The sequence below is a fragment of the Podarcis vaucheri genome (genome assembly GCF_965113315.1).
Source record: "Podarcis vaucheri genome assembly, chromosome: 3".
In the NCBI taxonomy this organism is placed as follows: Eukaryota; Metazoa; Chordata; class Lepidosauria; order Squamata; family Lacertidae; genus Podarcis; species Podarcis vaucheri.
In genome coordinates this window covers 69,734,094-69,878,272 of record NC_138761.1, presented here as the reverse complement: position 1 = coordinate 69,878,272, position 144,179 = coordinate 69,734,094, and the positions used below count along the sequence as shown (strand labels likewise).

At 40.9% G+C, this 144,179-nt stretch overlaps 1 protein-coding gene and 1 long non-coding RNA gene across 6 annotated transcripts; one reads left to right on the top strand and one right to left on the bottom strand.

The window, feature by feature from the left end:
• Positions 1–35,329: 35,329 nt before the first annotated feature.
• TBC1D32 (TBC1 domain family member 32) lies at positions 35,330–106,223 on the bottom strand. Of its 4 annotated transcripts, XM_082216038.1 has the most exons (35): positions 105,979–106,223; positions 103,169–103,323; positions 102,088–102,249; positions 97,797–97,974; positions 96,249–96,320; positions 95,606–95,731; positions 93,347–93,425; positions 93,136–93,239; positions 92,976–93,037; positions 92,142–92,277; positions 90,817–90,876; positions 90,360–90,459; positions 89,872–90,009; positions 88,056–88,145; positions 87,633–87,775; positions 86,698–86,828; positions 85,067–85,268; positions 83,642–83,724; positions 79,677–79,736; positions 78,172–78,310; positions 77,781–77,868; positions 76,700–76,818; positions 74,974–75,090; positions 71,996–72,084; positions 65,665–65,787; positions 64,364–64,472; positions 63,501–63,594; positions 61,097–61,222; positions 58,241–58,324; positions 51,595–51,661; positions 44,889–45,004; positions 44,267–44,421; positions 42,433–42,573; positions 40,142–40,330; positions 35,330–36,053 (listed from the first exon to the last, which is right to left on the bottom strand). In XM_082216038.1, exons 2-35 carry the CDS (start codon positions 103,321–103,323, stop codon positions 35,934–35,936), a joined length of 3,957 nt encoding a protein of 1,318 aa, XP_082072164.1. In that variant the 5' UTR covers positions 105,979–106,223; the 3' UTR covers positions 35,330–35,933. The 4 variants fall into 4 exon arrangements, 3 of the variants coding, with proteins under 3 accessions (XP_082072164.1, XP_082072165.1, XP_082072166.1); XM_082216039.1 differs by lacking the exon at positions 79,677–79,736; XR_014217805.1 differs by lacking the exon at positions 35,330–36,053 and having other exon boundaries at positions 40,191–40,330; positions 44,250–44,421.
• Positions 105,688–134,070, top strand: LOC309528606. Of its 2 annotated transcripts, XR_014217835.1 has the most exons (5): positions 105,688–105,841; positions 129,027–129,142; positions 131,234–131,386; positions 131,875–132,107; positions 133,588–134,070. It is a non-coding gene; the product is annotated as an uncharacterized lncRNA (long non-coding RNA). The 2 variants fall into 2 exon arrangements; XR_014217834.1 differs by lacking the exon at positions 129,027–129,142.
• Positions 134,071–144,179: the final 10,109 nt, after the last annotated feature.

The following is a 144,179-nucleotide window of genomic DNA, read 5'->3' as shown; positions in this document are numbered from 1 at the left end:
AGTATCCTGCTCTCGTGGTGCTACCCAGATGCCTATGGGAAGCCTGCAAGCCGGACATGAGCACCACAGCATTCCGTCCACCTGTGACTCCCAGATAAGTCAGAGGCATACAGAGTCTTCCCAGTTGCTGCTGATGCTGTTTCCACTATTATAACCATCCAGAGGCCAGCAAGAGGGAAGTGAGCAGTTGGGCAGGCTCCATGACCCATTGACAGCATTCTGGGTATGTTTTAGATTCTCAGTGATGTCATCTGGAGTTCAATAGAAACTGAGCTGCACTTGGAATAAAATTTCATTGAGGAAAATTCCTCTATTTGCCAAGCACAAAACTGAATCGAGGGGGGGGGATGTGTGTATGTGTTTTTTCATGTTCATCCATGTTTAATCAAACTCTTCCCTCACATTAAAGGTGGATGGGGAAGTTTTTTAAAGGCTCCAGTGAAAGCAATGGTTGCTAGCTTTAATTTGTCGATTTTCCCGCACAGTGTAAATTATTCAGAGCAATGTTCTCCCAATACACTTCTAAGCAAATATCCATTTTGACATTGCATCTAACCATCCACATTTGTCAGGCTTCTCTCCATTCTTAACTTAAGGTTTGAAATCTGTAAATCAAACTACCTTTCCTAGTAGGGCAATGTTCCATTCCTTGAGGCTCACAACAAAGAATTAGGAAAAGGTGAGGATTTGTAAAGTGAAATTGAATGTGTTCTACTTTAATTGACTCCCCCTTTGCCTTAAAACACAATTATTTGTTCTCCTAAGTATCTCAGCATGACGCAGTGGAAAATAGTTTGACATTTCTGTGCTTCTCGGGGCTGTCCCTTAATTGTTTTAATTACTCCTTAATCCCCATAATGTCACTAACTGGCATGTGCTCCCCACGGCTCCAAAACTTCACAGGCCTTGAAATCTTGAATCTGGAAGAATAGGGGTTTGGAACATAGAGGTTTTGTGGCATTTATTTGATGTTCCTAAGTGGATAGGTAGGTGTAAATGAACTTTAGGCAGATTACAGGTACGGATGAATTCTGTTCTTCTAGCTTCAGATTTATGATTTGAGTGTACAGCAAAAATTAGAAGACACTGGCACACTTGAACCAGAGACACTGTTCTCTCGCTTTTCTTCTTCCTAGAAAAGTTTGACTCCTACAGCCCTGGATATCGGAGAGCATGCTGAAGTGAAAAACAAATATCCCCCCCATCCATGCACATGGGAAGATACTTTATACCAAGTCAAGGCTGAAAGTGGCTCTTCAAGGACTCTGGCAAAGGTCTTTCTTCAGTTCTGCTACCCAAGATCCTTTAACTGAAGAGGCCAAGATCGAACTTGGCACTTTCTGCATGCAGCACATGTGCCGACACTGAAACATGAGTTCTTTCTAACCTCCTTTGGGCTACTTTTTTTTTACGGGTGACAATTATCCATTATGGAATTTCTTCTCTCCCCTCCTCTAAATTCAACATCATTTTATATGTCAGTACTTTATTGGGCGGGTTTCATTTGTTGAGTTTTAAGACCAAGGGGGAAAACCAGAATGATTCTGTCAAGCACCAAGACTGAGGAGATTGTCAGCCAAAGGCAGAACGCAAAAGTGTGAAATTAATCACATGTAAGTAAAGCATAACAGCATGTGATGGAATGTAACTAATCACCACAGTTCAGATGGGCAGAGGCTAGTTCTGTCTCAGTTATTCTGGTTCTTTCTTCTTCTTCAATGCTTGCCCCCCTCCCTCCCAAAAAAGCTTCAATGCTTTGAGGTGATTAGAAGCCCATCTGATCCCAGTGCCCTAGTGGGTCACCAGCAAGACAAAGAGAAGAGTCCCACCCCCCACCCCCTCACACACCTACCACAGGGTCCAGATCAGTTGGTGTGGAAAGAAGCTCTTCAACAAATGACCAAGTTGATCGCACCATTAAAGTTGCTTTTCCTCCCCCCAGATTACCTAAAAGTGAGGCATTCTTCTTGTACAGTGGCACCTCGGGTTAAGTACTTAATTCGTTCCGGAGGTCCGTTCTTAACCTGAAACTGTTCTTAACCTGAAGCTCCACTTTAGCTAATGGGGCCTCCCACTGCCGCCACGCTGCCGGAGCACGATTTCTGTTCTCATCCTGAAGCAAAGTTCTTAACCCAAGGTACTATTTCTGCGTTAGCGGAGTCTGTAACCTGAAGCGTATGTAACCTGAAGTGTATGTAACCCGAGGTACCCCTGTATTTTCATTACTTCAGAGCGTAATAAGGAGGGGCACTTGATTAATATTGCAGCTTACATATACAAGGCAGAGTGCACAGAAAAGAGAGATCTGCCTCTGCCTGTAATGCAAAGTATATTTTTCATCGAATAAAAGAAGTCCACATAATCAACCTGCCGCATTCCACTCTGCCTCATCTTGGGAGCCATTAGAGGCACAGAGCAAAAGGGCTGGTGCATTCATGGGGTTTGCAAAGCAACCATTTGTACAGACTGTTTGCAGGCTCCCTGGAGCTTTTGTTTTCAGTAATTGAATCCTGGCAAGTAACCAAAACCATATAATTCCCAACCCCCAGAGTCACGCAGTAGACCAGCCAAGGAAATAGGATTAATAATGCGATTAATAAGATCACCCTTGCCCTTTGCCTCCTTTGTGTGACCTCAGAAGAGTCACTCAAACCGTTCCTGGCATTTCTAAAATTAATATAATTGCTTCATTTCCTCACAGGTTGTTGTTGTGGCAAGGACCAATTAGCCATAGTACATTTGAGGCTATGGCAAACTCCTCTCTGTTTTGATTTTTGATGCTATAATAAATTGACACTGATACTCTTCCAGGCATGATTAGCAATCCTGCAGCTATATAAAGAGATGGTTATTGTAGTGAATTGCCATACATTTCTTAATTGGTGTGTGGGGGGGGTGGATCTTACAAATATTAGAATGCTATTTTTTCATCATAGGAATAAATATTGGAACTCACAAAACCCAAAGGTAAAAGCTCCCCAATATCCCAACTGTATGTGATCATCAGTAGAACAGAACAGGCTATGACACAGAGGACTGTGTTGGGGGTAGGTAGGCAAAAATTGGATGAGCCCCCTTGTGTGAGTGGAAGCACTTTCTGCTCCTTGGATGCCTTTAAAAGAGGATTGGACAAATTCATGGAGGAGAAAGCTACCAATGGCTACTAGACATGATAATTATGCTCTGCCTCCATGGCCAAGTGCAGCAATACTTCTGAATGTCAGTTGCTGGAAACCACAGGAAGGAAGAGAGCTCTGGGGCTCGGGTCCTGCTTGCAGGTTTTCCCACAGGTTGAGTGCTGTGAGAAGAGGATGCTGGACTAGATGGTCCACTGGCCTGATCCACCAGGCTGCTCTTACTTTTCAATGTTCCTATGCTAGTGCAAGGCCTCGATTGGATACATCCCTAGATATCCACCTTTCAGTTGCCACTCATTTAGCATGTGTTGCCAGATGTTCGAGTCCAAAAGCTATAAGGTTGTGTTCAGTAGTGGCCTCTGCAATTACAGACCTCTTCCAAGTGCATTGCTTTACTCAAAGATGGAAGGCACTGGACTTCTGGACTGGTCATAGCTCAGATATGAAGGATCCTAAAGTGTTTGGCTTTAAAGAATCTGTCCTGTATCTTCTGTAGCCCACCTGTGCTTAGCCAAAGCCCAGGGTATGAGACCTTCTGGAACAGGGGATAATATCTTGCAGAGCAACCCCAGTTCCTGAACCACCATGCTCAAGGATGTTAGAATGCAGAAGAGAATTTATATCCACCCAGCTGTGCTCAGCTCCACCAGTGGAGGAAGGAGGCCACACAAGGCCCCACTGCACTCACTGAATACATGGAAGAAGCTACTGCCACCATATCCCACACGAGTAGCCATTGTAAACTTCTGAAATGGGGGGTTTGGGGAAGGGGAGGGGAGGGAGGACCAAGGGTCCACAAGTGGATCCTAAGCCAGTCCACCTACCAGCAACTGGCCAGATCCAGGCCCCCTTGCAGCACCAGCCTGGATTTGGCTAGTAAAGAAAAAATCAGAAGTTTCCTTTCCCCTCCTTCTCCCATTGCCTTGCTGGTGCAAACATCAGGGCTTTGGATGTGATGGTAGCAGAAAATAGAATCTAAATATGTCCCCTACATTCTCCCACCCAGAAATAGTGGCCATTGCTCAGTGGCCGGGTACATGGTCCAAAATTCAATCCCTGGCATCTCAGTCTGCAATAGGAGTGGGAAGACCTCCGGCTGAGAACATTGGAAGACACCATCAAATAAAACAGAAGTTAGATGAACAAATGGTTTCACTCAGCACAGACTGTGCAGTTTATGCAAGGTGCAGTCCACTGCACTGCTGCAGTGTCTCTGTGAGAGAGTTGTGCAAATGGTTTCCTTTCATCATGCCATTAGCTTCCAGTGTGAACTGGATCCTTTGTGTTTGAGCATGCTGAGAGCTGATTTATGAGATTTCCCCCCTGTAACAATGGAGAAACTAGTTTACAATGGAGCCTGAGTGCAAGAGGGAAGAAGCTTGTATCATTCTCCCATTATTCTGTATCAGCACTCTTCTCAGATAAACTGAGGCATTATCTATTAAACAGAGGATGGAATCCATCTATGCACTATATTGAACCTTACAGTCTGCCCTATGTGCAAGAGTTCTTTGCCAACTCAGTGGGCAAGAAATAGCACCATAAAATTACAAGTCTTTTTGTAATGGAATGCCACACCCCAACACAGAAGGAATAGGACATCTGGACCGGTCATAGCTAAGAGATCCTTAAACCTACACAGCTATGCAGGAAAACTACACATACAGTTATTGTTCCTATTTATCTAATCATTCCAATAGTTTAATACTGTGTGGACATCCAAGTCAGTTGGCTAAGTAATACTGTACCACATTTGCTTAACAATAAAATTAATACATGCTTTGAGGGATGTTCACCAAATCACCACAGCCTTCCACACCTGCAAATGTTGAGAAAAGCAAGAAGGCTTACCCACTTTTAAGATGCTGAATTTTGCATTTGACTTCAAATTCATCCAGAGACCTATGGATCCAGAGATATTAACACATCACACCTCTTGCTTTTTATTAAGCTGAGTGATATTCTTATTATGTATTCCAGTTATCAAACTGCACTTTGGCTAACATTGGGTTCTGGGGTTTCATGCCTCTGAGAGCTCCATAAATCATACAAGCCCTTCTGCTGATGAGCTAGTGTTCTTTTCCACCCAATTGTTTTAAAGGGTCTACTTATTGCTAATTCTAGTTATTCCATTACATGCAGAATTAGAGACGGAGGGTTCGTGTTTCAAGGGATGCTCAGTGTTGCTTTTTGGCACCCACAGTGATAATTTGCCATTGGAAAAAGATTACAGACTGGAGTAGTTATCTATCATTCAGGTTTATGCAGGAACAAATTATCAGAGAATGAGAGATGGATGGGGAAGGAGACTGGGAATTTTTTAGGGGGCATTTAGAAATACTAACTGGAACACAAATTAAAGCTAAGCCTTGAAGTTCTAACATGACCATTTATCCCTGATCCAATTCGTCTCAACACTCTCCCTACTCACATAGCTCATATTGAGCTCATGAGGTTTTTTTCTTCTTCCAGTGAGGCTAATTGAAGAGGCAGGTAATTATCCAAAGTGGAACAACCTGGACATGGTCAGATGAATGCCTATAGAGTTTTAATCCAAGCATTTTCTTGATCAGATCATTGCCGAGGGTCTGAATTGCCACATGAGAGACATCCTATGGTTTGTGTCTCCATCCTGCTGTGATAAATGTATTATCTCATGTAACAATTTTATCCAAAGGTATCAAGGGAAGCTGGCAAACTTACCATTTGACTGCACGTGTTCCAGAACTATGAAAAGTAGAGGCCTCTCATGAATGCAGCAGCAGCAGCAGCAGCAGAGGCTGCCTATTTGCATTCCATATTAATCGCCAGTACTCTCTTTGGCCAGCATGGCAAGAATTACCTTTATCCTGAGCAGCCCCATCTGAACAAATAAGACTCATCTGAAGAAAAAGGTAGATTAATAATAGCCTTTCTTTCTCTTTCTTTCTTTCTTTCTTTCTTTCTTTCTTTCTTTCTTTCTTTCTTGGAATTAAATACATTTGTGAGCAATGCAAAAGCTTGTTAATAGTCCCCAAAAGCTGCTATATCTAAGTAAAAGCTTCTTCTGGACAGGACAATTTGCAGCAACAGAGAAGCAGTGAGTGGGCAAAGGGTTGTGGATCCATTTACACGTTTCCCATTGCTGCCTCCCAATTCTCTGCCCCAAATTGACATGTCTGAAAGGTGCATTTGATTACAAATAGTGGCTGATGGAGATCATTACACATCTTTGCATGGAGTATTAAGTGAAGTTCTCAGATAGGTCCCTCTAGGTTACATCTTGCTACACTGCTATAATGTGTGTGTTTGGCAGAGGTGGACAAATAGATTCAATTTTGTTAATGCTTTCCATCACTTGCATGCCATTCAATCTAAAATTATTACTAGGGTTGTGCATGTCCCTGTCCCAATCCAATTAAGAGGATGATTAAGTAATTAGGATTGGGCCATAGGCGCCAACTCCTAGTGGCCAAGGTCCCTTCATCCCCCCAATAAAATATTTGAGGGACTTCCCCCCCAAAAAATAATTGATGGGCATGGCCATTCAAATGGTGTGTGCACACCACATCTTGTAATTGATTATGCAGGGTGGGGCTTGAGTCCCCCACCCCCAATATTTTATTCAAGTTGACACCCCTGGACTGGGACCTAATTCAGTTCTGATCAACCCAGATCCAATTCAGACCCTGGATATGAATGACGATATGGAACTCCAAATCTGTTTTTCACATAAGTGCATTAAATTTGGAGACATGGTAGCCCCTCAAGACGGAATTAATCCTGCCCAATTGCATACAAGTGGATCCGGGGATTTACATGCTAGCCACTTCTAAATTTTGTTGCTGCTGTTGTAAATACAAATAAAAACCTTCAATTTACTGCTATTGTAAGTGCTCCAGTTTGGGCTGTTTCATAAAGTTGTAAAAAAATGAAATCAATTGAATGGTGCAGCTGCATCTCCCAGGCAGCTAAGTCAAAGACAGACAGGCATGCCAGACAGGCTAGCATCTCCTAAGTGCAGACTTCGATTGTTGCACCAAAAGATGGGAAGGCAGAGGAGCAGTAGGGAACCGAGTCTGAGGAAGACAGTGTTGCCAGACAGGCACAGAAGTCCCTTTAACAGTGTGGACACTGTGCTTGTGTGAGACACGGAAGTCTCCTGAGTTCAAAGTTGAAGAACTGCACTGAAAAGCAGTTAGGTGGGGTGGGGTGCAGCTACTGTGTACAATTTGAGGAACTGCTATGATCTAAAAGGCATGGTCAGTGAGTGGACTGGACAATTGCTGCCAAAACCAAGAGCATCCCTGTTAAGGGAGACTTTCTTCAGTGGAAAGGTCCTTGGGCACACCGATGAAGTCATACCCTCCTTGACTGCATTGTTCTCTGATGATCATCAGTAAGAGCATCCCTTAAGAGCCCAGGAACCAGTGTATCATATCCAAAGATTCTTTCAGTGTTGCATGTGGAGAAGTCAAGTCAGCCTTTGAAGACACCTGCAACAAAGGCTGCATGAATGAAATAAGTCAGTGAAGGTTTATGACAGAGGTTTCACCAGAGAATCAGGACAAGCCTTTTAATGTGGAAACAGCCTGGAGATTTTGAAGAAGGTTGACCATCCTTGCCTAATCAAGATAAAAAGACTTCTTTGAAGAAAAAGACTTTACATTCTCTTGGAATTTATGGAAGGCAAGAAGCTTGTTTGGCAAGGATCTGTGCCCATCAAGATTAAATGAAGTGACCTCCATGTTTTATTTCTATCAGATACGGTTGGCTATGCAATACCTTTATGAACTTGGCATTATTCACCGGAACTTGGAGCTGGCACACCATGACATGACAAAGCGTCCAGCCCTGCCGCTTCACAGAAACTGGTCCCAGGCAGTCGGAAAAGGCAAAAGCACAGAGTCCATATGACATTGCTGAAATAGCAAGGAGAGTTGAGCCATCAGACTGAAATGCAGCAGAGGTGGTGGCAGAAGTGGCAGCAAGCCAGAAAGAGAAAGTATATGTGTGTGTTTATATATACTGACTGTGTATATTGTATATGCAATATTACACTGTAATGTGTGCTGCTAAGAATGGACTGTGTCCAGTGTACTGGACTGTGTACAATGTACTCACAAGTCTAACGGAAACAAAAATGATAAGCAACTAATAAAGACAACCACAGAAAACAGGACACAGCAGTATATTTCCCCCCTCCACAAGCACATTCTTCCTTGCAAGCACTGTGGTTGCACAGTGTTGGGTGAGACCCTCAATGATCGAAGTCAAGCTCTTCTCCTCCCTCCTGGAATTTTCCTTAAATGGTGTTGTTTTCATGTTTTGCTACAATCTGGAGTCTGGCTTCTTTTGAGAGTATTTTGAGTTCCAGATTGCTCTGGATCAACTCAGGGCAACCCATCCTGGATTTTGCATGAATTGTCTAAATTTAGTTTAGGAAACAAGATTTGACCAAATTGATTTGCACAACCCTAATAAGGGACGCGGGTGGCGCTGTGGGTAAAACCTCAGTGCCTAGGACTTGCTGATCGTATGGTTGGCGGTTCGAATCCCCGCGGCGGGGTGAGCTCCCGTCGTTCGGTCCCAGCTCACCTAGAAGTTCAAAAGCACTCCTAAGTGCAAGTAGATAAATAGGGACCGCTTTCTAGCAGGAAGGTAAACGGCATTTCCGTGTGCGGCGCTGGTGCTGGCTCGCCAGCTGCAGCTTCGTCACGCTGGCCACGTGACCCGGAAGTGTCTTCGGACGGCGCCGGCTCCTGGCCTCTTAAGCGAGATGAGCGCGCAACCCTAGAGTCGGACACAACTGGCCCATACGGGCAGGCATACCTTTACCTTTAATAATTACTAAACAAATATTAAGCTAGGTAATGATAACAGCAGAACCAAAAGCAGCCTGCAGCAACACAAGAAAGAAGAAAGGGAAGGAAACATCTGCTTGCACCCATCTATTCCATTCTCTATATAACAATATATTGGTTGTAAATTGCTTTGAGTTGCCTTTGGCAAGAAAAAGTAACATTTTAATAATAATAATAATAATAATAATAATAATAATAATAATAAAATTGTACTGTGACCATCATCCCTATATAGAGAGTTCAAATGCCAACCATTTTTTAAAATAAAACCTCCTCATAATTTCCATCCCTTTCCTTATAAGTGAAAATTATGAACCTCCACTTCATATGCAAATAAGGGTGTTTGTTCTGCTGTTCTAGTAAAAACACATATTCTTTGGGGTGTGCAAATATTTTCATTCCTTCTCCTCACCTTGCCCTCATTCCAGATGCTTAAAGTATTGGGTCACATAAAATGCAGTAATTTCTAATGTGGCTATTGCAGTAAAGTGGTTTTTTTTCATGGGAGGGGGTCGCTGATACAGCTCCTTGCAAAGTGCACAAGGGAGCCTAGGGACACCTCTGAGTTCTGGAAGACGCTAGTAATCCATCTTGTTGCAACCCTCCACCTAAAATTAAGCCCTGGTGCGAAGGGCACGAGAAAGCATATAGCCAGCTACTTTTGCCTAGCTAGAACATAAGATGGGGGCTGTCTTTCATATAACCTGCTGGGATATCTTTTTACCTGAAAAGGTCATTTCCATCAGCAATGCCTGTTATTCAGAATGGCCCATTATTTTTCTCCAAGCTTTCTACTATTTCATTCTTTCTGGAAACAAGCCTGTGCTTGTCTCAAAGGTCTGTGCATTAATATAATCCCAAAGCATGCTTTAAGGATTCACTGCACAACCCCAATACTTCTGCTGGAAAGGACAAAGAACAGATTGCATTTTTAATGTGGTCATGCATGGAAACACTTTCGCCAAAATTAAATGGCTGCCATAGAAATGTATGGGTTGGATTTATGGTATCAAGTCCGGTTTATTATGGTTAATAAGGTGACCCTAAACTGACACGTGACCAGTCATTCCCCTTACTCTTTTTCCAGTACGCCAAAACTGCAGCATATTGAACAGCAGAATTCAAGACAATGTGCCCTTTTTATCTGGTGTCCTTTTTCTGCTAGCAGCTCACATGAGCCCAGGGGTCATCGCTGTGTCTGAATGAACTACACAACTAGAACGGAAAACTGTAATCAGAATTAGACTGGAAACAAATACATTGAAGGGTAGCTGTTCCTAACCCAAGATTGCTAATAATCTTCACTTGGGATAATAATTCTCTTTATTTAAATGCTTTTCAACATATCCAATTATGCTGTTACAGCCTGCATCTCGATGTTAGATGCAGATGCATGTGATCAAATCCAAGATTTTGCTTAAAATAGCAGCTTTGGGGTGGTGCTGTTTAGAAAGAGGATCAGCAGAGGGGCTGCTGAGCTCTTTCCCCATTTCCCTGCTCCATCCCCCAAGGGGATTTCAACCATCTCCTTCCCCACTCCCCACTGTCCCCAGGATAATAGTGTGAAAGTATTTTCCATTTGACGAGAGCATAAATCTAGTTCAACAATAAACACCACATCTACTTTATACTTCGGAAGGCAAATGACCGTGTAGCAGCAATTTGAGTTGGCATACTGTATTGCGTTCTGCCCATCACTTTACCAAGACATTTTAACAGTTGTCCTTCAGGAACTACGTAGCTTTGTCCTCTTCCCATATTTTAATTGTGATATAACTTTTAACTCTTGCATCCATGTTTTTCCCCCCTAGGAAACCTAAGTGAACACGGAGCTCCTATCCAGGTATGACAAGCAACCTAATCATGTCTACTCAAAAGAGCCTCCTCTAAACATGTGCAGAGTTTCTTCCCCTCACCCATTGTTTCCCCACCTCCACAATGACTGATCTTCTTAATACACTCAATTTTCCTTCTCCCTGTCTCTATTCTCCAGCCCCCACTATCCCCCCTTTAGCCTACTCTCACTAGTTTCCTTTTTAGGGGGTCCCCCAAATTCTCCTTTGGAGCATACTCATTAGGCCCCCGTTCCTTCATACATCCCATTCCCCCTTTCTCCCCCATTCTCGCCCCCTTCCAGTAAGCCCTACTTGCCTGAACAAGGCATCTCCTCTCCCACAAAGCCGGACTCCCAGGACAACATTGATTTGGGTCAAAGCTAGCCACACCTTTATTGATTACAGATTTGGATGTTTGGCACAGTCTTCGGCATAACCATTGAACCACCAGACCACCTGTTGGAGTATATCTATTTGGGAACAACCCAAGGCAAAGAGGGCTACGATCCACTTCTCCAGCTACAGCGAGGACCATTTAGAGGTTGCGCCAGCTGGGAAAGGCCCTTGGAACTCAGTTCCTTTGTTGGGTCATGGCGCAGCGGGGGGGGGGGGAGGTGCTGTCCCACAATGCCAACAAGGGGGAAAGGCAGGGAGGGGTGGGGAAAGTGAATCCCAGCATCAGAGGCAGCCTCCAAGTGGCAAAGGAAATGTTTCTCTCCAGGATAGCTCCCTGATTCAGAGGCAGCAGCTTAGCTCCCAGCACCACAGGCTGCCTTGGCTCCCTTGTTCACTTCTCTCACACAACTCCTCCAAACCAGGGTGTCATGAACTGGCAGGACAAACATGAGGAGGAGGAGGATCCCGGCGAGGGGTGTAGCCAAGACTGGGACACATTGGGGCAAGCTGGGCATGGGGGGGGGAGAGGTTGGTATAGGAAGTACTCACAGGGTCACAGAGGATGGCAAAGGGATGGAGGTCAGGGCACAGGAATCAGAGCTGCAGGACCCATCACCAGAGTCAGAGGGGGCCCTGTCTCCACAGATATGGTGGGATCATGGAGATGAGCAGAAGGGGTGCCCTAGGAGAGTGAGGCAGGCAAGGGCTCACAGCCCAGTTCCTTAGCTGGCCAGGTGGGGCTCACTAGCCCTGGGAGGAGGGGTGTGATTCCTCAGCTGGAGTAGGCTTGGGTCAGGTGAGGGTGCATATAATCATCAAGCCAAGTTTAAAATGCAACAGAGCTGAGGTGCTGTGTCTGCTCAGCTGCCTGTGTTGATGAACCTGGACTTAGATGCTCCTGGACCTCCATGGGTTTGACTCTGGACTGTCTCCTGCCTGCTGGACTTCAGACTTAGCCAAGTCTTGGGTTGACCCTGAACTTCATTTCCTGCCATTTGGACTTTGCTTGTGTAAATTGACCCCCAAACTTTCAACTTTGGACTTGGCATACTGACTTGCTGCCAGGTGGGCCAGGGGTTCAGGCCACAGGGCTGGCCAACCCATGAGGCAGTTGCCTCAGATTGGGGGACAGTTGGGAGGAATGACAGATCTTTGGGGAATGTGCTGTGCTGCTCGTTCCCATCTTCTCCTCCACTGCTGCCACATGCTTCTCTCTGGCTATTTTTCTCCCCTACCAAGGCAGCTTTGGAGTTGGGGGTGGGGAGGTGGCTTTGGCAGCCGGCAGCGACTTTGGCAGTGGCAGCAAAGCCTCTCAGGCTAGCCCTGCTCCAAACCTATTTCCTCGCAGCTTCTTCTACCCTCAACACTACCATTTATCCACCATTACCACCACCCCCGTTGCCAATCACTACCTCACAGTTGCCCCCTCCCCACAACTTGCCCCAATCTGCTGCTTTTGGAGGAGAGGCGAATGAAGTGGAAGAAGTCTCTCTCCCTTTGACCCTGCTCTGCTGCCCACATCCTTCTGTCAGTGGCACAGAATGAAGAGGAGAAAAACTCTCCCCTCTTCATCCCCTTCTCCTCTGTGAGTGACAGCCTGTGGAATCTTAGGACTGGGCCAAACTGCCAGGAGATGGGGCAGTGCAGAAAGCCCTGCAGGCCTGGTTAAGCAGGCTACTCGTGTCCTCACTCCTCCTGACCGCTTCATCAGTTGGGCCGCCCACCCACTTAGACCTGGGAGGGGAAGGGCTTTCCTGCGTCCTGCAGGCATGACTCCGCAACCTGCCTCTGCGTCGGGACACACCAGTTGAAGGCCTACAAATGAGGTCGTTTCATCTTCCCAAGTACTGGATCCTTTAAACTGCATTTCTCCAAAGGTTGCTCTACATTAGACCATTGCCTTATACTTATGCACTTGGTTGAAAAATATAGATCCCAAAGGCAATCTAAGATATATGCCGCCTTTGTAGATTTTCGTGGTGCATTCGACTCAATTGACCGCCCAAAGTTATGGAGGAAACTTACAGAATTAAAAATTGATCAGCGCTTATTGATTTTAATACAAAATCTATACTCTTCCAATGTCTGTCAAGTCAAACTTAGCACCAAAGGTCACCTTTCAGCAGACATCCCAAACTCGAAAGGGGTAAAACAAGGGTGTATTCTTGCCCCCTTTCTATTTAATTTATTCTTATCAGACCTGCCAGATCACCTTCAAAAAACACAATCACACGCCCCTAAACTTAATCAGAAACCAGTTCCTCTCTTATTATACGCAGACGATGCAGTTCTACTATCATTAACGAGTTTGGGTCTGAAACGTCTTATATCTTCTCTGATCCTTTACTGCGAATGTAATAAACTCTCAATAAATTACGAGAAGACAAAAATTTTGGTCTTCTCGAATGGCTGGAAAACAGAGAAATGGAAAATAAGAGGGCAAGAAATCCAACAAGTAAAAATCTATAGGTATCTGGGAATCTTATTCCAGAGCAACTTAGGGTGGGCAAATCACCGCACAAACGCCATAAAACAGGCAAAGTGCACCTCATCAGCAGTTGCTCGTTTTTATTATCAGAAAGGTAATCAATTTATTCCTGCGGCCAACCAGATATTTCAAGCAAAAGTACAAGCCCAGATACTCTACGGAATCCCACTATGGGTCCAAGCCTATAACAGTGATTTAAAAAAGATTCACTCCAACTTTCTGAGACGTATTCTTGGACTCCCAGCTGTGATCAAATATGAAACAATGTGTGCAGAAATAGGCATACACACAATGGAATACTGGGCCTGGTCCATCTCAATAAAGTACTGGTTACGCTGCCACTTTCGCTGCTCTCCATCAAGCCTGCTCGCTGATTTGCTCGAAGACTCTTATAAATCAAGATGGTACCAATACCTTGAAAAAAAGATTGAATCTTTAGGCATCGTGCTGGAGCCCCTGTACAATTCTAATGAGCAATACATTTTCCATAATATCCTAACTAGACTAAAGGATGTCGAGAGACGAAATATTATGGCAGCTGTAAACAAAATTTGCTCCCCCATATTCTATGATTTAAACATCTTAGATAGCAGAGCCAATTACGTCACCAAATTAATAATCCCAGCCCAACGTAGAGCTTTTATGCTGGCCCGGTTGAATGTTTTTCCCTCAGCATTTGTCTGGGGAAGATATCAAAACATCCCAAGAAACAAGAGACTCTGCAGATGTTCTATGAATGTTCCGGACACTGTAGAGCATATTCTCTTTCATTGCCCATTGTACAGTACGCTCCGCCAACGCGTGCTGTCCCCTCTTTTGGATGGCCTGGAACCCCAACAAGGTGAATGTGTGGGATTCTGCCTATCCGACGTTGACCAAAGGGTAACGGCGGGGGTAGCTGAGTTTTTGGTAGCAGCCCTCCAAAGAGCAGGTTAACAAGGAAAATCACTGATTTTATATGTATATATATATATATGTATGTAGCCAACCGCTACCTTTTATATATACTTCAAGTTGCTTATATGTTATTCTCTCTTTTATGGTTTTATCTGTATAATGCCTAATAATAAAGGTTTGATTTCAATTAAACTGCATTTAACCACAGAGGTGTTAGGCATGACAAGCATGTGTTCTACCTCTGAATTGTGACCATATACACTGGCAGAGGAAGAGGGGGGCGGGGGAGCACACCACCCTCAGCAGTACGATCCCAGTGGTGTGCCATCATGGCTGCCCCCCCCCGCTGGGCGCCACACCCCCAGGATGTGCACCACAACCCTGCGGGCGGCATGCCAGGCCCCTGGGACACGCACCAGCCACACCCCCGGTGCCAGAGCATGAAGCTCTGCCACTGACCACATGCTGAACCGAGTTGCTGTAACATGGCATTTTCTATGTGTGACTGTGTGCTCTTTCTCCATCGCTTCCACCAGTCCACGTATGAGGAAAGGAGACCAGGTGGCAGGCAGGGGAAGTGTCCATGCACTCAAGGATATGCCACATCGTATTTCGTGGCCCTTCAGTCTTAACAAGGACTTTTTAGCATCCCTTTACATGCAGTCAGTCTGTGTCAGGTCATATAGTGAAAATAATGGGCAATGACAGTTTCCAGATGAAGTGACAGATGAAAAGACTCGGCCTCCTTCATCATTTAATTTAGCTCCAGGTTGATGAGTTTCAGCAGGTTTTGCATTTCGCCCTGAAATGGAAATCTTTAAGATGGAAGCATGGTACTCACCAGGGAGCATCCTATGTGTCTAAAAGCAGCAAATGAACGGCAAGGCCTGAAACCCAGCTGGGTAGAATCGCTTAGCAATGCAGCAAAACAAGACAGTGCTACACTCTGGAGTAAGATTACTTTCTTATTGATCCTGCATGTTACGTGTCTAGGAGCTGGATATTATTTCTGAGAGCTGACTAACCAACCAGGAGCCCCCAAGCAACAAATAGGTCAGTTTTCCTTTTCAGCAATGTCATTTTCAGAGGAATCTTTATTCTTCTGGATTCTAAGTACTGTGCAAGCTTCAGTTTACACACTCCAGAGTATAAGCAAGCAATGAAGGAAAGAAAGGGTTCTAGCTCAGCAGGGACATAGGAAGGCCTCAGGTTTAATCCCTGAGAAAGACCACCACTGCTGGAAGTCGGGTGGACTATTCAGCCAGATAGATCTACAGCATGGGTGTCAAACACAAGGCCCGTGAGTCGAATCTGGCCTGCCAGACCTCGTCATGTGGCCCGTGTAGCCGCCGCCGGCCGCCAGCCTTCACCTTTTATTCTCGCTTCTTTTTTTTTTTTTTACACAAGAAAGCCGCCTCTTCAGCGCATGCGCGGCAGCCTACAAGCCAGAGAACATCTGCCCTCTAGCGGCGCCGGCCGTTCTACACAGGAAACCTCCACTTTACATGCATTCAGGAAACCTCCACTTGTTTTTATATGGAGCGCATGCCATCCTACAGATACAACCGGCCCTTTGAGGGTGACCAAACTGCTGATGCGGCCCCCGATGAATTTGAGTTTGACACCCCTGCTCTACAGTGTTCTGACAGCTTCACAAAACATAAAGCAGGATAACAGGTTAATACTCATGGAATCCTGCAGTCAGTGTTTGTCTCTGCTACAAATAACAGAAAGGAGAAACCTGGAAGATCAGAGAGCCTGCAGGATGGCCTAGCATCTGTAGCTACAGGCAACGTATCACACCAGGAAAGAAGATGGGGCAGGAAAGAGAGAAGCCTGGAACTAAGAGAGGCTAGAGAAATCTATAAAGGTAGCCCCTTTGAAGTGTAGACCTGACCACCCCAATCCCAGTCTATTGCATTCCTAGTTGCATGTTTAGGACTGACGTTTTAATAACGAAGCACATTTAGATAACTGCGCACAGTCATCAAATTTCTCTGCTATAGAAGTTGTGCTCTGGTTATATGGTCCTCCTGATATTCCTTTGGGGTAGGGGTGGATAGCACTTTTTAGCCTGAAGACTGCAGTCCTTGGGTAGTGAGGGTGCATGCCTGCCAGAGGACAGATGTGGTACATGTCTTTGCTTGAATTCAATTTCTGACTGTGGAATTGAGTCCAGGCTGTTGCTTAAAAAGCTTGATGTGAGGTTGATGGCTGAAAAGATAAGCTCTTTTTCTCTGCCTGCTACTTATTTGCAGCACCAAAATGTAAAAAGTCTGAACTTTTAGCAAAAGGTGCCGATACACAGTTTGTGGCGTCTCATAAAGGCTATTCTCCATAATGGGCTTTACAAAAATCCTACTCAGAGGTGTGTGTTTTTTTGCCACCTTCTAAATAATCAGTTATTTCGGCTGTTATCTAGCACTTGCAGGTCTCCTGAACCACAACAGCAGCATTGTGGTAAGCAAAAAATATCTTAGTTGCCAGGAGAGCTTTCCTCCTGGGAGATGTTCATTTTGAACCGTGGGGCAGTTATTTGCATTGCATATGTTGACACTGGTTTAAGCTTTGAAGGATATTTGGGAGTCATTTTTATTTACAGCTTATTTTTTTCACATATTAATGTTTCTGCTATCCTAGACAAAGGGTCCAACTCTGCAGAGTGAATACCAACGCAGGCCCCAGCCAGGAGCCATTTTTTAAGCACCCTGGTATAGAAAAATCACATGGTACCATCCTGTGGGCATTTGCTTCTTTGTGTGGTGAGAAGCACAGCACAGCAACCCTAATGGTGGGTGGTTTCAGACTTTTGAGTCCAGTTCAAGAACTGGGGTGGAACACTATGAGCAACCTTCTCCCCCCATCAAAACAGAATCAGAGCCATTTCAAAGTGGATCAGCCAAACAGCAGAAAGTGTTATTTTAAGCCCCACCCCACCCCCCCACCCCAGTTTAGGCACAATAGTAAATTTTACTCCAAGAAGGTTGTGCTGAGTCATCTTTGCCACAAATATTAGATGCAGAAAGGAATGTTTATTTCCCTCTCCCCATCGCCTCTGCCACTGTGAAACAAACAAAAAATAAAAAATAGCCTCACAACATCTGCTGTAATAAGTTCAGAAGGAAATATATTGGCTTGTGCAAATGAATGGCAGACATCAAGGCGAAAAGTAATTTTCTATTCTTTTGAAGATGGTTGCCAAAGTAAGCAGGGTGGGAACTACCAGCAGAAGTGTTGTCTGGCCAAGCCTCTTTAAGATATACCAGTCTTGCCAGACGGAAAACGAACAGCAGCAAAAAATAATACCTTCCCCCCTTACCAAAGAACCCCTTACAATTCATTTTAAAATGTGCAGCTTCTGGTTTCTCCTTGACAGGAAGAATAGGGAGATTTTTTTAAAATCCCACAAAATAATTTTTCTCCCCAGGAAGAGAAATCCCCTTCATCTTTTTAACAAAAGAGGATTTTTGAAGAGGGAAGACTTCAGTGAGGGTGGGTGGGGGAGTCAGGTGTAAATAACAGCATCTAGAGAAACATCACTGATGAATAATTTAAGTATTAAGACAAGAGGCGACGGGAATGATTTCATGGTGAGTTCTGAGGATCGAAAATGTAACAGCAATGCGGTGAGTTATTAGCCCCACATGCCTTGTAGTTGTCTGTTTTCTATGCACAGTACCCAATCAGTGCATCAGCAGTGACATTCTATAATGGCATTCTTTCTGCCTTTCAGTCATGCAGTAAAAAGCCCCATTGCTTAAGCCCAGGTTGCTACGCAAAATGGAAGCATCTCATCTCTGCCTTTTATCAGAAGGCTTAGCTTTAGTTGCAGAGAGTGACATTTACTAGCCTTGCACAAGGGATTAGGATTCTTGTTTGTCTGGCAGTGCTGAGAATCATCCTAAGTGGTCTGCATGCCAGATCATACTTGTATCTGGGATCAATTCCACTAATCAACGGCACGAACCAAAATGTCAATCTTTTCCTGACCCACTGAACATGGAATATTAGCATATTGCCCTCTGAAAATATCCCCCTGCCTTTTTCTCCGTAGATGGGAATGGACCACAAAGATTTAAAGCGGTGGGAGGAAGGGAAGGGAAGAGCCTATTTGAATACAGCACCAGAATGTGTGGGTGCTTTTCAGGTAGGGTGAAATATAAAAGCCTGGTCTAACTTAATGATCTGGAAGCACAATACCTCCACATATCAGATCCTTGGCGGAGAGTTCACCTTGATCTAGCCTGCTAGACGTCTGATTTACAGCTCTGCACCAGACTGGAGCTAATCACTGGGGGCAAGATAGCAAAGTGAAGCACATAAACAATAACTTTAAAATAAAACAAAATGCTAAAGAGGCTGGGAAGATTGGGCAGGATCTTTACAGAAAATCTGTTGGTTGCTTGTTTATCAAGAATCCAGTGCTAAAGGCAGCAGTAATGAAATGGGACTGGAATATTAATCTTTCGTTGAGCAACTCCTTCGGATGATTCAGGCATATTAGAATCCTTTAATTAATTTTATTGGAAGACAAACACTGAGGCGTGCATACATGTTTCAGCAAACAGTGAAAAAATGTTGAGAACGATCCATTTCTAATTTGGATGTTACATTTTCCAACAATCAATGCAATTAGTGATTGCCCCCTGGATAAGCTGCAGCAAAATATGTCATTTTTCTTTTTTATACGTCTTTCCTACAACCTTTGAATGCTGAAAAACAAAACAGCAGCAAGTCCTGGTGAAAATAGCTTGAGCACTGCCATCCCTTACTCCTAATTTTCTTATTGATCCTACCACAGCTCATCCATACAGATTTAGCTTTTGCAACTTTATGGCAAGTAGGAAATACAGCCCAAGTGGAAGAAGCTGGTTTTATTTTTAATTTTACAGTGGTGCCTCGCAAGACGAAATTAATTCGTTCCACGAGTTTTTTCTTCTTGCGAGTTTTTTGTCTTGCGAAGCATGGTTTCCCATAGGAATGCATTGAAAATCAATTAATGCGTTCCTATGGAGACTGCCTTCAGACCAGGTCCGGGGACAGTCTGTCCCCGGACCTCTTCTGAAGGCAGGCCGGGGGAGAACGGCAAGCTCCGGGGACAGAGGTGAAGGGGCAGCGCTCCTTCGCCTCTTTCCTCGAACCTCTTCTGTAGGCAGGCGGGGGGAGAACGGCTTTTCTTCCCACCGCCAGCCTTCAGAAGGCTGTTCTGAAGGCTGGCGGTGGGAAGGAAAGCCCTTCTCCCCCCACCGGACTTCAAAAGAGCTGCGGGAAGTCCGGCGGGGGTCCAAGGGATTCCCTCACCGCCGCCCGCATTTAAAAGCACTCTGGGCAAAGCAGCGAAGCGCGCTGCTTTCCCCGAGCGCTTCTAAAGGTGGGCGGCGGTGAGGGAATCCCTTGGCCCCCCGCCGGACTTCAAAAGAGCTTCGGGAAGTCCGGCGGGCGGGGGCAAGGGATTCCCTCCCAGCCCGCCCCGCTCCGCTGAAGTTTAGAGGGAGCCTGTGGGGAAAAACTCCAAAAAAAAAAAATTCGTTTTGCGAGAAAGGCCCATAGGAAAATTTGTCTTGCGAAGCGGCTAAAAAATCAGAAAACCCTTTCGTCTTGCGCGTTTTTCGTTGAGCGAGGCATTCGTCTTGCGGGGTACCACTGTATTTGAAAACTGTTCAAGAAGAATGCTTAGGCACCCTTGGTATTAGTGATAGTCTGGCCTGGCTCACACATGCGCACCCCCCCCCCCACTTAATTTCTCAACTCTGCTGGAAGAGTGCTCTGCAGCATGGGACATTAAGTTCTGGTGTATTTATTGTATTTCTATTTTAGCTTTCATTTGTATTAATATGCTGTTCACCATTTCGGGCCAAGGAAGCAAACTATAACATAAAGGCTTACTCAAGATTGCACTCATGGACCAAATCCAAAAATGCTCAGATATGCACATGGTTATTTTTCACATGCAGGCAAATGACTTATCTTTCCAAAGGAGGGAGCTCATCAGTGTATGCAAAGCTATGACCAGAATGGATCTATAAAAAGAGGAGGAGCTCTGGGTATTCGGTGAAGCTCTTGCCCTCACATCAGATTGATGAAGCATTGCTAATGACTACAGCTTTGGGGCAGTTCCTGTGAGTGACTAGTAAAATTTAACTGTTGTAATGAATCTCTGAAACAGATGACCAGCAGGCATCATGACATTTTGCATTTCTCTACCAGCATGTAGTATTTGTGTGCTTAAGGTGCTAAAGGTTTTATCTGACACCTCGTTGAATGGCTACAGCTGTTTCTATGTGCAGGAGTCAACAGGGAAAGTGGCGCATTGCAGGGCTGGCTCTCATTTTGACCCTGTTTGCTCTTTGGAGAACAATCTTGGTGCCACAGCACTGCATTCAGAAGCACTCCTTCATAATCAAAAAGAAAATGTTTTCCCCAATTAAACCCTTTCATGCCAATAGGAGCCTTGTTTGATGCTATACATACAGCCACTGGGATGGGCAGCTGCCGCGTAGAAACCCTGAGAGGAAGGAGCAGGGAGCCCTAATTGAAAGGGTGAGCTATGTAGCCAAAGGCATAATTAGAGACCAGCATACTCTCGAGCCAGAAGTCAGGCCATCAATCACAAATCGCCAGAAAACCAAGCAAGAAAATGAACAAGTGTTCAGGGCACAGCTTAGAAATTCCTTTTACAGATTTCCAGGTTCTGATCTCAGTAGCACCAAATCTTAGATATAATATCACAGCTCCTATTTTAATTGCATAAGAAGGGAGGAAAATCTCAATATAATGACCTCAATTTTATTCCTTCTTCAAGGACAGATGGATTTTATTGATGCCCCCCTCCCCTGCTGCTTGTTCTTCCAAGAGTGAGTTTACACAAGGCCCCAAAGGGTTTGTTTCCCTTGTGTGTCTTGTGGCATGGAGCTCTTTCTTCTGAACCTCCTGTGTGTAAGGGGGAAATGCTTCTGGCCACACTTTAGTTTTTAAATTATTTTCTTTCTAGGTATTTTTAGCTTATTTAAAACAAAATACCAACAATATTAGCTTCCAAGACCACACGATATCTGGCATGTTCTGAGCATAGCTGTCAACTTTTCCCTTTTCTTGCGAGGAATCCTATTCGGAATAAGGGAATTTCCCTTAAAAAAAGGGAAATGTTGACAACTATGGTTCTGAGTGGTATGGCCTTGCTTGCTGTATACACTTGAGTGCTAGAAGTAATCTCAGTGCTGGAGTATCATTGCTGCTTCTTCCTAGACTTGAAGAATGAAGAACCTGATGAGCTGCTGGTTTAGGCACATCCTTTCAGAGAAGACTTGGGGGTGACTCCAACTTACTATGAAAAGAGCAAGACAAGTGGCAACTGTGCCCTCCAACCATTTCCCCTGAGCCTCCCAGTCATTCTTCTTTGTTGGAGATCAGAGGTATGTGTGCCAGAGTCCTGTCATATACCCACTAAACAAGATTTCTGCCCTCAGCTGCCAGTGTTGAAGTAAAAGTCCAATGCTCCAATCAGCTTCTGTATATGGAATTCAAGAGCAGGGAAAAGAACCAAGTTACCTGAGGCATTTCCTCTCCCCATATAACCCAGTCTGACAACTGCACTCTTCAGATGAGGCACTGCTGAGAGTACCACATATGCCAGTGACATGCTTAGTTTGAACTAGAAGCCGGGTTTTTAATGTTGCATCTCCACTCCACTGGAATGAGTTGCTGACTGAAATTAGACAGACCAGCTGGCATCTAGGTGTTTGTTCAGCTACCAGATATATGTTTGTTTAAGAAGGCTTTCCCTGAAAGATGCCACATTCATTTTATGGAATATTCTTTTTTTTTAAAACAATTGTGGAAATGGTTTTATTACATTGAGAGTCTCTCTATTGCGTGTTTAATCTCTTATTTCTTATTGTACACTGCTTCTATAGCTTCTGGCTGTGAAGCAGTCTGAAAAGCTGTAAAATAAACAAACATTCCCTTCAGGTAGCAAAACATCCTAGCCTGGGCTCCTTTGGTTTGGTCTGGGGAATCTTGGCCCTCCAGATGCTACTGGACTGCATTTTCCACCGTCCCTAATTGGCTGACTGGGGCTGCTGGGAGTTGGAGTCCACAACATCTGGAGAACCAAAGACTCCCCAGTCCATCAATATAGGCTTGAAGCTCTAGCTTTCCCGTCGTGCTGCTTGGTGACAGATAGTACTCTCCCCCCTCCCCCCCATACATCATATATAAAGACTGCCCTCTTCCCTCTCGCTGGCTGATTTTCTTAAAAAGCATGATGATAGATTTCTTAATGAGAGAAATCTCATGTTAATGGCTGTTCTGAATTTTCTTATCTTTGGAATACAGTCCTCCTGATGTAAAATGCATGTGAAGCCTTGTGTTAAGAACTCTTATTATTGATCTAAATCCATGAGATATAAACTTCAGCCAGTAGATTATTAGGACTAAGTCCAGAATGGGTGGGTATGCACTCCACACTGCAGGGTTGTGTCCCCCCCCTTTTAAATTTAAATCTAGTGTGCACTGAAAGCTAGGATAATGAATAAAGAATTAATTTTACCCAGGCAGACGCTGCACTTCTGGCTCCAAGTGATTTGGCTGCAACATTCATTACATTTCCTTTCCAGTGTGGTCTTCAAAAGCCTTATGTACCTGGGGACCATGGTTTCAAACTCGCTGCTCAGCGTTATGCAGAATGAATTTCCTAAGAGTGAATGAATGAATCCAAAGGCATCTAGACAGATGGCCTCTCTTTCCACTCACTTGCGGTCTTGGTACATAATTTACTGAAAAACACATGCCCTGCCAAAAAGTCAACTCTGTTCGAGTCCTGCTTTGCTGTGTATTCTAGCAAGAGATATTTCTGTTCTGTCGGTTTGGGACAATCAAAAGTGAAAGTCTGATGTTGTGTCTGAAGAGATGGGGTGATGTATACGAATGTGACTCTGTACAGCAGAGTTGGCAAATCTGCCTGGCTCTCCAGATGGACACCAACTCTCATCAGCCCCAGCCAATTTGGTCAATGATTTGGGATTATGTGAGTTGGTGTCTAACAACATCTGGAAGGCCACAGGTTAGTTACCCCTGCTGTAGTGACTGAAATTCAACTTCTAGACTTACTTGATTCCCTCTTAATAGGATGGGACTGAAGACTCTTTTGGAAAAAAGCGCTTTTGATTATTCAGTTCCTTCCTTATAGAAAGTGACATATCTGCAGATACCAGTGCAATCAAATGAAGTATAAAATCCTAAATGAACTGCTCCAAAGACTTGGGGTTGGGATCCACATAGCTGTGAGAAGCCCAAGGGTTGCCATACATCTGGAATTTCCCGGACATATCCGAAATACTGCAGTCAAAAGCAGTGTCTGGGTGGAAATCAGCTAAACGTTTCCTTCTGGGAAGGTAGAATCCAACAGTCTTCACTGAGCTTCACCCAGGAGCAACTATTTCCACTTGATTCTGATTTTGAATTCAAGAGACCAGGCTGTTATTTGGGCACCAGTTCCTTCAAAGATAAAGCTGGAGAAAAAGCAGAGGTTTCCCATGGTAAACCATCATTACTCCTTGAATTGGTCAAAAAGAAACCGGAGAACAGGCAAATGAGAAGAGGGGCAAATGATAAACAGAATATCTAAGTACAGGGGTTGGTAGGGTGCTTTCCTGTCAAGATGCCAAAGTGCAGTTGAAATGTTTGAGAAAAATTTTACGAGCTTTCGAGTTGCCCTTTTCAAGCCACAAGCAATGAATAGATGATTGCCTTGCTAAGCTGCTGTGTGATATTTCAGGATGCCTAATCTGCCCTAATGCAGAGACTCAATTAGTGTGACGCTTTATGAAAATAATGGACTCTAATTGTCTGCCATGGGTGCGTATCATGTGCAGCACACTCTCAGAGTGGTTATTTTCTGCAGCAGTCAGGCCAGGTATACACAAAAGGAAGGAAAGCCAGAGTCTTCATCATCACAGTGCAAAAGAGCAACTTGGAGGTGTCATTTTCTGCGTGCACAGCGGTGGCATTTTAATCAAACGGCAATGAGAATTAATTACGGTGCAACCCAACTATCTAATTGCTTCCCCAAAACAGGATTCTTGTAGTGTATGCTTCTCATGTTTCAAATAGGAACGCTTCCAACAGCCTCTCAATGGTGAAAAGACCAAACATACTGATGGTGCAGAGGAACTTAATCAACAAATACTGCTATCTTAACTCTGTACTTAGTCAAATAATTATTTTTGCTCGCCTTTCCCAAAATGCAGCTTTGGAAATGAAGCTGTTCTTTCCATTTCTTCTTTTTCCCCAGGTCATACTCCCATCAGTATGATCTCCACCCAGGGATGATGAGATCTGTGGTCCCACAATTATCTGGAGGGCCACAGGTTCCTGATCCCTGGCCTAGGCACCACTCAGGCGATGCCACCTTTGTAACTTAAGGTTACCAGACATCCCCGTTTCCCAGGGACAGTCCCCGGATTTACAAATCAGTCCCCTGACAAAACCCATCTATTTAGTAGGAAGTTGAAAAGTGTCCCCGGATTCACTGAAAAAAATCTGGTAACCTTATTTTAACTTGTTCCATCAATGGCATGGATGGGATTAATGGAGGGAGAATCAGTACAGTATGAATATGCATGGAACCAGAGCAACCAGGTATGTTGTATGAGCACAATGCGCAACCCCCCCATAGAACTATCTACATAGGTATGTCCCACAGATCATAGCCATTTCTCACTTTTATATTTGTGCAATTGGGGATGGATATTGGCATACAAAATACAGAATCTTCTTATGTACAAATAAAACCCGGGTCACATCACTTTAAAATGCTCAGAGGTGGGCTGTGGTACATTCCTAGTTGCCATTTCCAAGCATGTTAAAGAGCCCCAGCATGCCAAATTGATGGAGCGCCTACAGAGGTCTGTGATGCCACAATTATTGAATGCCCTCGCCAAAGAAGCTCGGCTGGAACCAACATCAGTAGCCTTTAAATGCCAGGCTAAACATTTCTGTATTTCCTCAAGCATTTTACAACTCGGTTTTTATTTCCATTCTTGAATCTGCTGCTTGTTAATGCTTTGGAATACTGTATATTTAGCTGGGTGGATTTTTTTATTTTTTTATAAACAATTATAACCTACTTTTCTTAGTTACAAAACAGAACACACAACAATCAGGTTGTAGTTTTAATTATTGTAAACCTACCCTGGAACTGATTCTGATGAAGGGTGCTACATCAATATTTCAAATTAAAATAAAATTATGGACAAGCCCACCCTATTTAGTAGTTGTGCATCCATAATGGGGTACAAAATGGGTACAGGGAAAATCTGACCCTTGATCTCTGTTTTCTAATGAGGTTTGGAGGAGGCAGTGCAATTGATCTGTCTTTTCAGATTTAAGAGACTTTGAAATAAACCATCCTATCTGTCAGGAAATTCAAGCCTTATCAGGAGAAACTGGCCACTCTCCAGGCACCCGGCTTGATCTCCTTGTTGACCTCCCTGTCTGCATTCCCGAGCAGGATCCAGGCTAGGTCACGATCGGTGATCCTCCTCATGCGTGAGAAGAACACACCACTCTTCCCTGCTCCCTGCTCCCCCCAGGGAGGGGAAAGAGATAGACAGAAATGTATTTACATGCCTTTATTTCTGTCTTTGCAGCATTACAGAGAAACGCGTCTGCTCTCTTCAAACTCCAACAGCAGAGAGACAAACTCCACCTCCTGTACTTCCTGTACAGGTCAAATTACACTCTGAGCTAATTCCAGTGCTCAGCACAGTGAATAGACTGTCCCTTTGTTCTCACGGTACAGTCCCCAACATTCCCATCATGTTTTGCTTTCCAGCCAGCTGCAGCTCGCTGCCGCATTGCTCCTTTTCCGTAACACTATCATCATTATAACTAACTTCCCAAAGGCTTTAGACTTAGTCAAAGTCCGGCAATTTAGAAATCATAAGGAGGCTTCCATGGCTCTCTGGCAGCTCCAGACAAATTCAGCCACAAATTGAATTATTTGTAGCCATGAACCGAGCATCATGGACAATTCAAGGCTGTGTGAGTGAGGTTTGGTTTTGTGCAGAGTTGTGCTGCTAGAGGGTGCTGCCAGATGTAAAATGGGTAAGGCAAAGGGTGTGACTTCACCTTTGGACAATAGGTTATAATGAAGACGAGCAGCAAAGTCAGTCCTCAGGGAATGTGCAGGCGACCTTGGAACGGACAGCTCATGGAAGAACCCCGACCAAACCTAAGAGGAGGCGTGTAGTGGTGATAGGGGATTCCCTACAGAGGGGAACAGAAGCAGTGATTTGTGGGCCTGACAAGATGTCTCGGGAAGTGTGCTGTCTCCCCGGGGCTAAGATCCAAGATGTAACTGAACAACTGCAAGGAATCATAAAACCCACTGACAAATACCCCTTCCTCTTGGTTCATGTGGGAACCAATGACACTGCAAGCAATAGCCTCCAGAAGATCAAAAGAGACTACGAGGCTCTCGGCAGGAAATTGAAGCAACTAAATGCACAAATTGTCATCTCATCTCTCCTCCCAGTTGAACGACGTGGCCCAGGGAGAGAGGGAAAAATAGTGGAAGTGAACAGCTGGCTTCGCAGATGGTGTAAACAGGAACTGTTTGGATTCTTAGATCACGGACTGCAGTTTCTTGAAGATGGACTTCTGGCAAGCGATGGGCTGCACCTCACAACGGTTGGGAGAAATGTTTTTGCCAAAAATCTCAGAAACCTCATCAGGAGGGCTTTAAACTGACTAATGTGGGGGAGGGAGACAGTGCTCCTGAAGGTAGGAGCCTATCAATTGATGAAGATGATCATCCAAATGTCATAGACCAAATGGAGCAAACAGCACGCAGACCTAGTGGTGGGAGGAAAAAATCCTTAAATAAGAGACACGGGGGAATGATTAATGGACTTCAATGTCTGTACACTAATGCGCAAAGCATGGGAAATAAACAAGATGAGCTTGAGCTCTTGGTACAGCAAACTAAATATGACATAATAGGCATCACTGAAACCTGGTGGGATAAGTCCCACGATTGGAATGTAATAATGGGGGGATACAATCTATTTCAGAGAAACAGACCAGACAAGAAAGGAGGAGGAGGAGTGGCGTTATATGTCAGGGATGTGTATACCTGTGAAGAGATCCAAGATTTAGAACCTCAAAGCCAAAGTGAGAGCATTTGGGTCAAAATTAAGGGAGAGAAGGATAACAGGGACCTCATTGTGGGAGTTTACTATAGATCCCCAAGCCAAACGGAGGACATAGATGATGCCTTCCTGGAACAGATGGCCAAGCATGCAAAAGGAAGGGAGATAGTAGTAATGGGGGACTTCAATTACCCGGATATTTGTTGGATGTCAAACTCAGCCAAGAGCATAAGGTCAAACAGATTCCTCACTGGCCTTGCAGACAACTTCATTGTCCAGAAAGTGGGAGAAGCAACAAGAGGAACAGTCATTTTAGATCTGGTCCTAACCAATGTTGATGATCTGGTTAGTGGGGTAGAAGTGGAAGGATCATTAGGCGCGAGTGATCATGCTCTTCTGAAGTTTACTATACAGCGGAAAGGAGCAGCCAAGCATACTAGGACTCAATTTCTTGACTTTAAGAAAGCCGACTTCATAAAACTTAGGGAAGTGCTGGGTGAGATCCCATGGACAGTAATACTAAAAGGAAAGGGAGTTCATGATGGCTGGGAGTTTGTTAAGAGGGAGATACTAAAAGCACGACGTCAGGCAATACCAATGAGACGGAAACATGGAAGGTGCCTAAAGAAGCCAGGGTGGCTATCTAAAGAACTTTTAACTGAGTTGAGATTAAAAAAGGATGTGTACAAAAAATGGAAAAGGGGGGAAACCACCAAAGAGGAATTCAAACAAATAGCCAGCATGTGTAGACACAAAATCAGAAAAGCTAAAGCACAGAATGAACTCAGGCTTGCTAGAGAGGTTAAAAGCAACAAAAAAGGCTTCTATGGGTATGTTCGTAGCAAAAGGAAGAACAAAGAAACAGTGGGGTCACTCAGAGGAGAAGATGGTGAAATGCAAACAGGGGACACAGAAAGGGCTGAACTCCTCAATGCCTTCTTTGCCTCAGTCTTCTCCGATAAGGAAAACAATGCCCGACCTGAAGAATTTGGAGCAAACGATTCAGCAAAGGAAACACAGCCCAGAATAACTAAGGAGATAGTACAAGAATACTTGGCCAGTTTAGATGTATTCAAGTCTCCAGGGCCAGATGAACTGCATCCAAGAGTATTAAAAGAACTGGCAGATGTGATCTCAGAACCACTGGCAGTCATCTTTGAGAATTCCTGGAGAACAGGCGAAGTCCCGGCAGACTGGAGGAGGGCAAATGTTGTCCCTATTTTCAAAAAGCGGAAAAGAGAGGACCCAAATAATTACCGCCCAGTCAGTCTGACATCAATACCAGGGAAGATTCTGGAGCAGATCATTAAGCAAACAGTCTGTGCGCACCTAGAAAGGAATGCTGTGATCACCAATAGTCAGCATGGATTTCTGAAACATAAGTCATGTCAGACTAACCTGATCTCGTTTTTTGACAGAATTACAAGCCTGGTAGATGAAGGGAACGCAGTGGATGTAGCCTACCTTGATTTCAGCAAGGCATTTGACAAGGTGCCCCATGATATTCTTGTAAAGAAACTGGTAAAATGCGGTCTTGACTATGCTGCCACTCAGTGGATTTGTAACTGGCTGACTGACCGAACCCAAAGAGTGCTCATCAATGGTTCCTCTTCATCCTGGAGAAGAGTGACTAGTGGGGTGCCACAGGGTTCTGTCTTGGGCCCGGTCTTATTCAACATCTTTATCAACGACTTGGATGATGGACTCAAGGGCATCCTGATCAAATTTGCAGATGACACCAAACTGGGAGGGGTGTCTAACACCCCAGAGGACAGGAGCACACTTCAAAACGACCTTGACAGATTAGAGAACTGGGCCAAAACAAACAAGATGAATTTTAACAGGGAGAAATGTAAAGTATTGCACTTGGGCAAAAAAAATGAGAGGCACAAATACAAGATGGGTGACACCTGGCTTGAGAGCAGTACATGTGAAAAGGATCTAGGAGTCTTGGTTGACCACAAACTTGACATGAGCCAACAGTGTGACGCGGCAGCTAAAAAAGCCAATGCAATTCTGGGATGCATCAATAGGAGTATAGCATCTAGATCAAGGGAAGTAATAGTGCCACTGTATTCTGCTCTGGTCAGACCTCACCTGGAGTACTGTGTCCAGTTCTGGGCACCACAATTCAAGAAGGACACTGACAAACTGGAACGTGTCCAGAGGAGGGCAACCAAAATGGTCAAAGGCCTGGAAACGATGCCTTATGAGGAACGGTTAAGGGAGCTGGGCATGTTTAGCCTGGAGAAGAGGAGGTTAAGGGGTGATATGATAGCCATGTTCAAATATATAAAAGGATGTCACATAGAGGAGGGAGAAAGGTTGTTTTCTGCTGCTCCAGAGAAGCGGACACGGAGCAATGGATCCAAACTACAAGAAAGAAGATTCCACCTAAACATTAGGAAGAACTTCCTGACAGTAAGAGCTGTTCGACAGTGGAATTTGCTGCCAAGGAGTATGGTGGAGTCTCCTACTTTGGAGGTCTTTAAGCAGAGGCTTGACAACCATATGTCAGGAGTGCTCTGATGGTGTTTCCTGCTTGGCAGGGGGTTGGACTCGATGGCCCTTGTGGTCTCTTCCAACTCTATGATTCTATGATTCTATGATTCTAAGTCACACCAAAGTCAGAGGTCTCTACAAACACAAATGGCCTAAACATATCTTCATCTCGGCAAGGAAGAGACATGATTAACGGTTTATTATTGTTTTTATTCATAAATCCATGACATCCCAACATCATTCAAAATATATGATACATTTTTTTTAACATAGCAATACAGTGTGCAACCTGTTAAAAGAGGAAATTCAGAAGCACATGAAATACATACTTGGCAATGACAATCATGGATTGCTTAGCTATCCAGGTGTCTTGGTAATAAATCTAATTTGTAATAAACCTCCCTGCCCTGCAAGAAGAGGTCCCACTTCCCTGCAAACTTGTCCCTCCTGCTTTCACCCCTCATTACTGTATGTCTTGTGTAAACGTTACAGCTGGGGTAAGAAACCAGACTTTGGGCCTCCATCCTTTCAACGAGAACTGCTTGGAGTACTTCCAATTTAGATTTACACCCTGCTCTTCCTTGCAAAGGAGCCCAGAGCAGCAAACAAGTGTTTTTAAAAAATAAAAAGACAGCATCTTACAAACAATTCCAATTCAGATGCAGACTAGGAAAGATGTCAGCTTAAAAAGCCTGGATGTAGTTTTTTGCAGCTCTTCAAGGCTGTGTCACTAGAGTAGAGCTGAAAACCAATCTTCTGCAGCATAGAAGCTGTTGGACATCGGCACCAGATGTTGTTGGACTCCCATCATGCCACTCCAATGGCCAGGCTGGTTAGGGCTGATAAGAGCTGGAGTCTAACAGCATTTGAAGGCCACCGTGTTGGGTATCCCTGTTCTACAGTCTCCCCCAAAAAGGATTCAGCTTGTAAATTTTTCTAGTCTTTAATTCACAAGGATTCAGTTCATGTCACACAATACCTTTGCCATGCCTTACAGTTTTAGCAGAGGCTTTAATAAAATAAAATTTAAAAAATAAATGGGTGGTGCTTACACTCTGCTCATACAGCTGCTTATCTCATTTGTTACCTTGGGGCCAAGGTGGTCCCCCCCTTTCTCTTACTGTGGGCTCCCCTACCAGGTTCACTATGCAGATCATGCTCTGGCAGAAAAGGACAGACACTAAACAGAAGCACTATGAAGGAAGACAAAGTCTCTTGAGCATCGCTTCCAGCTACACATTAGCTATTAAAGAGGCACTAGTCAAGATATCTCATAAGCATCACCCTGTGATATGGATTTGATTTGACCCAGATATTACACAAACCCATGAACCAGCAACGAACGGATGCATAAGCCAAGAGCTTATGTTAGAGCCACTCAAATGATTTCTAGAACCAGAGAGATTTCAGCCAGAAATTCCCTGGCTCCTTAGCTCCATATTTAATGACAAACTGCAAGGTTGAGAAATGTAAAAATTACCTTGCATCGATATTAAACGGCTTTTAAAACCGCAGGACACACAAGCACACAGTCCCTGGTACTCCAAGTAAACCTGGATAGGATTGCACTATAACCCGCTTGCCTGAAAGACCTAAGGGGAGTACCAGCATTTGAAAGCAACTGGCGCTACTCTGCAGTTCTTTATGTAGGATGTAGCACAGTAAAAGGAAGAAACATGGAAGGTGAAACCAAGTCTGCAATTATGAAAAGAACAAAACTAATCCGGATTGCAGACTGAACAAATAAGAACATAAGGAGAGGCCAGTTGCATCAGGCCAAAGGCTCATCTAGTCCCCCTCTGGTTGTTATACTGACCTGCCAGATGACTGTGGGAAACCGACAAGCAGGACCTGAATGAAAACAGTGTGGCGATGGAGCTTAATACAAATGCAACTGTCAGAGCCCTTTTGGTTTTGGGTGCTAAATACTAGTAAGTGCTACTGCTACAAATGCTTTTCATTCTGGACCAAAATATCCATTTGTGACATTGCTTTCTTTAAAAAGGTTTTCCTTGGCTCAAGTGTTTGCTGCAGCATGAAGTTAGATTGCAGTTATTACTCCCCATGGTGCTACTGCATCAGAAACTACAGGAGCACACTGCTGAAATATATAGGATGTCGAAGGTGGGTGTCTGATATTATCTGACTGTTCAGCCCTTCAATCCAAGTAGCAATGACTGCCGAAATGAGAAATGATGGCAAAGTTTTTCTCTGTGTTGAAATAAGTGCACATTATATATATATATATATATATATATATATATATATATATATATATATATATAACAAACAGAAAGTCTTTGATATCATTTTTCATTTCAGCAGTCATTGCTATTTGCTACACATATAAACAATCCTTATGTTCTTGCACCGCAATTTACGATTTAGCTCAAAAAAGTAAGAGTGCTTGCTTTAGTGGAAATTACAATGCTTGCAATTTGTGCCCTCTAGTTCTCTTCCTGTTATTTTACAGACACTGTACTTGGAGCAGGCTATTCATATCAGAATAGAAGCTGTCAACATGAATATTTATACATTAGAAACAGAGATTGGGGGAGAGAGAAAAGGTTCTTTTCAGATACATAGCGAGATGGACTCGGAAAGGCCACAGTATCTTCTTCTATTCCCAGACTTTCTATTATAAATTATGCTTTTAAAAAGCCACTACAGTGGATGCTTGGGTTGCGAACGTGATCCATGAGGGAGGCACATTCACAACCCGCAGCGCTGCGTCTGCGCACGTCGCGATTCGGTGCTTCTGCCCGTGCGTTAAGTACGAGCGCCGAAACCTGGAAGTAACCCGTTCCGGTACTTCCGGGTTTGGAGTGGTGCGCAACCCGAAAACACACAACCTGAAGCGTCTGTAACCCGAGGTATGACTGTATTTGTATTTATATTTAGCATCGTGTTATACTTTATTTATTTCTTTGGAGGGGGTTGACATTAGCTTATACTGAACAATCTGTGCTGCATTATCTGATCAGCTTAAACATCCAAAGAGAGCATTCCTCAGCTGCATTTTATAAAAGGTAGGCTCTCATTATCATCTTGAAATTTTTGAAAGGCATACTGGATAAAACAGTGCAATTTCCTCCCGTAACTTTACAAGCTTGGCTGTGTGTACTCAGCAATGGATAAAATCCAAATTTGCCAGAGTATGTTCCAAAAACATCTGGCTTTTGAGACCCACATAGTAAGTACCCTTACTATGTAAGACCCACAAGTAAGTACAAGATAAAATATTATGCATGCTTTGCATTATTCATTTTGCTTGTCAGACAATGCTGGACCCTATAGGCCCAACCCCCCCTCCCCCACCCAAGTATTGAACCCCAATAAGGTTTAGTAAGGCCCACCCTGGCACCTGCAATTTCAGCTGGCACTACCCCCAGTTTTGTTACAAAGCCCATCTTTGCAGCTCAAAGGGGCAACAAATTGCCCGTTAAAACATGAAAAAGAGCACCATTGGCTTTAGCCCTCTGTGTGTCCTTCTCTGTTCAAAAAGGAGCACGGCATGAATAAAACATGGTGGAATGTGACAATTGGAAATGGATGAGGCTTCTGCCTCTCATTTTCTGTCTTTCTCCTCCTGTACCCAATGAAGTCATCTTGCATCTCTCACTAGGACTGTGCCATTGCATAATTTACTTCGGCCTTGTGGCAATAATTTTTTTTGAAAAAAAGTGAAGCTGTTCTTGGGCACACCATTTTTAACTTGGAATAAATAAGTGAAAATGGAGAAGGTGAGGATTTCCAACTCCAGGACCCATCAGACTGCATTTGGCAATATAATACTTGTAGCTTTCCTATAATGTATGTATCTTGGGGGGTGCCTTTAGAGATTTTGTTAAACTTATATTTGCATTAGTTGTTGCAAAATATATGACGAACAAACTCTAGAATTGGGATTCCGACTCAAACCAAATCAGGCAGTTGCTTTGGAATAAGGATGTGATGAATTGGCTTTGAACCCAATTTTGTGGTTGGTGTACACCCCTAATATAAACACCAAACTATACCCAAGGCTATAGCTTGATAAACAAAGCAAGTTAACAATGATACAATTATTTCTCCCAAGACCTTATTTGTTACCTTTTTATGAAGTTGCACCATAAAGCATAAATATATGACAAGCACATAAACTGCCCTAATAACTTGGAGGGCCACAGTATAGGCCTTACTAATAAACATATATACAGGTGACTCCCCATTTATGCGGGGGTTATGTTCCCAACCCTCCCATATGCGAAATCACCTAAAATGGGATGTTGCCTGTATCAGCTCAGCTGATGCATGGGTAAGAGCCTCCCTATTCATCAGCTGTGGGAGAACCAAACTGTTCCTCTACTCATGTGCACATTACTCCACTTCTGGTCCACATCATCTGCGTCAGAGATGCATTGTTCCTCAGGCTCGCACATGCAAGCAGAGGGTCAGCTCTGCTCTCTCACAGCTGACAGGTGGGGAAGCAGCTGTTTCTGTGCTACCCTGAAAATCAGCTGTTAGGCAGGAAGGACTCATGCTCACAAGGAGATCCTCCCCAGAGCCTTAAGAGGACATCCTATTCAGGCTCCGGGAAGGGTCTCCTGACAAGCCAGGACGCCTCTCCAGGGTGTCCCCCATTTCCAGAATCCACTTCTGAGATCCTGGCACCACGTGTGTTTGTGGTCACATGTAAACAGAGCACGTGCAGATGGGGAGTTGTCTGTACTCCAAAAGAAATCACTGAGTTTAAATTCAGCATGCCAGCCAAAACTGTTCACCATTACACAGGAATGTACATTTCAGAATTTTGTGATCATGTCTGGGTAAAATTCAGTCAAATTTAAGCACTTTTAAAGTCCCAGTGATTTCAGTTTTTTGATGTTTAACTTGTTAATTAATACATATACCTAATTTGTGTGCACCATATAAGATGCTCACAAACATGTAATACATTGGAGAAGCCTGCAGACAGTTTAACTCCAGATCAATTGGAAATATTATTAGCAATGCTCATACACACAACCTCAAAACTGACCTCCTCGCTTTCCATTTTAGCATAACAGAGAAGTCACAAAAACACAATAAATACTGCATATTATCATAACAGGAAGTTTAATTTGTTCAGCTCATCAAAACGTCAAGGTTTTAGTGTACATTGTTAAAAAAACAACTACAATTCTACTGCAGACTAAGATACTCAGAATGGAGAATCTTCAAGGATGTTCTGTTTCCTGACCTTCGAAGGTCAATCTTGCTACATTCAAGGAAGTAGCTCTGCCTTTATTTATCAATATTAAGTAAGGCTGGGTTTTCAGAATGGGGATTCATATTACTGTCTTTTATTGGCAAACTTGTATGCAATTTAGAAATTTAAGGTAGATGTTGAAGAGAAGCAAAGTTTAATAGTATGGAAATCACTCCAAGAAAATATAAGCAGGACATTTAAGTAATTCAAGGGCAGGTTCTGAAGCCAAGTGTAAACAAGGCTATGGTGCATGGCTAGAAAAACACATTATTTTTCAGATGAACCAATTTAGAGGATGTCTTGTGAAAGCGGAATGCTGAAAAGCCTTATTATTGATTTGGCAGTATGTACTTTTAGAATGAATGCATTTTTATAGAGAAGTATATAAAACAAATAATCAGTGTCCTTTTAAGAACGTAACTAAAATTTGAAATGAGAGGCTCATTTGCTTGATCTATGTGTTCTGCACTCTAATGTTCTTCATGTCTCTTAGCAGCACTGGTCTGTAGGTTAGAGCCAAGTTTTCCATGTATTTGAAATAATCACTCACTTGAAATCCATGAAGTGCTTCTTCCTGCACATTGCACAAAAGCAAAGTATTAGCCAGGGGGGAAATGATGGATATTAACATTTGAGGCTTTCCCAAGAGGCAACTTGTTTTATTTTTTCATCCCATTTAGAAATTTGTTCTGTTTCCATTGTAATACACAGATACTGCATTATGACAAAAGTGAAAAATAGACACATCCGTTTCTATACAATGGTGTCTAATGACATATTTACTAGCGGAATTAATAAAGCAAAATGAGGATTTCAAACTTTACATATTTCTTAGCTGTATCAGTATACATAATTTGAAGTATAAAATAAGCTACAATTTATCAGTAGCCCTAGTTAAAATAAATTACTGTTTAATGTAAATGAGCAGTGTGTTATTTCATGCTGCTCCAAACTTCCCAATTTGCTTCAACCTGGTCCTACCGCCACCACACAGCAAGAAAAGCAGCTATGACACTGGTCTCATTGTTCATTTGTCTCCAAATAAAGAACAAATGGAAGCCTATGTTTGTTCTTAGTTTACTGCTTATAGTTTGGAAATAAACAAGCCACAAGCCTGATGCAGACAAGGTAACCTGAGATTTGTTTCCTCAGCACAGGAGTGGCATGCTGCTCTATCACACTGAACCATCATTTATTTTAACTATGGTTTACTGTGACGTGCATACTTGGCCAACTAACATTGCCTTGTCCCATACCCTTTGTTTGCAGTTGCATGCCATGTCCTATTTTGTTTCTGACAAACTAAACCAACCATCTTGTTAGAAGGTTAGCACTAGCTGCATTATGAACGGTACATTTTGAATGTCTTTTAAAATAAGATAATTGGGAATTAACCCAAGGACAGACAAGTTTAATTATTATTATTTTAAATTTCTGTACAGGGCAGTTTATGATAGAAAAACACAAACATGAATAACATAGTAACAAATAAAAACAATAACACCCCACAACAGAATTTAAAAGGGCATAGATGGTTTAAGGCCTGGGTGAAGAGGAATGCCTTTGCACTGATTTGCTATTGAGGGATAAGGAACTGCAGACTTTTGTTCCCCCAGCTCCTACCACAATGCTGGCAAGAGCTGGAGAAGGATATTTTCCAAAGCTATCCACTGTTAAAGTAATCTTAGGGACATGGTAAAACTTTGCAAGGTGCAGAGCATCGGTGAAGTCGGTAGTTCTAAACAGAAGTGGTTGTGAATTCCTCTACAAAACAACAGCAAGTGTTGCAGATGTTAATATTTGCATCTCATTTGCAGCAACTGTAGCATTAATAGCTAGTAGACACTGGGGAGAATAAGTAAGTTTTTAGTATACACTGAAATCAATGCTTTGTCAGTGCTTCCCTTAACCTAGAGGCAAGTTTAGTTGTTACTTTGAGTGCTGTGTAAACCATATGGAAATACAAGATGAGGATTTTACTGCCTTTCCACATTAAGGTTTTGATGGGGGAAAAGTAATTCAGATACTGTTTTGTTTGTCAATAATTGTGTGCATACCTGTATGATGGTTACTAGATGCTTCAAATCATCTATCTAAAATTGCATATTATATATTATGTCACTGTGCAAAAAAAGTGAAACACTTGGTTGGAGTATTATGGGCCACCAGAAACCTCACATACTGTAATGGAGGATAGTGGTTTTGTTAGAGAATCTGCCACTTTTATCCATATATATTATTATAAAGTAATTACATGACAAAGAGCAGCTGGCTCTTCTTGAAAGTCAGCATCAGAAAAATCGGGATAAGAAAATGCCCACATAGACTTTTGAGGTGTGGGTGGGTAGGAGAGAAGGAGGAAAAGGTGACCTGACGGTCCCACAATCCTAGCTACAACTAAATACTGACTTTTAGTATCAATGGGATGAGTAATTAGAAATTATTTGCTTTATGAAGCAGTTAATAAGGCTTTTATTGGAGAGATTTGCAGTCAATTGTCTCAGCCTACTAGCAAGGGAAATCCATGTGCAGAAAAAACCTACCACGTAATAACCAACATGGATGCAGATGTTCGTCTGTATTACAATGCACACCTGAGTTCCATTAAACTGGCTTGTGCATTTGATGTAAATAGGTTTGTACATTCTTATATGTAGCCACAAACTGTTGCACAAAGCTTCAAGTAGACAGTGTCCTCTTAATTAGAGTTTCCATTTTAATGATGCACTGCTTTGTGTACTTAGTACTGTGTTTCCTTCAAACAATGTATTGTATTCTAAGGGTGTAATTTACAACCAATTAAGTCCAGAGTATTCTAGTTAAAATTAAACTGGAATCAGATATGGTGGATTTCTTTTCCAAAATCTGCCAAGTCAAGCCTAGTTATTAAAGTCTAGTTAGGACAATTTGACAGAGAGTGTAAATTAAAATCGTGTTATTTCCTCAAAAAACATTTATTTTTCTCTTTTATAAAAATACAGCAAACCCCATGATTCCTTATAAAATGTGTTCAGCACACTTTTAATGAGAGTTTCATAATTTTTGACCTATTATTTGGCCTCTGTATCTTAAGAACTATTTAATCATGATGGCCTGTCATCAGATGTTAAGATGAATTTTATTACGAGGAAGAATAGCTCTGGTGTGTTGTCTCCTGCTATATAATGAGGACTACAGATCTGTCATGCTATTTTAAAATGAATGTCAAAGATTTTAAATTAAAAGTATATTTTGGGAATCACATTATACAAAATGGCTGTTATAGACAGGCAGCAGCTAATGGCATGTTTAAACAATTAACTTGATATTTCTTATTTTAAAAGTATTATCCAGTCTAGAACGATATATTCAGCTTTGATTCTAAAGTTATGTATATCAAACAGGGTTTATTAAAGTTAATATATATAATGCCTGAAGCAACTCTTTTCATACAGAGAATTCTACTTTGGAGTTTTCGTTTGTGCATTCTTAGAAAAGGTAAAGACAGATATGAAACTTAAATAGAAAAGCAGCTTTCAGAAAATATTAACTCATTTAACTTCATCTTTAAAATTTATATCCCTACCTCTTTGCCCAAAGACTTGGGGGCAGGGGACAACAATAAATACATAATTAATGTTAAAACAAAACAATAATAGTAGAATAAAAACAGTCTGCCTAGGTGTCAGTCTACATTTAAAGAAGGTCTTTAGCTGAGTCCTAAACCTGAATGACGTCAGCACCTGCCCAATGTCTGGCAGAAGTGCTTTCCGCAACTGGGGTGCTACTACTGAGAAGGCCCTCAGATGGGTTATAAAGTCCCAAACTATTCTCAATGATGGAACCATCAGAAAGCTCTCCCTAACAGATTTCAACTCACAGGCAGGTTGAAATGGGGAGAGGCAATAGGGATAAGGAAAAATATATATTCTGACCACCTAAATTAGTTACCAGAACATGCAAAGCACTGACATAGTTACCTTCTCAATGACCATTCATCCAGCTTTGAATTAACTCAGGTTTGCCAAAAGCTCATTTCTAGTTCTGAAATTCTTCACTGAGTTTTCTGAGTTAATACAGCCGCTACACTTATGAGGAGACAGGACTGTCATGGATACTTTAGCTGAGATTTGTGCATTGCAGGGGGTTAGATTAAATGACCCCTGTGGTCCCTTCCAACTCTACAATCCTGGTTCTAATAAAAGGCAGCTACTGTTTCTGCAGAGTAATGTAAAGCTTAGAAATAAACAAATCTATAGGTTAAAAATGTTAAGAACAGCCCTGCTGGATCAGATAAAAAAATCAATCTAGTCCAGCATTCTGTTCCAACAGGGTTCAGCCAAATCTCCCTGGAAATATCACAAGCAAAGTATTTTGCTCAAAGTCCATCAAGGATATGGCATTCTGTAAAAGAGAATGACATATCAAGATCAGGCTCATCACCAATTCCCAGTGAACAAACAAGGAAGAATCTATTTCATATACATTTGGCATATGCATTTGTTTTCTTTAAAGGATTACAGAAAGGACATTTTCCTTTGTCACTAAGTAAAGCTACGAAGAAAACAGACTGAAAACAAACACATATTCAAAGAATAATTTGTTAAGTTTTTCTAAAAACTTGACATCAAATCTTCAACACTGTTCTATTATTCTAAGTCATGAAGATAAAGAAGAAATTACTTTAAGAAAAACTTGGAGATCCTGAGTCTGCGTATGCTGAAGAATTTCTTGCTGTAGATGCTTGAATACAGATATACACATATAAATCTGATAATCTGGGCCAAGAAAAATACAAATGGCAATGTAATGGCAGATCTCGCTCCAGTCCAAGTAATTCCAGAAACACTGAGTCAACCATTGTTGACAGATCTAGGAAAAAAACAATAATCCAATTCATCACTTCCAACAGCAACTGTTCCACATAATGCATCCAGCTCTATATACTCCATTCTGAGGTCCCTTGCAATTGTCAGCCACCATAATTTACAACAGAAATCCACCCCCCACTCCCCGCTCTTAGTCATGTGGGGGGGGGTAGCACACCCTGTTTCGCCACTGGAAGTGAAATGTTTTTCCCTGGAGGTTCCCAGAGCTCACTGAAAACCTGAATCACTGCCACTAGTAAGGGCTTGTCTGGGAAGGCAGCACTTCCGTTTGTAAAAGCAACTAAAGCTCTAGACCACGTCCCCTATGCTAGGGGGAGGCATCTTTTCTCAAAGAATTTGAACTAAAAAGGAATGAGGGAGGTGTGTCATATCATCATCTCCCAATTAGTCATTTGCACTGCATCTTCTTTCTGGCAATCATGGGCATAAACAAGTTTCCACCTTAGTGTAGCATCATTAAAAACCTGGAAGAAGAATTGCTACATGAAGGAGTTTTCTAGTGAAGAATGTCACAAACAGTAGTACTTTGGTTTTGTTTAATGTGTTTGTATTTAGCAGAAGAGGAGCTCTCCAACTTTTTAATAAATCTGACATTCTGTTATTAAACTGATTATGAAAAACAAAATTAGAATAACTGTTCTTTTTGTTGATCTCTACCAGGGCTTGCCGATCGAAAGGTCGGCGGTTCGAATCCCCGCGGCGGGGTGCGCTCCCGCTGCTCGGTCCCAGCGCCTGCCAACCTAGCAGTTCGAAAGCACCCCCGGGGGCAAGTAGATAAATAGGTACCGCTTACCAGCGGGAAGGTAAACGGCGTTCCGTGTGCGGCTCTGGCTCACCAGAGCAGCGTTGTCACGCTGGCCACGTGACCCGGAAGTGTCTCCGGACAGCGCTGGCCCCCGGCCTCTAGATGTGAGATGGGCGCACAAACCCCAGAGTCTGTCAAGACTGGCCCGTTCGGGCAGGGGTACCTTTACCTTTACCTTACCACGACAATTTCATTTAGCTGTGAACTTATGAATCTTGTGTTAATCAGCCTGTAAATATTTACAAAAGTAAATCAGGCAAAAGTACTAATTTGATTGCAAAAGATAAGGTTTAAAACAGATTTAAGCTTGCTTCATTTGTAATCCAACAGTGACAATGGACTGGAACCAGACTTTTTCTTTTTGTGGACAGCTTCTAATCCAACAGAGAAAACCATTTGTTGTTGAGTCCCCCCTATACTCTATGACTCCAGAAAAACTTACCTAGAGGATTAAGGATCCCTTGGAAGGTAGCACTGGGAATTTTGAGGAATGGAAAAATCACTCCTCCTCTTTCCTGGGAGTGTCCTGAGCAGAATTCTGCTTAGGGAATCCAGCAGGAGCAAACTCTGAATCTATCCCAATTAGTGTTTAGACAGCAAAATTACTTTTGCTCTTTTCACTTAAAATTATGGTGTAAGAGCTGGCATCTAATACACTGCCCAATTCTATGTATTTTCATTCAGAGGCAAGTCTCATTGTTATTCCTAAGCATTCAAATACTTTCAGCCTTATTGTAGAAACTGTACAATAAATAGTACATATCAGCAAAACAAACTGTTTTTTATTGCAGTAGCAATAATTCATTTTTTTGGTCTCACCTGTATAACTTGATTTCAAGTATGGTTATGAAGAACTACCAGACAAAAGCAATTCAATTTCAAAAAGCTCTCTCTTTCTACAATTCCCAGCTGACTATTCATTAGCAGTAAATATAATTTATAGTTAACTCTGCCCACTGCTGTGCATTTAAGGGTCTGACAAAGCTATTCTTTTTACCACTATGCTTTTTAAGAGAAAAAGAAAAATCTTCCTTCCTGTGAATTTCTTTTCAGAGTTGCTTCAACATGAAATGATTTAGTGGAAGTCCTACCCAGCTGGAATCTTGTCTTAATTTCCCTGTAAGCCTCATTTAACTTAATGAGGCTTACTTCTGAGTAAACACCTAAGGGGCTGCACCATAGAAGAGGAAAGTGCTTTGGCTTCAGTTTTGCAGTCTCCTTTTCACTGACAGTCAAGGCAACCATTTTTTAAAAAAACAAATTGGAATATTTTTTATTACCTGTGACGACGTAAAACCAGACATATGGAACGCAGAAAAGACTATGGGTAACTCAGCCTTCAGCAACATCTCAACATAATGTGCACTGCAAAAATAGATTGGATGGATCCCAGACGCTGCTGTGTCAACTGGCAGGTGAATCTGGTCAATGAAGCAACAATACCCAAAAGGATCCTTATTATACAGCTTTTCAAAGGTCTCCCTTCAAAAAAGATGTCACCTTTCCTCTGCCCATTCATTATCCACATGCAGAATAGAACAGTGATCGCTTTTCCTAATTTATGTCTATGTTTATTTGCTCCCAACACAACTAGAAAAAAAAGTAGCCAGTAACATTTACCATTGCTTTGGGAGCAATGGGAAGAAAGGACTTCCTGCTTCCCCCTTCCCTCCACAGCCCCCTGATAATCTGGTCCTGAAGGCTGCCCCCCCCCCCCCGGAATATGGGACATAAGTGATGGGAGCTGCAGATGGATGGTGGAACTGGCAAAAACTGCATGTCCCTATTAAATGAATGGAGAAGCGCCTTAAGATCCAAGTCACAGTCCTTGCCAGGGCCAGACATTTGGCTGTCTTCAAGCAGCTGCATTGCACATTCCAAAATGTGTGTTTCAGGATCCCTTGGAGTGTTGTCGAAGGTGTTGCAGCACACCTCTAATGCTGGACTGCTTCACAGAAACCAAGAGCTGCACACTAGCAAGAGCTGTGGCTCTTCAATGAATCCTGGCATGCACAGAATTCCTTGGTGCCTAACAGAAGCATTTCAGTTCCAAGTGGACTGCTTGGGGTCTTTCTGCTGACCTACCTTTTGCAAGGAGAGGTTTACTATCTCTAAAAAGTAGTGTACAGGAAAGCCTGTTCTTGCCAGAAACTCCATGAATCGAATGACAGCCTGCTTGGCTTAAACTGTGTTTATGACATTTAACTGCTAATTTGAGTGCTTTGTTACCAGTGTTAACAATATGATTTGGCTTGTGGCTTCCCTACTAGATGTGAACCATTGCTTTGACCTCTAATGGCCTTAGAAACAAACGGGCATCAACTGTGCAAGCGTCGAGGAAGTTCCAGAATATGATTTGGAATTGTCACATGTCCATAATGTTCATGAGTAGCACTTCTTGATCATGCCCTACACTATTTCTTAAACTCTTTTTCAAATCATAGTCCCTCTTGTCATATGGCTTTATTATTTTGGGGTGCTGACATGTCTCAAGTGGGGAGCCACACTTGCCCTGTTTGCTCAGTTTTCTAGTATGTGGAAGTTTATGTTAGTAGGAGTAAAAAATTAAACATACAAGTTTTCATTTAATTCTGTGATTGTTTATGTTAAAGGAAACATGTATAAATATCTGAGATGCTAAAATAGTGAGGCTCTGACTAGCAGTGACAATGCAAGCTGGCTTACTTTTTTTCCCTTATCCAAAATTGCTACTTTGTATCATTTAATGATTTTATAATAAAACAAAAGCTACTAATCTAAAGCATGAGCTTGCACATAGCAATAATAATAAAAAGGCCATTCAATAGTTCTATCTGCCTCCACACAGAATTTAACACTACTAATAAAGCGAATTTTATGTCTCACTTTAAAATTCAATAACACCACCACTGCTATCTGTCTACCTGTTTTTTCCCTGGTTCCAGCAACCATTTGAGCAGATGAGATGTCAAATCCATATTTTTCTGAGAGAAATTTTGCAGGGCAAGCATTTGGTTAAAAAAACCTTTAAGTAACTGCATTGTGTTCTGTTTATCAACAACTTTGGAAATATTAAATTTCATTTAAAATGTTCAGAGCAATCTTGTCAAGATGAAACCTTTTTTGAAGTCTTACAGAACTGTGCAGCCGTGGTATCCAAAGGAATGCTGACACAAGAAGCCGGGAAAACTGGTGAAGAAAATTTAATGTTTTTTCCCTGTCTCCCATCATTATTAGAAATACAGAAGATGCAAACCAATCAAAGCCGACGTATCCTCCCTGCAAACCACCTGTTGGAACGTTCAGGAAATCCAAGGGCTTGTTGTTAAATGCAGAAAAACCCTGCCATCGAAAACACATCTATTAGTAGACCATTATTAGAAAAGGATCAGGCCTAGATACCAAATCCAGAGACTTAAGGGTATTCACATGCATCATGTACAAAGTACACCCCTTTCATTGCAATTGTGAATGCAAATCTGTAACTGTGGGATGTCTGTGGATCTGCTTTCTACACTGGAGTAAGTGGGGAAACCACTGTAGATTTTAAAAAAACTGGGCAGAAATAGAAACTTAGATGGGAGAGCATCTGCTCTGGAAAATATGCCTGTTGAGAAAGGAAAATGTTATGAAGTTCCTGCCTATATGGCACAAATCTTTGTGCCATCTTAAATAATTCAAGAAGGCATCTTAAAAATTATTTTGACAGTTATACCAACAAAAGACTTGGTGATGTTTATATTATGAGAAAGGATACGCAACGATGTCGTTAGAACTGCCTGTTGTCCTTTCAAAAAATTTTCACAGTGCATTATTACATGGCATAGATCATCTTCGGCATTCTCTCTCAGCAGGTTCAAATGTTTACCATAACTAAACAAAAAAAAAAAATTAACTTAACTAGAAGCTATACACATTTTCATTTACTTATTTCATTACGGAAAAGAGCACACCAGACATTAATGTGAGTGATTTGTAGCCAATTGGCAGAAGCCTTAATCCACATCATATTTATAGGCAATCTATACTGGGAAAACATGTCTGCAGCTGTTTCTTTCTTTTAAACCTTGCTACTTTATTTAAGATGCATAACATTACACATAAAATAATAATCTGAATACAGAGAGCTCATGGAAGGGCTTGATACAAACCCAACAATATTTGTGACTCCTTCTTCAAACAGCTGAAGTCCATCACCACCACCCATGGCACATCATAAACTGCATTTGAAAGTCCCTCATTCCCAGATTAAAGAGTTTTCCATGTGGCTTAGATGCCTGGTCTTCAAAAGAAAGCACTCTAAAGGCCCCTTGGGTTTGTGGTACTAGTTTAACGGTTCTTTGAATCCTGGCCTGACCTCTCTCTCCATATAAAGCACAGTCTGCCACTTAAATGAGACCGCTGGTTAATTTCTGCGTGAAATGTATAATGGATTAAGGCACTGATTTGACAAAATTATGCTCTTTCTGTTAAAGATGTTGCAACTGCATGCAAAAAATGATGTAGTTACTCAGATATTGCTGTTCCACTAATGTAAACAAATAATCCCAAACCTTCCTTATGCCCAGCTCCAACCAAAGTTGATGGTGGTTTTGCTGGGGATGTAGGAGCTGGGCGTGAAGCCTCAAGCTAGGTGCAGGAAGGTACAAAAAGTATATTAAATACACATCAGATTACATGTTCCCAACCACAACTGGCGCCGTTACAGCAAGACCAGGATGCATAAAAGGAACGTAACGTGCAACATAAAAATAAGTAAAACAGAATTTTTGAACCTGTACCTGGTACTTTCCATGACTATCTATCTGCATCTGCTTGCAAATCCTATTTGCCTTTTTAAAATTGTGTGTGTGTCTTCTCATCAAGGCAAGGTAGCAAATAGAACAGAAATAATGGCACAATAGTATTGTACAAGCATTTGCACATTTAAAATGTTAAAACAAATGGGCTGCCCTACAACTATAATATGTGCCAGCCTAGTGAAAGCATAGGTGTGGCGTGTATTTATATTTTTATATAAAAAATATAGAGCAAGAATGGCTAACCTTTCTGGGCCTGAGGGCTGCAGTTAACCTTGAACAACCCCCTGAAAGCTGAATACCAGCAGTGCATGTGATCAAAAGTGTGTGTAGCCATCTCACTCCCTTGCACACGCACACACATGCATATCCATTGATACTAGACATTTTTAGTATAAAAACTTATTAAATTCTTCCACAAAGCATTCTGCTTTGCTTCAGGCTTCCATTTGCACCCCACTGTTCACAGCTTAAGTCAGCTTTAAAATGCACATTATGTTGATTTAGATTATTATTCATTCTAGGAAGATCAAATAAAGCATATACAATGGAAATATGTTGATAGTTTAAATAAATGAATGAAACATTAGTGGTTCAAGAACAAGGAAGAAGATTACTAGGTCTCAGTTGGATTAATATGGAATTATTAAAGCATCTGTTAATAGTATTTTGGTAAAAATAAAGTGTTCAGAGCTTGGTTACTCATACTAGAACAGCTTACTACAAAAATAATAGTATGTATTATAAAGATGTTTTTAAAATATCTGATACTCCTGTTACTGCACTTCCTATGAGGAATGGCTTGAGGGAAGCAATGGCTTCCTGCTACCTTACCATGTAGAATTCACACTGTTGTTCATGACTTTAAAAGCCCTAAAGGGCAGAGGCCTGGCTGATTTAATGAATCAAGGTGAGCACAGATTCAAAGAACTGTAGTGTTGGAAGGGAACATGAGGGTCATCTAGTCCAATTCCCTGCAATGCAGGAATATTTTGCCCAATGTGGAGCTCAAACCCACGATCCTGAGATTAATAGTCTCATGCTCTACCGAATGAGCTACTCTCACTCCTAAAGCCTGGTGTGAACTTATTTATGTCCTGCCCTTCGTCACAACTTATCTCAGGGTGAATTACAAAAAAGTTACAATATGATAAAGCACTAAAATACTGTTAAAATCATCAAAGTAAAACCATATGGTTGCCTATACCTACTCTCTGTAACTGTGTGACTACACAGAGATATTTAGAAAGCATGATGGAAGAGAAAGCAATTCAGCTGGCACTGAAAATGAATGGCATCAGCTCAGTCTTGGAGAGAGGGACATTCCTTAACTGATGGAACCAGCGCTGAGAAGCCTCTAATTACATTTTTGGTGGTACTGTCAGAAGGACCAATCTATTTTTTTTAAAAAAATATTTTTATTGGGTTTTCACATTTTATATAGACAAAAACAATACACAGAACACCAAAACAAACATAAAAGACGACAAACATGTACAATTTCCTAACATCTTATTTTCTAACCCTAGTCCTTGACTTCCCCCCACCCCCACCCTTGCCTCCCTATTCCCAAATTTATGTCAGCAAGTTGGCATTTCCTTTTCCATCTTAATATTAATCCTTTTATAAAGAAAGACAAAAATAAATTTTCCCTAAGTTGGACCCCAATTCTCTTCCCTCGATTTCTCATTTTTTCTTGAATGATTTTCTTATTAACTAAACCCCCTGGTCTTGAGTGTTGTTTGAATTTAAATGCTTCCCTCCCTCCCATCCCCGGTTTGCGTCCTTTCCCAAGACATGTCCAAAATAACAGTTTTTAGCCTGGGTTCCGCACGTCCGAGGCTCTCAAATCTCTTTCAGTCCCTCTCCGCCGGTTTTGTTGGTAGTCCTTTTTGTCGGTCATCAAGTCTCGAAAGAGTTCCTTCACAATCAATCCAATCAGTCCATAGTCTCTTCCCATATTTAGAGACAACTGTTGAAGAATTTCCACAAGGCCTGAGTCTTGATGATAATCAAAGTCAAAGTCTGTGTGGAGGCCCCAATTGTACTTCTTTATTTCAAGTTCCTGAATTCCATAAACTCCCGGGGCCTCCACTTTCGTCTTCTGTATCTTTCGTAGGCTTAAAATGGATTTAATCCAATAGTCTCCTTGCTTGTGTTCTCCAGATGTCGGCTTCTGGTTAGTATTTTCCCACTTAACTTGTTCTCTTTCTTGTTTTGTCTTCTCCTCTTCTTTGTTTATTATTTCGAATTCAGCTGTGGGTTCTTTCTCACTCAAATCCTCATTACATTCAGCAGAACTACTTGTTTCAGAATTCAAGGTCATCAGTTGTTTACTCATAGCTGTAGTCTGCTCCTGTAAAGTTCCCACCAGTGAAAACATCCTTTCGATTTCTCTCAGTATCTTTCCACCCACAGCCATTGTAATTCCACAGAATTCCCCCTAGAGGGAATCTGGTTACTTAATGTTCTTTTCTCCAACAATCCTCTGTCCTATTATTGTTTCTTTGTTTCCAACAATTTTGATTCAATTGTAACTCCTTTTAATCCGGAGAGATCTTAAATAGCAATTTTTCCACTGTTAACAGTCCATTTGACAGCTTTGACAGCTGTCAAATTCTGCTCCTCTATACAGGCTCCAAAGCAGGTCGCTCCCGGGCCCGGGAGGGAGGGTTGTTTACAACAAAACAAAGTCTCTTCCAACACTCCACTCTCCTGCTCAAATTTGCCTTTCCAAATCTTGGAAGTTACTGTCCTTTTGAAACTCACCCTTTACAGGGTAGGCACTCCAGCTTAGCTCTTATATCATTGCTCTGGATCGTCTGCAAGGGGGGGGGGTGGGGACTTCCTTTTAGCACACCCCCCGGTCGTCTCAAATTCAGAAGGTAAAATTTTTAAAGCTCAGTTCCAGATTACTCACGGGTTCTTTTTTTTCAGTCCAAATTTCAAGGAAGGAAGTCAGCGCTCTCCAGTTATGGCTCGCGGCTTCGCTCAGCGGCGGTAGCGATCGACTCTCAGTGCCGCGCCGTCCCCCGTATCCCCTCCGTAGCCTTTAAAAAGGCTCTTCGCGAATCAGGGGGGGCGCTTAAGGCACCCGCCGAGTCTTCAGTCCGCAGGCTTCCGCGCCTGCGGTTTTTAAGGGTCCCCGTGTCGCCGGCACGGCAAAGACCCATCCACCGCTGAGCCGATTCCCTCCGGAGCTCGGAGGGAATCCGCCATTTCCAGATCGCGCCAACCCGGAAGTCCCGGAAGGACCAATCTAGCTCATTTCAAAGGCTTGGACAATATAGAGCAGGGTAGGGCCATCCACCTGTCAATCACCTAATGTCATAAAGATGTCACAAGGGTCTTGCAAAGTTCCTAAGCTTATATTGTAAAATAACCAAGAATATTCTTCTATTTCACTATTGCTCCTACTGTGACCAACAGGGACCTTTAGATAGACCTTCTCAGTAGAAGTCATACAATTATAAAATTCTCACTCCTGAGATGTCTGCTAGTCAGAACCTAATCATCTAGAAGCACTCTCTAGTTTGGGGAGGCCTTTCAAATTCAAATTGTTAACTGGTTTCAAGACAAAACAAAACATGATTTTTGTATTCAGTTAGGGGGTTTATTTTATCATAGTAGTAATAAAGCACTTTTCTTTTTGTGTAATCTGGTTATATATATTTTTTAACCTGCACTAGGCCTCCGGGGTAGAGCAAATAACCAACCTCAAATAAATTACATTCAATGTGTCTGAACACCATTATTAATCCCTTCAGTGGAACAAAGAATAAAAGCAAATTCCTAGTTTTGAAGGACAAGCTAAATGACCTTTATCAAATCTATTCTGAAAACAACAATTATGGTAATTATGTTGAAATATACAATTCAAACTTACTTAAAGGAATGAAAAACATACAAACCATACCAGGAATTATATACTGGTAAGAACATCACTATTCATTATAAATCTCAGCTATGAAGTCACTGGGGTGACTTAGGCGAGCCTTTAACTCTTCACCTCAGCCTGCCCTCCTTTTCAATGGCAATAATGGAATATTTATTTCATTATTAAAAATTAGTAAAAATATTTATTTCATTATTAAAAATTACTGACAACTTTTCAGGATAAAAAAATGGCAAGGTTGTTTACAAATAAATATAGTACAATAAAACATAAAGCAAACTATCTAGAGTTCAGTAAAGCTGGTACTAAGGATTAGAGTCCAGGAACGCTCATATCAAATGAAAAGTTTTTACCAGCAGCAGAACATCTGCGCTGTAGGTTCCTGTCATATCTGTAAGGGGCGGTCATTCCAGTGTGGGACACTGGTCTATTTTATACAGGTCGTCTTGTGAGGATTACCAAGAAAATATGATAACCGCATTGCACAATATTCACTCTCTGTCCAGTTTACAGCAGGTGCATGGCTTCTGAGCAGGATCCCCAAAGGGGAACTGGATGCAACCCAAAGAGAAAATGCAAAGCCATCATTTATATAGCACAACTGATCAGTCGGCGTAAAAAGGTAAAAATAAAGAAAAAAGGCTAATGAATCCATTCTAAGACGGGTACTACTTAGACCTGAAAGTTTGTTATTGGCACACACAAAAAGAACCAAGTATGCAAACCTCTGGAGTGTTCCATTTGTATTGGGGCACTAATTTTAGTACATCTTTGATAATGAGTATTATTTTGTTTTGATAACATGAAAGTATCCTTACATAGAAACTTAACTTGGTCTCGTGTTGTTTCAGCACACTATAGCCCCATCTACCGTATTTCTAAGATGCTTCATGGAGAACACCCAAAGGCAGACAAAGCTGGCTGAGAGGTCACTTAAAGTGATGTAGGTGCTGTTCTGCTGGTGGGGAGAGAAGCCTGCCAGCAAACCAGCCATTATACTGCTGCAGGTCACTCACAGAAAGCTCCAGACATAGATGTTCTGCTGCCACTGAGAGGTTGCCCAGTGTTTCATGGGCAGTGGAGGATCTGATGTACTTCAATCAATCCATTTTTTTGTTTGTTACAATTTCAGATCAGCCACTAGAATATAGTCCAACACATATAATTTTACAGAGATTATAAATTTGGGATTACCAGTACTACCAAAAGCTAGGGTATGTTTGTGCATTGCCATACATTCATAATCACACTAGAATGAGTTTTCTGAGTGCTAGTGTGGTTGGTAGAGAGATGCAATCATCTGGTTCCTGGTAATGCAAGCTGATGTGCATAATTTTGCCACATTGATGAGTCTGGTGTAGTTAATTCCCTTCTGTTGACTTCAATGAGGGGTGTGGGGAGAAAATAGTAGAAACAAGTCTATGGACCCCCCACAATGGATGCAGTGAGCCAACAGGGATTGGGAAGTAGCAATAGCTCTACTGTAGGATCAGTGAGAGGGGGAAGAGCTGGCTCGGCCATTGATTCATGGAACATTACAATATTTTGGTGATGTACCTGGTCTGGAAGGTGCTGGTAGCAGTGAGAGAAACCGTGTGCAGTTCTGTGGTTCCAAGCCATTCACGTTACAATAATGATTTTCACCATAAAATTGTTCAATTTAAATGTTGTATTATGTCGAATGGATGGTTTCAATAGCATTCAAGTCATAACAAGTTAAAAATGAACATTTTATAAAAACCTAAGTGTAATGTTTTGACGTAATGTACCTGATTGTCATTTTAATGCCAAGCTGCTGTACAGATGAAAGAGTTTTGATCTCCACATTTGCATCAGCTGCAAAGAAAAGAAAAAGTCACATAAAAATAAGTTCAGGGAGGTAGCAGTGTTGGTCTGACGCAGTCAAAATAAATAAATAAAAATTAAAATTGTCCAGTAGCACCTTAGAGACCAACTAAGTTTGTTCTGGGTATAAGCTTTCATGTGGTGTCTGAAGAAGTGTGCATGCACATGAAAGCTTATACCCAGAACAAACTTAGTTGGTCTCTAAGGTACTACTGGACATTTTTTTAAAAAAAATAATTTATAAAAACAAGTGTTTAACCATTTTAATCTGAATTTCTAAGAACTGTTTAAAAGATGAAGTTTGGTGGCAATCCATAATACAGTGAATTTAGTGAAAGCAATAAATAATAGTTATTATAGTTACAATAAGACAACATTTTGGACTATCTATGGCCTTACTTTTAACAACTGAACTCTACAAGCTTCCATTTTATGACAGATATAAATAACTGTCAGCTTATGGTTCATCACCCCTTACAACTTCATAAAACAGTCAAAGTGGCACCTTGCCTAAATACTGTCTGTAGTACTTATGCACAATCCTATGGGTGTTACGATGGAGTTCCAGGAACCATAGGATTTTGCAGATGAATCTCGCCTTCTCCATGGGCTCTGAAGAAGCTTCATCCAGGTTGCTATGAAAAGATCCATAGCTACTACTTCCCCACAGAGAAGAGGGCAAAAGGGAGCATTTTGCGGGTGGATTTAAGTGGTGTCTTTGGATCTGCTTGAATTCAAAGCCCTTTCACTCTGAAACCGTCGGGAAAGAATGCCAACCCTTTGGCTGGTGTCCTTCTTTTCCCTGTTCAAATTCTTGGGGGGGGAAACTAAAAGCCAATAGGAGGAGCGAGAAAATGGGGAACAACACCATCACACCACCTTCTGTCCTGACAGTGCATTCCCAGAGGGCTTTGGATTTTGTGATTTGTCTTCTATAACTACTAACCACTCCCAACACTATTGCTCTGTCTAAGCACTTATCCCGCAGACAGAACTTGACATCAAGTGCTCTTCTCCAATATTTGACTCAACTCAGCCTTTTGCCAAGTATGGGTAGCATCCAGTAAAAACAATAGCTTAATTCACTATAATCAAAATGAACGAACAGATTATCCTGTTTCACTGTCTCTTATATATATGTATCTATTCATGACATAAATTAATGTGCAAAATTGTGGCTGGGTTGTCATTATAGCTATGTTTTCCTATTCAGAAGATATTTGTATCAACTCTTTCAGTGCAGATTTTAAAACGGCTTGCAGAACTCTTCACAATTGAAGTACACTTAATATTAACCAATGAGTGAAGCATTGGCCTGGTGCGGTAGTTCTTAGATTTTTCCAGGCTAACAATATTTTCATCTGCTGTTTATAAAAAAAGTGGGCCTACAAGTCTTTCTTTGTACTTTATTCAATACATTAGGCGCTCAACACCTCTACAGGGAAGGGGAGGAGGCACGAAAGTTGCAATTGTAATGATGCACAAAATGTACCTTGTTTATTCCAAGATACATTATTTAATTTCCCCCAAAATCAATGTGAAACCCATTTTATTAAAAATGTCTTGAAATAATGTGGCTTTCAGAACAAAAGCATCAAAGGATCAATTTTCTCAATAAGAAAACCATTTTCCCCTTAACAAAAGGCAGAGTATCTCTGAACTGTCAATCAGACAAAGAGGTGAAACTGCTATAGTTGTTAAGCAGAATGAATAAAATATGCTATGGCAGCAGCTCCCAAGATGCCAAATTCAGGGAAAAGATTTAAGTACACCTCACAGTTCAAAGAGAAATAAAAATTGCACAGAACATGTGTAATTCATTTTTTAAAGAAATCAAACATTCAATTGGATGTATCACAATTCATATTTAATTTCAATATATGGTGACTGTCAGAATTCCAGATACAGTCATGCTGAGAACTTGTGCTGAAGTAGTTTAACAATATTGACCATTTTTGTTTTTCAAAACACATCCTTAATTCAGAATTCACCGGCTTCTAAGAAGAATAAGGCAGCCTCCCCACCACCATACACCATTTTAAAAATCAGGTCTATCGTGTGCAGTTCTTAGGTTTTCTATCAAATTTAGATTCTAAAATAACAATTTAATAGTCTATTAAACAATACCAAAAAACGTTTCTACTAGTTGGATGCCATTAACATTGATAATTACAAGTGTTGGTGTCAATTTTCCAAAAAGGAATGTGACTTCCTCTTCTTAATGTTAACAGGGTGCTATTCTTGACATCCAAGAAGCACAACTTCTTTTTGCATACAATATTAATTGCATTAATCCATAACAAATTCACTATCTTTATAGGGGTTCTTCCAACCCCCAGACTTCCCCCCACTCCTCTCCCTGGTTTCCAATAATTATCTCTTCTCTTTTCTGTGACTAAATACTTTTATCTAATCTATTAAGTCTGCCTTTTCAATACCCTTTATCAAATTATATTACAGGTGCTAATCCAAGCCTGCTAACGTTTTTAAATGTTTGCAATGCTCCTTCATATATTCTATAAAGTTAAGCCATTCATTTCTATATATTTTTTTGTCCTCTTGGTGTCTAATCTTCCCATTCCCATTCAATTTCGTCATTTTGGCATAATCCACCCAGCTCTCTTTTTGCATAGAAGGAAGCTGCTTGAGCAACTGCTTCTCTTCCACCTCCATACTGTAGCTGCTGAAATAATAACGACCTGGACAGGCAATGGGTCTCTCTCCCTGAAGCCACTTGGACCCAGAGGCTGTAACCAATCACCCTAATGTACTAGCAGAAGCTAACTTAAGGATTCCTACCAGTGCAATGGGACCTTTCCCCTTCTCATCCCCTGTGCCCTCCCCCCCCCCCATATGCTCCAGAGGATTGGGAGAAATCCCAAAAGAGTGCATGGTGGAAGGAGAGAGGAGACCTTAACTGCAAGAGTGAGAATACACAGAACCTAAAGAAGGCCTTATCTTTATGTTTATCCCATCAAGAGGAATCTGGATGGCTCTCATGCTGGCTTACAGAGTATGATTGAAAAAAATAAAAAAATCCAACATAAAACTAAAACTCAAATGAAATATGGTAACAGTGGCTGAAAACAGCAGCTAGAACATAATTCAGTTTAGAAGTTAAATGCCTTTCATAAAGGTCAAGAAAACTAAAAAAAGATAACAATGAATAATCTTCTTTCCTAGAACACAAAATTCCAATCTCTTACAAATCTACACATAATAAAATAATTCTTTGCACTTGCATCCTTAGATACCATCTAGCAGATGAGCAATCCTGTCCTCATGCTAAATTACTACTGGTAAGAATAAAGCAATTTCAAAACATAAAGGTCAATTTTTAAAAGTGCAATCCATGTTCCAGGATTTTCAGCTTTTATTGCTACCTTGAAAGGAGATGCAAAATAATGTGTATGATCTGTCCTAATTCTAATTATATGAGACGTGTTCAGCTCGAAATATATACAGCTACTTATTTCTAAAATGACATTACATTCGCCAGAATTTTAAAGACTCTCTTCAGCTGGAATTGTTTCTCTATTAACAAAGTACTCCTCAGAGTTTTGAAGGGGAAAAAAATAAAATGTGAGCAGCAGAAGTGCAGTCTTAGTTTTATAGAGCTCAGTAACCCCATGTAATCAAATGGCAAGCATGAAAATAAAAAACCCGTGGAAGACAACAAAGTAAGAAATGTTCTTTTAATAGCCAAATCCCAAATGGGACACACAGCCCAATTTGTAATGTTTGCTATGCTCTCCAATTAAAAGGGAAGCTTTGTCCACTTCCACTTCATTGCCAAACTATGGTCAAGAACTACATGGAAGGGAGGGATGAGAGGAGATATTTTCCAGAAAAAAAGGTCAAAGGTTGCTTTTAATACACACACACACACACACACACACACACACACACACGAGTGAGGTTATAATGTTTAGTCTTATCTCAGGACAATCTATCCAAGTAGGGTCAACCATTAATGATGGGCAGGAAATGATTTTCATTGTCCCACTTTTAGAGATCCTTTAATAAGAAATAAGATTTCAAACCTATGCCTGAAAGACATGCCCAACATGTCTGACTATTACTCCATACCAAAACTAATATTTAAAAAACCCAATCCAGAGACATTTAGGATGCCTGTGAGACGGATCCTAAAATGAGTTTTGTCTTCACCAGGCTAATTTTCTGCAGAAAAATATTAAATCTTGCAGAGGGGCCCAAAAAGCACAGCCCCAAAATAGGTTTGCCACTCCAAATGTTATCTTATGAGTAGACTTAAATCCGGGGTTTCACAAATGTAGCTGGAAAATGGCGAGTCTACTACCTTAGCATCTTAATTTATAGCAGATGATCTGATGTGAACATTGCTGTCAGGACTAGCAAGTACTCCAGTAGCACCTCTAGGGCCAGCAGGCTGCCATATGGCGATGGAAAAGAGAAACAAAGAGGAAAGATTTTAAAAATATCTAGTGTCAGTTTTGTTGTGGTGGTTTGAGCTCAGGAGTGATATTTAAAGTTATATATAGCTATATGCATGGATCATATTCATAAGTCATCCATATATTATATGAAAGACAGAGGCTGGATTTCCAGAAGTCTTTTTTCATAGAAGCTTTAACTTTAAGCGCATCTTCCACATAAGCCAACAGACAGGCAATATAGAGTTAAGTGTTGCTATTGTTTATTATACTTTTTTAAAGCCCTGCAACTGTATAAATGTCAATATATTAGCTTATTATTCTCCCTCATCTTTAAAACGCTAACCGAAACTAATTTGATTTTTCCAGATTTGCAAATTTTATAATGGATTGAAATCCTGAGGGATTTCACAACAGCTGGATGAATTGTGTTATTCTAATTTCAACTACCCAAGGGTTTAGAAAGCTGCTGTAGTTTAAGATAATCAATTTCTCATTTCCAGAAACATGATAACACTGAATATCAATGCATTGTCCTGAAACTACTTTCATATAACACATTGATTCTATTCATTAAAAAGCCAGGCTAAACTATTGTTATACTCCCTGTTGATCAAAGCCTAGCCAAGGTGTGTGTGTGTGTGTGTGTGTGTGTGTGTGTGTGTGTGGAGGGGCTGCACTAAGTAGTCTGCTGGCTTATTAAAACTCAAATCCATCTGCTCCCTTTACAAATAATTTGGGATACCAAACAGCCTTACATCAGATTTCTTATGCTTGATGATTCTCTGTGGTTTATTCCAGTATATGATTCAAGGGCTCAATACAGAGGAGAAGACAAACAGGGAGCCATAGTGTAACAAAAGTATCAAAGGAATATGTTGAAAATACAAAATTATATTTAATTTTTAAAACATTTTAATTTCCATTGATAGGTGGAATAAAATGCACTACAGAAGCACCCAATTAAAAAAATCATGTTCCAGCTACTCTTGAACCATAATGAGATGTAAATAGCTATGTGGTATTTCAGAGGGATCCTCCTTATTTTAGTGAAATCGTGTGTGCTTTATGTCAGATTTATGCCTATTGGAAAGGTATAAGAAAACGATTTTTTTTCAAAAATGAGGTGACAGGGTCAAAGTGACTCTGCAAAAGCCAGCTAATGTACCCCAGACACAGAGTGCAAGCGTACGGACCAAAGATCACACACAAAGTCAATGGCTGGGGGAAATATGGCCACAATTTTTTATTGATAATGGAGATTGTTGTGGCATGGCAGCAAGGATCTTGGTATTGGGTGGCCTGACTTCTGCCTGATGTTGTCAGGAATTAGGGAATGGCCCACCTCACTGTGGGTCATCCCAGTGGTTGCTCACCCACATGGCTGCAAAGAGGCCAGCCTCAGTCCCCAGAGCTACAGCCAAAGCCTTAGGGCAGCCCCACCAAGGAACCCTTATGTCTATGAATTCTGTCCTTTGTCCCTCTGCCACCAACTGTATGCTGTGACAAATACTCACTTTAGAATAAAATAGTAAACTCAATATTCTACAACCTATGCATGTTGCTATGAGAAAGGTGAAAACCTCATCACTACGTCATAAAATGCCAAGATCTGCCATCCTCCTATTATAATGTATTAATTATAATTATAGACTGCTTTTCTTTTTCAGTCAAAAACTGAAGGTCAGCTGGGTCAAACCAGATCAAGAGAAAGGAGCCTGCTACAGTGGTGCCTCGCAAGACGAAATTAATCCGTTCCGCAAGTCTCTTCGTCTAGCAGTTTTTTCGTCTTGCAAAGCAACCCTATTAGCGGCTTAGCGGATTAGCGCTATTAGCGGCTATTAAAGGCTTAGCTGCTAAAAGGCTATTAAAGGCTTAGCGGCTTAGAAAAAGGGGGGTGAGCGAAAAAAAATCTCAAGACTCGCAGGACATTTTCAGCTTGCAAAGCAAGCCAATAGGGAAATTCATCCTGCGAAGCGCATTGAAAAACGGAAAACCCTTTCGTCTAGCGGGTTTTCCGTCTTGCGAAGCACCACTGTATTTCTACCTATTCCACTCAGGGCCACTGAGAGAGGCTCAGAAGCCAGAAGTGTGACAGTTACCTTTCAGTTGACCACTGCAAGCCAGAAAAAACAGCATGAGAGAAGAAAATTACCTTCACATTCTCTGCTGGTGAAGTAACATTCTGATGGCGTTTCAGAAAGATGCAAGACAAACATTTCCATTAATTCTGCCAAATCTGAAATAAAACCAAAACGATTAATGCATCAATGCCACAAAATTTCCTTTAAAAAAGAAATCATGTCATGTTTTGTGATTTGCGTGTGCACAACTTTGTAACAATAATATATATATATATTTTAAAATGCCACAAAGTAAAATGCAGAACTATATCAACCAATTTCTTTGTTTCCCTTATACCCTGCCTTTCCTCCACAGAACCAAAGGTGGCATATGTAGCTTGCTCCACTCCATTTTATCCTCTCGATCACCCTGCGGGAGAGGATAGGCTGAAAGACAGTGAGTGGCTCAAGGGCACCCAGTGAGCTCTATGGGTGAGTGTGGACTGAATCTTAGTCCCTCTGATATAGGGCAATACTCTGACCACAGCACAACAGTGAGCAGAAAATGAACCAAAATGAAAGCCTGCAGGCAACTAACAGTGCACTCTACTACATATGCAGTTAGAAGAAAGTCTCACTGGGTTCAAAGAGGCTTACCCCCAGGTAAGTGCATTACAAGATTGCAGCCTAAAGCTGTCTATACGACCACATGTTTATTCACAAAAGCATGGCAAAAATAATTCAAAACAGGCATTCTGTTTTTGTATTCATAACAACATTCCTGGTTTAAATTAAAATTTTAATGGCTTCTCTGACAATCTATTCAGTGTAAACTGAAAGGGAATCGTTTGTTATCCTTGGATCCTCTGAGGATTACTTCGGAATTTGTTAGACAGTTTCAACATGAAGAAAATTAGCTGTAATTAGATTGCACTGCCTACATTCTTCTATTCAGAGGTTCTGAGGAGGGAAGTTTGGCCTTAATCTTGCAGTAAAGGTCAATGCACTTTAAGAGTTTCTGTCCTCCTTTGTGCAAAAGGCGTTCCAACACAGCTACCTGCTTCCTTTTGCATCTCAGCAGGAAACTTTCCAAGCTCTCCATGGAAGTCTTTTGCACTTGTCTTACTCATTTAAATGAGTAAGAAAGCCCTAAAAGAGAGAAGAGTTCTATGTTCTATGCACACAGCATATTTGAGTACGATTGTTTTTCATTCTTTCATGGATAGTTCCCAAAGTGATCTTTGCAAACACAGGTTTGCCTAGAGCAGGCTTTCACCAACATCTGAGTTCACTGACCCCTTGACGAGCTTATAAAGTTGTCATTGACCCCCCCAACCCAAATTCTTAGGGATGTAAATGAAATGACATCCAGAAATATCAATGTATAATCAACCTTTTTAAACCACCAATCACCATTACTAGGAATCATAAAATGGGGAAAAAAATAAGGAATACTGTCACATTGTAAAATCATCTACAGTGGTGCCCCGCAAGACGAATGCCTCGCAAGACGGAAAACCCGCTAGACGAAAGGGTTTTCCGTTTTTGAGCTGCTTCGCAAGACGATTTTCCCTATGGGCTTGCTTTGCAAGATGAAAACGTCTTGCAAGTGTTCCGATTTTTTCCGCTTCCCCCCCTTTTTCTAAGCCGCTAAGCCGCTAATAGCCTTTTAGCCGCTAATCCGCTAATCCTTTAATAGCCGCTAAGCCTTTAATAGCCGCTAAACAGCTAATAGCGCTAATCCGCTAAGAGGGTTGCTTCGCAAGACGAAAAAACCGCTAGACGAAGAGACTCACGGAACGGATTAATTTCGTCTTGCGAGGCACCAGTGTATTAAATACAGAGGCTCCTCACTGGCAAGGGAGATGCATTCTGTACATATTAATGTTCTTTATTCCTGAGGCTCGTTGCATTTCCACACTGTCCCTTGTGGCAATCTTTTCCACCCCTAGGCCGTTTCTGACCTACTTTGGAATTCTAGATCTTTTATTCAGCCCCTGCACATTCACATCAATATCAACCACTTTGGGAAACCATTGCCTAAATAATGTATAATTCTGATGTAGTAATTCATTTGGAGTAACTCTCCCAGGGATTCTTAGAGGAATGTTTAGGAAATTCTGCTATGGATACATGACGTCTCCAGGCACTGCAGTTGTCTGCAAGGGATTCCGGTCTGGCGGAGTTGATGTTGTCAGGCTTCATGTCACATTTGCAGACATCTTTGGAACACAGAGCTGGTCTACCAATGGGCCTGGTGCTAGAAGCCAGCTCCCCACAGAGCAGAGGAAAAATAACCGTGGGAGGAGTGCAGAGAGAAGAAACGCCATGGTGCATCTGCTGCAGCACAACTGGATGCCTTCATCTGCCCCAGATGCAACAAAACATGTCTCTCCCACATCCGTCTCTACAGCCACAGCAAGCGCTACAACCCAGCAACAGTTTGACTTCACCTCAATTGTCGCTTGAGACAGGCATATTCCAACCAATTTGGGACATTTTGTTGTTGTTTAATCATTTAGTTGTGTCCGATTCTTCGTGACCCCATGGACCAGAGCATGCTGGTAGCTTCGAGAACACTATCCAACCATCTCGTCCTCTGTTGTCCCCGTCTCCTTGTGCCCTCCATCTTTTCCAACATCAGGGTCTTTTCTTCTCTTCTCATGAGGTGGCCAAAGTATTGGAGGCTCAGCTTCACGAACTGTCCTTCCAGTGAGCACTCAGGGCTGATTTCCTTCAGAATGGATAGGTTTGATCTTCTTGCAGTCCATGGGACTCTCAAGAGTCTCCTCCAGCACCATAATTTAGGACATAGCAACATATAATACAAACTGGTTTAAATGGCATGTCTTCCCCTTTGACAGTCCTCAATCATACCTCACTATAAAGAATCATCAATATAACGTAGCAAGGATAAGCAGTTTCCCTTTAAAAATAATTATACTTACTGGTTCCACTCATAACAGTAGGTTTGTTTTCCATGATTTCACAAAACTGTCTTTGAATATTTTCAATCAATTCCAGCGGTTTCTCTGGATTATTTAAAGCACATGCAAGCTTGCTAGCATCGCCATCTAAAACGAAGATGAAAATATTGCTATGAAAGCTATGGTTTTACTTTTGCCTAAATGACCACAGCAATCAGTGAAGAACTTAGTAAGTCTGCCTCAAACCAATAAAACTCCTATACAAGGAAATACAAAAAGATGTTCACCGGTCATAAGAGGACTGGACTGTGAAGGTGAGTTGCTTGGCTCAAACAGCAGATGGGGGCTGGGAGGCACTCCCCTCCCACCTGGCTGCTCTGCCTATTTAAACTTCATGCAGTGTTAGAATTACTAAATATTACCATAGTAACAGCATTTTCCTGAAATTAAAAGTCCTGCTTTTTACAAACAGGTGCTTAGAAATGGCTCTTTATGAGCCTCCAAGAAGCTTTCAGTGAATTTCTTAATTGTAAATATCAAAGTGATCAAGATAATTTCTCCCTGCTATCATCCTCTACCAAGTTCTTGTTTGTGCAATATCGTACCTGTTTCTAGGCTTTAAAATTGCCTAAATTCATTTTAAGTATACACAATAAAACATTTCTGTAGTCAGACTTTAGAAACTTTGGTTCTTTAAGATACTTATTATTCCTGCTTCATTTCAGCATTTTAGTATCCTAGTTAATATTCAACTTCCTAAATGAAATCATCACTTGCAAATGCCGTTAGCCTTTTTTTTATTAAATAGAAAATATTTGCTTTCTGTTTCTTTCACCGCATAAAATGCATTTTAAAATAGTGTTTGGACTTTAATAATTTATACTTAAATTGTTTTCCCATCACTGGAATTCATTTGACCAACCCAGAGTATTTCACAAAGCTGTTCGACTAGTACAATTCTTCCAATCTATTCCATATGCACATTCAAATGCCAAGTAATTACACCAAAAGGCTTCATTTCTCAAAGGCCCTCACTGGCACAAGCCTAATTTAGTTCTTCATCTAATGTTCACTTCATGTAGCCAGGCACAGGGAAAAAGAAGCTTCTTACGCAGATTAGATTGTTGGTGATGATGAATCTCCTCTGGCCCCTTCTCCCTGTATGATCATGACTTGTTCCCACTGCCAAGGAGGAATAGGTATTCATTTCCTACTTTCAACACCTTTTGTTTATATCTATTTGTAAGTGTAAGGTATTCTATATGTCTTATCATGCTTCTCAGGATCCCACTTTTTGACTCTACATGATTGCCCTTTCCTTTTATGAGAATGAAAGGTGGCAATAATGTAGAAGACTGGAAAGTACTTAACAAGAATAACTTAGAAAATTTAAGGCTGTGTCTGTTAGGAGAAAGATTCAATTCAGGGCCACACCAAGAAACGTGGCTGCTTAAGCAAAGTATAGGATTATAATCTATTGTCACCTGAGGCAGTTGCCTCACTTTGACAGCCCTGATTCAACCCCAGGCAGAAAGTACTAGAGTAGGGAAAGGTTTTCTAGAACAAAACTGAGTTTCCTTTATAGGTATCGGGTGGGAGGGGAAAACTAATTTGTTCCCATATTCTGTTTTCCCTCAGTTTGATTTTCATACGTAAAGGAATTGAGTCCCAGTATCTGATTGATTTTATTATAAAAACCGTGCTGTGTTTGTATTAAATTCAAGGAACAAGTGTAAAGTCATCCTGTGTTCAATTTAACACTTGGTAATATACATGTATATTAACAAAAACGTTAAGCCTAATGGATAATGTGTGCATCTTAGAATTGAAAGGGAAAAGCACAGTAGACACAGATAAACCATGCAATCCCGGCAGGTTTTGAATGCGTAAGACTCTTCTTTGGGGAATAAATGCTGCCTATGGGACATGGGGTACATTCAGTAAAATTCCTTGATTTGTAGAGCTAAGCTCCACGAAGATTTTTATTTTATCCTCTAAAGAGCCTTAAGTGTTTGAAATGCATGCAGTTATTGTACTGTTTGCCTGGACATAAATATCTGCACCTACTGTGTTCTCTCTTTCACAAGGGATTTTGCTTGGAGCTACCTTCTCTGTGACAACACCTTATGATTCAAATGTGAATAAATAGATCCATATTGCATCTCAATGATAAAATACAAACCAAGCAATGCAAACAGAAAACCAAGAGATACAAATAAGAAAAAACTATCACAAAGGAATATGGTAAACTCCAGCTGCCATACAGATATGTTCATCTCATATTCTTTACCCTCGTGAGCCTTTCAAAAAGGTTCCTCAAAACAAAACAAGATTTATGCACAGACTAACACATAACCATAAATTAATCTAAAATACATATTTGTGCTTTTTACATGCATCACTCCAGTAAACTAACATATTATACCTTGCCTTGTGTCAGTTTTTCTTGGAAATTCAGCAAGATAGCATGTTGGTAAAGGATATGACGAAAACATGGGCCAAGGATATGGATCATCACCCTAAGGGAGAACCACCAATAATAAAGTGATGTTATAACTTGCTGATGGTTTGTCTATTTCATTCTGTCGTTTGAAGACTCTGCACTCTGTACTATGAGGAACGGCTAAGGGAGCTGGGCATGTTTAGCCTGGAGAAGAGGAGGTTAAGGGGTGATATGATAGCCATGTTCAAATATATAAAAGGATGTCACATAGAGGAGGGAGAAAGGTTGTTTTCTGCTGCTCCAGAGAAGCGGACACGGAGCAATGGATCCAAACTACAAGAAAGAAGATTCCACCTAAACATTAGGAAGAACTTCCTGACAGTAAGAGCTGTTCGACAGTGGAATTTGCTGCCAAGGAGTGTGGTGGAGTCTCCTACTTTGGAGGTCTTTAAGCAGAGGCTTGACAACCATATGTCAGGAGTGCTCTGATGGTGTTTCCTGCTTGGCAGGGGGTTGGACTCGATGGCCCTTGTGGTCTCTTCCAACTCTATGATTCTATGATTCTATGATACTTACAAGTAATCTTCAGATATTTCATGCATTACCTACATATAAAACATAGTGCACTTGACACTGTACTTTAATGCTATCAGTGTAATGAGTCAGGATGATAACACAGAACAACTCTTTTAAGCCCACTCAAAGGGCAGTAGCCGCAGTTAGTCAGAGGTTCAATGGAATAATCAGCTCTAAATAAATGGTAGAAATAATAAATAAATCTCAGTCTGCAGCACTTATCTCCAGAGAGGCTAAATGTGAAGAAAACTGAAAAGCACGTTTACAACCTTATGCAATATTCTTGGAGGCAAGATCCGTTCCGTTGGTCCACCAACATGATTTATTCTAACAAGAATATGGTTTCTCTCCACTGATAGGCCATCAATTATAAAGTCTCTGCAACAAAACAAAATTGAATTGCATGTGGAAATTGCCATGAGTCTCATGATTCTCAAGAGCTAGATTACTGAGAAAGTATTTCAAGCCCGGTTGTTAGCATGGACACTGAATTGCAGTTTTGAACAAGGTAACAAAATCCTGGCACTGGATTCAGGGGAATTCAGAGGTAGAAGGGAATGCACTATGTGTGCTTTGCTTAGTCTTTTCTAACCAGAATATAATACAAACTACTCTTTTTATGGCATGCAGTATTTGTTTATGGTGCACTGACCAGCCCTAATGGTTTTTGAGATAATATATCAGCACTTCCCAAGATCAAATTACAACACAGAAGCCAAAAATGGGTTGTGGTTAACGAATAGTTACTTCAGAGGAGTAGCAAGCTTACAAATTATTCCCATCCTTGCGAGGTCAATAAAGGTTGTGAATACATCAGGGATGTTCATTCTGCCTCATGTTGGTTGTACCCCTTCATGCATGCTTCCTAGTGGCTGTATGCAGCCAAGTAGTAAAGAACGATATGCAGTCATCAGACAAAACTTCCAAGAACAGTTCAAGTGGCACAACAATGAGGACAATAAACACAACCCATTTTCATGCTTTCAATACCATAATTTTTGTACCCCCAACAAATGAAAAAAGAGAGTCTCATGCCAAATTCCTTAACTCAATGAAGCCATACATTAATTTATTATTATTATTATTATTATTATTATTATTATTATTATTATTATTATTATCTGGTGGAACACTCTGTCACAAAAGACTAGGGCCCTGCGGGACTTGACATCTTTCCGCAGGGCCTGCAAGACAGAGTTGTTCCACCAGATAATAATAAGCCTGACTCCCTCCCTCGGCAATCTTCGCGGAGCTCTGGCCCAATGGTGGCCAGTGGCTTGAATTTAATTAATTTTATAATGAATGATTTTAGAGTGTTGTTTGTGCTGTACTTTTGTACTGTTTTATTGTTGTTAGCCACCCTGAGCCCGGCTTCGGCTGGGGAGGGCGGGGTATAAATAAAATTTATTATTATTATTATTATCATCATTATTATTATTAGCAGAGCTGCCTCCTCCACTGATATTTTTCTTTTGGAGGGTAAGGCTACGGGTTTATGTGAAAAGCCCAAGTAAAGATTACACAGAACTATAGAGTGGGGTGATACATTTTTTAAATGAATATTCCTTACCGAGAAGTTTCAGAAATGTAGATGGTATTTTCTCTTTGGGCATCTAAGAGAACTTCTGATACCTTATACTGAGATTCTAAAAGTAGAAGTGTATCTAGATCACAGCAGAGCACATTTAATAACCTGCAGGATGTAATATTTTGAAATATCAGAACATTACAAGTTATGGGAAATGCAGAGCAGCACTACACAAGTTTAAATATTTTGGAGTTGAGTTCTTTTTTAAAAAAAGAAAAACTGCTGTAATACAAAGCAGAATTAGGAACCTGGGACACAGCATATGGTTTGCATGTAGAATACCACTGACCTATCCTAGAACACCATTTGAAACAACACTGTTATCTACAGTCAAGATATTTCTATTATATTCTTGCATGTGCACACTGCCTTTTTATTGCTTCTTGTTGAATACTGCTAATCTGACTGTCAATATCTTATTGCCAGTTTTGTTCCAGGGAGAAGGGGCTTTGATTACCAGTGCTTCCTTTTATTTTTTTCTTCTATTTTTTATACAACAACGTTTTACTATACAAAGCTCCTTTCTGCAATAGGAACAGAAACTGATAGGGAACAATGTAGAAAGGCTTTCTAGAAACAATTTACAGTCATACCTCAGCTTACATGTCCCTCTGGTTACGTAAACTTTGGGATACGTAAGCAGCAAACCCGGAGGTATATTTCTGGGTTTTTGCCAGGCGCACATGTGCAGAAGCGGTCCCTCCGGTTGCGGAAACCTCGGGATCCAACCGAAGTTCCGGAACGGATCCTGTCTGCAACCGGAGGTATCACTGTACAGGCTATTCATCAGTGAGCCCACTGCTACACAAAACAGAAAGAAGCAAAACAAAAACCTGAAACTAGGAAGCTTGTATCTAAAAGTACAGGAGTGCTGAATACCCTTTGGGATGTCCACACCAGACAGGCTGTGTCCTCCAGTTGTGTTTTAATTTATATACCAAAAAAATCAGCAGAAATTTTGCCAGAAAAGGGAGCGCAAAATGTAAGGAAGTAACAACATCTCAACAATGCCACCCATTTTCTCTGAAAAAAAGTGAATGAAGCAAGGATAGCAACAATGCAAGCAAACTAGCATGGAAACAACCTTTGGTCCCTTTATGAAAGAAAATTGCCTTCCCAGTGTTGTGATCCTATACCCATTTACATGGGAGTAGGCGATATGACTTAGTCCTAAGTAGACATGTGCAAAATTGCACTGAATTTTACATGGCTGGTTTGTCCAAATTTATCTCATCCATGCAGTGTAGCCCAGATGTTTCATTTCATGAACAGGTGGAAGAAGAGCCCAATATAATATTGCAGTGGACCCAGCCTTCTTTCTCATTCGGCTGCTGAAAAACAAAGCTACTAGAGGCAATGTAGTAATAACTATTTTTAGTTTCAAAAGCCTATTCATTTGCTTGAATGTTTTATTCATAAAATTATTCTCCATAATCTTCAGGACAAGCATTCATTCGTTAGTATATTTCAAGAAGTGATACAGAGAGATTAATAAAATCAATACTGAGACATTTAATGCTTTCATAAAGATTTATAGGACAAAAGAGAAGCATTCATATTTTCATTACTGATGATCATGTCATTCTAAAACATTTTTAGTATGAAAAGATTATTATGAATTACTTATGAGTAATCAGTGTGGGGAGAAACATTATGATGCATTCAGAAAATCAGTGTGATATCAAAATAATTTTTCATACACAAATGCCCTTTTCTGCATGGCATGTCTTTGACAGTTTAATTTGAATATTACTAGCAAACAAAGGAAACAAAAGCACCCATTTATATTAAAACTAGAATATTTTAACCCACTAATCCAGACCATTTTCTATCGAGGTTACCCACACTAAATGCCTTTGCATGAATTATACTGCACTTTCATGAGGTCGTAACAGATGCACATCTTTTATATAACTTGTGAAACTGGTCACCACTTTATCCCTTGGTCTAGGACTAAAAGCCCTGATTGCTCTTTTGTGCTCATAGCCAATGTTCCCTAGTTGTTTCAAAAGGTATGGAAAACGTGACACTATTCTTTAGCCCTCTGTTCAGCATCTGATATCAGTAATGGCGGTTTCATATTGCAAATCTAATGCAGTTCAAAGGAACTATTTCCATTTACTGTACTTGTTCTGCTAGCCATGCTATTTTAGGTCTTTCCATTTTTTCCCTGTTAACTTCTGTTAATCTTGCTTTTCAAGATTTCAAGTGTTGCTTGAAATTTAAAAACAAATGCAAATTGATGTGCGTATGTACAGATTGTGACATGAATGTTTTATTTAATTATTTGTTTCCTGTACCTGCAGTCAGGTTTTAATACCACTGGAAACAGACCAGATGTGAATATATAACAAAACAGGGATTCCCACCCCCTCATTAATATATGACATGTTAATTTATCCTCCTCCATTGACAATACTCAGATTCTGTAGAACACGGTACATTCGTTTAAAAGATACAGTTCCCTAAAACTATTGCTAAAGATTGTTTACACAACATAATTACAATTCCAGTAGCAAAACTGGAGGAAAATACAATCTGTTTTGTTTTCCAAAACAAAAATTAGAATGACTGCAATATCCTGTATAATTTGCAGTAAATGTTTTTTTTAAAAAAACCTATAGGTAATACACCTATTGAAAATTAACTAAGTTTTGGCTGACAGAAGCATATTCCCAAGCAAACTAGACAGGGACTACAGCAGCAGGCTCACCTTCCTATCAAACCAGCTTCCCAATTTGGATCAGGGACTCTGTGAGAAAGAACTGGTCTACAAAGACAAATTATATGATAATGCTATAAGTAGTTTGGACCTCAGTCTTCTCAAAATCTAAGAGGAACTGGTTGTGGTTTGTGAGCCTGGTTCTACCCACCCCCCTGTTCTGGATCTGCAAAGAAAGGCGAGTACAGAGCTGCTTCCCTGTGCTTCTCCCGAGAGCATGAGCAACTATGAAACATCTAATACAGGAAATGAACCAAAATAACGTTATTAAAAACTAGAGTTGACAGGTACTAAGATTACTGGAAGAGAATAAAGGTTTTAATCCAGATAATGTATCTTCAAAGTAGAGAATCCAATTTAAACTCTTGATGCACTAATGGAAAATCTTGTGGCACTTCAGGTACAAATAAAAAGCTAAAATTAACCTGAGGCTTCTCATTATATGTTCAGAAAGAAGGACAGGCACATAACCTAATGACAACTACTTGCACATATTTTCTTGAGAACACGATGAGCTAGTTTCTTTAGGGGAAAGCTACACATTCTCCTGAGTGTTAATTAACTGCAGCTAGGCAGCTTGGGAAACTGCTGCCTTTTGAGCCAAGATCCATTGGGAACTTCATTTCTCAGATTCCCCAGCATACAAGCCTCCCCAACAGACAATGATAAGTTTAGGAGAAAGGGAAGCAAGCAGTGAAGGCTTTCCCCTGGGAAAATTGTTTCTGAGAATTGTTTAAGAGAACTCAAAAGGGCGCCTGCCTTTCACCAGACTTGAGGGATATCAATGTTTTGCAATATCCATCTGATGACTTGGTTGTGGACCACTGAGATTAAGACCATAAGGAATTCTTTCACTTGTATTAATGTGAAACCTATTAAAAAATCCTACTGCAAAAAAAGGAAAAACAAACCACAGGACTGTAAATACTCTCTAAGAAGATATAGCAACATTCACTTCCTATTTGAGACAGTTTTATTGTGATAAATATGTTAGAGCAGCTAGACTAGGGACAGGGAACCTTTAGCCCTCCAGAAGCTGCTGGACTCCAAATCCCAGCAACCCCAGTCAATATAGCCAATAGTCAGGGATTATAGGACCAGAAGTCCAACAACAGCTGACCATCATTGCAGTGGCCTAATGTCTCTGTTTTTGTGGTGGTTTTATTGCAATTTCATTATGCTTTAAATTGTTTTAAACCCTTTTTGTAAGCTATGGTGTTGACAGATGAGGTATAAATTTTAGAACGCAAATTACAATAATCTATGATAAATGCTTCAGCATATAGTATTGTTCCACTGCTTTAGCATAGTAAATTTCATTGCTATAATGTAGAGAGATGTTAGAACTGACACTGGATTTTGCAGTCTCTTTCCTATAATTATTTTGCATAAAATAATTGTGTTAGCATTGTTTTAGACATGAGTTGAGATATGGTGGGAAACAGCTCTAATATGTGGATCTGGCCCTCCAATGAGTCCTCTTCCCTCTGACACATTGCTGTGTTAGATGTAAACTCACAACTGTGAAACAAGCTCTACCGAAGCTGATCTACTTCAGCAAAGGAAATTTGTCAGGAACAGGGAACAGGGTCTGCCACATACTAACAACACCTTCCAATCTGAGGCAGAAGAAATACAGAGATATTGGGGACAGACGGAGGACCAGAATAGCACAGCACATGGCACCAGTCTAAAATTACAGCAGCTAGGAATCACACTTTCACTTCACACAGAAGTGAAAGAAATTGACCTACAGAAAGTGGTAAAAGCGAGTGAACTGAGCAGGAAGAAACTTCTTCATTCTGTGCTAGGAAAAGATAGTAACTCCTGAAGCATCCTTCTGCTGATCAACTTGTTAACATATATAAAGCCCTGAACAACTTGGGACCAGGTTATCTGAAAGATTGCCTGGTCCAATATATTATTAATTATTATCATTATTATTATTATCATTATCATCATCATTATTATTGTTATCATTGCTATTGTTGTTGTCATTTATTACCCAGCTGGTGTCTGTGAGCCCCCAAAAGGGCCTTTGGTCCACTGGAAACCCCTACTAACTGAAAAGGAGGAGGAACCCATTTTTGCCTATTCCCTCTTCTCCATGCCACATTTCACATTGCTCTGGAGGGGCCCCCAACCCTCTGAAGCCAATTTTCAGAGTTTGCGCTGGGAGCTGCAACGGAAGGGTGAATAGGGTTGCCATATGTCTGGGAATTCCTAGACGTGTCCTCTTTTCACGGTCCTACTTGCCCTTCCCTTTGCCATACATGAAGCACGCAATCATCAGTTGCTTCAGATGTGAAAACTTCTCTTCCACTAACCCGTAAGACTGGACCCTGTTTTACATGTTTAAATCTTCAGGAATTTTTTTCCTCACTGTTATGCTTTTTTATATTGCTGTTTTACTGGTTTAGGTTGTGCTTTTTGGTTTAATAATCTACTCTTTGTTACACTATACACTGCTTAGAGATTTTTGTAACGTTAAATACCGTATTTTTCACTCTATAGGGCGCACCGGCCCATAGGGTGCACCTACTTTTGGGGGGGAATAAAGGGGGAAAAATATTTTCCCCCCCAGCCCAAAGAGCAAAGAAGCCAAGACTGTCTTGGCTTCCTCTTTAGCCACGCACAACCTCTCCAGCCGGGAGAGGCTGTGCGCGGCTTTGTTTTTAGCCGCGGGGCAGAGGCGAGGGGAGCCCGAGCTTCCCCTGACCCCAGCACAGGTCCGGGAGTGGCAGCAATCACTGCAAATAACTGCCCGAAGCCCGGGAACTCCCGCCGCGCTCCGAAGGCTTGCGGATAGCTTCCTGAAGCCTGGAGAGCGAGAGGGGTCAGTGCGCACCGACCCCTCTCAATCTCCAGGCTTCAGCGAAAGCCTGCATTTGCTCCATAGGACGCACACACATTTCCCCTTCATTTTTGGAGGGGGAAAAGTGCGTCCTATAGAGCGGAAAATACGGTAGTATATAAATGCTTTTTAAATAAAATAAAATAAGTAACAGAAAGGTTGTGCTCATCAAACCAGGCACAGGAAACCCCTGACATTCAAAGATCCAAGACTGTATACAGCCAATTAGCTACAAAACATCAGTCAAAACCACTGCAGCTCTTGATTAAAATTTCAGCATCCTATTTCTTTCCTCATCCAACAAGAGACAGCAAGGAGTAACGGTTTAAGTGCCTACGTTCTTTCTATTGTGTCAGCACAGCAAAAATTGTAGACTGCATCCCAAGAAGCTAAGGGTTCCAACCCCCAAAGGAACCTATGATAAACAATATAATGGGGGGGGGGGGGAGAGAGACACACCAAAGATTTGCGTTGAGAGGATTTTCTCTAAGCCTCATATGAACTTGGGTACAATACAAGTTGTCTAGGGGAAATACTTCCTTTGTGCATAGTCTAATTTCCCTGACTGTATGTTGGTCTTCATTGCCATACAGCACTTAACCTGTATATTTCACTCACAGATACCTCTACCCTCATATAGGCCAGATTCATAAGCATTTTACCAAGTCAGCACTGCAGAACAGAAGAAGCTAGCTGATTATTTTACCTTAAGTGAATCAGAAAATTTAGTATCTTACCTCAGGCCAAAGATATGAGACTGCTCATAATTGAACAATGAATGAATTTTAGCTTCTGTGTTCACAATTATAAGCCTGTCAATGATATCCTGAAATATAAGCATCAATTTTATTAATATGTAATGAGCACTTTGAGCAGACAACATTATTACTCAACCATTTTCATTAAGCCACATTTTATAAGCCACAGTATATGGACAAGTATATGATTTGGTTGTTACATTTCCTCACAAATAGCTCTTAAACTGGCAAGAAGCAATTCAGCAAACTGTTCTTGTGTTTAAAAAGTAAGTATTTTCCCCATTTCATTCCAGTCAGTTTCTCTGACTCAAGTGAAAACAGAATCATAAAAATAGTCATTATCAGATACTCTACATGCATTTAATACGCAGTGCATTTATTTTTAAAATCTATGTGTACATCTGGGGAAAACACAGTGAATAAGTATAGAATAGCATTCCTATAAAGGAAAACTGTTCCTAATTGGAAGTTTACTTCCTTTAACAAGTAAATTTATACAACCTTGCTGATGTGAGAGAGTAAGTAATCCGCCAAGAATAGAGATTTGGCAACATCTTTTCATTTGCTCTTACATCCAAAGTACTTTGACACCTCAAACAGCTAACCAACTCCGTCTACAATGAGCAAAAACACTTTTGCCCAGCTGTAGCAGCCAAGAGTAAGGTTTCTAGTTTCTTTCCCAAAACCTCAGAATAAATGTGAATAGCCAAAGGGGATTTGACACTATACTCTTTATTTCAAGTCAGATCATTGGTCCATATAGCTCAGTACTGTCTGCACTGACTGGCAGCAGCTCTCCCGGTTTCAAGCAGGAGTCCTTCCCAGCCCCACATGGAGATACCAGGAATTGAACATGGGGCCTTCCATATTGAAAGCAGATGCAACTGAGCAACAACCCTTCCTTAAATGAGAGGCATGGTGTGCTTGCCATGGTAGCAGGGGAGATCATAGACATTGTGCTACCTGAGACAAAAGACAAGATAGCATATTACATGGTGAGACTAGCAGTAGAATTTTATTTCAACATGATGACAGAGTAATGCCCTTCACTGCACCAGAGAGTAGCAGGCTAGGTTCTGGGCACAGAGCAGGGTTACAAAGCACACATAGCTGTATCTACTTCCTCCCTTACCATCTATGGAGAGCAGGGCAGGTGACTGGCTTTTCACCAGTTAGATTTGTACAGTACATGATTTTTGGTTGTTAAATGTTTATAGTGTTCAGCTGAAGTAAGAATTGAGTGGATGAAGTGGTATAATGTATGCAAAGAAAGTGTGATGGCTGAATGAGCAGTATCCAAGTATGGTTCTTGAATTCCTGATTTGTATTATTCATTATAAGGATACTTTTCTGCAATATTGGTGGGTGGGTGGGTGGGTGCGCGTGTGTGTGTGCGTTTTAAAGATAATATTGCAATTCTGTTGCATTCTGTTGCTGTATTTTGCTGTTGTATTACATTGATGCATTTTGATGGATTCTTGTTTTGTATAAGATTTGCTTTTGTTTATTATTTTACATTGTTTAGATATTTGTTATGTTACTTAAAACAAATCAGCTATAGTCACATAGAACTGATCTAGTCCTACTACAGAGGGATAGAAGGATAAACTGTCATGAAACAACCCAATGCAACTTGATCAACATTACACCAAGAAAAGTGTTCCGGTCTAATGGAAGAGCAACAGAAGGAAGAAATCCAAAAAGAACCATTTACACCAAGGTCATCAACAGTGATGGCAACACAAGCAGACATCTGCTTGACCACACAGCCCACAGATGCATCACTGGAAGTGGGAAGAACCATCCCCAAGATTCAGGAACTGCCCTCAAAAAAGAAAGGTCACAGATACCTTTATGGTTAAATTACATTCAGGGATGGCATAAAGCACAGCTACACCAAACACAGTAATGTCTCTACCCTGGATCTCCCAAGTGGGCCATGGGTAAAAGACCAAGAAAAGGAAAATCACATTCCAGTTCAGGGAACTTCAACCTTTTTGAGGAAGTGGTGCATATGCAATTCTGAGGAAGTGCTTGAATGCCAGTCACTAAATGGCTGCCACAAGGGCATGGCATAACACAAAAATGGCTGCCATGTCTAAAAGAGCAGGAAAGTATTCAACCCTTCCTTATCAATGAAGAAAAGGCATGTGCATCAGTCACCACCACACTCACTCACAAAGGAAAGCTCTTTGCATCTCTTCTCTGCTCAGAGTAGGAGGCTGGGTGTCCAATCCTGGCATCCAATGAAATGTGGGCATGTCTGAGGGGGCATGAGGAAAGGCTGAACCAATGCAAACACAACCGGAACAGGTTGAGCAAAGCGTGTCTCGTGCATCGTGGATTTTTGAAGAAATCTTACTGAACCCTTTCTCAAGAACCATAAGAGGTGCTGCTAGGCAGGCTGGCACACACAGGTGCCAAAATTGTGGCTCTTGTTCTACTTTGACATTGGTTATAATTAAATATATCTATATTTCTTAAGATATGCAAAAGATTTTTATACATCTACAGATTTTATATGATATAAAGAATAATTTTATTATAATCAAATCCATTGCTTACACTTGAAAGAAGAGATTTGTCTTTAGACAAGAGAAAGCAGCATCTGCAGATTATTATTTAAGTATTACATTTTCCTATGACTGTAGGAAAAATAGATTCACACTGAGGACACTGTGCATATACTGCCCTCATGCTGCATGCAAGAAAGAAATGCTGAAAATGTACTCAGAACCTAAGCAGCAATAGAACACCAAACCCATATGAAGCTTCTTATTTTTATTGAACAGATTTGTAAACCACTCATCATATGATTGTCAAAAGGAGATACAAAATTATAAAGTTAAAGCAATAAGAAAACATTAAATCCATTTGCAAACAGAGCTGGTTTCAATCAGAGCAATATAACCATTCAAAAGAGCTTTTCAAAAAGGACTGGAAGCAAAGCTACTTACTATAATATCTGTAGGAACTTCACGGAGAGAATATTCTGGTTTATTAGGTATCGCTTGATCACCTATCAGTTCGTAAACAGCAGGGTAGGATAACAAGTTTATCAGAGCTAGAAAAGACTAAAGCAGGAAATGGTGACACAATAAACAAAATGATTACTGGCATTTCATTCAAGCAGGCGTTCTAAATGAATTCTGATTTTATAGTTTTAACACATTTTTAGTCTTATTGTATCAAGTCTTCTGTACACTGCTTAGTGGCTACTGTCACTGAGTTACACAAATTGTCAAAATAAATAAATAAATCTAAAGCCTGTTACAAAAGCCGTTAGTATTACTTTGGTTTTCACAAATATGATATATAAAGAGTGACCTTTTATTGGACCAACTCCTATCAGTGTGGGTGTTTTCAAGCTGTAGCGTTGAACAGAATGGAAAGGTAAGTTTGCATCCCAGGCAGAGCAGGGCTATTTAAAGGTAATTAAAGACATTTGCAGAGCGCCTACTGTGGAAAAGAAGGCGGAAAGGAAATCTAATGCAAACAGCTGGAATGAACGCCCACTGCAAATCACAGACATTAAAGCAATACCAGTTGGCTTAGCCTTTATAGGAGCAGGGGTGGGAAAATGGCAGATCAAGCAAAGTTGAATCCAGGTATAAGGAAACAAATAGCATTGAGGGCTGCCACAAATCCAAACACTGCTGCCTTTATCTAGAATCTCCTTCAGTGAAGCCCAGACTACATTTGCACTTTAAACCTGGAGGGCAGACCAAGGTAATACAAGTCTAACTACAGGGACACTACCTTCCAGTACAGTATCTCCTTGTACTGACAAGAGTTAGGATAGCACAGCCATTATTTTCCAATTAGACCTTTGCAGCAGGCTGGATAATGCCCTGCTTTAGGAAGTCATGGCCATTCATAGACTAGGCTGCTGAGAGCAAATAGGATGAGCTCTATGTATAGCAGTTTCTCCCTCAGCCTGAATAATGCATATTTAAAATATACATGGCTATGCTCAACCGGTAAGATCACTGAAGAGTGATATTGCTGCATTACACAGGGATAGAAAAAAAGATTGTACAATAAAATACAGGCAGTCTAGGGTGTTTCCCAAAGGAACAGCAACTACATTATGAAGTAGGAACAGTCACTTAGTTTTTATTTCTCAAGATACGCTAGTTTAAATTCTACCAAAGAATTATGTTGTGGTGATTATTTGCAAGAAGTGTGGATTGTGACTTTTATATGGGTACTGTTTTATTCTGGATAATTGTCTTTATTTGTAGTTGTTAGTAATTATGTTCTGTATTATGGCCTCTGGCCGAGATAATAAAACTGATTGATTGAAACATATTCACTGAATTCTGATGCAATTATACGTAACTCTTCTCAAACTGATTTTGCTCCTCTTCTTTAAGCTGCTAAACTTCCAAAATATTAACACTAAACAAAGTTAGCACTTCTTTTTCTTTTTGAATTGTGGAGTCAGTCTCTATCCTTATTAGCAAGTTTATCAAGAACACATCCTCAATAAAAAACATATCAGAGCATGGTACGGCAATCCCATGCTATTCTTTTATTGTTTCCCCAATACTCTACCTTAGCATAATACATAATTTACAACCTGCAAGCTACAAGCAACTTAAGGAATATCCCAAGGTAAACATTCTGCTTCAGATAAAAACTATATTCACATATTAATGTGCAAAAGAAAATTCAAACCACCTTCTGACAGCTCCGATCAATGGGATCAACTGGTGTTGATCTGGGATGAGTTACACGGACATCATCTCTTCCACACTCTAGAACACCCCACAATTCGGTAACAAGTGCTTTTATAAATCCTAGAAAGAGAGTATTTTATTCACAAGGACTCTGTCATATTTTATAGCAGAGGTCCTAGCAAACGTTATTAGACAGGAACCACACTGAGAACACTTTCCATAAGGGTTAAGCTGATAATGCTACCACAGCTCTTCACTAATGAAACTATCCTCTTTCATAACATGCACAATTTCTAATACAACCTCTTAATCTGTACTGTTTCACATCATAATAGGAACAGTTGGTGCAGTCACCTCCACATTTCAGGTGGGGGCTCTGTTTGCTTCCACATGGACTTTGCTCTGGAACACTCAGGGCCTCAGTGGGTGGAATTCCATGTAGCACTGAGGTCTGCACATGGGAAACAAGGCCTGCTCATGCAATGGGACTTTCCCACCTCTCCAACCCCAAAGCCCTCTAAACCTGTTCTGAGGGTTTCCCCAATCCTCCAGGGCAGGTTTAGGAAGCCCCGTTGAAGCCTTAATCCCACGTACACAGCAATTTAGTTGAATCCCACATCATGATCTGACATTACATGACCAAGCATGGCAGCATCTTTGGGCTTGCATGCTCCTCTCCCTCCTTCCCTTCTGAAAAATTTCTCCCTCATTTTCTTGTTTGATGCAAATCATGGCTTTTGGGAAACCATGGGTTGCCTTTTATCCAGACTAGCAAAGGAGGGAGGCATCTGCAAAGTGGAGGATGGAGAAGAAACAGATTTTCAAATATATAATGCAAAACCATGGTTTGGCATTCTGTCTCAACTGTCCCATACAGAAACACAAAGACAGGATGATAGAATAAAATAAATTATTTGCTCTGATGCTTGCTGACAAAAGTCAAAGCTATAGACACAATTCTAACCATGTCAATAGGAGTTAAGTCCTACTGAATTCAATGGTGCTTGCTCTCCGGGAATTGGGATTAGGATTGCAGCCTTAATTACCAAGATTTATTCATGATAATCTATACAAAAAGTTACCTGAACTCTGTAGAGCTACAGCACCTGCAGCTGTTGCAGCTACTTGCGATACAATTGCTCCATAGCCAAACTTTTCAAATCCACAGACCTAGCACAAACAAATTATAACAAACCATAAATTTCAAGGGCTCAAACACCTTAGATATACAGGAGGATCATGGCTTATACAAGATAAGAATAATGGTGCTTTTTATATATTGTTTATTTTGGAACAAACAATTAATTCCATAATCAAATGTATCATTAACTAGCATTACCTAATTAACATTCTGATGCTATTATACCGCTTTAACAGAGAAAGGTTATGGCATAGGCAATAAAGACTGCTCAAGCAAACTAAGTGATGAAAATATTGTTTCATGTATGTGTGTGTGTGTGTGATTATACCTACTTGGAGGTTTTTTGTGAACCTGCTGAACATGAAAGTCACACACTCGTTTACTGTTCCTGTATTCTGCAGCAGCAAAAGCCCTTTAGGTGTAGCTGCAAAATTTAGCAAGTCATCCAACAACGTCTCTTCCAGTACAATACTGGAAAAAAGCAAACAGATAAAAACTAAATTAAAGTACCCACAAACAAACCACCACCACCACCAAGTAAGCTCTCTTCCAATGAATAAAGGGATTCTTTTAGTAATGATTTGCATAAAAGGCTCATTTGTTATAGCAAAGACATAGACTGGTCTACCAGTATATAATTTCTGTTAGAAAAAAAAATGTTTCCATTCAATATTGCTTACACTACTCAATTTACCATCTGGGTGCAATTAATTCATTTAGGAAAGCAGCTGTATATCTGTGCTTGTTCTACCTACGCGACAGCTGTCTCCCCCTGAAGGTCTAAAGCCCTTCTCTTGGATCTAATAGGTTTGTCTGTTAACTCTTCTGACACATTTCCCTCCAACAATTATACCCTTTCACCATATACAAAAAAAAGGCTGAGAGCAAAGCAAGAGTTTAACTCTATTACTCTTTTGATTATTTGCTTAAGTTTCTTCTACCTGACAAAGAGAGAAACAAAATAGGTAGTAAGGCAGCAAAGCATTATGGTGATAACGCCAACTCAGTGAATTGCACATACAAGCAAACTCTTCCCGCAGCAGGCAAGGATCCACAAGTTGCACCTGTTGTTACTGACCATAGGATGGTGCTAGCTGTGCTCATGGTACCCAATCCCTAGTTCTTAAGTTGCTTTCCATGTCATATATATGCATGCTTACCTACTGAGAGTTCAACAGAATTTACTCCTAAGCATGCATATAATTGTATTCTAAGGTCCAGTGCCAATGCAATGTGAACCTGCTACAAACTCAGGTCTGCAAATTTGGCAGCCTGAAGAATACCAACTCCCTTCCCACCCCCTTGCTTTCCTTTGTTTGCCTTAATTACATTTTAATATCATTTATTGCTACATTCAGATGATCAAATCTTGAGTAACCTACAGGCAGGCCCTTTGCTCCCCCTTCATGTGAACATAGAAGCAAGCTAGGAAGCAATACTCAACCATAACTTCCATTACTTTCCCATTACTTTCAATAATTAATGGATTCCAAATGAGCCAAAACCTAAAGCTTACTTACACTTGCTTTTCAGAACCTGGCTTCTTTAGAAGCCACTAACCAAACTTCCTGATTCTGATGTAAAATGAAGCTCTGTTTAACTTCAGCTTCTCAGCTTGTTCATTTACTTCTGCAAAGGAGCAACATGTGGATACATGAAGCTTGTGAATATCTTCACTCGTTAAGCTGTGGTTCGATTATCTGAATGTGGCCAGTTACATAAAATGCATACCTCGTCCTTCAGTATTACAAATCATGTAAAACAATTAAACACAAAAATCACATACAAGGCAACAGAAAGAATGAAACAGTAAAATCATAGAAGTCATATGCCTAACCTGAAATTGTGGGGGTACATTGAGAAGGGCACCTGAAGATGATCCTGGCGTACAAAAAATCTGTGGGAGAAGGCAGTCCTAATATTACACCTGCTCCAACACTAACCCTAGTTAATGCTAACCAGGTTCCTTCTTAATACAGTTTTTAGCAAATCTATGTGATATTCTGGTAAGTCTAGCTAACACTACCCATGATTAGCATTTGTACAGATGTAACAGAAAAGTGTTATTAAGGGTGACAAGGAGAGAGAAACAGGTGAGATCGGTGTTGGAGTGGAATGCAGCATGAGAATGCCTGTTCCCAAGGCTGGTTTTTAGTAGGCTAACCATAGTTTGCAGCAAACAAGCATTGCACCAGCAAGGGATCTACTATTAACCCAAACTTTGTTCACCACTCTGAAAGGACTGGGAAGAAGAAAACGCTAGAGCAACAGAATCATCCAATGAGAAGAGAACATACAGAGACCCGCCTAGGAATACCCATCTCTAAAACTGAATTCTTCACTGGGGAAAAACTCTTATAGAAACTGAAATCTGAACTATAGAGTATCTCTAATATTGATATAGGTATCCAAAAGCTACCTATATTCAGTGAGACACACACACATTTTGAGGCTACTAATGTACCACAAATTTCTTATATATTAGTACAGTCATGGGGAAAAGAATGTGACCCTCTTTGAATTCTGTGGTTTTACATATGAAGACATAACAACAATCATCTGTTCCTTAAAGGTAAAGGGATCCCTGACCATTAGGTCCATTCACGGACGACTCCGGGGTTGCAGTTCTCATCTCGCTTCATTGGCCGAGGGAGCCGGCGTACAGCTTCCGGGACATGTGGCCAGCATGACTAAGCTGCTTCTGGGGAACCAGAGCAGCGCACAGAAACACCATTTACCTTCCCACTGGAGCAGTACCTATTTATCTACTTGTACTTTGATGTTCTTTCGAACTGCTAGGTTGGCAGGAGCCGGGACCAAGCAACGGGAGCTCACCCCGTCAAGGGGGTTTGAACCGCCAACCTTCTGATCGGCAAGCCCTCGACTCTGTGGTTTAACCCACAGCGCCACTCACGTTCCTGTTCCCAATCATCTGTTCCTTAGCAGGTCTTAAATTAAGTAAATACAACCTCAGAGGAACAATAACACATGACATATTACACCATGTCAAGATTTATTTAACAGAAATAAAGCCAAAATAGAGAAAATGTGTGAAAAACTAAGTACACCATTACTGCATCCATAGGAATTAAGAGGCCAAGTAGCAGACAGATGCTGCTAATCAAATGTGCTTGCTTAATTGATCATCAGTAAGTGTGCCCACCTCTATAAAAGCCAAAGTTTTAGCAGCTTTCTGGTCTGGAGCATTCAGGTGTGTTTTAACACAATGCCAAGGAGGAAATACGGAACAGTGCTCTTAGAGAAGCAAGTGCTTAGAGAAGAAGTGCTGCTGCCCATGAAACTGGGAAGGGTTCTAAGGCCATCTCCAACCAATTTTAAGTCCATCATTCTACAGTGAGAAAGATTATTCAAAAGTGGAAAGCATAACATTCAAGACAGGTGCAATCTTCTCAGGAGTAGATGTCTTAGCAAATTCACCCCAAGATCAAACCTTGTAGTGCTCAAATTGCAAAAACCCCAAGAATTACATCTCAGGCCCTACAGGCCTCAGCTAGCATGTTAAATGTTAAAGTTCATGACAGTACAATTAGACAAAGACGAAACAAGTATGGTTTGCTGGGAAGGGTTGCCAGGAAAAAGTCTCTTCCCTCTAAAATCTGTTCATGGCAGAACAGATTAGTTCAGTCGCATCTTATCAAACCACAAGATTTCAGGAACAATGTCCTTTGGACAGACAAGAGCAAAGTGGAGATGTTTTGCCAGAATGCACAGCGCCATGTTTAGCAAAAACCAAACACAGCACAAGCACCTCACACCAACTGTCAAGCATGATATTGGAAGGGTGATGATTTGGGCTTAATTTGCAGCTACAGGACTTGGGAAACTTGTGGCTACTGAGTCAACTATGAACTCCTCTGTATACTAAAGTATTCTACAGTCAAATGTGAGGCCATCTGCCTGACAGCTGAAGCTTGGTTGAAATTGGGTCATGCAACAGACAAGGATTCCAAGCACACCAGCAAATGTAGTAGTTGTAGAATGGCTGAAAAAGAATAGAATCAATGGCCCAGTCAAAGTCCAGACCTCAATACAATTGAAATGCTGTGCGGGACCTTAAGAGAGCTGTGCATCAACAAATGCCAGCAAACCTCAATGAACTGAAGCAACGTTGCAGAGAAGAGTGGGCCAAAATTCCTCCACAATGATGCGAGAAAATGATTACTTCAAGTTATTGCTGCTAAAGGTGGTTCTACAAACAACTGAATCATAAGGTGTACTTAGTTTTTCACATAGCTTTTCCATTTTCGTTTTATTTCTGTTAAATAAATCATGACACAGTGTCATATGACATTTGCTATTGTTCATCTGAGCTTGCATTTACATAATTTTAAGTCCTGCTAAGGAACAGATGATTGTTATTATGTCTTCATATGTAAAGCCACAGAATTCAAAGAGGGTCACTTTCTTTTTCCCATGACTGTATGTTTTAGGAATGTTAGGTATTAAATTGTCACATGAAAGCTAATATATATCAATTACATTGTAATCAAAACTTTAAAAATATCGCTTCAAAAGCTATTAAACATGCTTTTATATTATACAGTGCTTACTTTTTAAAAATGCATTTATATGCTGCTAGATTTTTCTTCTATGGAATTATCATTGTAAGCAACATATTTTTAAAAATAAAGTGATTGCTGTCTTATAGTCTGACAGTAAAATAACTCACTTCTTTTTATAAATAGTCAGTGGATGCTGACATTACAAAAAAGAAAAATGCCTGTTGAAAATGATTTAAACCAATCGTAATTAATATATACCCATAAACTGTGATATCTTCATTGCCTTGGCCAATACATCTTGCATGGAAAAATGACAGCTTATAAAAGCTAAACAAAATTTATAGCCTGTTTCAATTTGCATGTTACATGTCATCATTATGAAAAAATAATATGCCAGATTCCCATTTCTAGGAATATAGACTTGGGGAACTGATGATTGAAAATAAAAAGTATGAAGCACTGTATTGACTCGTGAAATTCACAAGTTCTGAAAATGCAGAAACCACATAAATAATAATTATCTCTATAATAGTAACATTCGGCGGTGAAAGCTGATAGCTACACACACCCAAAGAAGAGGAAAGATGTTCATATTCAGGAGAACTACATGCTATGCAGAAGTAGAAAAAGGGGGTGCCTAAAAGTGAGGCAGGCATATGGTACACTGAAACTGCATCTCATGTACCATATGCCTGCCTCACCCAGGTCCTTTTCCAAGTGAGGCTTGCACAACAGATGTCAAAAAGCCACTGTGAAGATTCCTTTCTGAATGTGTTAAGAATCGAAAACAAAGGAGCAAGAAAAGCAACAATAACATTAGTAAACAAAACGGGGATGGGGGCAGATGAAAAAGAAGAAGCAGATGTAGCTGACAGGAAGAGTAAGACTGAAAATACAGAGGGCTGATGAAGGCAGAAGTGACAACATACTGGACAGCTGAAAAGCAAATGAGAGGGGAGGGATGGAAATCATAGCAGAAAAATGGGGAAACTGCAGGACAAGTGACAGAGGAAACAGAAATCAAAGAGGAGAAATGGGAGAAACAATAGGGAGTGAGGAAGACAGAGCAAGCAAAGCGAAAGGGAAGCAAGAGGCTGTGCGAGCCACTAAACTGTATTTTATATTCCCATGCAGAACTTTGCTGTTGCCTCTGCCTGGTAACAGCAATACAGCTTTATCAGAAAGATTTCCCATTTTTAAATGTTACCTAATCCCCACGCTGCAGTTTTGAGGACTTTTCTCATGTATCTCTGAGCAGGTAAGCCAAACTAGTACTTACAAGCTCTGTGATTCTTGACTTGCTGACGATATACAATCTGCCCCCGCAACAGGCGTTGGAATTCTCTCCGAAAGCAAACTAGTCTGTCAGAAATGAAAAGCAAATCGCATAAATTTACTGTTAGCAACAGTAGCAAATCTAAATTATGATAGCTAACAACATAGTACGATAAGGATATTTGATTAAGCATCAGAGACATCTTAAGGGGAGACATATCTGCAAATTGTCGGAGGGCCTGTCTCCGAGTGCCTACCACCATTTCGGATCCCAGCAGTGACAGTACTGCAGTTATCAGTCAACACTGCTTGGCCATTGTTGGTGGGGGTGCTGCAATGGGTGTGGTAATGACAATGCTGTTTCTGCCGTCTGATAAATCCACTTGTGTGCAGGGGTGATGGTGGGTGCCTAATTTCCCAGACCATTATAGTGCCACCGCCAGATATGCCTGTTAAAGAAACCTGCCCGCTATCTGCTTCCAAGTGGGCTTTACCCAATTGCAGCAACACTGCAATGCACCAGAGAACCAAATGGATGCTTGGACCCTTCACCACTTACATTAATAACCTAATAATAAATCCTGATACCACCAGATAAACTAGCTTGCAAATGTGCAAGGTGAGAAGCAGCAGCTGCAGCAGCAACCACCGGTGTGATAGTGGGGCGCTGGGCACTGACCAACTTATGGGCATCACGAAGTTACTTGGTGAATGTTTCTAATGTAACTCTTGGAACCAAAAGCAATGCATGCAAGAAATGCAGCACTGGACTTTTCATGACTAATGAAGATTAACAAACAGATCTACTTGCCAACTTTAAAAAATATTTCAAGCTCCCAACATCTATTCAAGCCTATTTCACATATAATATAAATTAGAATGTACACATCTGTATACTATACTGGCAATATTTTCCAAAGCCTGAGAGGACAAGACTTGCCTATTTTTTAACTACAGCGGTACCTCGGGTTAAGAACTTAATTCGTTCTGGAGGTCCGTTCTTAACCTGAAACTGTTCTTTACCTGAGGTACCACTTTAGCTAATGGGACCTCCCGCTGCCACTGCACGATTTCTGTTCTCATCCTGAAGCAAAGTTCTTAACCCGAGGTAGTATTTCTGGGTGAGCGGAGTCTGTAACCTGAAGCGTATGTAACACGAGGTACCACTGTACACATGCACACTGTTGGGATCTAAGAGAAATTGCTACTCCCCCTCCCTCTTTGCTACACTTGTTACAAAGAGGGGAAAACTAATAATCATCTTTGGGATATTATAATGTTAAGGTGCCACTTCCATGATAAAATCTGTACTACATTACATTTTCAGCATAAAAAGTACCCTTTGGGAACAGATGCACACACAAGCAAACATAAACATCCTTTGCATAACTTCTATACATATACTTTGTATAAACAAGGATAGGACTACCTTTTTCCAAGCCTCAGAAATAGATCCATGTAAATGGTAAGGTAGCAACACCTCTAAGCCTTCGCAAGTACTATACATCTGGTGGCATACAAAGATGAAAGCACCTTTGAGCACTGGCAACATCTCAGACCCAGAAAGAACAGAAATGTCTTCATCAAGAAGCTTCTTTGTAAACTGAACGATAGTATGTGCACCCCTAAGGCTACAAAGAATGAAACATTTCAAAAAGCAATGTTTTATTGATTCAGCAGAATTATGATGAAATAAAGCTTTACGGTTAGCAATTGAAATGTTAATCCTTCTTCTGCTTATACAATATGCTGAGACTTGGCCTAAAGAAAGACTTACTGCCTATCATCTTCCCATGTAAGATGGGAACAAACATGAGCAAATCACAAGTAGGAAGGCTTCTCTCCCCCTTCCACAGAGATCACCTATAAAACTGGTTTATTCTTAGTGAAGCTACACATCCACCATGTTTTTGAGCAGCGTGACTTGGCATGACTGTTTCTTAACAAATAAGCAACAGCAAGACCCAATCCATATTAAAACCATATTGTTGGAAGATGCTGTATAACTCTCTACACCACCACCTTCCCACCCAATTCATTTGGATTGTGGCCATAATGCAGATTATGCATTAATCTGCTTTGCCATAGCTGCTCTTTGTTAAGAAAGTGATATTGCATTTGCAAGTTTTTCCTTTTCCTTTTTCTTTTTTTTAAGAACTCCATTAGTTTTACATATGATTTATATCAACCCACAGGAGGTAATCAATGATACCAGGTGCTAAATAGGTATGATCTCAACTATTTAGAAATGTTTGTGTTCATTTCTAAGACAGAGCAACCTGGCTCAGGGAAGGTGTATGAAGGCATTTATACTGCTGTGAAAATGGTGATGTATTCTGAGAAGCACACAATTTTCATATCTCCACATTTCCCAGGATAGCAGAAACACATCTTCAATTTAATTGGGAATATGTTTCTTTAACTATTTCCTCTTACATGCCACCTTCTCCAGAATGCTCTGGAGATTGAAGCATTCCACTTTGATTGTTGATTAACCACAGTTTATGATACATCCAAATCATAAACTGTAGTTAAGTCTTAGCTACTACTGCAACAAGCCAACCTCATTAATCCAAGGTTTGCCACTGAATTCAATAAACAGTAAACATTAGTTAATTCTACATTTGTCTGGGTTCAGACACAATGTTTAATTGCGGTTAGTATAAAACAGAAATGAAACCTTCTGATATCCTCTTATGGAGAGCAGGTAGGTCAGAGTACACAAGCCTGAGGTTTGTTGACGTAACAAGAAATCATAGTTTATCATTACAACCAAATGCAGTAATACTTTAAGCCAAGAAACAAAAGCATGACTAATGAGAAATAACATGAAAATTACAGTGTACGGACCATTCAGATATTGAATGCAGACTGTTTTCTACAGGTGTGGGAGCTATCTCCTTAGGTACATTTGCATAAACAACAAAACATGCAAGCTGTTCATTTTATAATTCAAATCATGGAAGCTTCTCTCAAGACTTATATACAACTAATTAGATATGAGAGACAAGAACTTATTTCATAACACTGTTTTTGTTCTTTTAAAACACATTCTCTTACCTACCACCCTCCATGGCAGAGGGCTTCTCTCCTCCATAGAGAAGGAGTGAAAGACCATCGTCTGCAGCAGCAATCCTTGCCAAAATATCAGCTATATGTATTAGAGTTGTTTCAGGAGAATTTAGATGCACCTGCACAAACATTTAAAAAACTCTGAAGATTAATGTTTTATAGAGACTTTTGTCTACAAACCTTGTGTAACTAAAGGCAAATTAATGTAACAAGACTGAGGAATTCTAACATTATAATCCAGCTTATGTCAATGGAGCTTTGATTTTTTTTTTAACAATGCAGTTGTAAATGATACTGCTGATTTGTATTTAGCTAAAAGTAGCTGTGAGGATAAATCTAAATGTTAACTGACAAACAAGAACAGAAGAATCCAAAGTCCTTTCAAAATGAATTAACATTTATTTCAAATATAAAATAGAAACAGATGGGGCTAACTTCCAAAATAGACTAGCATGCCAATTCCACATTCCTTCTCTTACTGAAACAAGGATGGAAACCTATGACTCTCCAGATGTCAATAGACTTTAATTCTCAACATCCCTTATGATGGAAGTTGGAATCCAACAACTGGAGGGTTATAGGTTAGCTGCCCTTGACTTACATGAAATGCAGCTTTCTTCATAATCTTCCCTGTCTCCTTTCCCCACAAATCCCAAGGTCCATTTTTAACTTTGGCTCTTGTAATTCATTACAGCTTAGCCCAGTCATCAATATGTTTTATTTCACTGTGGTGTGCACAGCTGTATTGAAACAGATACATAGACACAATGTCCCCAATGCAATTCTCACTATTTTGCAATGCACATCTCCATTCACTAGTTATATGCAAGACCACATTGTGCCTGACAATTAAATGGATCACAGCCATTACATTTTTCTACATTAAGTTTTATTCATGTTTATTTGAAGGAAATACAACCAACCTCTGTTCCATTCAGTAAATAATGTATTGGCTGAAGAAGTGCTTCTATCACTGTATTAGTATATAGACATTCAGTTGCACATTCTTTTCTCTCACAAAGAATTCCGAGCACATCAGTAATAAGGCCTGCTGGAGAATAATTGCCTGACAAATAAAAAGAGACTTGTTTCAAAATAGTAAAGAACAACAGAGTGAGCAACACAATCAGATAAAGGAAAAGAAACAAGCGGTATTTCTTCCCTCTTGCCAAGCCCACCACTTCAAATACCCATCAGATGTGAAGAGTCACTCAGTTTTCACTTTAAATATGATGTCATGGTGTCTATAGACACAGAAATGATTAAGAAATATGGAAGTGAACAAACCTTTATTCACAAAGAAGAAAATTAAAGAATAACAGAGCAAATATAAAGGGCAATGTTACCTGAATGCACTGTAAGAGTCTTTGGACAATTTGGGGCGCAATAGATAAGACGAGTAAACATTACGACAAGGTCTGTCAAGGACATCAAATCTACAAAAATGAGAATGGGGAAAATAACTTCATGTTACTTATAATTTAATTAGGAACAACAAACGAATACCTGAATACAAATTTAAGCTAAATTGCTGTAGCTTTTCTTCCATTTCCAACTGTTTCACAGACAGAAACCATTTAATATAATTTATTACTGGTAGAGCTATTCCAGCAATGTCAAATAAACTGTTGGGTTCATGTTTTCCCTCCTGGAAAATAATGTAATCAAACTTTTTTTGTAACAGCCACAGGCCAAGGAGGACAGATGGAAGAATATTTAGATAATTGTGTAAGATGATAATGTGTACTTCTTCAGAGCCATAAACCAACCTGCCTCGGAAAAACCACAAGTCAGCGCTGCATGAATAAGTACAAGCGAGCCCCAGGCGCTTGTCCTCACCCTCCTCTTCCAATACAACAGCAGGAGGTGGAAAATAGACAATTGTGGGTTAAACAACCTAGAGTTTTGTTGCATCCCACCTAGGGAAACTGATTAATTTAAACTATGCCATGTTTGGAGAATCATAAACTGTGATTCGATGCTGTCTTATTGCAACTAACTATAGTTTAAACTAACTATAGTTTAAGGGACGCGGGTGGCGCTGTGGGTAAAACATCAGTGCCTAGGACTTGCCGATCGTATGGTCGGCGGATCGAATCCCCGCGGCGGGGTGAGCTCCCGTCTTTCAGTCCCAGCTCCTGCCCACCTAGCAGTTTGAAAGCACCCCTAAGTGCAAGTAGATAAATAGGTACCGCTTTATAGCAGGAAGGTAAACGGCGTTTCCGTGTGCTGCGCTGGTGCTGGCTCGCCAGAGCAGCTTCGTCACGCTGGCCACGTGACCCAGAAGTGTCTCCGGACAGTGCTGGCCACTGGCCTCTTAAGTGAGATGGGCGCACAACCCTAGAGTCGGACACGACTGGCCCGTACGGGCAGGGGTACCTTTACCTATAGTTTAAACTAACCAGAGTTCCAGTTCCATTTATGTCAGTTCTACTACTGAGCCATGATAACTACCCCAAAGGAAGCAAGGTATTCCAATGAAATGCAATTCTGTCTCACGTGCCTGTCATTGTCTCCAGCAAAGAACTCAAAAGCAGTATTCTAATTTCCCCATTTTTCCACAGGTATACGCAATAGATGTGTCCATACAAATTTGTGAACTGGCATACTAGCAGATCTGGTAACTTCCCTTCACTCCCAAGGTTTGGACATAACAATAAACACCAGTTATTTGAAAACAGAAAACACATGCTTCCTTGAATCTTCCTCAGGAAAGATGGGTTGAAGGAAAGAGAATAAAAGTGCAGGAACCGGAGGTTGTTTACACTGCACTATGCACATGGTATAGTTTAGCATTATGTCCAAATCGAGTCACTATGTTAGTTTTGATAAACATCTCAGCTTCACCACTGTTACAGAAAACAACAAAGTTTTGTTATAAATAGGTTTTAAAAAATCCAGATAAAAATAGTGAGACAGGAATTTATGTGTGATTCTTCTATATAGAGCAGCATGGGATAATCCACCAGGCACTCCAATAACTTGTCCTGCTTACGTAATTTACGCCACATAAGTTACACCCTGTTGTACAATCTCTTTTGGATACCTATAAGCCCTCTCCCACAAACAACAGAACCAAAGCTGAAAAAGCATTAGAAAAATCGCCCTAACAGAACACACTGTCATGTTTCTATGCTTCTATGTTCTTTAACACGCACTTACCTTTTCTGTTTTTCAGCTGAATAGGAAACAGTCTTCTGCCTTGTTTATATATCAACAATCTTCCTAAGAGGCTCAGGGAATGAACAAAATATATATACTGCAATTCTTTTCCAGTGTAAAAATTCTTCTGTTTATTACCTTGAAAGACAAGACAGTTCATGTCAATAAACCTCTGCTGCCTCTTGCTTCGTTCTTGTATACTAGAGTCCAAGCAACCACTGCTATCATGGGCAATAATGTATTTATAAAGAAAACTGCCAAGATCACAAAAAATGCAACCACCAGTAAAAATTGGATTTGCCATTTCTAGGTGGGAGGGAAGCCTCACATAGTTGAAATGTTATTTAGAAATTCTGAGATAGAACATATTCTGAACATTTGTCATAAAAAGCACTACTGGAACACTGCTACATATATTATTAAAATGTAAGCAAAAAAGAAGACTTCTAATAAATATATATTATTCAGAATATGGAAAAATTACTTACCATTATGCAATGTGGAGGAAGAATTAAACCTGCCTGTTTTATCAACCACTGATTCACAAGTTTCAAGATAGGAAACACACTGCTCAACAGATGCAATAATCTGACGAATAAAACGACAAGGTATATCAAAATTCACAGGAAATGCCTATTGCACAATTCCCTCTATTAATGAAGATTCACTTCACTCACATCATTAGCAAATTTGCATTTGACCCTTTTCATATTAATTTTGAGTTGGTAGAAGTATATATAAGCAGTAGTGTAAATTATAAAGTCTCTGCAGAACATTGTATTTAGAATGTGAAACTGAACTTCCTAAATGGCCATATTGATAAACAAAAATCAATTAAGGAGTATGTAATATCTTAAGATATGTCTTGGTTCAGTTGTAATTGATATGTACTTTGTTCCTTGTATTGATGAGAAAGGATATTGGCTGATGAAAAAACAGACTTACCAAAGATTTGTATTTTTTTTCAAGTAGCCTTAGAACCACTGTTCTGCTATAATATGCATGCTAAAATGACAAAACAGACATACATTACACTTAAAGCACTGAGTAAAAAAATCAAAATGATTCAATTATTTTTCAACTGATTACAAGATCAAAATTGCACAATAAGTTCTGAAATTAGTTCATGTTAATATATATCGGGTTAGAGACAGGTGTGTAGAGAAGCAAATAAGTGCTTTGTATTTACTGGAAAACGTAGTTCAAATTGTCTGTAAACCTACGGCACTATTTTAATTTCATTTTGACTACTGCCTGTTGACACCAAGGACAATTCTACCCATACGCTACAGAGGAGGTGGATGTTGCTGGATTTCAGTTCTCATTAGCCCCAGCCAGCACGGCCAATGGTCAGGGGTAGTGGAAGTTTCAGTCCAACATATGGAGAGCCCCCAGTTCACCATCCACACTCTACAGCATGGGTAGGCAAACTAAGGCCCGGGAGCCAGAGCCGGCCCAATCACCTTCTAAATCTGGTCTGCGGACAGTCTGGGTATCAGCGTGTTTTTACATGAGTAGAATGTGTCCTTTTATTTAAGATGCATCTCTGTGTTATTTGGGGGGCCTGCCTGGTGTTTTTACATGAGCAGAATGTGTGCTTTTATTTAAAATGCATCTCTGGGTTATTTATGGGGCATAGGAATTTGTTGTTGTTTTTTCCCCAAAATATAGTCCGGCCCCCCACAAGGTCTGAGGAACAGTGGACCTGCCCCTTGCTGAAAAAGTTTGATGACCCTTGCTCTACAGCCTTCTAAAACAAGGGGACGTTCCACATGTGTAATAGATTAAGTCATCTATTTCTTAAGCACAGTCCAGACATCATGCCTCCAAGATGCATTTCCATTGTAGGGATCATGCAATTAATTTGCTTACAGTGGGATTTAGTGTTACATCCATCATGTGCTAGCAGAGTGCTATAGTATTCCTGCAGTGCGAGTTTTTTGGGGGTTTTAAAATACAAGTAGTCCTCCTCCTGCCATGTTCTTAACTTGGTTTGATTTAGTTTGAAATGTTACTGTGGGTTGCATTCTATCCTAGTGAGCCCATATCATTCCCAATAAGCCAGATGAAGGAGAAACCTGCAACCTTCCGTGCAATTCCTCAGATATTGCAACTTATCTCATCTATTGCATTACACCGACACATTCAATATCAACCTCTTGAAGAAAAGGACTAAGAGGATTATTAGCTCAAGGCATTATCAACAAAGCAATAACCTTGAAGGACTAACAGAAGAAGCTGCAATCAGCAAAATACATACATTTGCTTACCATCCATTTTTTAAACCAAACAGCCTTGAGATCGACTAGAGCCAAGAAGTACACAGGATCCAAAGAAACAGGGTGGCCTGACTCACGCTTTGCTGACAGAAGTGACAGGGTACTCTCCATTATTTCTTCCATGTACCTAAATATGTTATAAAGAACGAGCTGTTAAATAAAATCCCAATGTTCATACTGATGCCCTTTGTATTTAGACTCTCCATCATTCAAAAAAGGAATTTGAAAAGGGAAAGAAATCAGATGCATTTTAATATTTTCTACTTTACTGTGAATATGATTTTTTAAAGTCAAGAAATTGTATGTAATATCTTTTTTTTTGTATACACCAAAAGAAAGTCACCTTCAAAAGGAGATTAAGAAAGTTACAATGAGCAATATTGTGAGTATGTTTACTGGGGTACTGTGAATAAATTTTTGAGTTAAACTGCAATAATAATTTAGAGTATGCAGAACACCATTCTCCATGCTTAAATATTGTGAAGACCAGCTGAAAGGGAAAAGTGATTGTGATCCTAAATCACCAAACAGGAAACAGAAGCGTCACCTGTAGAATCCAAATCAGGAAACCAGTAACTGGCATAGATTAAATAGCACAAAGAGAATAGTTGGTTTGGGGAGTTTTAAGTCAAGGAACTTTGTCCTCATAGACACAGATTGACTTATGACAGCAAGCAATGGAACCAAGAAACTTCACTATCGAAAGACAGATGAGTAGCAGTAGTAATTTCATGTTTCATAAATCACTGATTAAGGTAATTTAGCACAAAGAAATTGCAACAGGCAAATGAAAACTAAGGAAACAATTTGATAATTGTGACATACTTTTCTGGATGACGAATCCAAAAAGATGGTACTTCCCTCTGGTACTCATTTAGCAGACGTATCTATGAATAAAAGAAAAACAGCTTGTTTGCTTTTTTTAAAGACTGGATGGGGAAAATAACTAAATTTGAAAAAGAAATATGGGAAAACTGATTTGTACCTTTTTAAGTAAACGGATTATATCTGGGTTGCTTATATCAATACCTATTGATATGGTAGGAACATAACTATCTTCAGAAAGGAAGTACATCTCTAAATACTTTGCTGTAAAGAGATAAATAATTGCCAAATAATTTAAGAGGCAAAATTTAAAAATAGTTGCTGGCTACAGAAAGCAAGTAACATTTCTCCATTTGACTTAATGAACTTACCCAAACTTGTATACAGTTCCCTTGTCATATTTAGTGGAGAGGAAGAAAATGTCTTGGCATAGAATTTCAAAACTTTGTCCTGAAACAGTAAAAATGAAAGCTAGTTACTGCTAGCTAAATAAAATCTAAACAGAATTTCAATGTTCTGCCTCAGCAGCAATGTTATAAAGAATATCTGACTTGTTAATTTATTTCATTTCATTTTTTACCCAGCATTCTTCGAAGGCGTTTCAAACTGTTGTCCTTCCGCCTCACAACAACCCTGTGAGGTAGTTTATGCTGAGAGACGATCAGTAGCCCAAAATTACCTAGTGAACTTCATGAGTGAATGGGGATTTAAATCTGGGTCTCTAAAGTCCTAACCTGACACTAACCACTATACCACACTGGCTTCTGTAGCTCTAACATACACCAGATGCCCCTGTAGACTTTTCATTCTAAATAGAGTATTGTGCAAAAGCTGAAAATTATTATAATAACATAACTCCCTATATTGACAGCTGAAGCACTTGGGCCTATATATAAACACACAAACAACAGGCTATACAGTGGTACCTCTGGATACGAACGGAATCTGTTCCGTAGCCCCGTTCACATCCTAAGCAAATGCAACCTGCATCCTGAAGCAAATGCAACCTGCATGTCTGCGGGTCACGATTTGTCGCTTTGACCGTCTGCGCATGCGCGAGCGGCGAAACCCGGAAGTAATGCATTCCGTTACTTCCGGGTCACTGTGGAGCGCAACCCAAAGACGCTCAACCTGAAGCAATTTCAACCCAAGGTATGACTGTATACACAAAACACATTGTACAGAGGCCATGCCAAAACGTACCTACGGGACCTCTCCCTCAATATCTGGAGTTACCTTGATGGGAGAACACACCACCACTGTATCAAACAATAAGACAGCTTACTGATATATTACTATATTGGAAGGCAGAAGGTTTGCTATAGTCCTGCAGGCTTTCTATTTCAGTGTTTACCTGAAGGAGCAGCTCCACCCCCATCGTTCTGCCTGGACACTGAGGTCCAGCGCCGAGGGCCTTCTGGCGGTTCCCTCACTGCAAGAAGCAAAGTTAAGGGAACCAGGCAGAGGGCCTTCTTGGTAGTGACACCTACCCTGTGGAACACCCTCCCGTCAGATGTCAAAGAAATAAACAACTATCTAACGTTTAGAAGACATCTTCAGGCAGCCCTGTATAGGGAAGTTTTTAATGACTGATGTCTTAATGTATTTTTAATCTCCTGTTGGAAGCCGCCCAGAGTGGCTAAGGAAGCACAGCCAGATGGGCGGGGTATAATTAATTAATTATTGTTATTTTACATTCATTCAAAAAATACACATAGCCCAAAGGCCAACACCACATAGCCCAAAGGCCAAATGAGACCCAGCAGTGCTCTCAATGTGGCCCATAAGGCTGTTTTCCCCAAACCATGTCATATGTTTATTGTTGTTAGCCGCCCTGAGCCCGGCTTCGGCTGGGGAGGGCGGGATATAAATAAAAAAATATTATTTATTTTATTTATTATGTGGCCACAAGTGTGGAGTGGGTAAGGAAGTACAGTGGTACCTTGGGTTACATACGCTTCAGGTTACAAACTCTGCTAACCCAGAAATAGTACCTCGGGTTAAGAACTTTGCTTCAGGATGAGAACAGAAATCGTGCAGCAGCGGCGCGGCGGCAGCAGGAGGTCCCATTAGCTAAAGTGGTGCTTCAGGTTAAGAACCGTTTCAGGTTAAGAGCTGACCTCCGGAACGAATTAAGTACTTAACCCGAGGTACCACTATACTTACAAAGGAACAATCAGGAGCTTAAACTGAGCTTGCAATTATTCTTTTGCAAGCAGTGACGCTGTGATCACCCATCAGCACTGACAGTGAGCATGCCTGAAGTTGTCACCTGATGTTGTAATGGTATGAAGTGACTGACAGGTTGACAGCTCTGTTCACCTGTCAAAATGGCTTGTGGGGAAGCTCAGGATTCAGCCTACCAAATAGAAAAGCTTCCCGATCCCTGCGATACAACAGGGACAATTAAAACGCTGCATACATAATTTTATGCATGCTATTCAAGGAAGAAGTAGTAGTAGTTATAAAGAAAGACATACTTGACCTGCTTCATTTAAAATCCCAATGGTCACTTTTCTACATGGAGTTTCTGAGAGGTACGTAAAATCTTTGCATGTGCTTTGATTTTCCACACTATATAAACTATGATCAAGTGATACATTAGGAAAGGCAAAAAAAAATTTCCTTACACTGAAACTGGAATCCGGATCTGAAAGTGCTGTTGCAAGATGTTTACGTAAATTAGCCCAACTCTCACAGTTTAATATATCAGATGGAGGAGCAGAACACAATGTCTGCATAGCTTCCTGACGCACCTGCAACATCAAGGTAAGATGTGGATTTAAAAAATCACAAAGAGTATTATCATAATAAAACAGAAATCTTCAACCAATGTGATGATGCACACACACACAAAATAAGGTAAAGGCAAAGGACCCCTGGACGGTTAAGCCCAGTCAAAAGCGACTATGGGGTGCGGTGCTCATCTTGCTTTCTGGCTGAGGGAGCCAGCATTTGTCCACAGACAGCTTTCCAGGTCATGTGGCCAGTATGACTAAACCATTTCTGGTGCAACAGGTTGTGTGCGTGTATACCTACACGCACACAACCAATGGACCACAGAATAGTCTACCCTCCTCTATATGTTGTCCACCTTTAGCTCTCCTGCAGAATGCCTCCATACTTCTGCTTTCTAGATCTCACCTTACTAATAACCAATCGTGCCCCCTCCAAATGAGACTATCCAAGTTCACTCAAGCAACGTGAGCTTAAGATGTGCTAAAATAAAAAGTATTGTCTAAGTGGGTGTGTCCATTTGCCTTTTAGACTCACCTCCTTAGGTTGTACCGGATCAAGCCTTTCTACCAGTAGTTGCAATTGTTCTTGATTCATGAATGTATAACTCTGTAACACATTGCAAAATGCTCATTAAGTAACTCATTAAATTAAAAAGATGAATAACTATAATAATTAGCTATTATTAGTGAAATAAAAATTATCTTTAAGGGATTCACATTATCTTAATGAAATATTAAGGGGGTAATGTTAATTACCAAATATAAGGAAAAAATGTTACCTTTCTATTTTTAATAACCTTTCTATTTTTAATTATACAACATGTGATACATGGTTTACCAACCATAACATTTTGTACAAATAAATGTAAGACATTTTGAAAAGACCTAAACTTTATAGTGCTGCTCCCAGTAAAAAGAATCACAGAATCACAAAACTGTAGAATTAGAAGGGACCCTAGGATCATCTAGTCTAACCTCTGCAATGGAGGAATCATTGAGAAGGTACATAGTAAACATTTTGAACATTAATTAACTTTTATCTGGGAAGTAAAGTATTGTAATTAGGCTTAGTACTTAAATTGTATGGGGTGCATGTACACCTGTACATGTACCCCACCCTGCACTCAGCTCTAACCTGTGGCTCCAAGAAGCTGTCAGAATGTGACAGCTGTCCAGCTAAACCAAGTGAAGGTAGCCGATGGAATTAGTGAATTAGGCACTTCCGCCTGCATGTGAAGACAGGCTCTGGCGTACTGTTCCCTAAGGCGGTTGTATGCCTCCTTCCAGCAACTCCTGCAGCCAAGCTGGTGGCAAATGTATAGCTCTGCTTTCCGTTGGGCCATAATAGCAAGGCCAAGAGTGGGGGTCTTGTCATCTGAGCAGCCCAGGACCTCCATACACACTGCCCAGGCTTGCACCTCCGGTAGGTCACTTCAGTGCTGCTAACACAGTAGTCTGACTACACCCCTGGAGGAGCACTCCATTGTCTCTCAAGACACAGAGATGCCAACAACAACTTAAACTGACTTCAGTATTATGGGTACCCTGTGCACAAAGCGGAGATGTGTAGAACTGTACTGAGGTTGATGGGAAATCTTAACCCTATGAGAATTCTATGCATGCCCTCAAATAAGGTATTCCAACTTTCAGTGGAGATAATACCCCATAAAAACCAATAGGCTTCCCTTGATCTAAATGGAATGGATTTTATCTATTGATTTTGCAGTAACAATTTAAAGAAAATATAGCCTCAAGTCTGGCAGTGTAAGTCAGAGAAAAGATTTTCTCATTGATTTCATCAGCAACAAACAAGACAAGGAACATGAAGATGAAATCACAGAAACCAACTAGGGCTCTCCATTAACTCTAATGGGAGTTTATTTAGATATGACAGCTATTTTGGTGGCATAGCTCTGTCAGCAGGGAAGTAAGGCCCAGCCCAGGGAAGGATAGAATGGCAACTATGGCCAGCTAGTCACTCTTCCATTCCTTACAACACCCATGCCTTCCCCTTACACCCTTGTTGTTACAACAGCATAAAAGATGGTGGCCCTACAAGATTATTACATAGACTTGGCCATACCTGATTAAATGAAGAATCACTATCAGAGCAATTATCTGTATAGTAACTGCTGTGCTGTTCTGTTTTCACTTTCCTCTGAATTTCCTTATAGCGCATCTGATCTTCTTCAAACTTGTTAATTAAAGATTCAACTACAACCATCATAACATTCTTCAGAGAATGCATCATTTCTCTATACCTTCAGAGCAGAACAAATGTTATAAAAACAAACAGACTAAAGTTCACAAATCTTATTACACACAGGCTGAACTCCTAAGCACGAACATCAATGGGACTTAGTTGTGGGTAGATAAGTACAGTCAATAGGAAGTGATTGGTCTCTTTTTGTGGGGGCTTTGCACTGTAGCATTGCAGTCAGAACAGAAACTTTTAAGGGGAAGCAATGGTTGGGAAGTTACCTTCAGAGATGTCCAACCATACGAGAGGGAAACTATCCAAACGTACCTATTCACTGAAGGACAATAAACTTGAAAGTGGAGACTTAACTGGAAAATAGAAAAGGTCACAGATTGCCATAGCAAACTGATTTACATTCAGATACAAAGCAACCAGGCCAGTATCGGGACCAAAGAGCAACAGAACAGGAAAATACAGTCTCTGTATTGCTGAACCACAAACCATATCTTTGGGAGACCTAGTCAAGGCTGCCTTGGGTGTTTAGGTTCTATATATTTTCTGACAAGACAAAGGTGCTGTTGCGGGCAGGTGGGGAATAAATCTGTTCTGGATGAAGCCATTATCCCCTGTAGGAGCAGATTCAAAGACTACACCACTTTTGTTGCTTGAGGCCCAAATAATCTCAGTTCTAGGAATGCCTATCTCCAGTTTAAATTGATGTGCCTTCCTAGATTGCAACAGCTTTGCTGCAGTGGTCCATGCTCTGTTGAACTCTAGATTTGACTATTGTAATGCAATCTACATGGGGCTACCATTGAAGACAGTCTGGAAGTTGTAGCAGAACACTATCATATTATACTTGGACTTTCAGAGGAAGAGAGGGGAACTAGCCCTGTTGTATATCGGGGGTGTGGGGTGTGGAGAGAGTCTCTTCCTTTAAATTCCGGGGAGTTTATCTTACTGAAGGCCCCACTTGGAAAAACAATATAACTCAGGTGGTTAGGAAGGCCAACAGAGACTTCATTTTCTCAGGGTCTTGCGAAAGAACAGTGTTAAACAACAATTGATGACCTCCTTCTACCGGTCCACAATAGAAAGTGTCCTCTCATATTGTATCACAGTGTGGTACATTGGCTTGACCACCACGGAGAGAAAGTCTTTACAGAGGGGGGCAAACACAGCACATGATATCATGGGCTGTCACCTGAGCCTGCTAGATGACATTGCAAGGGATCATTGCCTTAAGAGAGCGAGAAAAATTCTCAGGGACGATTCACACCCCAGCCAGCACCTCTTTAATCTTCTACCCTCGGGCAGGAGATATAGAAGTATAATCAGTCAAACCAACAGGCTAATAAACAGTTTCTATCTGTGGGCTGTTAGGCTGCTAAATGGAAAATAATATAGTGCAACTGACTTTCGGGGTTGGTGTGTTGTGCAACAAGCACACAAGAGTACAATGGGATTGAGTGTTAGGGGGGCAGGGGAGGCTCGGTTAATTTCATTGTACACAGGTTGAACATTGACAATAAAGGTATTATTATTATTATTATTATTATTATTATTATTATTATTATACCTATCCGTCTGGAATTGCACTAAATTCCCATTTGCTACCAGGCCCAACCAAGATGTTAATGTTAGCATGTAAAACCCTAAACAGTTCAGAGCCCAAATGCTGGAAATACTGCCTCTTCCTGTATCTGCCTAGTCAGACACTGTAGTCTGCAGGGTAGGTTCTTAATGTGGTTCTGTCAACAGATGTATCAATGATGCAAGATAGGGCCTTATCCTTGGCAGTGCCCAGGTCATGGAACTCCCTCCCACTAGAGATTCAGTAGTCCGTCCTCCCAGTGAAAAGGGAAAGGGTACTGCGAAGTAAAGGGTATATGGGATATTCATTTGTGCTTTTACACACTGCCTTCCTAATCACTCCCCTTTACAGTCTTAAAAAAGAAACCCATGAAGACTGAGAATCCTAAATAACAGTATCTAGCCTGGGGGGGGGGGGTTATAAACAAAGGCTACCCTACAGGAATGAACATAGCCTGGGATTCATCTGTGCTCTCTAAAAATTATTTCTTTGTGCAGTTGGCTCAAAACTGACATGCCATTCCTAAATGTAAATAAATGGCTTATTAAAAATACAGCAGTCCACACATTAATTTATAAAAGCAATTAAGCACTGATTAAGTAACGAAGTTTTTCACAATGACATTTCTAATTTCCTCTCACAGAACAAGGCCATCCACATATCATTGAAATTACTATTAAAATGTTCCTAAGATTGATCTCATCATTAGAGGTTCACTGAACTTTTCTACAAGGGGTCCTCTTTACCCTTGGTACTTTCACATTCGTCTTGCAATCTCCCACTGTCTGAAGGTTATCTGGCTATATTTAAAGTGATCAACACTTCCAGTAATGTTTTGTTTGGTAAAATCTCATAACTAACTGGGCTGACAGAAACATTTAAGTAATTAGTATTTATTGAATGCACTTCTTTCCAGTTGTAAATAATTATAATCGAGTTCTAATTTTGCTACTATTCACAGAAATTGTTGACAATCATATACCCTAATCCAATACCACCTATGAACACAAAAGCACAAGTATACACACAGCAGTGTCATGCTCACACAGGCATCCCCAATTAATGCCAAGGACAGATATGTCCTCACATCTGACAGTACCAATGTAATTCCACTGAACAGTGAAAATTCCACTTAACCGAAATCTTTTTACTGGACCACCTGACGGGCTCCAGATTAGATTAGTTTACAGTCCCTCCCTGAATCCCTTCTTAGAGGTAGAAAAGATGCATAATCATTGTGCGCATACCTCTAGCTTGTTACAGTGAGGTATTCTGCAGCACAGTGCTTTAAAGTAGCATCAAAGATAAAGATGCAGAAGAACAACAAATACAAAAAAAACCAACAACAAAAAACAAAGAGTAATTTTTGGTGAAGGCTGGCAGATAATAAATTGACTGTACTTATTACACCGCTCCCTTCCAGAGACATTTTGTAAAATGTACTGTAAATGCAGTGAAACTTTGAACTCAGGGGGGTGGGTTGCATTCTTTGGTAAAGTACTTACTGTAAAGAGCTTATTGTACAAATTCATCTGAATTAGTTTTAAGCAGGATATATCTTCTCAACATTTCTGGTCAAACTACACTCTACAATTTTGGCTACAATCCTATGCACATTTACATGGAAGTAAGACCCACTGAACCCAATTGGCTTACTCCTTGAGTACGCATGTATAGGACTGCGACACCATGCCATTATTCCATGGTACCCAGCACACAAAGTAGCAGAAACAGTCATTCAGAAAGAACAGGTGTCTCAGGATACGCATGAAATGTGAGGTGCACATTAATACCAAGTCTTCCCATGCTCATCCTTATGGAATCAAAATCATACCACTGAGACATGAGAGAGGTATAGGCAGACTCAGCATAATTCTGAGGTACATACAAGTACCAAAACTCTGCAGGGTGGAAAGCTAAGGAAGGGAGACACCAATTATAAAAAAACACCCAGCCCCTGAACTACTCCACAGCACAAACCAAGAAGATTAAAAGAATCTGCTGGATCAGGCCAGTAACCCATCTAGTCCACCATCCTGTTCTCATAGTGGCCAACCAAAACTATTGAGATGCAGAGGAAAAACTAACATGGTTGGGTGGGAGCAGAATAGAGCTACAGGAACAGAAGGAGACACACACAACAGACATATATTCCTGGTTCACACTGAAAAACTAGGTATCTACTGAAAAAATAATAAATATCGCTGGAATTGGATGCCAAGTGCGTCTACCCCACCCCACCCTCAAAAAGATCCAAGAGGAGAGGAAAAAACAACAACCCTAGCGAGGACTGGGCATGTTCAGTGGGCCTGGGATGCTGGCTAACGTTCAAGGAGAGGAGAGGAAAACCAGGGGGTGAGGACAGGATAAAATGGCTGGAAACTAATATTCTACACTGCAGTATTTTGTTGCAGGGCCACTTGTTTGAGTTTTAATGCCAGCATAAAATATTTTTTTTTCTGACTTAAGCAAGGAAATATTACAAACAATGTCAAATCTGAAGCCAATCTTTCAGAAGAGTTACAATAATGAAGGGACACGATTTCAGAAGGACAGTGTCAGGAACCGACATGTACTCACTCTTTTGATTCTCGAGTCTTTTTAGTAACATGCTGTACCAGTGTATCATAGCCAGATCCTTCACCCTGATTTTGTGCAGATGTACATTTATCAGTTTCTTCTTCTATTACGGAGCCCAGCATGCTACTTATATACTGTCTGAGATATTTCACAAATTCATAGCTGTAATAAACACGTAAAGTATAACTTACTTTGTGCTGTTGTATTTTCAATGTTATATAAACTGTATTTCATCAGGGTACTTCTAGAATTCTGTACAGCAGGAGTTGGGCTAGGAACTTGTGGTCTAGTTGGGCTAGGAACTTGTGGTCTACCAGATGTTACTTCTATCATCTCTGACCACCAGCCACGCTGGCTGGGGCTGATGAGACATCTGGTTGTTAGATTCCACAGGTTCCCCACCTCTGCTGTAGAGGGTCATGAAAGATTAGCAGATTTTTAACAGTAGATTTGCAGAGGTGAAAAGAAACTAGGTATTTAACTCACACCAAGCTTTGGAAGAATTTGCGGTCTATCTGCCAACTGGAAAAAATAAAGTATTTCTCCATAAATACTTAGTGTACATAATCCTATGGCTGCAAAATTATCAAACACACATTAAAAAGGAAAATGTAAAGATATATCTAATGTCTCAAAAACCATAGTTCACAAATGTTTTCAGTTATTATACAAAGTGCCACAAAGCAGCCTGCTATATTTGTACAGATGGCTCAGTATTTTTTTCCCATTCCAAAATATCTTACAATTAACCACTTGCCCACAGACCTGGGGCAAGCAATAATTCTTTCCACATGAGTAGCTTGGTAGAAACACCCTGTGAATGACAGACAAGCATTTAACTAAGTTGGAAATTGTTTCTTAAAGACATCTGCAGGATTGTAACATCTCAATTTCTAAAATCAACTGACTTGAACATTATATGTATGAGTACCCGCAATGTTCTAACAACTCACAATCAAAAACATTGCTCACTGCCAGTCATCAGCTGCAAAACTGCAGCAGCAAGTTTCCCCACATGGATCAGCAGTCACTATTCAGTTCCTTCAATAATGACACAAAAATAAACTTTCAAAAAAATTACTTGTGAAAATTTTCATCTGTTTCCTCCAGATGTAGAAGAATCTCTTCTGCACACTCTACTGATGGCGCTCCTGTGATTTTTTCTTTAACACTTTGCAGTAACTGTCTGAGCATAGACTGCAAAAGAGCTTCATCTTCACTAGAAAAATGAGACATCTAAAGAAATAAGCATAAACATCGTATTTCTGTAATACTCAGTAATACACAACTCACTCTAAGCTTTTACAGATTTAGACTGAAAGGAAATGAAGCCTAATAAGTTCTTAGCAGAAATATGAGATACAGAAAATCTAATTCTAATTTTATATGATTATTATCTGCTGTTGCTGTATTACCTGCATTCCATGGGCCCAAATTCCTGTTTTTTTCTTTCCTTTACTGCCTTTCTCTCTGGCAGCAGTGACACAGGTAAAAGGAGTGCTATTTTATCTGTCTTTATTAGCATGAATGGGCCTACAGATATGGCTTTGGGCTGACAATGGATGATCAAGGTCATAAAAAGAAAGTGTTAGGTTTTCTTGGCATCCTTAAATAATTCCTCCATTCTTAGAAATGTGAAATCCATCAAAGTTTGGGGGAGTAAGAACAAGAGGCACTAGGAAATTGATTTTGGGCAGTGGTAGAGACACCTTAATAACCTGTGAGGAACTTAGGGTTGTATCCAACTAAATCTTACTCAAAGAAAACCCATCAAAATGAAGTCAGCTAAGTTAGTCATGCCCATACAAGGGGCACTCTCTGAGTTTTATTAACATTAGAAAAACACCTTAATCTAATGTAGTACTGAAGACAACTCAGTTAATACTTGAACCTTTCATGGCAATGGACTTCAGTGAGACTAAATGAATGCTTTATGTATTTTACCACATCAAAAACAATGGCCATACATATGGAATCATGACCACCCAAACAAAAGTCAGTTCAGAGAAATAAATGCCTAGGGAGCAATCTATAGGAAGAGCTACCAGGATGTGCAGGGTTAGGATCTAGCAGATCTCTGGCTGAGAGTTGCCAGCATGGCTGAACTACACTGACTTAACTCCTTCCATCCTTGGCTTAGAAGGAGGTAAAGGTAAAGGTAAAGGTACCCCTGCCCGTACGGGCCAGTCGTGTCCGACTCTAAGGTTGTGCGCTCATCTCACTTAAGAGGCCGGGAGCCAGCGCTGTCCGGAGACACTTCCGGGTCACGTGGCCAGCGTGACGAAGCTGCTCTGGCGAGCCAGCACCAGCGCAGCACACGGAAACGCCGTTTACCTTCCCACTATAAAGCGGTACCTATTTATCTACTTGCACTTAGGGGTGCTTTCAAACTGCTAGGTGGGCAGGAGCTGGGACCGAAAGACGGGAGCTCACCCCGCCGCGGGGATTCGAACCGCTGACCATACGATCGGCAAGTCCTAGGCACTGATGTTTTACCCACAGCGCCACCCGCGTCCCCTAGCAGGAGATACACCAGCTTATTTCCCCCGCCCCTGCCATGTTCCTGGAACATCTCACCTGATGGTCTTGGCTCAGCTGGGATGGGGGAGATATGCAAAAGGGTGGTGTAACCGTTGTCAAGGTTTGTTTTCTCTCTGCCAGGCTTGGGCCAGCTCAGCCAGTAGCCCCATTAGGCTCTGGTGTATGGTACTTTAAATCAGCTTAACTTGACGCCACTTTACACTAGCTTCTTGTGTATAGGATTGCTCCCCTAATGTCACATTCCTCTGCACCTTGAACTCAGGAATAAATCCTCCTAAACTCCATAAAGATACTTCCAAAGTAAACATATACAGAATTATCAGGGCCGGATTTAGGCTTGATGAGGCCCTAAGCTACTGAAGGTAATGGGGTCCTTTATATGTCCAGCTGTCCTTTGTCAACAACAAATTGTTGCTGTTTTTTGTGTTGAATATATGCTATATGGTAATTTATGGACCTAATAGGTACCTAAAGCCATTTGCACATAACAAAATATGCAACCAGTCCATTAAGAATGTAGGCACCCTGTATATAGAAATGAGCAAACCAGTGATATTTTAGGGAACAGGATAGCAGGCCATTACTTACATCTTAGCACCAAACACTGTTGCTGAACGTAGGTTTTATTTTATTTGTTTTTTAATCTTATATTTTGGAACTGCACATCCAGGGGTTTTTTCCTTTAATTTTTTGGGGGCCCCCAGGAGAGTGGGGCCCTAAGCTATAGCTTGTTTAGCTTATATGTAAATCCAGCACTGAGAATTATGCAATTAAGAAGTTTACTGTGTACTTAAGATTCCACCAATTTCAATGGGTTTTAGCTGTGAATTGAAAACCATCAACTACCTGCCCTTACATATTCTATGTTTGGGTGGGGAAACCAAGAGTTGGAAGGTTCCGTAAAGGGGCAGAAAGGCAGGAAGAAAGGGTGCATTGCAAGATGGCAATACAACATGGGTAGCTTTAAACCTGAGCGTTGATTTTTCGAGACAGCAGAGTGGCCAGCTGACATAGGAGAGCCAGTTTCAACAGAAGAGTTTCAACAGCTTTTCACAGTTTATCAGGTTCCCTTCCACGGCGTTCAAAGCGTCACCTGCAGCGCAAACTCCTGCTTTGCGCAAATGGCACCGAAATGAGTCGCGGGGAGGCGGACAGAGCATAAGCCGTGGGCGGCGGGACAAGAGCGAGGAGAGACCAGCGTGGAAAGAGCCCGGTAGGTGTGCCCCCCCCGCGCCCCGGCGCCCCTGCGCTGCCAATCCCGGGGGAGCTCAACTGCCCAAGAAGCGCGCCTCACGGGAGGATGGCAGCCTAAGGCTGCGCGGGATGGGGAGGCGCAGCGAGAGCGCTTACCTTGGGCGAGAGGAGGGCGCTCTCTGCCCTCGGCCGCCGAGGGGCCTAGAAAAGGAACTGGGGCGCTCTCCCGGGAAGGAGCCTCCGGAGCCACGCCCTCCACTCCGGGAGAAAGAACGAGGGTGGGACTCGCCTTCCAGCTGCTACAGAAACCCTCAACTTCTACCCCGGGCGCGGCCCTTAGCAACCGCCCGCCGCAGCCTCGCTCGCCGCACGGACGTCCCTAGCAACGGCGCCGGGGAGAGATGCGCCGCGCGGAGGTTGCCGGGAAAGGGGCGGGGCGAGCAAGTGAGAATCCCAAGCGCGCGCTTGCTTATTCCAATAAGGGGCTCCCCGCCCACAAGGCGGTGTGCAAAGGCTTGAGATCCCGTTTGCATTGGAATCAACGTGGCACAGATCGTATTGCATAGCTGCTCCATATTATACGTGCATTGATTTGCTGGCTGCATGTTTCCACCGCCCGTTGACAAGCTATCCGAACAGCGTACAGTAAATGTTGTTTGTTGAGGCTGTGATCCTATGCTCGCTAGTCCAAGAGTAAGCCCCATTAAATTGAGTGCATGCGGTCTGGCTTAAAAGGATAGTCTAGGTTAGGGCTAAAGCCTCAGCGCCTAGGGCTTGCCGATCGAAAGGTCGGCGGTTCGAATCCCCGCGGCGGGGTGCGCTCCCGCTGCTCGGTCCCAGCGCCTGCCAACCTAGCAGTTCGAAAGCACCCCCGGGGGCAAGTAGATGAATAGGTACCGCTTACCAGCGGGAAGGTAAACGGCGTTCCGTGTGCGGCTCTGGCTCGCCAGAGCAGCGTTGTCACGCTGGCCACGTGACCCGGAAGTGTCTCCGGACAGCGCTGGCCCCCGGCCAATAGATGTGAGATGGGCGCACAAACCCCAGAGTCTGGCAAGACTGGCCCGTTCGGGCAGGGGTACCTTTACCTTTACCTAGGTTAGGGGGGAAACCCCAGATTGCGTGCCCCTGAACGATTGTTTCAAACCACAGTCTATCTCCATGTTCCCTAACTTCCAGCCCGCCCCCCCGGTTGCATAAAGTCACCCCAAGGGACCCCTGCCCTATACAAAGCTGCATTTAGAACATTGGTTTGCACAACCCGCTGAGGAAAAGGATAACAAATTCAAAACAGTAACAATTCATTCAAAATCCAATTAAAACTAGTTTAATTAATTCAACAAAATTGATGAACTTGAGCCTGTGATAATCATTTACACCTCTAGTGCCCTTCTGCCACCCACTTGCCTTAGTGCCCCCCTAGGTGATCACACTGCCCCCCAGGGAGCAATACAACACACTTTGGGAAGCAATGGGCTGCCTTATGCCCTGGATGATTAAATCCAGTCAAAGGCAACTATGGGGTGCGGCTCTTATCTTGCTTCAGGTCAAGGGAGCCGGTGTTTGTCCACAGACTGCTTTCCGGGTCATCTGGCCAGCATAACTAAACCACTACTGGTGCACGGATGACCATGACGAGCGCCAGAGCACATGGAAACGTCGTTTACCTTCCCACCGCAGTGGTACCTATTTATCTATTTGCACTGGTATGCTTTTGCCATTGCTACGTTGGTAGAAGCTGAGACAAAGCAACAGGAGCTCACCCCATCACAGGGACATAGCTGTCAACTTTTCCCTTTTCTTGCGAGGAATCCTATTTGGATTAAGGGAATTTCCCTTTAAGAAAGGGAAACGCTGACAGCTATGCACGGGGATTTGAACCACTGACCTTCCGATCAGCATGCCCAAGAGGCTCAGTGATTTAGACCACAGCGCCACCTGCTCCCACAATTTGTTGTAGAATGCAGCCAGTAGAAGTCTTGCAGATTGCACAGGAGGGTCAGCAATTGGATGGCTAACCAAGCTTCCTTTCAGGGACATTTTCCACCATTATCTTTTCATTGAGGCATTCCTGATAAGCTTCCCAGGCATTTCAAGGTCTCCTGGGGCATAGCTTGAAAGTGCTGCTGCTCCATGAGTACAGCTTTCTGTGAACCAGAAGATCACTGCAATTTGTAAAAAGTATTAAAATAATACATTTTTGTGAAAGAGATGCAACATGGTCTCTTGGCTCTGAATGCTGCCTTGAAGAAGAATTCAAGGGGTTTGAATGCTTGCAGACCTTTTATAGAGCTAAAAAGAGAGTGGCTTATCTTGGCCTTGCCTTTTGTGAGACTGAATATACCTATCATCAAAGCAAAAAATGGTGTTGCCCAAGTATGATACAGTATTAGGAACTAAAGAAATTGAAGGTACCCTGTGGCATGAAGTTGAAATCAGCTTATTTTGCACAAGTTTTCCAAAACATATGGAAGATAGTTCCAAACACTATCTACTGCAGGAGTAGCTACTGCATAGCTGTCAACTTACAGATTGGAAAATAAGGGACCAGCAGCCTCGAAAGTAAGGGATCAGCAGCCAAAATAAGGGATTTTAGTCAACCAGCAGCCAAACAAAGCCTCAAGCGGTGGTTCCCAAAGCGCAGCAACCCGGCAAAGGGGATGCAGCAAGGAAAACCACAGTCACCTCTCCGCTGGGAAGCGCTGAGCAAAGGCAAGTCCCCAGGCAACGCGGCCGATTTGATCGGCACAAAGCATGCAAGCTCCACCCCCCCAGTCGTTCTTAGACTCCTTATTGGGTGAGCAACGCAGCCAAGCAACACAGCTGGAGCCTCCCTCCTCCCTGGCTGGCATGGAGGGAGGGAGAGGAGCTGCTTCCTTTGAAATCCGGGAAATTTAAGGGACATCATCAATAAGGGACAGCAACGGAAAACGGGGCTGGGATAAGGGACTTTCCCGCCAAATAAGGGATGGTTGACAGCTATGAGCTAATGTACCCTCCTGATGTTTTTTAACTACAATTCCATCACCCCTCTTTACTGGCCATGCTGAATGAGCCTGATGGAAGTTGTAGCCCAACAACATCCGGAGAGTGCCATGTTGGCTACCCTTGATCTATGCTGTCTCAAGCCACTGCAGTTTTGACCCTAGATTCCAAAATCTTTCTTTTGAACCCTGCCAGTCTTTCCCTTTATTTGCTGTGCTATTTCTGTGAAAAAATTGTCTCTCTCAATACTGGAGTGGTGAGAGTACAGAGGAGCCTCTTTTATGTGATCTGCTCTGTCTTTAGTTCCAGATTTCCGGCAAAAAGACAGTAGCAACAAATTCATTGAGCCATATGGATCTCCTGCCTTCCCTTTGCAAACAGGGAAGGGGTCAAGTAGCTTATCCACATCAAGAAAGTAGCTATCTACCAACACAACTAAAAAAAGTGTGAATTTTACCACCACTTGAAAATGCCTGCTGTCAAAAGTTTTTTGATTACTTTTATTTTTAAGTAATCAAAACTTTTTGCAATGAAGACATTTCAGCTGGGTTCTTAAAAACCCTTCAAAGGCACATTTGCAATGCAGTGCAATGATCTTGAAATGTTAAACACACACGCCATAGTTAATCCTGAAGGAGATTCTTTCCTCCTTATAAATGATCGCTAGAAATGTGTCAGAGTAATGCTGCATCATACATATTAATAGATGGAACACTTTTTAGCAGCTGGCTGTTCTAAATAATATAGAGATGCATTACAATTAATACACATCATAGAGAATTATGATGTAGAGCATGTATTATACATAGCTAAGTGTTATGCAAAGGCTATATCACTTTTAAGAATATTTATAAAGATGTTCTAGTTATTTTGTACCCCAAATAGGCTTAAAGTATTTTCAGTGCTCATCATTGTGGCTGCAACATAGTGGTAATACTGGTATATCCTATTCAAGTGGACTCTTCTGTATGTCAAATCTTTCTGAACATAAAGGTGTATATGAAGCTGAGTTCAACTATGTCTCCAATATTATTTACTTTGGTGGACAATAGCTTTCAAGGGCCTCCAAGCAAAGTTTCCCATCACCTGCTACTTAGTCCTTTAAAAAAAAAGATATGTCGGAGACTTCCGGAGGCGGCGCGAAGCAAGCAATGGCGGTCCTCTTTGCGCTGCGAAGAGGGGCTCCGCAGAAAAGGGTCGTTCGCTGCGGCAAAGCGACGACCCACTAAGAAAAACCACGAGCAGAGTGAGCTCGTGGCCGTGGGATCCGGCGGGCACCTAGAGCGACCCCCAAAACGAAGAAGGGACCCCGTAAGGGGCTCCGGAAGCGCGGAGGGGAAGCGGTGCTGTGGATTCATCGCTCTTTCTGCGGGAGTGAAGCCGCGCGGCTGTTGCGGATGAGCGCCGACCTTTCTTCCTTTTACATTGGATTACAAACCAACTACTCGTGAGTAAGATTTACTCAAAATTGGATTACAAATTTATGAATTTGGCTGAAAGCGGGAGGCGAGAAAAAGGAAGTCCGTCTCCCGAGGATGCTAGTGATCAAAAGCAAAGATTTGACAAGCTGGAAGCAGTGCGGAGAGATTTTAAAGTGAGACATCATACGTTCGGAAAAGTCGGAAACTGAAGCAGGCAAGTTACTTTTATTTCCTTGCTATTTTCTGTACCTTATTTGGGGACTCTCTCCTCTACTGGACTTTTCTAAATTCTAAAGACTTTAAAACCCCCAGTCCCGGACTTGCAGTGGGACAAAAGGCTACTTTGCGGATACATTTATAAATTTGAAATGGACACTTAGAGGCATTACTGTTGGATACAATTAAACAACTGTACTTTGCACCTTTTAAGAAACTTATGGCAATATTGTGAGAGCTCTGCTAGAGGGAAAAGGTCTTTTCCAAGGATCATCGTTAATTTACTTAACTTAAGGAACTTTAATGGCGTCTGAAATTTTGTTTCTTCTTCCCTGAATTGCAACATTACTCCCTCTAGTGGAACTTGGGACTTACAATTTCCTGAGAACCAACTTTGCTTTGTCTTTCTGTGGTTAGATTGTTTACGCTTGCGCCTGCCTTTCTCATGAAACTTTTGACAGTCTGACCTTGAATCCAAAGACAGGTGTGGAATGAGCGACAGGGTAAAAACAAGAGCTGCGTCGAAGGCAGGGAAAGGCAAACTGACACAAACAACCCTGTTTTCTCAGGGACGTAGATCTTCAGTCCCTGCTGTTTTACAGACTGCACCCTCGCCAACAACACCAGCTGAAGAAGCTGAACAACCAATAGGTGAGGATATGGCATCTGGAGGATCTAACACTCTTTTAGAGGAAATGTTACAACAATTCGCAATTTTGAACAAAAAAGTGGATGATCAAACTGCAAAAATTGACTTAGCCACATCTTCAATTACCAAACTTTCGGAACAGGTGGCCAAGCATTCACAAGATATTGGAAACTTAAACGACGCAACATCTGAAAATCGAAAATTGGCGGAGGCTGCGATTGGAAAAGCAGAGGCTGCAGCCAAAGGAGTGGAGGAACTGAAAGGAGAGGTAAGACCGCTCCACAAACATATTACAGACCAGCAGGCCTACCTGTCTTTGGTGGAACTGCGAAATAGGGAAAATAACCTGAGATTACGCTCCATCCCAGAGATTGAGAAAGAGGATTTGACCGGCTTTTTAACGGCAGAATTTTCCAAATTCTGGGGTATAAACCAAGACACAGATTTCAAAATAACGACTGCATTTAGATTGGGAAGAGTCGTTGGGAAGGACAGGCCTAGAGACTGTTTGATTATTTTAAGGACTAAACAGGAGAGAGACAAGCTACTTGATCTACACTTCAATAAAGCACTTGTGATCCAGGATAGAAGAGCACAAATTTACAAAGATATCCCTAAACAATTACTGGATCTAAGAGCCAACTACACTGACCTAACTGGACTTTTGAGAGGTAACGGAATACCTTACAGGTGGGAGTTCCCACAAGGTGTCTTATTTAAATACAAAGGAAAGAAGATAAAAATCAAAACGAAAGAGGATTGCCAGAAGTTCCTACACGATCACGGAGAAGACCTACAGAAAGGAGCAGCTATTTGGCCACCACCAGAGTTAGGGAAAGAGTTACCACCTTCGGACTCGGACAAAAAAGAGGACACCCCACAAGAGTAACAACAGATTGATACAAGATGTCTCTGCAGCTGTATAGTTGGAACATTAATGGCGCGAATTCCCCAGAAAAACGCAAACGGATCTTCCATATCCTAAAGAAAGAGAATTTGGATATAATTTGTTTGCAAGAAACCCATGTGACAAGGGTACACAGGAAGGTGTTAACAAATAAAAGATTAGGCCAAGAATTCATCTCATCAGACAGAGTCAAGAAGAGAGGCGTGGTGATTTACGCCAAAGAGACTCTTTCACCGAAACTTTTGTTTAAAGATGAACAAGGAAGAATCCTGGCTATTGAGATTTCGACCCAAGGAGAGAAAATTTTGATATTAGGAATTTATGCACCAAACGAGGGGAAATCAGAATTTTATAAGAAGCTGCATGAGACATTATTGGACTATCTGGACTATTCTAACATCATTATGATGGGAGACATGAATGGGGTTGTCTCTACTTTTATGGATAAGTCACAGAACCAGAATTTGACTAAAGATGGAAGACTACCAAAAACTTTCTTTGAACTAACTGACAATATGGATTTAATTGACTCATGGAGGACGAGAAACCCCCTAGGTAAAGAAGGAACTTTCTTTTCTGAGGCCCACCTGTCATGGACAAGGATCGACCAAATTTGGACAACTAGAGGGCTGGCACCTAAGACCACAAAAATAGAAATCTGCCCAAAGACTTGCTCCGACCATAACGCTCTGAAAATGGAAATGAGATTTACTACTGCCGACTCCTTCAGATGGAAAATGAATGACAACCTGCTAAGAGATCAAGAGATTGTAAAGAAGGCCCAAAAAGCTTTAAAGGACTATTTTGAAATCAACTTGAACACCTCGGTGGAAAAAAGAACAATCTGGGACGCGAGCAAAGCTGTTATGAGAGGGTTTCTGATACAACAGAATACGATTAAGAAAAAACTCTGGAATGGTAAAAAGGACAAGATATTGGAGAAGATAAGAGACGGCGAGAAAAAATTAAGATTAAACCCAAAATCCAAAGAGACCTTAAGAGAAATTAAATTCCACCAGTCACAATATGCGCAACTGATTAACCAAGAAGTGGAATGGAGAATTAAACAAATGAAACAAAGATCATTTGAATCGGCGAATAAATGTGGGAAACTGCTAGCTTGGCAGTTGAAAAAGAGACAAAAATTAAACTACGTTACCAATCTAGAAGTTGAAGGAAAGAACATTCAGAAACCGGGAGAAATTAGAAAGTGTTTCCAGAAATACTTTAAAAAGCTGTACACACAAGGACCCGAGGATGTAACCGAGATAGAACAATTTTTGAAAGAAAATGGTCTTCCAGAAATATCTCAAGAGAAGAGATCAACCTTGAATTGTAAAATAACACAACAAGAAATCGAGGATGCCATTCAGAATATGCAGCTGGGCAAATCTCCAGGACCTGATGGACTTACCTCCAAGTATTATAGGACGTTAAAAGACTATTTGATACAACCACTAGAGGAGGTTTGCAACCAGATTATGGGGGGAGGGAAGGCACCAGATACGTGGAAAGAAGCATTCATCACATTGATACCTAAAGTGGAAACTGAAAAGACTCAACTCAAGAACTACCGTCCCATCTCACTCCTAAATGTGGATTATAAAATATTTGCGGATATTCTGGCCAACAGATTTAAAAAAGTATTAAATGAGATAATCCATAAAGACCAGGCCGGCTTTCTCCCAGGCAGACATTTGTTTGACAATACCAGGAACATTATTGATATCTTGGAACTTTTACAAACAAATATTAACACCAAAGCAGTATTGATCTTTATTGATGCGGAGAAGGCCTTTGATAACATTTCCTGGAAATTTATGAAGAAAAATTTGGAAGGGATGGGAGTGGGAAGGGGGTTTGAGAATGGAATAGAAGCAATCTATTCAGAACAAAAAGCTAAGTTGATAGTGAACAATGTGGTGACAGAAGAACTTCATATTGAAAAAGGAACACGACAGGGGTGCCCCCTATCCCCCTTATTGTTTATTTCAGTCCTGGAGGTTTTGCTGAACATGATAAGGGAGGATCGGCAGGTACAAGGAATACGGGTCGGAGCGAAACAATATAAACTGAAAGCATTTGCAGATGACCTGGTTTTAACACTACAGGAGCCAGAACCCAGTACAAAAAGAGTTTTAGAACTGATCCAGAAATTTGGTCGGGTGGCGGGTTTTAAGTTGAACAAGCAAAAAACTAAAGTCTTAGGGAAAAACTTGACGGCCATGGAAACAGAAGGGTTTCAGAAAGAGACAGAACTAAATATTGTTAAGAAAGTGAAATACCTGGGGGTCAATCTGTCTTCCAAGAATTTGAATCTATTTAAAGATAATTATGAGAAATGTTGGTTAGAAGTTAAAAAAGATTTAGAAATTTGGTCAAGACTGAAATTATCCTTGTTAGGCCGAATTGCAGCTATAAAGATGAACGTTTTGCCAAAGATGTTGTTTTTGTTTCAAGCCTTGCAGATTGTGGACAGAGTGGAATGCTTTGGAAAGTGGCAGAAGGACATTTCTAGGTTTGTCTGGCAGGGCAAAAAGCCCCGAATAAAGTTTAAGATATTAACTGATGCAAAAGAGAGAGGGGGGTTTGCCCTGCCGGACCTAAGGCTATACTATGAAGCGGCAGCCTTCTGCTGGATGAAAGATTGGATTCTATTAGAAAACACTGATGTCCTAGATCTGGAAGGCTTCAACAATTCGTTAGGTTGGCATGCGTATTTGTGGTATGACAAGGGTAAATCATATGGAATGTTTAAAAACCATATTGTCAGAAAAGCAATATATATGGTCTGGAAAAAATACAAAGACTTATTGGAAAGCAAAACTCCGAGGTGGATCTCACCAATAGAGGCCAAAGCTCGGAAAACAACCAATATGGAGGCTTATTGGCCGAAATATTGGGAAATAATAGAAAATATTGAAGGTAACTGGAGATTGCAGAGCTTTGAAAAACTAAAGGATAAGGTGCAAAATTGGCTGCATTATGCCCAAATTAATGAGGTTTTTAAGCTAGACAAAAAAACAGGTTTCCAGGTGGAAAAATCGAAACTTGAGACAGAGTTGCTTGAACCAAAGACCAAGTTATTATCGAGAATGTATAACTTGCTGCTTAAATGGAACACTCAAGATGAGACAGTTAAATCAGCAATGATAAAATGGGCTCAGGACATTGGTTATAATATTATGTCTGATGACTGGGAAAGGTTATGGACCACCGGTATGAAGTTTACTGCATGTAATGCTTTGAAAGAAAACATTATGAAAATGGTATACAGGTGGTACATGACCCCGGTTAAGCTAGCTAAGATTTACCATTTGTCCGATAACAAATGTTGGAAATGCAAGGAAGCTGAGGGAACATTCTTTCACCTCTGGTGGACCTGCCCAAGACTGAAGGCCTTCTGGGAAATGATCTATAATGAGTTAAAAAAGGTGTTTAAGTACACTTTTCCCAAGAAACCAGAGGCCTTCCTTCTGGGCATTGTCGGCCAGAAGGTGTCTAAAAAGGATAGAACTTTTTTTATGTACGCTACAACAGCAGCAAGAATTCTTATCGCTAAGCATTGGAAGACCCAAGATTTGCCCACACTGGAGGACTGGCACACGCAACTGATGAACTACATGGAATTAGCCGAGATGACTGCAAGGATTCGAGACTTGGGAGAAGAAGCAATGGAGGAGGACTGGAAAAAATTTAAAGACTATTTGCAAAAGTATTATAAGTTATATGAAACATAAGATGTCGTGTGATTGGGAATCTAGCCCCAGTAACAAAACTTAATTATTTATGAAATTTGACAAGATTTATGAAAGAATTAAGGTTTAAATGGGTAAAAACGATATTATGGTATATTGCTCAGAGTATATATTGATCAAGAGATTTAAATTTAAACTGTAATTGAAAATAGAAAGAAACATATGAAATAAGGATATAATTTGCTGATAAATTTATTGTTAAGAAATGCATTCTGCGAGGGATGGGGGAAGTCCAATGGAAATTTGAAATGAGTTATCGAAATGGTCGTGTTTTTCTTTTTCCTTTTTTTCTGGTCTTTTTTTTTTTTTCTTACTTTTTGATCTCTTTGTTATTTCTGTAAAAAATGTAATAAAAATTATTATAAAAAAAAAAAATAAAAAAAAGATATGTCGGGTTGAACCTTGGACCTTCTACATACAAAGGATGTGCTGTACCTTCCATCTGATTGGGGGTGGGGGGAGCACATCTCAAGAATTTGAAGTGCCTTAGCTTTGTGCAGGCCTCAGCAATTCACTTTTTGACAACTGAGGTTCAATATTTTATACCCTCTTTAATGCAGAGTGTACCGACAGATGTGAGCATGACTGAGTATTGTGTCTTTATGGTGATTGCTCAGTTTGTCATCCAAACAGAGGCAAAGAAAAATGATGCCATCACTGAATAAGTAAAACTGCCTGGTTTAAGTGGACTATCATTTTAGCCAGGGGTCAGCAAACTTTTTCAGCAGGGTGCCAGTCCACTATCCCTCAGACCTTGTGGGGGACCGGACTATTTTTTTTTGGGGGGGATAAGGAATTCCTATGCCCCACAAATAACCCAGAGATGTGTTTTAAATAAAAGGACACATTCTACTCATGTAAAAACACGCTGATTCCAGGACCATCTGTGGGCTGGATTTAGAAGGCGATGGGGCTGAATCTGGCCCCTGGGCCTTAGTTTGCCTACGCATGGTTTTAGCTATATTGGGAGTTTCCTGGACCTCTTTATTCCACATCTCTAACTTTTAATGAGATGCTGTGTGTGCCTCTTTCATTTTGCAAGTTTCCTACTAAATCATTGAATAATTATATTGCTGCTGTATTTCATTCATTAGTCTTCCATTTATGTACCTTATGGTGTTGTTGGGTATTAGATTGCATATAACTCAGATATTTGATTGCATATAACTCAATATAATACCAAGTCACTGATTTTCATCAACTTAACAGATGTCTACATTGTATGTCAAAAGAGCTATAAACAAAAGGTGGCAAATTGTTGTTTTTCTTTAACATTTACTAAAGGAAGAGCAGAACACAACAAATACTCTCATTACAAAGAAATATTAACCAAAGATCTAGAGACAATACCATTCTTGAACACCATATCCCATATAGTGTTTTTTCAAATTTGAATTTTAAACAGATGGCTTCATTTTATAACACACCATTTGTCACCATATTCTATATAAAGAGAAATAACATGATTAAGTTTCAAAGAATGGTAGAGTTGGGAGGGACTCTGATTATCTGTAGTCCAAACCCCTGCAATGCAGGAATATGCAGCTGTTCCATATGGGTATTGAACCTGCAAGAATCCAACATTGTTGCATAGTGTTATCTTCCATATCACTTTTCCAGGAGGTACTACGGAGCTGAATTTGAAAATGCCCAATAATATGTGTGAACACCATGCAAGGTTTAATTTGCAAGGTTTCGGTTGTGCTACTATGGGAAGCAAACACTAAAATGAAACGAGCGTTGACTAGCCTGCTTTTGATCGTTATTGTTCCCTGTTTGGCCAAGGTAATAAATTGTTTTCTCAGTGCTGCCTTACCCAAATCTTTCTTGGAAACAATAAAAAGAGGGGATATGTTCTATCTGATTCATGGTTGTTATGTGCTGGTGTGGTTGCTCGAGAGCAAACAGGCAAGACTCCAACCTGTCTTTTCCAGGCTTTATTATCTGTACAAAACTATTTACAATGCAGAGCGTCGGAAGTCCATGTCTGCTCAGTCGCTAGCAGAATCTGGGAGTGGGCGGTCCTTATACCTTCCCCAGCATAACAGTCTTTTGACCCCCATCCTTCTCCTCCCCTCTCTGCTCGCAAACCTACTGCACAGAGTGGGCGTTGGCAAAGGGGGACTTGCCTCTCCTCCGTTTTGCTCAGGCTCGGTGTTGAGGCTCTCCCTAGCATCTTCTGATGTCTGCATCCCTTCCCCACTGAAGGCGGGGCTTCCCTCCTCGCCAGAGGAAGAACTGCTTCGCAAGATCTCCGGAGGCTCCCTGAAACACAGCTGCCCTTCCACCTCTCGCCTCTGAGCTGATGGCAGTTCCCTGACAATGGTTATTTACAAAATCAGGCTACTTACAAATCTGTGTTAATTTGTGCAATTTGCAATCTATAAAGTGACAAAACACAGTTGCATACATCTGCTTTCCTAGTTTTTGGTTTTTGGTTTAATGGCACACAAGCAAAACCTCGACCACTGCAATGACAAACATTACCATAATAAAAAAATTCCTTCCAGTAGCACCTTAGAGACCAACTTAAGTTTGTTATTGGTATGAGCTTTCATGAAAGCTCATACCAATAACAAACTTAGTTGGTCTCTAAAGTGCTACTGGAAGGAATTTTTTGTTTTGTTTTGACTATGGCAGACCAACATGGCTACCTACCTGTAACTAAGACAGTACCATGTTAGCAAAGCCTCAGAATTGGCCTTTTCACATGGAATATTTTTCCAGGATGCAACTCAGTCAGAGGACTTTCAAGGTACAATGTTAGTAAGACCTGTGAAGCATAATGAGACCTTGACCGTTTAGTCTTAAATCTCACTTTTTGGATGATTTATCGTGCTCAGCTATGTTTATGCACTCAAAACTATTGATCTCTGTTTCTTCATAATTGTTGTCAGATTCAATATGCCCAGATAGCAAGACAGAGATAGCAAGACAATATGCCCAGATATTCAGCACAGGGACTAAATTTCCAACTGCCTGGATTATCCCTTTCATGCTGTCCTTCCATGAGAGTACATCCCACTAAGCAAAGTGAGTCTTGCTTCTAAATAAAGTAAACATTCATATGATTGCACTCTATTAAAACCAACTGCCTTGCACTAAATCTGACCACCATAATTCTATACGCATTTTTAAAAGGCCATTTTCATTAGAAGGCAATTAAACTTCCATCTATTTCCCAGTGTAAGCGACTCCTCTCCAATGCAGGTGATAGTTTGAGGAGAGTTAATGAAGATAGCTTCTTTCTCAAATAAGTTTAAGCACATCTGCCGATTCAATTTTTTTGCAATTAGACTGTTGCCAAATGTATTCCTAAAAGCTGAAATTTAATATGCTATTTCATTGAGAAACAGCAATGGTATTAGAGCTATGGAAATAATATGCTACTGAGTACTTGCTAAAGCAAGAACAACTCTTTTTTTGTTCTTGTATGTAGGGTTGCCAACCACAAGAAATTGATTGCCAATTCTCTTTCCATGCCTAGGTAATATACCACCTAGGCACACCATTTTTTTCTAGCCCTCCAGGTTATGGATAAAAAAATCATGTTAAGGGTGCAGTGAATTAAAGTTGTTAGATCTGAAATAGCCGTGAACACTAATCTTGCTTCCTCTCCCTACTATCAAACAGGAATTTTACTCATATCAAGTTAGAGTCTATTGTGTCTACAACACAGATAGCCAGTATTGTGCCTTCCAGATGTTGGAGCACAACTCCCATCATCCCTGATCTGAAGCTGCTTGGGAGTGATGAAATTTGGGTTCCAACAGCATCTGGAGGGGACCACCTTGCCTACCCCTGGCCTACACTTGAGTAGCAGCAGCTAACCAGGGTGTCAAGAGTTTTGCTCTTGGTACTTTTAACTGGAATTGCCTGGGATTGAACCTGCAACCTTCTGCATGACAAACCATGTGCTCTTCCACTGAGCTACAGTCCCTCTCCAAAGTTTACTAGCATTTCTTACTCTTCAGTTTAGATCCAATCAGTTTTCGTTGTCATACATGACTATACAAGCTAATTTTAGACATGGACATTGATAATTTAAATATACCATTATTCTCTTGCTTTGTGTGTTTCCACTGGGTTGTGGGGTTTGTTTGTTTTTTGTTTTATTTTAAAAAAACATAATCCAAATAATGAAAAAAAGAAAATGCATTTTAATAATAATAATAATAATAATAATAATAATAATAATAATAATAATGCATTGAAATTCTCATGAGTACAGGCTTACCATACTTTTGAGGTGACCAAGAAGTGTTTGTGAGTGCCCTTTCTTTCATTCTACTAATGATCTCCCCAGTGCTCTGCACTCCTGTGTGCCTGTACTCCATTGAAAGCCCAGGGGAAAACATTGTGAGGTAATTCCTCCCATGGGGCTTTTCAGATGAGGAAATACAAGAAGACTGCAGAGTGCAGAATACATTTTTTCTTGGAAGTGCGGGGGGATCACCTTTTGGCCACCTCACGAAAAGGTAAACTGAAAACCCCAAACTCACCAAAATATGGAAGCAACCTGAAAATAAAGCAGAAAACTAGAAGCCTCATTCCCAGAGGAAGGAAAACTTTGACAAACATCCTTAGAAATTTATCCCATTATTCATTGGGCAAATTCCAACCAGATTTTCATAATTGGTTTGTGGTTGCTTTTTTAGCTTTCACAGTGAGCATTCAAAAAAAAAAAGCTTGGCTGCCGTCCAAATGTTGGTGCATGTACACCAATGGTGGTTTGAATTTATCATATTGCCTCGGGAATTATACATCGGTTTCACCTGGCCTCATAGCACTAGTCATGGCAGTGAAGAACTCTGCAATATTATTTATTTGTCAGTCTAAAGCTCTTCAGTCAAAACCAGCTCCCAGAATGGATTACAAAGATCAATAATAAGATAGTCCCTGCCATCAGACTTGCAATCTAAAATACACAACACAAAAGTTAAAGAGATTAGAAGGGAGGAGGGAAAATACAAATTCAAGAGCAGTACTTCATAGGATGATTGGCTGGAATGAAAAGAGTTCAAAGAAAGGAGGAGCCAAAAATTGCTGGTCCCAGCAATTGATTGACCTTGCTTCTCAAAGTGGCCTCAGTCTGGTGCAGCCTGATGGAATGGCTGTTGCAAGATGACAACTGAGGGATACGAGAAGCCTGATGGAACTGTGTCACAGGAATAGTCCTTCTTCCGTTCTTTCCCTCCCATGTTGCCTGCTGGAATAGCTATTAATAGAAGGCAGTTGAAGGAGGATTATTCCAACTCCAAACATTTATATAAACATCTAGCTCATTGTATCTCAAAACTTTGGGATGAACAGCAGCATTTAAACAAAATGAAGCCCACAGAATAAAATGAGCATTATAGTATAAACCTCCATTTAGCATGTAAGAGTCAATTCACCCCCATACTGGTTTAACATTATCCATTAAAATTCAGCCTGAACCAGGTTTATCACACTTTTGTTAGTCTGCAGCTTGGACTTTGGGAAGACTCCAAAAGAAGATCATGCCCACCCATCTGCAGGCTGCCATTAATCCAGTTTTGTTCTGGTTCAATCACAGTCAGTGTGTCTGCATTCTTAGTCCCCCACTGTGAGGGAACCTAATTCAAAAGTCAATGTTTCATTGGGAGTGGAATGTTGTCCTGGGCTCACAGCCAGCTCACATCCTCTTCTGATGTTACTTTTTATTGGCACAGATCTTACATATATGAGCTTTGCTCCCAGACACATTCATGATACGTCTCTGGAGAACAATTTACCTGTAACTTATACCTTTCAAATAATTCTTGGCTGACTTGACTGAAACCCTTTAGGTTTTCCGAAGAGAGTTTTGACTGCAAACTTGGATAGAGACCTTGCCTAACTTTTTTTGATGGTTCGTTCATTTTCTCTCTCAACATCAGGTTGTCATCTTTAAAACTGGATTTGGTATGGTCTGTCTCTTAGAATAATATTAGCAAAAAAAGAATGAAAGTTCAGGTTGTAGAGCACTTTAAGTAACAGTATAAAACAATGAAAGTTAACTGTGTTAGCTATTTCACAACTGGGACCTTGCAACAAAATGTTGCTGTGTATCTCTGGTGGATGGATACTACCTGTGACTGACAGGGCTGGGGCGGAATGATAGACAGATATCCCGCCTCTAACTTGGGTCTTATTTAGCCCAGGGGAGACAGGTTCAGCAATTGATGGCAGCAGGTGGTAAAGAAAGCAAAAGCAAAGTCAGAAAAAAAGGGCTGCATTGTTTGGGTAGTTGGCCGTTACACCTCATATTCAACTGCTGCATTCCTGACTGGCCAGCCATACCCTCCACAGGAAGTCTGCAAGCAGAACCTAAGTGCCACAGCTTCCTGTCCCTCCCTCTGTAATTTCCAGCGACTGGTATTTAGAGGCAGACTAGTGGACACAGAACACAGCCATCATGGCTAGCATACCTACCCTCCATGAAATTGTCTACTCAACTTTTTAAGCCATCCACACCGGTGGCCATTGCTACCTCTTGTGGGAGCACATTCCACAGCTGAACATTAGCAATAATGTTACTGTGTGAACGTATATCAAAGTCGGGAAGGATGGTAGCTTTTGGCTCATCCTTCATTTGATGGAAGGAAGAGATTGGTGAGCATCCCTTCCAGTTTCTCTGATTCCCATCTCAGCTTTTCCTTGCCTCTGCTTTCACTGCCTTTTATCCTTTTCCTGCTACCTTACAAGTAGCCACCCCATGTCCCTTTCCCAGTTTTATCCCAAGTAAGTAATCTGGGGACAATGTCCAGGGCACTCATCAACTTTGCCTCAAGCTCTTCTCTCAATGTCACCTTCTGTGTATCTGCTCATGTGACATAGCTAGCTATCCCTTTCCTAATAGGCAGCCAGGGAAGGGCTTTGCCTAGTACTAAGCTCACAGGCCCTCCAAGTGTCCCTATTTTCCAGGGATTTCCCTGATTTAGAGAAGCCATCCTGGTTTCTGATTTGATCCCAGAATGTCCTGCTTTTCCTTAGGATGCCCCTATTTTCACTGTAGAAATGTGAGAGAGTATGGAGTTCATAGAATCATAGAATCATAGAGTTGGAAGAGACCACAAGGGCCATCGAGTCCAACCCCCTGCCAAGCAGGAAACACCATCAGAGCACTCCTGACATATGGTTGTCAAGCCTCTGCTTAAAGACCCCCAAAGGAGGAGACTCTACCACACTCCTTGGCAGCAAATTCCACTGTCGAACAGCTCTCACTGTCAGGAAGTTCTTCCTAATGTTTAGGTGGAATCTTCTTTCTTGTAGTTTGGATCCATTGCTCCGTGTCCGCTTCTCCGGAGCAGCAGAAAACAACCTTTCTCCCTCCTCCATGTGACATCCTTTTATATATTTGAACATGGCTATCATATCACCCCTTAACCTCCTCTTCTCCAGGCTAAACATGCCCAGCTCCCTTAGCCGTTCCTCATAAGGCATCGTTTCCAGGCCTTTGACCATTTTGGTTGCCCTCCTCTGGACACGTTCCAGTTTGTCAGTGTCCTTCTTGAATTGTGGTGCCCAGAACTGGACACAGTACTCCAGGTGTGGTCTGACCAGAGCAGAATACAGTGGCACTATTACTTCCCTTGATCTAGATGCTATACTCCTATTGATGCAGCCCAGAATTGCATTGGCTTTTTTAGCTGCCGCGTCACACTGTTGGCTCATGTCAAGTTTGTGGTCAACCAAGACTCCTAGATCCTTTTCACATGTACTGCTCTCAAGCCAGGTGTCACCCATCTTGTATTTGTGCCTCTCATTTTTTTTGCCCAAGTGCAATACTTTACATTTCTCCCTGTTAAAATTCATCTTGTTTATTTTTGCCCAGTTCTCTAATCTGTCAAGGTCGTTTTGAAGTGTGATCCTGTCCTCTGGGGTGTTAGCCACCCCTCCCAATTTGGTGTCATCTGCAAATTTGATCAGGATGCCCTTGAGTCCATCATCCAAGTCGTTGATAAAGATGTTGAATAAGACCGGGCCCAAGACAGAACCCTGTGGCACCCCACTAGTCACTCTTCTCCAGGATGAAGAGGAACCATTGATGAGCACCCTTTGGGTTCGGTCAGTCAGCCAGTTACAAATCCACTGAGTGGTAGCATAGTCAAGACCGCATTTTACCAGCTTCTTTACAAGAATATCATGGGGCACCTTGTCAAATGCCTTGCTGAAATCAAGGTAGGCTACATCCACTGCGTTCCCTTCATCTACCAGGCTTGTAATTCTGTCTAAAAACGAGATCAGGTTAGTCTGACATGACTTATTTTTCAGAAATCCATGCTGACTATTGGTGATCACAGCATTCCTTTCTAGGTGCTCACAGACTGTTTGCTTAATGATCTGCTCCAGAATCTTCCCTGCTGTTGATGTCAGACTGACTGGGCGGTAATTATTTGGGTCCTCTCTTTTCCCCTTTTTGAAAATAGGGACATTTGCCCTCCTCCAGTCTGCCGTTATCTGACCCCTGAGCCGTCTGAAGGCAATCCTGTATACAGAAGTTCTTTTTAATGTTTTATTGTGTTTTTATATATGTTGCAACCCAGTAAGATGTGCGGGGTATAAATAGTAGATATCATTATGGAATGGGACATCCCTATTTCCATCAGAGAAATATTTCAGGGTATGAGCCCAGGGCATGCAAGCTGCCTACAAAAGGAATGGCTAAGACAAATGCATGAAAACCAGATGGTGCAGAAGCCAAGTCTTGAAGGAAAATGGGTCTGACTGAGTAGTGTAGAAGACGACTCCTTCTATTAATGTCTTTGGATCCTAAGAGCATGGATGTGAACCAGAACGTAGCCCTTTTGCAAGTGTTATTGGAGACAAATTCAACTCTTAGAAGGCAAGCAGGAAATCAACTCATAGCACAATGACCTTTTAGATTGAATGCTGCTGTAGAAGTTTGCATGTCCAAGTCAATGGATGTCTTGCTAATGGCTCCATATATATTTCAACCAGGACCACTAAAATACATCTGTACTTTTCATTCAAGCATGAAATACTGCATTGTGAGAGAACAAAGGAGCCACATTGAATCATGTTATTTGGTGGCTTTTAAAAACCGAAAAATAAATGACTGACATTCTCCACATTTGACAGCATGTGTCATGCAGCCTGCAGTGCTTTTTTCGTTGAGTGCTTTTAAACAGAAACAGAGGTTTTTAAATCCTGCAAAGGGGAGGGGGATAATACAAACTACTGAAAATCACAGGAGAGAAAATAAAAAAAATGTTCCAACAAGATGTACAGCTAGTGGATGAACATGTAACAAGGTGGCTAAAGGATGCTAATCCTTAGTAAATTATCCTGAATATGCATTCTAGAAATTACTGCCAATCAGAAAGTTTAAATCATATATGGCTAGGCTAGGAATTTTGTTAGTTAGATTAAACAGAGCGGCTAGTAAATCTCACATCATTAGGGGGGTTGTGCATTTACAAGAAGTCCCAGACACTCTGTTTCTAATCTCCAAAATCTTTACTAAGATTCATGTGTCTAAGAAACATATTTGTGATATTAGCTTTAAATGGCCATTGTTTTGTGTGCATTTATCAGAGGTTGGAATTGATCCATTTACTCTAGAGAGATTCACTGCCTGAACTTAAGAGTTTGACAGCAGGCCCATTCTCTCATCCTCAGTACTTTTAAATTATTAAGCTATGCCCATTTCAAAGGACTAAAACAAATTGAATCTGGCAGATGTTTGTTTCCTATTAAATGGGGAGAAAAGCATGGTAGTGGTTGCTGTGAAATAAATCTCATTTTAAATGGGAAAGCAGTCTGTTTACTAATCCAATACTGCAAGTGCTGTTTATTTATAATTTTTTGTTGCCGGGGGGGGGGGGAGACCCAGAGGACAGCAAGAATGCAGAATCCTTGGAATCTGTTTTGAAATTGCTGATCATCCAAGTTCCGTGTTCTGTATTAGACACACAATTACCATTGACTGGCAATAGTGTTTAGCTCAGCCTCGGCGGATAGATCTGTCAAGCGGGTGGAGAAATGCTGAACCGAGTTTTGGAAACCACATCACAGAGCCATTTCCCAAATGTAACTGGGGTTGTTGCCCAACAGTCTGAAGAAGTGAGAGAGAACAAATGGAAGCATGAAATCAGAGTAGCAGATGCGTCCATAAGGCGCAGAATACCAAGAGAAATAGGACAGAGAAACTAAGCAATTGTGAAGTCACGCTTTATTCATCGTTTCTAACATCTGTTCGTGTAGGCTTGGGAAAACACTGAAGGTAAAGAATGTAAGCTTTCGGTGTCATTTGGACTTGACAATTAAGCACTGAAACTCAGGCAGAGCTAGATGACTATTGCACAACTTTCCATAGTTCTCTATATGCCCTACAGCAGGGGAGGGGAAACCTCAAGCACGGGGAACCAAACACAGACCTCCATTTCTCTCAGTCTTGCCACTGGGAGTCTCCCAAGCTTCAGCCTCTCCCCAGCCACATTCCGTCTCCTAAGGTTACATCCCTCACTGCTTTGGACTCTCTTCGGGTTTTCCCTGGGTAAAATGTGTGCTTGAATTCTGATAATGCTTTTTACTTGCCTGGATGCAGAAGGGTGTGCAAATGTTTGTAGAAACTAGTCTAAAATTCACATTTTATGGCGAGCCCCACCCACCCCTGGCAGCTGGCTCCCAGAAGAGTGTGCAGCCTTTGGGCCAAGAATGGTTCCCCAGCCCTGACCTATAGTAGTATATTTGTTATATCCCATTCCTGGTTTCTGCACTATTTTTTTAAAAATGAAAGCAATACCCTACCCATCTGGCTGCGTTTTCCCAGCCACTCTGGGCGGCTTCCAACAAAGTATTAAAATACAGTGGTCTGTTAAACATTAAAAGCTTCCTGTTATGTACTGAGTTGAATAGGATCCAAACTGCAGCAGTCTGATTGGTCCTAGAACAATAGGATTCAGAATGCAGCAGTCTGATTGGTCCAAGAACAATGCAGCAGTGTGATTGGTTGGCAGGAACCACCCAATCATGCTCCAGATATAAGTGAATCCACAACCTGATTGGCTTACAGTAGAATTCCAGAATTAACCAATCATGTGCAGCCCATTGTGTAAATAATGTATATAAAGCAGATACTTTGAGGGGTCCCACAACCCTCAGGAGAAGTTCTTGGGAGACACGCTGCATTGGGTAGGTGGGATCAGCAGAAATCAGGTGGTCCAGTTTGCGCAAATGGAAATGCTTCTGTTCGCACAGAGTCATCACTGGGTACTGCATAGGAACTTAGAATTGGATTCAGCCTTTTCAGGGGAACAACACATAGTATCTAACCCAGACAAGGATGGGTAACCAGGCCCTTGGCTGAATATACCATATGGCCTTTTAAATGTGTTTGTGGGAGAAGGGTTATTGAGTTTTGTTTTTATTTATTTTCCTGTTACGTATCCCACCCTGCCCAATATTGTATTTTTATGTTGTGAACTGCTCTGTGAACTTCAGATGAAGGGCAGGATAAAAAATTAATAAATAATAATAATAATAGTATTTTAGAATGGTGACTGTACTGAAACTCAGTAGGTATTATGAGTTGAGTCCAGACTTAGTCATGCTTACAACAGACTCGCTCAAATTAGTGCATTGTGTCCAACTAACTTTTATTGAGGCAGACCCAAATAAATTAATGGGCTTACAATAGTCATGCCCATTAATTTCAGTACATCTACTTTGAGTAGGACTGAGCCTGGATACAACCCAATGGTTTTAACTTAAGTCTCATTGATTTCAGTTGATCTCCTGTAAGCATGCCTAAATCTGGATTGAAGCCTTTGCTACCTGACTCCTTGTTTCATGATGATGATGTTCTCAGTTACCTTCTAGATTTCAAAACAAAAAACACATTGTTATCCATCAATGAACACATCTCTCCTTTGTTTACCTATAGGGCAGTATGTGTGCAATAAAATGTAGCATGATGATTTATTGCCACCTCGATCATAATCTCATTGTGAACTTCGATCATCAGTCAACCAACCATTTGTGTATCTCTACACTTTCAAATTAGCCAGATTGATTGCTTGGTTAAAGTCGCAATGTGAAATCATGTAAGATCCTGCCTAAATTCAATTAGATGAAATTGCCTATAAAATAAGTACACAGTTGCCCTTCAGGATCTGTCTCCACATGTGCAGAAGGGCTAAAGCGATAGGTTTGGCCACTGTCCAGCTCCTGCAGCAATTCTAAAGCCATACAAACCTGAAAATGAAGAAAGCATACTACTGCTGGCTCCATCTTTGCATATACGGGTACACACACACACACACACACACACACACACACACACACGTGTTATCATATCTGCATATTATAAATACAGGGGCGCAGGTGGCACTGTGGTTTAAACCACTGAGTCTCTTGGGCTTGCTAATCAGAAAGTCGGCGGTTCAAATCTGTGCGATGGTGTGAGCTCCCTTTGCTCTGTCCCAGTTTCTGCCAGCCTAGCAGTTCGAAAGCATACCAGCACAAGTAGATAAATAGATACCGCTGCGGCAGGAAGGTAAACTCTGTTTCCTTGCGCTTTGGCTTCTGTCACGGTGTCCCGTTGCACCAGAAGAGGTTTAGTCATGCTGGCCACATGACCCAGAAAGCTGTCTGCAGACAAACGGCAGCTCCCTTGGCCTGAAAAGCGAGGTGAGTGCTGCACCCCATAGTCGCCTTTGACTAGACTTGACTGTCCAGGGATCTTTTACCTTTACTTTTTATGTATTATAATTACATGCTCCAAAATTCTATCCTTTGTAGCTTAGATACATCATATTAAAAGCTTTATCTTCCTAGATATCATTTTGCACTGATTAGTTTAATGTAAATCACGTAAGTATTTTGAACAAGCCTTTTTTTACATGTTTTACATTTAATAGAATTTAATTTTAAAACGTATTTTATAAGTAAATGCATACTTACTCACTGGAGAATGTACTGCTTTCAAGGCAGCATTCTTTGTTTTTATCAGATAATGTTGTTTCTGTTTTCTTAGCGAAAGTGGATTATTTGAAGTGTAAAAATTGCCAGTAGCTTCAAAAATAACATTTTCTACGATTTATTTCATGATAATAGACATTCACAACCTTTGAAAAAGTTAGAGTCAAAGACTATTTTCCACAGCTTCTATTTAGATACATTTTCAAATAATAATTAATTATTTGCTTTGATTTTTTTAAAAAAACCACAAGCAACAAAAATCCAAAGAACAGAAGATAGAGAAATGCCATATTGATCACCTTATCTGTCACTTTTTTCAACAGAAGTTCATTTATAGAGTGTGGCTTCAAAAGATTACACTAACTGAAAAAAGAATCTCATGGGATGTTTTGTTTATAAATCCAGGTTCAGAGTTGTTCATGATCCTGTTATCCAACAGGTAATCTGTTGGAGTAATTGTTTACTTTTTATTCTGATCCCCTCAGCAATATATGATGATGTTCTGAGATGCTCAGATAGCAAATGCATCATTCAATTTTCCTTTGAGAAAAGGTCACAGCACTTCGGGCTTTTTATTTTAGAAAAAAAGGGCGGGGGGGCATGATAGATTTGTATAAAATTATGCACAGCGAGGAGAAAGATAAGTTTTTATCCCTCTCTCATAAAGTTAGAACTTAGGGCCATTCAATGCTATTCAATGAATCTAAATGCTGAACAATTCAGGACAAAGAGATGAAGTGATGGCCACTAAACTGCGTTGCTTTAAAAGAGGATTAGACAAATTCATGGAGGAGAAGGCTTTCTTTTTTTTTTTTTAAGATGATATTTATTGAAATTTTACAGACAATAAAAGGTTACAAAATTAAAAATAAGAAATTAAAAAGAATAACAATAATAAAAGAAAAAGAGATACAAAGATACAAAGACAAAATACATAAAAAGTAAAAAAAGTAAAAAGAAATCAATATTTTCATGTCTTATATTTCATTTACTTATTTCCTGACCTCCTCACCCCCCCCTTTTTGTATTCCAGTTCACATGGTTAATTCAGCAAATCCTCACCCTCTAACCTTTATGTTTACTCAATATCTTATCCTATTTTAACTATATATTTTCAACCATTGTCAATCCGTAGTTACATATTCTTGTTAATCTTTTTACCAATACCGCTTATTTGTAAACCAACGTCCCTTTAACATTCATTACAGTATTTCTGCAAGTAGTCTTTAAATTTCTTCCAGTCTTCTTCCACCATCTCTTCTCCCTGATCTCGGATTCTGCCTGTCATTTCTGCCAGTTCCATGTAGTCCATCACCTTCATCAATGGAGGAAAAGGCTTTCAATGGCCACCGGCCACAATGCTTTTCCACTGAGCTTGGAAGTGGTATTGAATTGTGGTGTTCCTCCACCCATCCCTTGCATCCTCCAGCTGTAGAGCTTCCCCTCCTTGTCTGCTGAAATCCATGCTGGAAGCAACCAAAGTCCCAAAACAGATTGTCCCAGGGCAGGAAAGATGAGAGACTGAGTCTGCCCAGAATCCCTTGGATCCACATCCCTTGGATCCCCAACTGCCATCACATCTTGAAACTAGGCCTGATCCAAGCCTAATCACTGCACTAGCTACAGGCTGGCACAGTGATTTGCCTCCCCCCACAACCACCACCTCCAACCCTGGCCAGGGATCACAGCAGGGCTGTGAATGTGGCAGTAGTTCCACTGCTCCATTAAGCACCGCCTCTCCCTAGGCAGCAACCAGGGGTTGGATTGCACCCTTAGCCTTGTATTGAAAGCGGCACTAAGCAACTGTTTGGCCAGTGCAAGGATCAGTGCCAGATTTACGTATAAGCTAAACAAGCGATAGCTTAGGGCCCCACTCTCTTAGGGCCCCCCAAAAAAATTAAAGGGAAAGAAAACTGGATGTACAGTTCCAAAACATAAGACAAAAAAAAAACAAATAAAACCTACATACAGCAACAGTGTTTTGTGTTGTATAGGCTCCTATGATGTAAGTAATGGGCCCCGCCTGCTAGCCTGCTCCCTAAATTATCACTGGTTTGCTCATTTCTATATATAGGGTGCCTACATTCTGCATGGGCTGGTTGCGTGACAACGTGTGCAAATGGCTTTAGATACCTATTAGGTCCATAAATTACCATATAGCATATGTTCAACACAAGAAACAGCAACAAATTGTTACAATTTGTTGTTAACAAAGGACAGCTGGACATATAAAGGGCCCCATTACCTTCGGTAGCTTAGGGCCTCATCAAACCGAAATTCAGCCCTGGCAAAGATTCCCACTTGCACAACTCCTTTGCCTCTCCTCATCCTCCCCAAATTTGCTTGCGGCGGGGGGAGGGGGAGGTAAAACAGATTGTGGGGGTGGGGGTGGCAGGGAGGAGAGTAGGGAAAATCTTGTTGCACATGCTTAACTCCATGTGCTGACAGGATGGTTAATAAGCATTCTTTTGGACACAAGTCTTACTGTATGCTGTTTTGTATGCTAGTCTGATTGCTGATTTGCACACAGACATTTCTGGACTGAACTCATTGTGATCAGGACTGCAAAATCATTATTCATAAGACCAAATGGTGCAGGAAGTAGGTGTTACGGACAGGAATCCCAAATTGTTTCACTGTGTAACTTGATGTTTACAGCAGCCTTTCAAAACGTGTGTGTAAGGTAGGCCTGTTTCATTATCCTCAATGTACAAACCAGGCAGCAGCAGAAGTTGAAAACTAAAATAAATGCAGTTTGTGGAGATCACAGCTTACACACACACACACACACACACACACACACACACACATATATAAAATTATATAATATTATACCAGAATATGAATCAAAATCTCTTTATGTTGCAACTCCCCCTAGTGGGGCATAATTTATCATTTTAATATGTATCCACTGCTAACAACATGAATTTTCCTTTTCAATAAAAATGTAATCCTCAGTCGTTTTCATATATTTGGGTAATCACTGACAGAGACAAACTTCTTCTGAGATTGACATATATTTTTGAAAGCAGAATTAATTTCAGTTGTGTAGCGATTACTGCTGGACTGTTAAATGTATTCAGAAACAATTATAAACAGGCCTTGAACATTGAAAAGGAGCAATAACATAATACTTAGTAACAGGCTTTTTCTCCCCATATGAATTTGCAGAACATAAAATGTCTACTAATCAGCGGCAGATGATGTGAGAAAGTGGCAGGACTCACCTTACCGCTGATCTGTCATGCTGTGGCTGCTGCTTACCAAGAGGCAAAAGGGGTAGGGCAAGGGCACTGTGGGGCACAAGCACTGTGGGGCTGCCAGATTGGCGCCGCTGGTGCATCTGCTCCATGCTGATCTCCTCTTCCCAGTCAGCAGCAGCGACATGACCAGCTGAAGGTCAGGTGAGCATCACTACCATGCTACACATCCACTACCACTATAAAGGCTTTGCATTCAATATAATAGCTAAAGCTGCTTTCACAAGAGACACTTGCATTTTTGTTCATTTCCTACCGCGATGCAATGATGGCCAGCAGTGATAATAGTAAAGTGAAATGGGTTGGATCCAGATGCCTAGAGCATCTTGAAATCAAGTCCTATTTATTTCAGTAAACTTGTGTAGCCTCTTCTGTAATAGAAAACAAAGGGAGTGTAATTTTAGTTTGTAGCAAAGACTCACACATGCTTAAAGTACGGTTCATTTCAGTGGGTCTACTCTAAGCATGACCAAGTCTAGAGCCATCCCACTATGAAAGCGCTCTAAAAGTCAAGCCTTTTTTAATTATTATAGTTCAGCATCTCTTCTTTATGTGAACTGGTTCATTTAAATGGCACGCAGGTGTCCTAAACATTGTACAGTTTGTGCAACAAATACTGTAGGGGAAAATATTTAGTTTTCAATTCTGAAACATACTTTTAAAGAGCCATCTCACACTTTTTTTTTTAAGATGGACTTGTAAAACATGTGCTGCTGCATTTTTATAAATCACTTTTCATCAAAAAAATCAGTGTGCTTTACAGTACCTAATAAAACAATAGCATTGCATTCAACAAAACAATTTGGTTGACTGACATTCAATGCCCTCTTAAAATGTGTTTTGCGGGTGGCTATTGGGTTGTTCTTGTTTTTATTTTGATTACGTATTCTGTGTTTTTATATTGTGATTTTATCCTGTGAACCACCCTGAGACCTGCAGGTATAGGGCAATTTAATAATAATAATAATAATAATAATAATAATAATAATAATAATAATGGTACACATTATAGAAACAGTCCAGCAGCAGGTTTCATAATACAATGGTACCTCGAGTTACAAATGTTTCAGGTTACAAACTCCTGGAAGATTTCCCTCAAGTTGAGAACTTTGCCCCCAGGATGAAAAAGGAAATTGTGTGCTGGCGGCACGGCGGCAGCAAGAGGCCCCATTAGCGAAAGCACGCCTCTAGTTAAAAACAGTTTCAGGTTAAGAACAGACCTCCGGAACGAATTAAGTTCATAACTAGAGGTACCACTGTACAATGCAACCTTGCATAGACACCAGCATGTTCCAAAGACCTGGATAAATAGATGGATCCTTAGCTGATGGTGAGAACTCAGCAGGGAAGAAGGCTGAACCCCTCCCCAAGGGCTGGAAGTTCCACATGGTTCCTTGGTAAGCATATGCTAGTGGTAAACAAGGCTTTGGTGTGCAATGCATCATTGGGAATGCCAAATAAAAAGACTTTAATTGCATAAACACTAGGTGGCAGAGTAAGTACAGAAAAATCTAAATGTTAGGTGATATTTCTAAACTTTACAGCAATTTGAACAAGTCAATATATTAGGGTACACTTTTTAAATTTGTAGTAATCTCTTTCCCCCTTTGTTTTTCTCTTCCAGAAATGCTCCTGATCAGGTGTGAAACTGCAGGTTTTGTCATTCCTCTCCAAAAAGCAAAACATATGGGACATATTAAAGCTTACAAGGAACGCAGAATAGAATGTCAGAACTGAGTTAGCACAATGCTACTTAAACAACACATTCATATTTACTGTATATGCGGCGTTTAATCCTGTATGCACTTGCCCGGGAAAAAGTTCCATTGAACACAATAAATGTCTGTGGTTCTTCTTCATTTACACCATGGACTGAAATAAACTGATTTGTAGCAATAGGAGGTCTGCCTCAGGAAAAAACCCATATGTTTACTAAGCTTTCATATATTTGGTGTTAGGTAATTTGAAGGTCCCCCCACATATTTAAGATACTTAATGCCATATGGGAGTGGGCCTCAGCGCAGGGTAGGAATGGAGGAGAAATTCAATTCGGTTCACATTTCAAGGCGATCTTACCAAATTTGTACCTTACAAAACCATAGGCAAACAAAAATTCATCCCTCAACATTCTCCCATCTTTGAATTTTGCAATGCAATCCTCCAGCCAAATAATATGTAAATAAATGCATAAGCTAGGATTAGTGTGCTTTAAAATGCATTATATTAGGGGGGAAATGCTTTGCAAACATGCATGTTAGGCATACCAAAATTTGGAGAAATTCACATTAAAATGATGAATTTTCATGATTTTTATTTTTAAAACAATAACTCGTGAATTGTTGCAGAAAACTGAATTTAAAATTGCAAAAATGAAAAACTAAGAAAACAAAAACTGACAGTTTGATCCATCCCCAACAGTGAGAGAGTGGAAGAGAGTAAATAAGTAAATGATTCCTTTGAATTGGGTAGGCCTGAGGACAAGAGTACAGAAGTCTTCAAGCTGGCTGCATCGGGCAGAGATTGGTATTGTAACATGTGGTGACATAACACATGCACATTCCACCTTAGAATTCATATACAGTCTCATGACTTTACCACCAGTCATTTCTTTTCTCTTTCTACTCCACTTCCCCACCCCCGACTTGCTTTGTCAACATTCTAGCCTGATGAAGAGTTTTGGAGTACACAAAAACTTGCACACTGATTTGGGAGATGGACTGGAACAGTAGGATGGAAACGGCAAATCAGGTCCCCCAAGAAGTAAATTCAGCTTGCTGCACCCACATACAGTATAAGCCATGCTACCAGCCTTCCTAAAATAGTTGCTTCCAAATTGAATTGCACTTTGTGGCCGTGCTATGTTGGTCATGGGTCCCAAAACAGGATGGGCTGCTATGGACCTACAACCTTAGCTTCTGTGGGCACTATACCAGCCTGCAGTGGTCGTGGCTGGATAGGAGTCTTTCTCCTTCTCTTTGTGTTGTTCATCCTTCACAGATAAAAACATATCTGGGGGAGTGTCTATGTTTGTTCTTGATTTTTAAAACATGACACTGCCTTGTGGGCTCTTTGTCAAAAAGGCAGGGTTTTAAAACTGTGATATGTAAATAAACACCCAACTCAACAGGGAAGAGACATGCCTAAGGGCTCTTTAGTGGAAAACTGTCTTAAGAAGTTCTTGGTCTGGGGAGGGCTGGACCAGCGAGGGACCGTCCAGCTCTACGGAACCAGCAGACCTCACTTTGCCAGCAGACAGCAGGTGTCTGGATTACAAACAGGCCAGCTATGAAGCAATGGGTTATGGTGACTACTTTCCAAGAACAACAGATTTTCTGCTGTCTTAAGAGCTTTAAGGTCTTAAGAGCTACGAGGAAGACAGATTTCAAAGGCACAGTTCTTCCCTCATGATATTGAAGGAATTGGTGGTGCTGGTGGAGCTTTGCATGCTAAACTTTTCTCCTCTTGGTTTATTACTTTTTGATGCTTTTGACTACTTTTGTATTGTTGTAGTTATGGAACTTTTTATATGTTGTAAGCCACTTTGAGCAGGGTTTTAACTATGGAAAGGAGGCATACAAATAAAACGATGGATTGATGGGTGCCATGAGTATGCAGATGGTATCTAACTCTGCTTCTCCTTTGCATCTAAATCGGGTGAGGCTCTGCGAGAATGGGACTGGTGCCTTTCAAGAAAGCCATGGAAGGTGGTCTAGAAACTGCAGCTGGTTCAGAATAACACAGTCAAAATTCTAATCAGGGCTGTTTGGGCTCCCTTGGTTTCTGATTCATTTCCAAGCCCAATTCAAAGTGCTGGTTTTGAGCTGTAAAGCCCAGCATGGCTGTGGACCTCAGTAGGACCTAAACGACCACCTCTTCTTACCATCCAGTAATTTATCTGATGAAAATAGAGATGTCTCATTGCATAATGATAATTTTACTATTTATACCTCTTACTAGGTTGCCCCAGCCACTCTGGGCAGCTTCCAACATATATAAAAACATAATACAACATTAAAAAGAACTTGCGTATACAGGATTGCCTTCAGACAGCTCAGGGGTCAGATAACTCCATACCCTCCAACATTTCTCCAATGGAAATAGGGACATCCTAAGGAAAAGTGGGACATCCAGGATCAAATCAGAAACCGGGACGGCTTCTCTAAATCAGGGACATCCCTGGAAAATAGGGACACTTGGAGGGTCTGCCATAGGCACCTACTTGGAAAAGATCAATGGAGGTTCTCTGAGTGCCCCACCAATTTATGGTGGCTATGATGCAGAGAGTCTTTTCCGTCATGGCACCTGGGTTGTAGAATACTCTTTCCAGAGAGAGCCCTAACTGGCACCTACATATTTTCTAAGCACCAGGCAAAGACATTTTTAATATCCCATGCCATTTAACATCTTAGCAATATATTTCAACACATTTAATAACTTTGGGGGTTTATTTTATTTTTAGTGGCTTTTTGCAGGGCCTGTAAGACAGAGTTGTTCTGCCTGGCCTTTGGCATGGAGTCAATTTGATTCCTTCCCCCTCTTTTTTTTTCTCCTTTCTCCTCCTGAGATGATGCTGCATTTTAATGTTTCAATGTTTCAATGTTGTATTTTAATCTTGTTTTTAAGTTGTATTTTTTCAACTTGTTTTTATTATTGCTTGTTAGCCGCCCTGAGCCCAGCCTTGGCTGGGGAGGGAGGGGTATTAATAATAATAATAATAATAATAAATAATAATAATAATAATAATAATAATAATAATAATAAAGATTGATCTAAAGATAGATGTTACTAGTTTTGACATTGTTCTGTCTTCTTATATATATATTTTTAAAAATCTTAGCCCTTTGAGATTGTTCTTAGCTCCCCCTATGCCCTTTGGCAATCTGAGTATGGTGATATAACATGTTTGTATTCTCTGTGCTGGGTCTGGGCTTTATTGTGACATTTGATTGCTCTACTTGCGTTCTGTCTTGATGTTTGTTTTAGATGCTTCTATTGTACTCTGCTTGGGGGACTTGGTTGGGAAGCAACTAATAGATGTAAACAATAAATAAACATGCTGTCTTGTTTGCTCACACTCCTAAATCCAGAGGCCAAAATGCAGAGTTGGCTTCAATGAAAATCCATGTAAACAGTAATTTGAGATGGAAACCAGGAGGATTTTTCAATGTTATTCCCGGCTGTACCTCACAAGTTTATGTTTTGATCTTGTTAAAATGCTTACTGCCACATTTAAATGCTAGTTCTACAATTTTTCAAAGGCTCACAATAGGCTTTTAAATTAGTGTTCCATATCTGGATTAAAAAGAGCTCTATGAATGTTGAGAGGTATTTTTTTACATTATGTCATTTAAACCTGGTAATATTAAAGCCGATTAACAGACATGCTATTTTAAAAAACAAAGGGTATAATCCAACCCAAATTAAGTAAATTTTAAACCCATCAATTTCAGAGAGAGAGTTCAGCACTTTCCTAAATTTCTGTCATTGAAATCAATGGGATTTAAAGGTACTTAGCTTGTATTTATTTCTCACATAAATAATCAACTTTGGTTAGATTGTGCCCCAAATCTGCACATGATGAAATGGCAAGTGCTTGTCTGTCCAATTTTTGTGTACACTTTTGTAACACAATTCTAAGTAGCATGGTATCATTTTATAAGTTAAATATCCATATGTAAGAATGAAAGTAAATTCGCTTCACGTGATTCTGAAGTCCATTTGACCAAGGATCCTTATAAATGGTAGATTTAATAATATAAACCTTGCCAGGGCCTTTTTCCCCTCAGCAGAACTCAGTTCTGGCCCTTCTCAGGTGGGCACCATTGCCATTATAAGAGAACCAGGAGGCATTCATGGGGAGTTCTGGCACCTCCTTTTCTAGAAAGGTAGTGCTGAACCTTGCTGATTTGGATCAAAGGCCCAACTATCCCAGCATGCTTCACTGCCATGATAGCAGGGACAGTGCTGGGAGCTTTTCCGCTGCCTCCTGCACCTGGCTTCTAGCACTATGCAAGCACCACTATGCTTGGGAACCAAATTCAGCCATAGTGGCTTCAACTTCTGGATCCTTGACTCATCCTGGGTTCTGAGAAAAGGCCAAAGGCCTTCTTCTAAGTCAGTCATTCTGGGCAGTGAGACCAGACGAGGTTTGTTATGGTAGCTAGAAAACTTTTTCAACTTAGTTTTCTTTTTTAAGGAAAGCCTTTCTTTTTTTAAAAAAAAAGAACTTTAAAAAGCCTTTCAAGCCACAGTGGGAAACCACAACAGTGGTGCAGCCATAGTCCTGGTCACTTCTCCCAGAATGCTTCACTCTGAGAAGGAGGGCACCTTTAGCCCTTTCTCAGAACCCAGGTGAAACTGGAAGATGGAGGCAGGCAGCAAACCAAGCACCATGGGTGGCAGCCAGGCATTTCTGCAGGGCTCTGGGAAGGTATTCTGAACAATAGGGGATAAGGTGTAAAGCACTTCGAGGGAAGGATAGAATCATCCAAAACCTTTTGTCTAATTTGGGGCAATTTCCAACTTTTCAGAAGCCCCTTGTGCTCCATCTCAGATTGTCCTTATCCTTCAGAGAGACTTTCTGGGAAATGCACTTAAGTGCATAGGAAAGCAGGGATCATGAAACTTTACATCTATGATAACTTAGGTTGGGATCCAATCCATTGAATTTAGCCCATATAAAGTATGGAGAAATTTTGACACTATTCTACCGACTTACTTACTGGTCTAGAACACACTAAACCCCACTGAATTTGATAGGTTTTATTTTTGAGTAGACACGCATAAATTGCACCATAAATGACAGAAAAGAAACAGCCCAAGGTTTCCTAAAACGATATATACACATTTCACAAATATACCACCCCAAAAATTTAAATAACATTCCAGGCAAGGATTTCAACCCTTTGTTTCATTTCTCTTGTGTACAGAAGAGGGAGCCAAATGCAAAAAAATGAAGGCCACGCATAGCCTTTGATTATATGCAGTGTTATTGTATCTGATTTTTTATTTATTTATAGAAGCTTTTTTAAAAAATAAAAGTATCCTACTTTCTAGGAAGTGTACTATGCTTAATCACTTGTAGTGGTAGGCTGAAGGATGCTTTTCATGGAGCAATGTTATAAATGACAACTGAAGGGACTATATTTCTAATTTTTGGCCAGCAGGCAGTAAATCAGGGTTGGTAACTCGGGTATTCCGAGACTTTCTGTTTAAAGCAGACAGCACAGAGCATCTGTCAAAGTCAAGTCATGGGGGCAGAGAGCTGTGATATGGCCTTTGGCATCAGGAATATACTACTGAAAGTTGGAACTTGTTGACTTCTCATATTTAAAAACTTTGCTGCAGAAAATGAATCCAGACAAGAGAGAAGTTTAGAAAGCAGGAGGAGTAGATAATTTGAAGACTTAAAGATTGCTATTAATGATAGTATCACACTCCCTTTGGAAAACAGAAGGATAGAGCTCCCCAACTCTGCACTGTTCCTGGAGTCCCCGGCGATAGCAGTGTCCAAGATCCTTTTCACTAGCTGCTTTGCAAGTGGGATCTGCCCCATGTGCTACCAAGAGATCTTGCAATTTGCATCCATGCACTGTATGGATTTAGACTATGGCCTAAATCTGCAAAGAGGTGTCTGTGGAACTTCTCTTGAATACAGTTTGTAATCTTCAGGTGGTGCAGAATGCCAAGGCCTGCTTTACGGCATGCACAGACCATGAAAGACATAGCCCTGTTTGACAGTCTTCTAATCTGAAAATATAGCACAAAGGAAGTTGTGGGGATAAAAAACTAACCCCATTCTACCCATCCATATCCCCATCAACCTCCATGACTTGAAGAAAGACTATCTGAAATGGTGAGTCACCTGCACTCATGGAGGCTGCCTGAGTGATGCAAAATCTTGGAAAAATCAAGGTTCCCCCTGCAGAAACCTCAAATGGTGCATTTCCAGATTAGAAGGATATTGCACTGGTTTCAAGGCACCTCTAATGGCCAACGATGAGATCCAGGTTGAATTCATCATGCTAAATGGGTTGAAGGCTGTTGAAGGGCAAAGAATATTCATCTCAAGCCTGTGGATAGATAGGCTATCTTGGCAGGAAACAAATTTGTAAAGGAATTTATTTATTTTATTTGAGAAATCTTTAAAATATCCATTTAGAGGGGATTTAGTGACAATAGGAATTGGAAGCTGAATTATAATGTATCTTACTGTTTCTTTTTCAATTGTTATTTTCATGATGGCCAATTAGTTGACATTGCTTTTATTTCCTAAAACAGGCAACATACATTCTATTATAATCAATCCCATTGATTCTAATTTCTCAAGGTAGCATCCCCAAACAGTGGGCTTTAAAATTTCAGGAGTGGCCTGTGAAACACCAAAATTTGGTGTATCTCCCTCCCCCCATCTTGTCTTCCCTTCTTGTGGCCATGCTCCCTGCAGCACCTCTCAGCTCAGCACCCAATGCGGGCAAACTGGTTGCACTCCCCTAAATCTGTCCTGCCCAAACTCTCAAATAATATTTTACACTTTCATTTAAAAAAACAACCAGAGCTCTGCTTTTACTAGTTCGCAGAGCCTGTGTGAATCTTTTTATTACATCCGAGCTGAACTGGGGCCTTAGCTAATCCGTAAGCCTATAACAGTGACTAAGACTGCATATTAGCTGGCATATAATAGTTCATCTGAGGTCATTGTGAGAAGAAATGCCATCCTCCCGATTAGCTGCCTAATTCCCCTGAACAGTGGTTGAGAATATTTGTGCTTTGTGTTCTGGTCATCTGGTCTTCTTGTTAACTGCCTTGCTCCCTCAACTGATTGGAAACAGGCTCCTTGGTTCAGCAGTCAGTACAAAGGAAGATGGCCTCATGCATCATCAAAAAGAAGAAATGGATCATCCAAAAGGACCAAAGAGGACACAGATTTGTAAAATAGTAAAATAAAATAAATGCACATACTTATGTACATGCATAGATGCAAAATATGCATTGATATGTTGCTGCTTCAAATTCAAATTCAGATTCAAATTTTGCAATGTACGTTTGTGCATTGAGTTGCCTCAAGACTTTTTAGCAGTAGGCATTTAACAGGTGGTGATGATCGCAACAGGGACGATCCGTTTGGCTTCAAAGATTAATAGCCATTGCTAGACCTTGTAAACAACTGTAACCTTTATTAAGCCCGATGGCTCAGGAAACTGCTCTGCATAACAGCTGCGGCATAAGGTGCAGAGGACAGGCAGGTTTCTCCATCGACTTAGAAATGTTGCAATAACTGGGCCCCATGCTGTCATGTGACAGCAGTGAAAGTGGTTCAAAATCTAATGGATCTCCTAATGGATTCCCAGCCAGCTCAGCCCTTGTCGCTTCCTACTCTTGGAATATCACCATTTCAGGACTTTTTGCTGTCTGCTCCGGATGAGAATCTCTGCAACAGCCCCCCAGCTGTCTGCATGGGCAGCGAGCAAAAGGGGTGCTCAGCACCAGAAGGCCAGATCATCCAGGAGAGCTGGGCAGGGGAACACCTCCACAGTTTCCAGTACAACACCGTTTCCATAGCCACACACAGTTGAGTAGGTTGCATTGCTCTGCAAACCACATTTCATATTTCTGTGAGCTATATTTGCTAGTTATGCACTTTTATTATTCTCTGTGCTGGAATTTTTTAAGCTGCAAATGGTCATTTTAGGATATCATGTTTTTAATTATTGTTTTATCCAGCAAACCACCTAGAGAGCAATGCTACTGGGTGGCTTTCTAAGAGCTGAGTAAATAAAAATGAATAGATAAACATCAGTGTCAGCATCAGCTTATGGGTATTATTTGTCTGTTACAAGCTCTTCTTGCACTTTTTCCTGACGCCACCCTCGGGTGTCTTGCAATTCTGCTAGAGAAATTTCCTCATCCCTGGCAGGGTGTCAACTGCTGCTCTTTAGCCATAGTAGTTTGTGAAGGCCAGTAAACATGTTTAGACACCATTTAACAGATAAAAGCAGCTTTAGTTAACGGATATGTGTGTACATGCAGCTGAGGGGAATCTGCTCAGATATGAGTGACAATGGCCTTTGGACTGCAGGCCATGTGACAACTCCATTTGCCTAATTAGTGAATTCTTTACATACTCTTTATTTTCTCAAGTCCACTGTTGGGCAATATCTTTATTAGGACTCACGAAAATGTCACAAAATAGTTTCCAGGCTTTTGAGCTTTCCAGAACTTTGGTTGTGAGCCTACAGAGTCAATGTGGGATGCTGGCTCCAGCAACCTTTCAGGAGAAGAGAGAAGATTTAACTCTTCTTCTGGGCATTTGAAGGGAAATTATTATGATGCTTCTTGCTGTGTCTGCATTCTTACTTTATTTTTGAGGTATTAGGAAAATAAAATAAAATAAAAATAATAATACACAAATTGGATTGGAGAAATGAGAGTGGAAAGGGGTAAATTATGCTGGATCTTGAATTACTGAAGTTTGCCTTTAGGCACAGTGTGAAGATGGAGATTACAGACTGAATTCTGTCTTCATTGTGTGCCTGCAGGGACTTAACATACGTAGACTAATTCAGACTAGAATATCCTTCTTCAGACAGAGTCAAAATGCAGACCTCAAAGCATCAAGAACCAGCCTTTTAAAACTAAAGGGGAGTACCCATTGCTCTCCTTCTCCTGCTTTGTGCAACATCTCACCTGATAAAGCGTTCTGGAGAACCCCAAAATCTTGTTGACTAGTTTTGCAAAACATCTGGGAAGTCCCCAAAAAGCTGTTGACCACCTGAGGGGTTGGGGGTTTCCATTATGGACCAACACAGCTGCCTTTGCTCTTTATTTTCCTTCTCTCCCAGTTAATGGAAAATTAGAGCAGACTTGAGTTTCACAACTTAATTTGCATCTTGTGAGCAATTTCTTCAGAAGAAATGTTCACAGTGTGGGCCGAACTAAACCCACTTTCCTTATAACCCTGGTTAATCTTATCAAAAGCAACTCAGAACAACCAGAATAATCTCTCTTCAGCCAGTAAAATCTTATCTTCAATTAGACTAGAGACAATGGCTTGGATCAGAACTTCCCTTTCTATTGCAGTTCCCTGTGCGCGCACACACACAGAGAAAAGTTGATTCTTGAGACATGGGTTGTGGTGTAGAGGGCTGCAGTCGGAAGAAGGAAGTTGTGGGGGGGAACTGGAGGAGGGCTGCTCATGCAACAGAATGTTTGGATCCAAGCAACTTTTGAACAGAAAAGTCCATCATCTTGTAAGCGAGGGGTTCCTTCCAGATGTTGCTAGCCGACAACTCCCAACATCTGTAATCTTTGGTCAGACTGCTGCTGGAGCTGATGGCAGTGTAGTTCAAGAGAGCACTATGCTGGCTACCCCTGCTGTAAGTCCTTTACTAATAAGAGAAACATCTGGTTTCTGCTTTCCTTGGGATTCCTCTCAGACCCGTTTCCATGAATGTGTCTAACCTTTTTTTAAAAGGCCCCTTGCACTAGCAAAAATTGCCACAACATGTGGCAATGAGTTCCACAAGTGTCACATACTATGAAGAGGTCCTTTATTTGTTCTGTCCAGAACTTAACCTGTCAAATATTTCATTGTGTGAGCCCAAGTTCAAGGGATATGAGGTATTTTTTTGGTTTGTGTTTGATGCTTTGTAGCACAAAGACCATCAGTATCGGTTGGCAGCACTATGTAGCTCTGAAAAATAGTGTTTGTGTTTAGATTAAGAACCAGAAAGTCCCCTATTACAGGTCAGATCTGAACTTTCCACTTACAGTACTTAGCATACTTTACCCTGGCATTTCTGTAATTTCCTGCTGAGCTCAGAAAGAGGAAGCAGGATTCTCAAAAATGATGTTTTGTTATTCAATTAAGTTTTTCCATGGAATCCTGAAATGATGAATCCCAACATTATCTAAACATTATGATACAAAGTGCCAGGAAGCAGAAGGAAAGAGAAAATCTTTCAGTTCATAAACAACAAACCTCATCAGCAAGTCAGGTGAAATGGCTGAATTTTTATATGCTGAAACCCAGTAGTGAAAAGGCTTTTTGTTAATTAGCTACATTGGAAACCAAATGTTGTTGAAAGACTAGGAGAAAAATATTAGAATAATTAAGCTCAGGCTCAACGTGTTACTTCAGGTAAATATAAATAAAAAGTGATAGTGAATTCATTAGGCTGACAAATTCTTAAGGTCCAATATTATATCTATGTCTGA

What these genes read in the sequence shown, in the direction of transcription:
- TBC1D32 (XM_082216038.1), bottom strand. Translation starts at nt 103,323, where the DNA reads ATGTCTCATTTTTCTAGTGAAGATGAAGCTCTTTTGCAGTCTATGCTC. An exon ending in TTTGGTTTAAAAAATGGATG is followed by an intron (nt 90,877 to 92,141) that starts GTAAGCAAATGT and finishes TTGTCATTTTAG; the next exon opens with CATGCATATTATAGCAGAAC. An exon ending in TCTCATATCTTTGGCCTGAG is followed by an intron (nt 65,788 to 71,995) that starts GTAAGATACTAA and finishes TACATCCTGCAG; the next exon opens with GTTATTAAATGTGCTCTGCT.